At 40.4% G+C, this 144,179-nt stretch overlaps 1 protein-coding gene across 15 annotated transcripts; it reads left to right on the top strand.

Moving 5' to 3' along the window:
* Positions 1 to 40,376: 40,376 nt before the first annotated feature.
* Positions 40,377 to 134,310, top strand: Abcb5 (ATP binding cassette subfamily B member 5). 15 transcript variants are annotated; one of them, XM_006988289.3, is made up of 28 exons: positions 40,377 to 40,530; positions 41,576 to 41,648; positions 46,237 to 46,294; positions 50,033 to 50,183; positions 54,443 to 54,497; positions 59,845 to 60,036; positions 60,109 to 60,280; positions 63,634 to 63,758; positions 63,835 to 64,012; positions 65,523 to 65,636; positions 65,931 to 66,041; positions 69,498 to 69,623; positions 72,053 to 72,256; positions 77,891 to 78,061; positions 82,487 to 82,648; positions 89,106 to 89,246; positions 93,430 to 93,573; positions 94,791 to 94,895; positions 95,037 to 95,114; positions 99,230 to 99,313; positions 108,353 to 108,556; positions 111,486 to 111,586; positions 112,350 to 112,490; positions 122,516 to 122,672; positions 125,637 to 125,834; positions 127,487 to 127,693; positions 132,142 to 132,288; positions 133,155 to 134,310. In XM_006988289.3, exons 1-28 carry the CDS (start codon positions 40,503 to 40,505, stop codon positions 133,350 to 133,352), a joined length of 3,825 nt encoding a protein of 1,274 aa, XP_006988351.1. In that variant the 5' UTR covers positions 40,377 to 40,502; the 3' UTR covers positions 133,353 to 134,310. The 15 variants fall into 15 exon arrangements, 13 of the variants coding, with proteins under 13 accessions (XP_006988351.1, XP_076407700.1, XP_076407699.1 ...); XM_076551579.1 differs by lacking the exon at positions 41,576 to 41,648 and having other exon boundaries at positions 40,447 to 40,530; XM_076551582.1 differs by lacking the exon at positions 41,576 to 41,648 and having other exon boundaries at positions 40,447 to 40,530; positions 54,424 to 54,497.
* Positions 134,311 to 144,179: the final 9,869 nt, after the last annotated feature.

Here is a 144,179-nt window from a genome sequence, read left to right as displayed (position 1 = left end):
TAAAATGTTTGAGGATACAGCTCTGGCCTGAGGGCCTGAGGCCCTAGAGTTAATCTTGAATAATGGAAAACAACAACAAAATACAATAGAATCTACCAGTTAACCACTTAACTAAGTTTGTAATCTGGTGTCCTGGACAAATCAGAGGACTTTCTTAAAACAGTAAAAGAAGATAATGCTTTACTCAAAGAATTTTACATCTTTAAAGATCTTGATGGAGGGGGGCTTTTTTGTTTTTGTTGTTGTTTGGGGGGGGGTGTTGTTTGGTTTATTTGGTTTTTGTTTGTTTTTTAGTTTGTTGAGACAGGGTTCTCTGTGTAGCCCTAGCTCTTTAGACCAAGCTGGCCTTGAACTCAGAGATCTACCTGCCTCTGCCTCCTTAGTGCTGGGATTAAAGGTGTGCACCACCACTGCCCAGCAAGATCTTGATTTTTAAGGAATTTTTTCAGCGACTAGTCTCCATATCTGAAATGTGACAATTGTTTTTGAAGAGTACAACAGAGTTCTCCTAAGATACTTTTTCCCTCCTCCTAACTCAAGCCTCCCTTCCTTTTCCCCTGTGAGGCTCACATCATGGAGCTCCATTTACCCTGCTGTTTATCCCTGTAGTCAACCACCAACCTATTGAGACTCTCTCTCTAGCAAACTTTTGACAATGACTTGTCCTTCCACTCCTGACAGGTCATCACCAGGACAGGTCTTGTGCCCTTGGACAGAAGTCTCAAAGTTCATTCCACTATACCTCATTGAACTTCATAAAACAAGTTTCTTTATGTATTTAATGATAGCAATATCCATTGCTTGTGTGCATAATTCAAAAATGTAGGTTCTCCTAAGACTAGACATAGTTCTGGAGACTAAAGACACCATTCTAAACCAGATATCAACTCTATCCTTGAGAGGCTTATGGTTTCCAAAAGGATATAAATATTTGAATTAGAAAGCATAATATAGAATGGTAAGTGCCAAGTAGGAAGAGACCCCAGTGAACTTCTTAGCATATAAACATCCCTCATCATTACTAATAAAAGATATCCCTGGTACTCAAAATTGGAGCAAAACAGATACTGTGAGCCAGCTAATATAAAGGCATTTACAAAGCCAAAGAGTAAGTTGAAAAATTGTTTGTTTATGGCTTCTAGATGGATATTCTATACACATAGGACATTGTTTCTAGGGATCAAGAAAATAGGGCTGCAAACTTTGTGAGTGTTCAATTACTCAATTACTTTTCATCAAACTATCAACATGATGAATGACAACCAGAATCAGCCATATATATATATATATATATATATATATATATATATATATATATATATACAATATGGTATCCCCTGCCACTAAATATGAGCTCCAAATACTGCTAGCATTGCTGATCTTAGCCTGATGAGACTCTGTAGATACAGTAGATGTCTATTCTCTATGCAGTCATTGACATGTGCTTTGAAATTTACATGTAAACTAATGAGTAGCTTCTCCTCAAAGCAAAGAAAACTTAGCTTGAGTGATCAGTATCTCAATGAAGAAGAGAAGTAGACTCTTACCAGTTTCCATCTTAAATAAGAGAATTTATGTTAAGACCCACAGAGGTCTTCAACAAGATTTTCTCTCATATGCAATGTGAACAATGGAAAGATAGTATATTATTTACCTAAGACTGATTGGATCTTTCTCTCAAATCATTCACTCCAGGACATCAAGAGGGAAAATATGGTCATATAAAATAATAGTTACACAAGCTCTGTATTCTTTTGGGGGGAGTGTTGAACTGTGCAGAAATTAAAATGGTATATCTGTACTTTGCTTTAAAATAGTTTTGTAAAGAAAAGTATGGGCAAAGAATAATAAAGGATAGATGGAAAGAAAAAGAAAAAAGCAGTCAGAATATAGGTGCTATGAAAACCACAAGGGGAAAAGGAAGAAAGTTCATATCAATGTCACCATCACTGAACTTAGAGATTTGGGCAAGTTTACCAGATCTGATGCTCAAATGTGGTAAGTTCAACCCATGAACCACTGAAAAATATGAGACGAGGCTGCTAGGAGAAGACTCCTTCAAGGGTCCCTGGGTCTCACGTAAACCAAAAACAGAATGACATCAACACTGGAAGCATCCCATACAATTCTGAAACTAGCTGGTATTATGTAGACCATAAGGGCAATTGACCTCAACATGCTACTGCCATAACATTCAACTTAGGGAAGTCAAAAATAAAAGTGTTTCTTTCTATTCAATTTCAGGTCATTTATTGAAAAAAATACTATACCATTTTACTTAGCTTATTAATGATGATGACGTAATAATAATAATCAGAATCAAAACAAGGGCTTCCATTGATTCAAGCATGAAACGTTTGATAAACCAGAAACCTGATATAAAAATGACATGAGAAATGTTTGACCTCCAGTCCCAAGTTTATCATCTATGTACAGTGCTTCCTCCCTTCCCATTTTTAACACTTCATTAGTTATACCACAATTCGTATTTAACTAGCAAAGAAATACAATGCCTTTCATAATGTGCTCTCCCTGGCATAGCCATCTTAATTTGACTCCAATAGGCCTAGAATTAAACAAAGGAAAGAAGGGAGATGGTATAGCATGCTGGCAGCATGAGGCACCACAAGTGAGAAAAGCACCTTGCTTGATGGAAGGACACAGGTATGTATCCATATGCTATGGTGGATACTAGAATTTTTTTTCAGTTAAAAGTGTATAATGGATCAATGTATGTTCCAAATCTGAGAAGTCATAAAGGACACTTTATACTCCAAATCTTTTTTGGTTCCTCACAGTCCAATTGCAGACACATACTGCTGAATTTCCCTTTAATACAAGTTTGAGTGTCTTTTAGCTACATTAGATGCTCTTGGGTAGCTTTGCAAATAACAATTGATCTGACAAAGAAATCCAACTTCAATTATTATCTGCAAATATCTTCTCAAAGTTTCTTCCCCTCAGCGTGTCTGAGTATATGGTTTAAAGGTGTTAGAACTAGACAATTAAAATTCCAGGAGAAATACCTATAAGTGGGGAACATAAACCATGTACCATAAAAGATCAGTTTAACTTCTACATCAACCTTGGAAATGATATATTTCCTATTCAATTTAGCAAATAAAAATGCCCATCCATTGTGGTATAGTGGGTGGTGACAACTAATGATCCTCCATTTCATCCCCTCCTCTCCCTCCCCCCTTCCTTTCCCCTCCCAGATCTCCCTTCCTTTCTCTTTATACCTCTATCTTACCTGGTTTCATTCACAGGTCTGCAGTTTTCATTTTCTACTCTCCAAAGGTTTTCTACAATATTACTCAAGATGTCCAGGAGAACTTTCACAATGCATCATTGGATCTCTGAAGATCATGATTATATCTTCAATTCCCTGGATTTTTCTAAAGCTATACAATTTCCAAACTTACTTGGCCAAATTGCACTTTAATTTTCTTGAAAAATATTAATGAAAGATTTATCCTTTTAATACCATTCAGCACCAAGGAGCTGAACAATCTTTTCTTGATCCCTGGTCAAAGGATGTCAGCTTACTGTATCTTCTCTGTCTTCCAGAAATGACAGTTTTGTTCTTCCAGTAGGTCAAGCTGAAAATGTTGAGACCATCGTTGATCCTTCTCTTTCTCTTGTACTCGAGCTCTAGTCCACTGATTTCACTTTCAAATATCACTCAAATGTAACCAGTGTTCACCATGCTCGCTGCTCCCATCTGGGTCTATGTCAGCCTTGCTATCGTGTTAGATTCTTTAATAACAGGTTTCATTCATTCAACTAGAATGCCTGCCTGGCACCTTAACACAGTAAGTCATTCATGCCACAGCCAAAATGGCACTGTCAAAACACTTTTACATAGGAAAAGAGCCAAATAACAATTCAAAATCCTTTACAAATACTAGTTCCTTGATCCTGATCCTAGCCTCATGTAGTAAGTGCCCTATTCATACCATTTCTTTTCTTTTCTGTTTTTGATTTGCTTTTTTGATATTTTTGTCTTTGTTTTCAGGCGACATCTCACTGGATACCCTGGGCTGGCCTTGAACTCATAATCTTCACACCACAGCCTCCTGACTAGCTGTGATTACAGGTGTGTGCTAACATATCTAGTTGTCTAAATTGACAGGAAAGAAGGCAGGCATAATAAAAGATAGCAATAATTAGGACTTCACACAGGCCTCACACTCCAGTGTCAACTTACTTGGATCAGGTCACTCTTTTGCCTGAGAATTCCCATTACTTGTCCATGTCACACTAAGTGAAAGCCACAGGTCCACCACTTGCTGGGCCAACAAATCATAGATTATCCTAGATAGACCACCACTCTTCAATCATAGAATCTACATGAGTTTATATGTCATAACTAGGCATGCCCTGCTGGCACTCTTCCTTCAGATACCTAAGCCCATCACCATGAGGCTTCCCCAGTTTCCACCCAGGCAAAGTTATCTTCTCTACTCTGCTTTTCTTTTCTACAGATACATATTGTCACTTAAATACAATTGATATGTTTGACTACTTTTGCCCATGTTCCACCATTAAAAAGGAAGTTCCATGAGGCCAGAGCTCTGGTGTTTCTACCCCACTGTATCCCTCTGCCCAGAAGGTGGCCGCCATCTGCTGAGTGACTGACTACAGGCTGAATAAATAACAGGCATCATGGAGAGCAGATGAGCACTTCCATAAAAAGAGAAAGATTATGACAGGACTTTTTCTGTCCTGCTTTATTATCCGTTAACTGCTCTAGAGGCAGTGTGAACCTGGGAGGGTGGAGCCTAAAAATAAGATGGATTAAAGTCTCATGACTCATGAATAAAGAGCAAACTTTATTCAGAGCATCAGGCAATTCTGAGGGATAAGATTTACATGAGTAAAGTGTCCAATCATGTGGGACAAGCCACACATGGCAAAACATGTTTCCATAGAGTCATATAAGCAAACAACAATAGCCAGTTGTAATGAACAATCTAAAGCAAAGTCACTCCTATCTGCTACACCTGGGCAGGGTACAAAAGCACATTCCAAAAACAATTCTGTTTTTTTTTTTTTTTTTAAGAAACTGAGGTTGCAAGACTCTTGTCTTGTTTTCCTGGAGTTTTCTCACAAGCACTCAGAACTATGTTCTGGCAGTCCCACTGATGCTTAACTTGTCATGTGATCTCAAGTTTGCATTTTGTTTAAATACAATTCAAAATACAAAATGATTTAAAGTATATAGAAAATTAGATTGTAATATAATACACCATACTGGATGCAGAATAATCTAAAAATATCTGAAGAGAATAATTATTCAGCATTTTCTCATGATTTTGATATAACCCAAAGATAATGCTTTAACTATAATTGATATGACTAGTATCACTGTACTCTATTCATAGCAAAAACTTTTACAGATGAAAGCTGAGTAAAACCTTAAAACCTGCATCTCAATGACAAAATTTAACAGCTACAAAAACAGAACAAGTGTTAACTGTACTTTGTATAAAAGCCAGTATGAATATAAAACTGTCAAAAGTTAAACCTGTACATTTCATTCACTTAAAAATACTTAAATAGGGCTGTAGGGTGGTGGCTCAGGGGTTAAGAGCACTGGCTGCTTCTCTAGAGGTCCTGAGTTCAATTCCCAGCAACCACATGGTGACTCACAATCATCTATAATAGGATCCGAAGCCCTCTTCTGGCATGCAGGTATACATGCAAACACACATACATAAAATATAAATAAGACTTTTAAAAATTTTTACAGGGACTGGAGAGATGAGTCAGCAGTTAAAGAGCACTGACTGCTCTTCCAAAGGACCGGGATTCAAATCCCAGCACCCACATAGCAGCTCACAATTGTCTGTAACTACAAAATCTAACACCCTTGCACATACATGCAGGCAAAAACACCTATGCACATAAAATAATAAAAATAGGTAAATTATTTTAAAAAAAGTACTTATATAGTGGATAAAGAGATTTCCGTGGTGAAAAGTACTTGCTGTGAACCCACATGGCAGCTCACAACTGCCTGTAACTCTAGGGAAACCAGCATCCTCTTCTGGCCTCTGTGGTCACTTATCTCACATAACCTACCTACACACACACACACACACACACATACACACACACACACACACACACACACACACACACACACACACACACACACTTTGAAAAACACTCATATACCTTTTAACACTGTTCTACGAGTTTAGGGGCGGGGAGGAAATCCCATTAATTCTGATGTAAAATGAATTCTTTGAGCTAAACCTTTGAGCTAAACCTTAATAATAATGCTTTTATGGGTGGAAGCATGGAAGCACACACCAGTTAAGTCAGTTCCAAGTGCACTGCTGGCAGAAGAGAGCCAGGTTGTGTATCAGTCCGGTCTCAAAGCCCATTCTTTAATAATCCTTTATTATTCATTGAAAGATTGCAGCTAATCTTCTTTTTTTCAAAATTTTTGATTTGAAATATTTGATATATTAAGTTTTCTAAAAATGACAACTACAAAAGAAAACTCCCTATGGCAAAAGCTGAAAGAGTTCAACTTGGCATAAACAATGACTCAGTCATTTTCAGGAAGGCATCGGGTATTGCTTAGTAGTAAGCACATGCTTAGCAGGCAGAAGGCAGTGGGTTCAATTCCTAGCATCAAAAAGTAATAACAACGACAATAACAATCTCCAAAAATTGTAAGAAAAAAGCACATGATTGTAGTTAAAATAACTTCTGAAAAATAAAATGGAAATATCCGGTGGCACAGGGACATTATACAAATTGGTTCTAGGAGAGGGAACCAGCCCTCCAGAACTTTTCTGAGTGTGTGTGCAGGAGGCTCTGAACTCACTGTTCTCTCTCAAGACTTCTACACTCTGGCCTGAAAGTATGGGGGGTAACAAGCTGCTTCTCTCATATGCATGTGTGGGCATCCAGAAAAGCATCATTCCCCGTGCATTAAGCTGCATGGATGTGTTCTGATTACAAGACCAGCAGAGCATTGGGAAATGTCTGAGCAGGTCCAACCAGGGTTCACAATATTCCTACCATTGTGAATACTGGAACTAACAATAAACATGATTAACAAGACCCACAGTCACTGGAACCCCCAACATGCCAGGCATTATGATTGCTTAGATGTGTTTTCTCATTTAACCCAAAGCAAACGCTCTGTTGCTTTGTTGTTTGCCTTAGAGCAAAGAACGCTGAAGAGCAGCGAACACAGCTCCTCTGCAAAAGTGGAAACAGGAGCAAAAAGACACGCAGGCTGGTCAGTGCCTCTCAGATCTGGCCTGCTTCCGTGCTTACTTTCTCTCTGGGTGACACAGCCTCTGCGGCAATACTCATTCACGGATCTTGAGTGCAAAGTAGAATGTGACCCTCGTGGTTTAGCTATAACTGGAAAAGACAACTTGCACAAAATTTTCTCATAAAGCCTGTTGCCAAGATCCTCGAGAACAGCATGTGCTCTTCCAGATGACCGTGATAAGATGGGTGCTGCTGCTGAGAGCTGCAATTCCTGCTAGCCAGGCAGCTGTAGGAGAGGCCACTTCCGCTGGCCCCCACAGAAGCCTATTCATTGGCTTCTTGGAGAGAGAGAGCTGGCTTAAACTACCAGGAAATCACATGTAAGAGGGTCTCGCTGGTGATATACAGGAAACAGTCAATAGATGGACATTAACCCACTAAGCAGGCGGAGGAGCCGTTCTGCCTGGATATAGCCATGCTGATAACTCACTTGAAGCTGAAAGGATCTTTTCCATTCTGAGGGAGAGTAATTGAAAACAAAAGGAATCTCTGCCTGAATAAATTGTATAAATAAATAAATAAATAAATAAATAAATAAATAAATAAATAAATAAATAAATAAATAGACATTCGCCTGCATCTGCAAATTTAACATCGTGCCAAATACTGTAAGATCTGGTGTCCAAAGAGGTGTACTTTTCAGAATGCTTGTTCTCATGGATGGCAGATACTGGTAATGCCCTCTGGCCATTGCTCTGAACAAACACACACACACACACACACACACACACACACACACACACACACACACACGTCTTCTGTTTTGCCCCCAGGTTCCTTCAAGTTCAATCTGTCCTTAGCTCTCTGTCCCTTTGTCAGATCTTTTCTTTCACAGGGCTGTAGGAAGGTCCTAGGGGGTCTTATATCAGATTCATGATCATTCTGTGATGAGTCTATTTCAACCACACCATAATCAAATAATTCTAAGGGGCTTGTACTTTCTCCTAGCCAAACCATGGAACTCTGAGATACATCAGTTCTTTCCTGTGTGAAAGATGAGGACGAGACGGGAAGTGAGAGAATATTTGTGCTCCTCTATCACAATAGTTTCTGTAGATCTTGGCAAAATCCCCATTTCTTGTTACTTTCAAGACTATATTTCTATACCACAAATAAGCTTTTGAATTTAGGAATGTAATATCTGCCTAAAGCACTTGGCTCTTAAGAGTTATCTGTTTACTATGAGTTTAAACTAATCATAAATCCTACCAACATCTCCTTTCTAAGGTATACCTATCCTCCTGCTGAGAACAATGTGTAAAGAAAATCACATGGTGGTAAACAGATAATGAGTTCTTAGCTGCCAACAGCAGGAACATGAAGTGCAGAATTCTGATGAAGGGATATCAGGGCAGTATTCACTCGATCTGCTTTCTGCAAAGCAGAATGTTTTCTCCTATTTTGAGGTAACTAATAACTACCACAGCAAATTTGATACAGCATTTGCTGTGTACCAGCACCTTGCATGACTTTATTTTTTAATTCCCACACGCCAACCATAAGTTGGCCTTCTTATCTTCTTTCACAGATAAGGAAAGGGAGTCTTAGAGATATTCATTAGCTTAAGAAAATCCACAAAGGTGGTGGTGGTAAGTGGTAGAACCAGGCACTATTTTAGTCTCTGGATCTACAATGATTTATGGTACAAAGATAAATAATGAAAAGCTGAGTGTGCAGACTGAAACAAGCATTAGGCATGTAAATGCACCCTGGAGCCATTCAAATGAGCTTGTAATTAATATTTATACACAAAGGAGAGGCATTTGTTGAAAGATTATGGGAGAATTTCTACTAAGATTCATACCTGAATTGATTCACAAAGGCTAAGCTTGATGTTTAGACAGTAGAATAGGTTAAGAGGAGAGAGATTATTTCAGGTCTATAAAACAATAACAAAAAAGGAGCAAAGGCAAGCTTAAATAGAGTTTTTATCACTTTGTACAATTTTTCAGTTACCTACAAGCAAGTCAGGAACTTGGTGCCTTATAGTAACAGTCACATTGCTCATGAGGCTGCAATAAGGATGGGGAAAGGTAGGGTCAGCTTACCTGTGCTTATCATGGTATCATTTGGGGTAGGCTGAAGACAGAAGCAATGCTTGACTGAACGTGTACTTACATGTGATCCTGCATGGGCAGGCAGGCTGAGACCTTAGGTGGGAAGAGGAGCTGCGAGACCTTCTCCCCTAGCCTGTCCTTGGAGTTTGTCCAAGAGTGAGCATCCTTGAGAGAACAGCCCAGATGAAACCATAATGCATTTTGGATCTAACAAGTAAGCCATGCAGAGTCACTTTTACCATAGTCTACTTGCTGAGATAGCCACAAAGTGCCACCTGAATTCAAAGCAAAGAGGAAACACTTTAGCATGTGGAGGGTGTGGAGGTGTTTGAGGGAGCATATGGGGAAGCACATGGATGAGAATTGTGGCTTTGAATGTATTTCAAATACAGTGCACAGCATAACTCTAAGGATGTAAAATCATATAAATGGAGATAACATCATTTCCTATAACTGAGTCTGTCCTTGTCCTGATCTAATCTCACTACTAGCTTCATGAGGTCACTGAAAGGAGGAGGTTAGCATACAGCCAAGAAAAAAAATTGTCATTCATATGAGTTCCCACACAGTAAGCTGGGTGTGAGGAACCCTTGTTATCACATAAAACATTTGTTGTTTCTTGGTCACATGGCAAACAATACATTTATGAGTTGACTACAGTGCGGACTAAGTTACCAACTTTATCCAAGGCATGAGTTTGATTCTTTCGATTGAAAGACAGTTTCAAGATACTTGTCCCAGGCTACCAAAAAGACCTCTTTCTCAGAAGCCCATGTTGAGTACTTGACCAAAAATCCCTAATGTGTTGTGCAATGATTCTAGGGAAGGCCCTCATTATTAGTGATAATGCACTCAGGATGACTTGACCTTATTCAGTATTATCTTATTTGTTCAATTCAACAATTGGAATATTTGATTATAACAGACTATCAGAAACTAAAGAGTCTATATCCTACAAGGACCAGAATATTAGTTGCTTAGTATTGCTTGCCATGCCAAAGACCTTGTAGATGGCTCTCTCAGGCATCTCAGAGTTATACTGAAGCATTAGGATCTTCTCAGCCAGTGTCTTCTGACTTTGAACTTTAAGCTTATTAACCAGCTCCTCTCTCCTTCATGAGATCACAAGAGAGACAGAATAGGGAAACCATGAGTCTTTTCTATCTCTCATAGTGATGAAAACAAAAGTAATGGTGAGCAAATATATCTACAGAACCTGTTACCATGGAATTTATGAGTGATGGGAGATTAATCAAACAATCATATAATTATGGGGTGGAAAGGGAGTTTCTTCTACAGAATCGTTCCATGATGGAAGAGATCTGGATTCTATGAGAATGTTGTGGTTTAGTCTTGCCTTGAAGACACCTGAAAGATTCGTTTGCTGGATGCCAAAGCTTCAAGGTGGCAGTACTTGGCAAGGATATTGAGTCTTAAAGAGGGAAAGCAGAGGAGAAACACCCAGGTCTATAGCTGGAGAGCTTCTCTCCAACTCCCGCCCAGCCCTGGCAGTCCCGCAACCCACTTAAAAAATAAACACACAGACTCCTATATTATTTAAACTGTTTGGTCTAATGGCTCAGGCTTCTAGCTATCTAGTTCTTACATCTTAAATTAACCCATTTCTATAAATCTATACCTTGCCACATGGCTCATGGCTTACCAGTATCTTACATGTTGGTTACTTGAGTCTCCTGACTCAGCCTTCCTGTTCCCAGAATTCTCTTCTCTGCTTGCCCGCCTATACTTCCTGCCTGGCTACTGGCCAATCAGCATTTTATTTATATTAGCACAGGTCCTTAGATCAACTGGGAGTGCTGCCCTCTCTGAAGTGAGGGTTGTTAAAAAAAAAGCCTGAGCCTGGTGTCACTTTTAGTTTGAGGTATGATCACTTCCTCATGCATGTGTCCTTACCAATGCCACCCTTCACAGTTGAAAGATCCCAATACCAGCACCTAGCCCTTGAACCTCCAAAGCTGTAAGAACTAAATAAACCTTTCTCTGTAAATGGTCTGCTTTGGGTAGTACATTACAGTAACAAAAAGCTAACAGTGCATATTATAAAGAAAGTGACTTATAACGTGCTCTGTATATGTTATATTATAAAGAAGCCAATGTGTACAAAGCTTTCATGAAGTGACAACTGAACTGAAGCTAAAAGATGAGCAGGAGAGGAAGAGATAGAAAAAGGCAGTAAAGTCAAGGGACCAAGCTCACAGAGTACTGTGTGGTGCCAGGTGACCAGGAAGGACCTTGTCCTGAAAAAGCATCAAGAACCATTGATACGTTTGAAGCCTGTGGGCTTTTAGACTCCTTCCATTGCAGAATGTGTAATTGAAAGCAAATGGACATGAGACAGTAGCTGTTTGGTTTGCCTTCCACACCTTCTGCTACACTGCATTTCTTGGAGACTATAGATGATATCTCTTCTCGCCTTAGCAATGCTTGTTCCCTTTAGAGCCCTCCCTAGATCTTTCCATTCTACCACTTACATTTCCTAAAATGCAGCTTCAATCATATCACTCCATTTTAGAGACAGAGTTAGAGTGGAAAATAAGTTCAAGACCTCTGACTTCTTGTGATGCAATACAACCTGTTTGTCCACCCCTACAGTGGACTGCAACTCTTTCTCAGATCAATCTTCCTTGTCCAAACTCTGTCTCCAGTCTAGGACCCACACCCTGCCACCTCCCTAGGATGAGCTTCCCCTACCTCATTCCTTCTTCTCCATTAGAACACCACTCACATCCCACTCTATGGATTCCCATGACCATGCAGTTTACATTCATCTCTCCCTGTTACCTCAGAGCTCTTGTTTCCTCTCCCTTGAATATCTGCAACCAGTTGTACATAAATGTACATGTCTGTGGTGCTCTATGATTGTTTGCATCAGTTCAGCTTGCTTCTTTGGGGCCAAACATAAGTTCCTTGTGGACAGGAACCATGTGTTTTAGATCTTGGATGTCATTCACAACTCTTAGCTAAAGGACAATCATCAGGGACAAGGCCAAGACTACACTGACACTTGGGTTGTCTGGAGATGGCACAGGTCTATTTTGTAAGCAACAGTGCTATCTAGTGGTCAGAAGGTTGAATGGCTTCTTTAGACAATGGCAATAAGGCGCAAATAAGGAAATTATTACAGATATTTAATGGAACCAAATTATCCCCATTAACCATTCATGATTATGAAGGGATTTCAAACACAGATTTATGTGTTCTGACTGTCTGGTGGCTCCCCCCAACCCTGCCTCAAAGACCAATGGCTCACAGACATGCTGAAGTTTCCCTGCATGCTTCTTGCAAACCACAACTTCCCTTTCCCGTAGAAGTTTTTGTGACAATTATGTGACTTTTAACTTTCTGCTTCCTGTACAGATAGAGGTTACTGTGAAAAATTATTTATTTTGGATATAAAATATGTAATTTAGGAAGAAACTTGAGATGGGAACTAGGATGGTCAAATCAGAAACTCATTTCAAATCTCAGTGTGAGAATGGCCATGTGCACAGAGCAAAGCTAGTAGACTGTGGCATCTGAGGGACGTGGATGTCAACTATTCCTGCTGAAGTCATGTGGTAGCCATGTCGCTGGGACAGCCTGACATCTCGAGGACTCAATTTCCTCTTCCCAAACAGGGATGACATACATCTTCCTAAACCATTGCAGGGGTGGGAGTGGCAGGGGTGGTTAATAGAATCCCATGTAATAAAATTCTGGACAGCTGTTGTTTCTGTTGTATACTTCTTCCTTTCAATCTGATATTTTACAAAACTGAATTCCTGGTTTTTGCAGTTGGAATTATCACTAAATGATTCTAATCCTAATTAAATTATCTTATGTCTACTGTGTTAATATTCTGCCCCGCCCCTTGGAAACCAATGTTAGTATTCTGACCCACTGCCCCTTGGGGCTGCCTTGCATCCTGAAGTAAAAGCTTCATTTTAAGGAAAAACCTCTCCCCTTCCTCTCTCCATTCCCACGAATTGTGCACACCTCCACTTTCCCTCCCCTCTCTTCTTTCCCTCTTTCCCATCTTTCTCTTCATCTCTCTATTATAATAAACTCCCTCCCCATGGATGCAGCGCCTGGGTGTGAGTGACTATTTCATGTGCCACTGCCTACATCTGCATGTGCCTGCCATGTTTTCCTGCACTCGTGGGATACCCTGACCCGGCCAGCTGGGATTCCCTGCGTGATATATCATAACATCCTGTTTTTACTTACTGTTGCAAAATAATAAGTTTGCAAAAATTACTTAAAATGTCTGGAAATGAAACAGGAATTCTAATCCCTAGAATTCAAAATGTAAATAAACAAATATAGAAGAACTGTGACAGACAATAATTATCTTTATAGATAGCAGTTAGAAAATACTCCATTTAACTCATATCCTAGTTAGGGTTACTATAGCTGTGATGAAACACCATAACCACAGCAAGTTAGGGGGGTCTATTTGACTTACATTTCCATATTATAGCCTATCATTGAAGGAAGTCAGGGCAGGTGTCTGGATGCAGGAGCTGATACAAAGTCCATGGAAGGGTGCTGCTTACTGGCTTGCTCTTCATGGCTTGCTCAGACTGCTTTCTTTATAGAACCCAGGACAGACAGCACAGGAATGGTACCACCCACAATGGACTCTGCCCTCCCACATTAATCACTAATTAAGAAAATGCACTACAGGCTTGCCTACAGCCTCATCTTATGGAGGCACTTTCTCAATTGAGGCTCCTTCCTCTGTGATGACTCTAGCTTGTGTCAAGTTGTCATAATACTATCCAGCATACTCAAGGAAACTGGATCTGAGAAAGCAAAAACTATCAGAGATATGCAAGCAAGGGCACCCAAAAACACCCTGCTAGCACTGTGCAGAGTTTCCCTGCCCTCTGTGGGTAAAGTGTGAATAACAACCACCCCTTTAAAATGTGTTTTGTTTAGAAAACATCACTGGCCAACAATTTTTTTACATAAAGAATATTGTCCATGAAGGTTTTCTTTCCCACAGATAAATATCAATTTTATAGATATTTCCCACAGATAAATATCAATTTTATAGACACTCCACAAGTAGTCTAGGGTAGGGAAGAGTATCCTAGTTATGTTTAACTGTCAACTTAATGTAAGAGTCATCTACAAAGGTAGTCTAAATTGAGGGACTGCTCAGATCAGACTGGCCTGTGGGCATGTGTAGCTGGAGAATTTCTCTCCCAAGAAAAATTCAGCTCCCTCCAAGTCCCACCAGTCCTGGAACCCACTTATAAAATAAACACACAGACTCTTACATTATTTAAACTGCTTGGCCATTAGCTCAGACCTATCATTGTCTAGCTCTTACTCTTTTTTTTTTTTTTTGGTTTTTCGAGACAAGGTTTCTCTTGTGTAGCTTTGCGCCTTTCCTGGAACTCACTTGATAGCCCAGGCTGGCCTCGAACTCACAGAGATCCACCTGCCTCTGCCTCCCGAGTGCTGGGATTAAAGGCGTGCACCACCACCGCCCGGCCAGCTCTTACTCTTATATTTAGCCCATTTCTATTCATCTTTACCTTGCCACGTGGCTCATGGCTTACCAGTACTTTACATCTTCCTTGTCCTGGCAGCGGCTCCAGATGGTCCCTCCTTTCCTTCCTCCTTCCTCAATTCTCCTCTCTGCTAGTCCCGCCTATACTTCCTGTCTGGCTATTGGCCAATCAGTGTTTATTTATATAGAGCAATATCCACAGTAGGCATGTCTTTAGGGCATTATCTTAACTTTTAATTGATGTAGGAGGGCCCAACCCACTATGGGTGGCACCACTCCCTAGGCATGTAGCTATCTACACTATATAAGAAAGCTTCTCAGCATGAGCCTGAGTGAGCCACCAAGCAGTGTTGCCCATGCTTTCAGATTCTGGTTTTTACCTGAGTTTCTGTTGGACTTTATTCAGTGATGAACTATGATCTGAATGTGTAAGTGTTATGCCCAGATTGAGGGAACCCCCAAAAGACCACCAGGGAGACTGAATCCCATATGTAAAAGCAAAGAGCCTTTATTTCAAGCTCAGAGCTTGGTCTGTCTGTCTGATGCAGTGGTGAGAGCAGAGAGCCCCGAGCCAGGGCAGGGTGGGATTTTATCATAGCAGAGGTTGGGGTGAGGGGATTTCCAGGATTTAGGACCCTGAGTGTCTGACATTTGTCTAGGGATTATCTTGGTAAAAAGGGGAAATAGGTCTGTGCTAGGCTCAGGGACATCTGGCAATCTTACCTAATCTTAACGGTTAGAATGTTTGGGATGCCAGGTACTTCCCCTGGTCCATCCCTGGATGGCGTTAGCTTATGGCTTTTCCTGGATCCGGGTGTTGCCTACCAGTAAGCCTGTCACAGAAGCTGTGTCTGGGCCCCTAAGCCTGTCATGGCAGCTGTGTGATCAAGCTGTTTTGGCCCCCCACATAAGTCAGATAAATCCTTTCCTCCTCTAAGGTGCTTTTAGTCGGCCTGTTTTATCACAGCAGCAAAGAAGAAACAGGCATCCATGCCAGTGATGCATCTTTAAAAATATCAAGGAACACCCGAATTGCTAGCCTGGAGGCCTTTTGAGTTCTCTATGGTAAGTGCTGACTGAAGCTAATGAACACATGCCTTCTCCAAGTGGCAGCCCTGACAGAAGTAGCAAACACTCCCCTCTGTTCCTTAGACTAGTTCAGCAGGGTGCTGGTAGAAATCTAGGTTCCTTACTTTCTCAGCTGGGCTCAAGCAACCTCAAATTCCTGGGTGTTAAAGTAACAGAAGTCTATTTCCCATACATGTGATGAGCACTACAGGTCGACTGCAGATTCTGTCTATCCCAAGTCATTTTTATCCTGGGACCCTGGTGAAGAGGCAACCACTGACAGGGATGTTCCTCTATGACCCAAGCCCCCTCTGCTGTGGATATCACTCTGTATGCTGTGAATGTGATGCTCTGATGGTTTAATAAATAAAGTGATGATTGGCCAGTAGCCAGGCAGGAAGTATAGGTGAAACAAGGAGAGAGGAGAATGCTGGGAACCGGAAGGCTGAGTCGGGGGTTGCCAGCCAGACACAGAGGAAGGAAGATGTAAAGATACCAGTAACGCCACCAGCCATGTGGCAAGGTATAGATTTATAGAAATGGGTTAACTTAAGATGTAAGATCTAGTTCATATGTTTCCATTCGTTTGGCTATTTGTCCCTGTGCTTTATCAAACCTTAGTTTCAACAATTCTCGCTCATATAAACCCTCCTCTTTCTCGCTAATTAGACTCCCGGAGCTCCACCCGGGGCCTAGCTGTGGATCTCTGCATCCAGATCCCTCAGTCGTTGGATGGGGTTTCTAGCACAACAGTTAGGGTGTTTGGCCATCCCATCACCAGAATAGGTCAGTTTGGGCTGTCTCTCGACCATTGCCAGCAGTCTATTGTGGGGGTATCTTTGTGGATTTCTGTGGGCCTCTCTAGCACTTTGTTTCTTCCTATTCTCATGTGGTCTTCATTTACCATGGTCTCCTATTCCTTATTCTCCCTCTCTGTTCTTGATCCAGCTGGGATCTCCCGCTCCCCCAAGCTCTCTTTCCCTCGATCCTCGCCCTTCATTACCCCCACTCATGTCCAGGCTGTTCATGTAGATCTCATCTATTTCTCCATCATTGGGCGATCCCCGTGTCTTTCTTGGGGTCCTGTTTTCCAGGTAGCCTCCTTAGTGATGTGAGTAACAGTCCAGTCATCCTTGTTCCACATCTAGTATCCTCTTATGAGTGAGTACATACCATGTTTGTCTTTCTGAGTCTGGGTTACCTCACTCAGGATGATTTTTTCTAGATCCATCCATTTGCCTGCAAGCCTCATGATGTTATTGTTTTTCTCTGCTGAGTAGTATTCCAAGGGGCCCCCAACTGGATCAGGCCCTCTGAATGGGTGAGAGAGTTGATTGGCTTGATCTGTTTGGGAGGCATCTAGGCAGTGGTACCAGGTCCTGTGCTCATTGCATGAGTTGGCTGTTTGAAACCTGGGGCTTATGCAGGGTTGCTAGGCTCGGCCTGGGAGGAGGGGACTGGACCTGCCTGGACTGAGTCTACCAGGTTGATCTCAGTCCTCAGGGGAGGCTTTGCCCTGGAGGAGGTGGGAATGGGGAGTGGGCTGGGGGGAGGGGGGGAGAACAAGGGAATCCATGGCTGATATGTAGAACTGAAATGTATTGTAAAATAAAATAAAATAAAATAAAATAAAATAAAATAAAAGATATAAGATCTAGCTAGCAAGAAGCCTGAGCCATTAGGGCATTCAGTTTTAATTAATATAAACCTCTGTGTGTTTGTTTGAGTCTGAGTGGCTGTGGGCCCTGGGTAGGATTGAAGGAAACTCCAGCTACACCCCTCCAATAACATTCACCAGTCAAGGTAAATTTCAGAGCTGCAGCAAGTGTCCAGTAGTCAGCACTTCTCTCGGGAAAGGAGCTGTGAAAAGAACGTGGTGGGGAAGTGGAGAAAATGGAATAGGTCATAAGTTAACTTCAGCTGATCACTTAAGGCTCTCAGTCCAAGAATAGAGGCTGCAATCTCTGAGGCTTTTAAGCTCAGGTCTACACTGAAGTCAACTATGATTGCATCACAATCCACCTCTCCCAGAGGTCCAACCCGCAGGCTCAGGATAACCTAGTGTCAGGCTTTGGTTTTTTGTTTTGTTTTGTTTTGTGTCGATTTTGTTTTTAATTGTTCCAGCTGGAGAGTTTTGCTGGAAAAGTTCTGGTCAGTGTCTATCTTCATATCCACAACCCAAGAAGGCCCTTATAAAGATATGTTTCTGGTTCCCTACAGGGAATTCTGGCTCCACAGGGCCCAGCTGGAGTGTAAGATTCTGTATTTTAAAGGTCTCAGGTGCTTCTGATATAAGCTGGATTTAAAGTGGAGTCCCTAAACAATAGCATTCATTTTAGAAGAATTAAAATCTACATTCAAGAAGTTTTTCTGTTTTTATTTTTTCTTTTTCTCAGGGAAGGGATTTCTTTTACTAGATTTTAAATATCTATCCCATTCTACTGAAAATTTAAATAGCTGGTTTATTTTTTAAACATTTATGTATTGTATATGTGTGTGTGGGCATGTGGTCATAAGCATGAGATGGAATGTGTGTGGAGGTCAGAGGACAACTTGCAGGAATTGATTCTCTCCTGCTACCATGAAGTCTCCAGGGGTCATCACCATTTGGCCACAAGTGCCTTACCCACTGAACCATGTTACTCACCATAAATAGCTGTTTTTAAATGGGAAGCAACAGGTATCAACCTGCTCACAGGGAAACAATAACAACATTTGCTCTGCTGGAGGAAGCTGTACGCAGTGGAGGAAAAGACAAAGGGGCCTAAAGTGACAGCACAATGCTGGCTGCAGACAGTCACAGCAGGGACCTTCCTGTGGCCTGGGTTCGGCTTGGCATGACAAGCATCTGTGAGAATTCAAGCATGGTTTATGACATGGGTAAGAAATACCAGATCTACTCAGTGATGAAAGACCTAGGCTCCAGAAAGTCAAGTCACACAGCCTGGAAGTGTAAGGCAAGAGCCATACTTTACTTTGCGCAACTTAAAAGATTAAGAACATTAGCCACTAAACTACCATGTGTTGGTGTCCTCAGTGCCTTCCATGAAACTTTATCATCAAGGTCATAAGAAAAAAAATAGTCAACAGGAACAAAGGCTAGGGAAGCAGTATTTTATTCCTGGCCATAGCTTCCAAATAACAACAAGGCAGTGGTGTCCATTCTGCTGTCACAGCCAGCCTTCCCTCACCAACAGGTCTCCCTCTCTGCTCTGTCACTTTGAAGATAATGTTTGGATTTGGAGTGATCCCTGTGTATTCACAGCTATCTCACTACTATTCTCAACCTGGGGAGATGGGGGACAGAGTAAATGAGACAGAGAGGAAAACAAAGAGACATCTTAATAAATACAGAAGCCAAGCTAAGGATTTGACCAAAACAGGGTTTTCTAATGACCTAGTGTATGGATTATTCCTTGTGGTGGGTTTCTTTATATAGCACATTATAGGGTGAATTCCTTAGGCACAGACTCACCCCCACTACCTACCACCAAATGTGACAATCTAAAGTGTCTCCAGACATTGCTAACTGCCCTCTAGAAACTAAAGCAACTTGGAGCTCCAAACTACTCACCTAAAGTGCTGCATCAAATAGAAAACGTATCTGACACAGATCTACCTCATACCAGTATCCAACACATGACACCTCTGAAGATGCCCTAAAATTGGCCTTTGTAAGGACCACTGGCATCCAGGCAACTATTATTTTGCTGATGAGCAAAGCAAAGCCCAGAGATAGTTATCACAAGTCTATGGCTCCAAATTCTTTCAAAACAATCTTAATCTTAAGATTCCTGTGATAAATTAGATATAGAGTAAGGGACTGTGGGGAGGGAAGGATCTCCCAAGGAAGAGGAAATAGAATAATTAGTTAAGAATGAGGGGGACTAGACCTGGATGTGTGAGGGGGAAGGAAAGGGGGGATAGGGAGGGAATCTGAGAGGAGGACAGCTAACACTAAGGACCATACAGAAATCTAAATGGAATCACCAAACAAAGAGGGAGACAAAGGCCCACCTAGACAGCTCTTGCTACCAAATGAAACCTCCAGTACCAGGAATGGGTTACATCTAATTGTGTTGTTGGCCAAAGGAGCCTCATGGACACTCCCAAACAACCCAGGCCACTGCCAAGGCTATCGGTAGCTCTCCACAAATTAATAGTTGAGGCCCTATTGCTGAAGACAGCACCTACATAACTCAGGAAACAGAAAAGTCAAGGTGGTCCCTTCTGAAAGCCTTCATCCCTACTGACTAGTATTCATGGTAATTCGCACGATACCGGAGGAGAGAGGTAAACACCAGTGCAGCTACAAACCCTGTGACCTACAGTGATGACCTCCTGTGTGATGTACTGGTACAATAGCGGTGCAAAACTTGTGGGAGGAACCAGCCAATGTCTGATTTGGCTTCGGGCCCACTCCATGGCATGGAGCCCATACCCAATACTGCTTGGGTGACCAAGAACCAGAGACTAGATAGCCAGAGATCTAGGGTAAAATCAAATATTACTGGTCTCAAAAAAGTTGTGGGGGGGCAGTAAAATAACTCCTAAGGATGTTCTGTTATACTTATAGATCAGTGCCTTACTGAGCCATCATCAGAGAAGCCTCCTCCTGCAGAAGATGGGAACACATACAAAGACCCACAACTGGACAATGTACAGAGAGTGAGAGACCTTGGAATACTCATTCCTAAGTGGGATGTTACCATCAAATCTCTACCCTCAGGGTTCAGGAAACACTGTGGAAAAGGAGGTGGAAAGATTGTAAGAGCCAATGGGGATGGAGGACACCAAGGAAACAAGGCCTTCTAGACACAACAGAGCTAACACACATAAGAAGTCACAGAGACTGTGGCAGCATGCACAGGGCCTGTACAGGTCTAAACCAGACAGGGTCCCAGTGCTAAGATGGAAAGTAGACCCAAACCCCCATCTCCAATTGACAAAGGCTCACAAAGGAAAAAAATAAGTTTTCTCCAATGGAGCCCCACTGGGAATACAAACCACATTTAAGGGCAGGCCCCATGTCTGGTAGTATATGACCAACAGAAAATGAACTCAGTGGTATTTTTGAAGGGATTTTTGTCTCATAATGCTTTGTCTGGGCATTTTTTACCTTAGAGGCTTTTGCTTATATATTATGGTTTCTGATTTTGTTTTTATGGGATTTCTGTGTAGGGGTGTGTGTTTCCCTGAGTCTGTATGTGTTTCTTGTGCTTTTATCTTTGGCTTTTTTTTCTGTTTATTTTGTCCTATTTTGGGAGTTTTGTTTTGTTTCTTGACTCTGTGTTTTGTAGTAAGAGAAAGAAAGAGTGTAGAGTGGGGTGGGTGAGGAGGATCTCATAGAAATTGGGGGGAGATAAATCATGATCAGAATATATTATATGAAAAAAAATCTACTTTCAACTAAAAAAAAAAGATTCCCATGATAAGTTGTTACAGATACAAATTATGTAACACCAGTTCATCATATCTGCGGTCACATCTTTTGCCATTGTGTCTCTCAAAAACACACTTGCAAAACAAATTTTAAACCATGAGTCTTTTTCACCTATCCCATTCCTCATCCGGCATTGGCTCCTTATACTCTACGGTATCCTTTCCTGTTGTTAAATTAGAATAACAATGCCACAGATCTTAGTAATGAACTTTCTTAAACTAAGATTTTTGTTGTTGTTTGTTTTGTGTGTTTTTTGGTTTGGGGGGTTTTGTTTTGTTTTGTTTTGGTCTCCATAGACCAGGCTGGCCTCGATTTCACCTTGAGTTCAAGATCCACCTGCCTCTACCTTCCAAGTGCTGGGATTAAAGGCATGTGTCACCACTGCCTGGCTAGTTCTTTTTAATCGTTTGATAAACAAACCATTTCATAGCAAATAAAACAAAGCAAGAAAAACCTATTAAAAGAACCTTCCTTTACACAATCCAGGGATCTCTATCAGGCAATGGACACATACATTTTCACAGAGGAGAGGTCAGGGTCATTCCAAGGGAAAGCAACAGAGACATTCTATTTCTCCACTGTTACTGCCAAGCTCCAAGACTATCTCCCATGGGAGAACATCTATCCACACCATCTACTTGAAATCATTTTTGGCTCTTTCCTAATACTGAAATGAGATCTATGTTCTTATCATTTTAATAGCTAATAGAGCCTTACATTGTTATCAAATAAAATGCAGAATTTTCTCAGTACTATATCATCATTAAATAACAAACTAGGCCGCCAGTAAGTATTTACTGACAGCCAAAGCAGGAGAATTTAGGGCTTTCTAACTAACTTTCAGGATCTCAGTGTGTGTGGTCAACTTTCAGAATTCTGCTTTTTGTTTACTTAGGCGAACCTGAAGGAGAGGCCATGGCAGTACAGAGAGGCCACGGCAGACATCAGGAGTGGCTCTTTCTCACCAGTGTCCTACTAGGTGGAGTAGCACATGGACAGGTGTAAGTAGTCTCTGAGTCTGACTTTACCTGAAGTCTTGTTTCATTTTATACTAGTTTTCACTGCATTCTATGGCTAGCAGCTATATATCCTAAGCAATACTCTGGAATATGCAATGCGATTGTTATTTAAAATATTCAAAGGCTGAAGAGTAAGGCAGATAGGTGACCTTGGTTAGGCTAAAGCATTTCCTTCCATGCCACTGCAGCCCTTCATACTAGGCCCTTCAGTATCCTAATGGGGGAAAAAATGTGGTTCTTGAAGCCAGACTTCGGGAAAACACAAAAATCTATCACAGGTGTTTTAGGAAGACTAGATGAAACCATTTTGAAAATGGGATAGCTCCTCTGCCTTCTATGCCTCCTCCCATCTTTCTGTACTCTGACTCCTTCTAACTTACCCTGCTCTGTCTCCTTTAGACAGTACATCTACATTCCAAAGCCTCCTATCCATTAAGAACCTGGAGATGTTTTCGACAGCTCCCCACCCCAAATCTGTAGTGAAGTTCTCAAGGTAGAACATTTCAGGTTGACAAGCCTCCTCTGTTCTCCTCCATCTCTCCTGATTAGTGTTCTGAGAAAGAAAATGAATTCATTTCTCTTTGGCCACATGTAGAACTGTAAACTAGATAGACATAGATGACAAATGTTGCTATAATTTAATTGTTTCTCTAAGTTTAAAATGTCATTATAATACATCGTGTATTAAGAACATAAAGCTATTTGTTAGAATCCCTTTAACTCTTAGACGATAAAACATTAACACACTGTATCATGAGACCTAGTGTTTAAGAAACTCTTACACATACAACACATATGCCCTAGGTGTGAATTCAAACACTGTCCTGTTTTGTAGCAATAGCATAACCCCCACCCCGTAGTCATATTTTTAGTGTCCCATTTTCTGATGCCTTCAGATACCAATAATTTACTGACTTTGAGAGAACTGCCAAAAAAGAAAACCCAAGAAACAAAACCTAAACGAGAGAGAGAGAGAGAGAGAGAGAGAGAGAGAGAGAGAGAGAATTGCCGATTGCCGTAGTTCTTACTAAAGACAGATAGCAACCACACCCCCTGAACACAGGCTCAGAGCCACACTCTTGTCCTGGTTCTTCACCAGGTTCTCACATTACCCCCAGACCTTGTCCCAGAAGGCAAAGTACCTGACAACTAGAGGTGTCTCCTATGCCCCAGAGCACACTGGGATTATTCGGAATAGCCAATCATGAGCAGGCTTGCCCAACTAACCTTTACTAAGGAAACAGCAATAAAGGTGACTGCCTGTTCTTCCTATTTCCTCGACATCCTGACAAAGGCCAATGCTACACCACCAGGCCCTCTGTGCAGACCTGCTAGGCTAAACTTCTTCCTCTGTGAGTCACGTCTGGGTCTATGTGTCTAACTACATCCAGGTCATTTGGAAAAGTCCGACACTGTACTGACCGAGTTATCTGGGCTGCTTCTGAGTTCACCTTAAAGCAACCCATATATAACTATTTAGTTTTAAGAAGATTTTTATTTGTAAATGTATTATTGAAGTATTATTGCTAATTTTACAGGGTCTACAAGATTTTTTTTTTTTTCAGTTTTTTTGAGACAGGGTTTCTCCGTGTAGTTTTGGTGCCTGTCCTGGATCTCACTCTGTAGACCAGCCTCGAACTCAAAGAGATCCACCTGCCTCTGCCTCCCAAGTGCTGGGATTAAAGGTGTGTGCCACCACCACTCCCCAGTGATTAAATATATTTTTTAAGAAAGAATGATAACACAATTCTTTGAAAGTATTTTGAAATGAACTATAAAAATCCCTAAATGTCTAGATACTACAACTTACCTAAAAAAAATAATTTTCCCTCTTTAGATTAGAAATGATCTCAGAAACCTTTATAAACTTAAATGGAAAATCATTTCTTTTAAAACTTAGTTGTTCATTTATATCCAGTGGCTCAAACTTAACATTTACTTGTAGAAGATGCTACTAATACATATGATCCTTTACATAACTGGCTGTTCTTTCCTTGTCCCATGGAATTAATTTTATGCCTTTTCTTTTCCTTTTTTATTACATGTAGCTCAGGCTGGATTCTAAACATTGACTTAGTAAAATAAGCTTCACATGCACATGTGAATGGGTATGTATATGCTCAAGCATAGGTCCATGTACATATATCTACCTATGTCTATCTGAATTAAGATCTCTCTCTTCAGACCCAGATATAATTGGATAAAACTTAGGTCAGTCAATGACAAATGGAAAATTAAGCATTAGAATCTTATCTCCTCATCTTTAAGATAAAGACATTTTTATGGAATTTTGGTAAAAAGCTAATGAGCAACTGTCTATATCTACTTCTTAGCACCTAGCAAAGACTGAGGGCTCTGTGAACAGGGTTGGGTCAGGTCACAGAAACTCTGAACTAGGGCTGTTTGAGGGGGTTTTGTTTTTGTTTGTTGTTGTAGTAGTTTTAATTGTTCTCTGGTTTCCAGAATTCTTTCACACATGACTTCACCATCCCTTCACAGATGCCTTTGAGGTAAATGACACCAGGTATCAGATCACTTGACCTGAAGTTCAACCTCAGCCTGCTGCCTTGGATATCTGCTCATAGAGTCAAGACAATAAAACTGAGCAACCACTGAGCTGGGAGAGTGTGTGAGGACTCTTCTACCTTTGAGATAAGAAGGCATGTTCCTACAAGTACCTGTAAACTAATGGTGAGTCTTGAATGTGTAGAAAGACAGCAGAACATAGTTCAGAATATATTCTGGAGTAGGCAATTTAGCTATTCCCCTTGAACAGCTTCATTATCTAGGCAATCACACATCTTCTAAATCACAATAAGCTCTTGTAAAAACAGGGCTAATAACTCAGTGTTTAATGATATTACTTGCATAATAATAATATATTTATTGAAATTCCATACAATTATTCTCATACTGCATAGAATAAGTGCTTATCATGGAAGCTGTTTCTACCATTGAAAACTTAGAGAATAAAACAATGAATTTTTTCCCTAATATAAGCAGATGCAGGGTTAGTCAGCACTACACTCACTCACTTCACAAGGAAATAGGAGGCATGAAGATGCTAGGCCCAGATCACAAAGAACTCAGTGGAGGTGTTGGATTCCTTCCCTAAGACCAACCCTTCTCTAGAGAAATTTCTGTGGTTCTTTCATTTAACTTAAAAGGGAAAAAAAAGGAAAAAGAAAAATCTTCCACTTGAGGAATTCCCTTGTAGAATTTCATGGTTTTGCCCCATACTCTCTTGGGTCTAGAAAATGACTTTGTGTTCCTATGTTTAATATTCTGAGCCTCTGATAAAGATGGATTTTTGTTGAGTTTAAGGCCCACACAGGTTCCAATTTAGAACCAACCCTAAATCTTTTGTGGCTTTCAGTTAGTCTTGGCAGAACACTTTCATGGTGGGAGGATTCTTAATGGGTTTCTTTAAAGAGATTCTTTAAAGAGTTCATTTAGGCTCAAACCAAAGTAAACTAAGCATTCTATTCCCATGGATTTTAGAGACAAGGGTTAGAATCCAGGAGAAATGTGGTAAGCAGAGCCTGCTGAGAACAGAGCTGATACTAGAGGCCATGAGACTGTAGCAAGTCTATGGAGTTGTTAAAGAGACTTTCTCACAAAAGCTTTTTTAAAGCAACTTTTACTCCTTTCTAGTTCCCACATCTTACAGATGTCAGAATGCACCCATACATGAACCCGCTTGCATCTGTACAATGCCAAAAGGTCACTCTGAGCAAAATCAATCCTAGGAACATGAAATCATAAAATGAACTTCTGCTATGAGAGAACAGCTATACATTTTTCTTAAGATGGCAGTGCAAATTAAAATTCTAACATAGACTAAAGAACCGCACTTTCCAAACATTGTTCACTACTAGGCCCTCAACAACTCCCTGGAATTGTTGTCTTACTAAACAAGCATCTACCTGAGGTTGGGGGAAGACAACAATGTTTTTCTCTGATGCTTTCTCCTCTTCTTCACAGTTTTGATGTTATTTATTGTGTTTGAAAATGTATATATTTGGCAGTTTTTCATCTTCTGAATTATAAGAAGTTGATATTCTGTTCTTAATTTTTTCTTCTAAATAGTTAAAAGAATTCATCCAAATGTGACTTTTTATTGAATGAACTCATGTTTCAAATATAGTTTAAAAGTTAAAAATAAATGTTTACATTGATAAGATTTTGATATTATGAATATTATAAACAATAATTTTATAAAAATTGAGCAAATTTTTATGTTTACCTTATTATTCCCATCAAATAGTAATTATTTTTAATGTTTTCTTAAAATAGCAACTTTTATATTAAGACCAAGTCAGATTTACTTTAGCTATTTTAAATTGTTTAAAAGTTGCTTTGTCTTCAGAATTACTAACTTTTGACATCAAATATTTTAGCTTTTACTATTATAATGATAGACAGACAGACAGATAGATATAGATAGACTAACTGAAATTAAAATGATACTACCTCAGAAAATAGGTTGGTAGTCCTTCAAGAAATTTACCTGGAAGAAATGAGAGCACATACACTCAGATTGCACTTCCATGCCCCCTGCAGCATCACTCAGAAAAGCCAAGATATGGAGTCAACATCAACTAAATGTCTCTCAGTGCCTAAATAGATAAAGATGTGAGTAGATAGATAGATGACAGATAGAGATGTGAACGAATATATATATATATATATATATATATATGCCATAGAATACTATTCAGCCATAAAAAGAATAAAATATTATCAATTACATGGAAATACATTAAGTGAACTTGAAAAACACATTATGTGAAATAAGTCAAAGACAAAAAGGCAGACACTACATGATCTCATTCATATGTAGGATATAATATCACATAGACATTGAAAATAGAACAGCAGCTATGAGAGACCAGAGCAGTGGGGATATTAGGAGATTAACCAGTGGGTATAAGAGATATTTGATTGGAAGAATAAGTTCTGAGGTTCTATGGCATAGCAGAGTGAATATAATTGACAACAATTAATTTTGTTATCTCTAAATAGTTACAAGAGAAGATTTAAGAGTGTACTTACCTTAAAAAAAAAATCAAAATTTTAGGAGACAAATGTGCTAATTCATGTTGATCATAATTGAATATATATGTGAATCAAAATGTCACATTATATCACAAAAGTACCTACAAACATTTATCAGCTAAAGGCATAAAAAATAATATTTAGCTACTGAATAGCTAAACAAAAACATTTAGAGCAACATTTTAAAAGATTTTTATTGGTATATGTTAAGAATATATAATAATTGGTTTTACTATGACATTTTCATACATGTATAAAATGTATTTTGATCATGTTCACTCCATTACTCTCAATTAGTCTACATCCACTCCCACTAAAACCCTTCCTCTTCTCAAATTGCCCCCTCTACTTTCATGTCTTATTTATTTATTTATTTATTTATTTACTTTATTTTTTTTTATTTTTTTATTGTGACCCAGTGACTTTCATTGGGGTTGTTTACAGGAGTATGAGTGAGAGATTATTTTGAGAATGGTCAACTTACCAGTGACTACATCAATGAAGAAAATGTCTCTCCATGAATCAACAACCTATAGATCCTCAGGGATGTGTAGGCTTCATAAAACCCTCCCCCATAGCAACAAATTCCCTCATGATGAAATGTTGACAGGTCCAAACTTATAAAGGTCTACAGTCCACATAGACTACAGCTTAGACAGTCTACAGCCACTAAGAGCTCAAAAGCCCTGCCCAGGAGAAAGAATTCCATAGCACTCCACCCCTTTCTCCAGATCTTGCATTTGTTTCAGCCCATCCTCCTTGATGTTCCCTGGGCCTTACTAATATCACAGTCTCGTTTGCAGCTGAGCATTCAACAATCACTATTGTCAGAAGTTTGACCAGCCGTGAGCCTCTACAGAAACTGTCATTTACTACAAAAAGATACTTCAATAACAAAAACTGTCAGCAGCCCTAACCTATAGGCATAAACATACATATTGAGAAAGCAAATTTGACAAGAACATTGTCCATGTAGCAGTGTAACAGTTGTAGTAGCTTCCCGACCAAGGCCGATATCCTAACCAGCCCCTGGCTTTTGACTAGGTTTACAGAACCAGACACAAATCCTCACAAAGTAACTGGTTACTCCCAAACAGTGACACTGCTATATCACCAGTGAGGACATCTTGCCAAGCAGCTGAGTATTCAAATATTTTAAAAAGAAATAACACTGCTTTTCTATAAATTAAGGAAGTGTCTACACACTTATTCTTCAAAAAAGGGAATGTCAAATTCTTTCATAAGAATTTTATAAGAATTCTTTTTATATTTTTTGACAAAAATAACTAGAGGGAAAAATATAGATAAATCTTCATTCTTTTGGTGCAAAATATCTAGACAAAATAATAATAAATCAAGCTGATCAGATACAAAAAGAATAACATAAAGAATAAAGGGATAAATAAACCTTCAAGAGAAATTGCTCTAGATTTCTCTTTCTGTCAATATGCTGAAAGCAACATCTTTCCTTTGTTGTGCCTCTAGCAACCACCTCTCAGAGAACATGATGAAAGACAGTAGGAAGATAGCCAAATCTTGGAACTCCCAAATAAAGAGCTGAAGAAGGCTAACCTGACTCTAAAGGCATGAGGCAGGAAGCAAGTCATCACACCACCAACCCATTAAAGCTCAGACTGTACTGAAGAAGCAGGGGTACTGATTGATTGGCCACATGGCTCCCCAACCAGAAATAGATCTCCAGGGTGAAATGCAAAGACTGTGGGGCCCTTGACCACCCTGAAAGAAGCAGGAATTACCTTGTCAAGTGCTGGCATGGGAACATGGTCCTACATTTTCTGAGTCCAAAGAAGAAAACCCAGGATTCACAGAAGATCCAGAATCCTCACAACTCAGAGCTCCTAAGATAGGTAGTGAGACAGATAGATCAAAGACAAGAGCAAGAAAAACAGTAGAAGTCTTTCCTAACACCAAAAAAAGGGAACAGCAAAGCCATATGAATGTGGCTGAACTCTTTATCAGGATCATCTAGGCAAGTCGCTGTCCATTCACATAAACAGGAAGAAATGGTTCTAGATTGTATTCAAACTAGTTTGCCACCCATCAGGAAATCTGGCAGCAGACCCATGTCCCCTGCAGTACCTCCTATTCAGATCCCTGAAGTGACTCCTTATCTCCATGGCCATATAAAGAATATGACTGCCATGGGTGTCCTCAAGCCACTGTGAGAAGTAACTATGACCAAACCCCTGCTGTTGAGAACCTGATAGGTCAACATTTAGAAGGTCAGTCTCAACAAGTTCTCAATGCTGCCTCCAGAACACTTACTGTGAAGTATTCAACCCTCAATTACCAGCTTAGTACCCCAATGACAGCAAAACAGGTCTGACTGTGTTTTGTACTTCCTACAGAAGGAAAGTCCCTGAACTCAACATCTAGGCACCAGGCAAGACACATTTCCAGGTTTCCCACATGGTGTTGACAGAACCCTCCAAAGAAATAGAAACTGAGCTCATTCCACATCTCTGAAGAGAACCCTGGAAGGCATGGTTTGAAGGCTCTCTGGACTGACTGTAGAGCCTCCTTGCAGTACCGGTAAGCTTTGACCAAAACAGTCATCCCAAACGATCAGGAAAATTCTAGCCCAGGCTCCGAGCATTGAGCAATAGCTACCATACAACATAGTGCATCTGAACTCTGCCTAGCCATTCACTGAGTCTTGTCATGTGTTATCTATCCAGTCATATTCCAGACCAGCCATTCACAATGGTCTTCACCAGACTAGACAATGACTCCTAAAACTCCTGGTTCCTGCCAACTTGCCTGACCCATCTTCCTGAGAAACAAACACCTTCTTCTGGGAGTCCTTCCTTTCCAAAGAAATCTGAACAACCATACTCCCAGTTCTCTATGAGTGACCTCTATCAGGACCTTCAAGTCTCCTCCTTTTCAGAGAATAAGTGGGAGTGGGGAATCACATGGAAGGGTGACTCAGTCTCCAGGCTCAAGAAACTTTCAAGGGAAGAGCAGGGGGAGGAGGCTGGGCATGTTGATGCAGATCCTCCCAAGCTGAGGAGTATTTGCGATGGTGGACCACTACTGACTGCTGACAACAGACACTGACTATTTGAATACTTGAATCTTAAATTTCACTTGAAAGGGAAACTATTTAACTTCCACATAAGGGAATTTGCATAAGTTAATAAGAATTTGAGCCAACAATTGTGTGTACTCTAATATTGTGTAAACAGGTACTGTAAAGTGTGAGCCTGTGTTTGTTATTCAAATGACTGCACTAATGGAAATGCCTGTTGAACTACAGGATTCATATCCTTAGTGGTGAACTACATAAAGAAAACATGTCTCACAAACAACAATAAAAGACATTGTACCCATAAACTATAGACAATTTATTCCATTTATATTTTACCTATTACATGTGGTGTGTGTGTGTGTGAGAGAGAGAGAGAGAGAGAGAGAGAGAGAGAGAGAGAGAGAGAGAGAGAGAGAGAGAGAGAGAGAGAGTTGGCACACACATGCCATGGCAGGAGCATGGAAGTCAGAGGATGACTTCCAGAAGTTGGTTCTTTCCTTCCACTGTGGAATCTGGGGATCAAATTCACATTGTTAGATTTCAGTGGAAGCACTTTTATTGCAGAGCCATCTTGTTGGCCCTTTACAGTTCTTATGTAGCAGTTAATAAAGCAGATCTCCAATGTTCTCACCACACACACAAACACAAACTGTGAAGTGACAGATGGGTTAGCTAACATGATTGCAGTCACTTTGCAATGTATATGTTCATGTTTATGTATCATGTCAAGTACATGTAATTGTATTTGTCAATTATATTTCAATAAACCCAGAAATTCTAAATAAATTCATTAAAGTTTCTGAAATTAGGAATTCAAAGACAAAAACTGAACATTCAGACTGAGATGGAAATATGAAAATTTGATTCCCCACAAATAGAGTAGACTAATGGTCATTATACGCTAGGGAGCCCCAGCTGAGGTAGGGAAGTGTTGGGAAATACTATTTTAAGGTATGTTACATTTGTTTATGTTGCATTTGTTTAACTCTGTGAAGCTATGTTACTATGCCTATATAAAACACATGATGGTCTAATAAAGAGCTGATGGCCAATAGAAAGGCAGAAAAAAGAATAGTTGGGGCTGGCAGGCAGAGAGAATTAATAGAAGGAGAAATCTGGGAGAGGCAGGATCTAGGAGCCAGAGGAGGAGGACATTGGGAACCAGCCACTCAGCTACACAACCAGCAACAGAGTAAGAAAGAAAGGTCTACAAAAACAGAGAAAGGTAAAAACCCATAGGCAAAAGACAGGCGGTCTAATTTAAAGTTAAGAAAAGCTGACAAGAAACAAGCCAAGCTAAGGCCAGGCATTCATAATTAAGAACAAGCCTCCGTGTGTGATTTACTTGGGAGCTGGGTGGCGGGCACCAAAGAGACAAAGAGTAAGAAAACAATCAACAGGAAGAAAGAGACTGAGTGAAAGATACCAAATACAGAAAAGAGTAAGTTCTAGTGGTTCAGTCTCAAAGAAAGGTAGATCTAGCTTATAACAATTTATTTTGTATCTCAAAACAACTATAAGTCAGAGGGTTCCCAACACAAAGAAATGTTAATGACCCTAATTTTATCATGAATTGTAGCAGGACTCTTAGAAGGTCTTATTAATAAAATCAAACCTGAGGCCAGTTATTGGGGTGAAATGCTGGAAGATCAGAGAGACAGAACGGCCACTATATTAAACACAATACCACCACATTTCCTCTCTTTTTGTCTAAAATTAAAAGAAGCTTATAACTAATACAAGGAAAATTATATCCAATTAGTATATACAATATACACAGTCAAGATTATATTAACAATGTCTAGTCCATTAACATTTGACAGATTGAGACAAAAAACTCCATTATATATATTAACAATGTCCAGTCTAGTAACATTTGATAAACTCAGATAAAAAATTTTCATTACTTATCCTATTTAAAACAAGTAGTTCCTTTTTAAAAGTAGATTCAAAAATTGACCTTTTTATCTTAACATTCATATTTTCATAAAAGTTTCAATAATCTACCTTTTGTCATTTTTATATCTTCCCCTTTTTCTTTTCAGTGTAGATTCAGTGATCTACCCATTTATCCTATTATTTCTTTATCTTTTTTCTCAGTAGATTCGATGATCTATCTCATATCTATATTCTCTTTTTATTTTTGTTTTCTAGGGGTGAAGATATCTTTAGGGACTCTTGAAAAGAAAATTTTTGGGTTAATTGTCAAGTCCTGTATCATTTGTTCAGTCTCTGCACATTGAGAAAGTACAAGGCTTGTTTCAAATCCTTGTTCAAGTAGTCTGTCAGGCTGGATCATCTCAGCTAACCATCTCAAAATTGTCCTGAGCAGTTTGTAGTCCAACGTCGATCTTTCAGTGGTGTTAATCAGCTTAATGGCTTTACCATAGTCCTTGTGGAATCATCATTGTGGAGTCCTGTCATCTTTTTGAAGATTTCAAAGTCACTGTTAGGCATGGTCGTGGTTCCCTGCAGACGTGTGTGTGTGTGTGTGTGTGTGTGTGTGTGTGTGTGTGTGTGTGTGTCCTCTGTGGTTTGGAGCAATCACAGCCTGATAAATGTCTGTCTCTCAGAACCACGAATGTTCTTCCCTAGAAGAGAAAATCTTCACAGCAATTTCTCCCCACCATTTGTCTTGCCAAACTTTTCCAAACTGACCTTTGCAATGCTTTCTGGTAACATAATGGTCCTGATAATTCTTCTCTGAACAAGCAGCAGTAAACCCTTCGTCCCAGGTAGCAGCATCACCAACATGATGAGAAACAGCCAGCAACTCGGAACAGCAGTCACTGCCTCCATGGTCCCACCACCGTTTGTCACTGGGTCCCGGCCGCAGCTTCTCCTTAGCAAGCCTCCTAGGCCAGCCTCAAATTCGGGATCCTCCTGCCTCTGCCTCCTTCAGCAAATCCTACCGGCATGCGCTACCACAACCGGCCAAGTGTAGCTTAGGCCTGAACTGGGGCACACAAGGCCACAGACAAGCAGCTTTTTCATGAATTTGTACCACGAACATTGGGCGCCAGACATAGCAGGAATCTTAGAAGGTCTTATTAATAAAATCAAACCTGAGGCCAGTTATTGGGATGGAATGCTGGAAAATCAGAGAGACAGAACAAGCCACAGCTAACCTCACCTGGCCAACTTCTCAGCTGGTCCTGGTTAAGCATTTGGCCTGGTTAAGCATTCAGGCTCTCGAGAAGCAGTTCAGCTGAGACCCATTTGGATGAGGACACAGAAGCTTCCAGTCTGAGGAAACAAGACCAGTTCCTCATGCTGTGTTGACCCCCCAACCATAAAATTATTTTCATTGCTCCTTCATGACTGTAATTTTGATACTGTTATGAATCATAATGTAAATATATGATATGCAGGATGTATTTTCATCATTACAAATTAAACATAATTTAAGCACAATGATTAATCACAAAACAATATGTAATTATATATTATGAAATACTTATTTCTAATTACAAATAAATGAAATTTTGTCTTGAAGCATGATGTAGCATGGTAACAGTCATAATATAACAACAGCAAACCACATTGCTACATTTTGTGACAGTATGTGTAAAAAGCCAATGTCAGTAAAGGTTGAATTTGCTGCTTTCTCACCAGACCAGAAATTCTTGAGACAGTCTTTGCAAGAGTACAATGAAGATCCTCTTCCACAACAAGTCTACTTCTGTATTTAGACTTGACAACCAGCAAGCTGGAAAACCCTGTTTCACAAAGATATGTTGTTGTAAAAGGAAGAAGGCGCAACACAGTCTCAGACAGAACAGGATATGACTGCAAACACTTGATCCAGATTTTGTAACTGGCATTGTAAAGAAATCAGTTCTTGCTGCATTGCTGTTAGTAAGTTCAATGAACTCCTCTTGTGCTGTCTCAGGAACATCTTCAACTTTGACTGTGAATGGGCTTCTGAGAAGTGCAAATGGAGTGTCCGGTAGATCTGGAAAATACAATGAAATTTCTGCAAGCATGTGCAAGTGTTCTTCCACAGAAATTATCATCCTGATCCTTTTGTCGGATTCAATGTCATGTTCCTCAAAAAAAGCAGATAAGGTAGGCAACATGTGACTTCTATTATCATCCAATTTGTTTTTGTTTTTTCCAAAGCTGAAGTTTCATTTGGAATGATTGGATCTTTCAGACAAATAAAGGCCTGTTGCATTTTGTTCTCACAGTGATAAATTTAACTCATTCAAGATAACAAAGATATCAACCAAGTGAGCTGTTTTCTGAAATTGACTTTCATCAATGAAAAGAGCTGCAAACTGTGGTCTTGCTTTCTGATTTAAAAAAAAAAAAACATTTTGAGTTCATCACAAAGCTCAAAAACACATTCTAAAACTTTTCCTCTTGACAACCATCTCTCTTCAGTGTGAAAAAGCAGAGCTTTGTTTGTGTATTCACCTTGTAGCACAGTTGAGAAAACAGTGACTGTTTAAAGCGTTTGCCTTTACAAAATTGACAAAATTCATGCTTTCCATGACTTCTTGTAACTCTTGTGGCATTGTCTTCATTGCTAATGTTTGCCGATGAATCATACAGTGAGTTCAGATGACTTTTGGTGACTCATTCAGTACCAAAAGTTGAAATCCAGATCGACATCCTAGCATTGCCAGAGTACCATCTGTGTAAACACCACAAACTTTTCCCAAGAGATCTTATGCTCTTTTAGAAATGAACCAACTGTGTCAAACATATCACATGCAATGGTTGTTGTTTCAAGAAGTTTACAAAACAGTTGTTGCCATTAATGTTGCCATTATTAATGTACCTCACATAAACCAGTAATCATGGACAGTTTACAGTGTCTGTAGATTCATCAAGATGGATACTAAATATAGAATAGAGCAGATTTAATTTCCTGGATTCCTTGATCAAGAATATCAGCAGTCATATCATATATTCTTCTGCAGACAGTGTCAGTAGATAAGGAAATTACACTCTAGTGTGTGACAAACCTGTCTCTGATCATAACTTGAACAATGTCTTTGTCCACTGACAACAGCAAATCCTCCGCAATGGTGTGAGGTTTCATAGCCCTGGTGATTCTGAGTGCCTCCAAATGTGAGGCTTCAATGGATGCTAGGTCTTGTTTGTGGTACTTGCTACCAGCGTGAAGTCTGGCTTTCTTGAGTCCATCAGCTTTGCTTCTAAAATAGCTGGTATCTTTGCCAGCAAAGCTTGAATGCTGTTATCAAAATTATGTTTTAGTTTGTTAAGCTTCATAGATTCAGCTGATAGAACTTCACAACAAATTCTCAATTCCTGCTAGAATTATTGAGGTAAAACCATACTGTAAAAAAAAATCCTCACTATACTTTCTTTCCTTAACATTCTTCTCTACATGACCCATTGTCATGGAATGGTTTTCCAATGAAAATAATATATAACAATAGTTTTTATAATACAAAAGATGATAAATGGCATAGTTCAGTCAATACAGTCATTAAGTTCTCTATGATTTACCAATCTCTGTGTCATTTTGTTTTTTTGTTTTTTACATACCTGTTACTATCACAAGGGGGCAGTATTCACATCAACCACAGCTGAATATAAAAAGATTGATCAGCATACAGATTAAGTTCCCATGGTACAGATATATACATTTGCAGTAGTTGTGGTTTTATGGTACGTGATTTTACATTTACCCAGTAATTATAATTCATGAAGTGTCATTTTTCCTTCCAATATTGCTACTCTCAACACAGTAGCTGCTCTCTACACATGTGTGACTAGTCTACATAAGTACATTATGGTGCCAACTCTGTCACAAACACCTGTATTTGTTTGGGGTGTATGTGATAGGGCCAGCACAATGACGTTATCACATGGGGTACTCATATGTAAGCATATCTGCATATGGCTAGAACTGCCTAGAGATGGATAGAGGAGCAGTGTCTCAGTTCCTAAGACCAATGGAAATGTGTGTTTTCCCATGTTCTTAGGAGACACCTGTAAAAGAGTCATAAGCCACAGATCGAGAATTGCTGCTCTAAATACATGCATAATGGATTAAATAGGAACTCGACACTTGCTCCTGAACAGCATTCATTTCACATGGTTAATAGGCACACACACACACAGTGGCTATATACTGGAGGAGGCAAAAATTGATGTCAGAATACGGTCAGATGAATGACCCATGATGAACAATGTCTTGGGGAACTGTGAAAGAGGTTCCAGGGGGAAAAAGCAGAGAGCCTTTTATCTCAGGTGCATTTACTCCCTGAATTGTTCTTGGATGTGATTTCATGCCTCCTGTGACAAACATTAATATTCAATTTATAAGACATGTTTATTCTTGTTGGATGTTACAACACAGCTCTAGAACTCAATCTTCAGTGTACCCTGAATCTGGGTATGGCCTCTGCCTTGCTTTCATGCCTTCCCACATATAATCTATAGTACATGCCAGGTATTGTGTTTAAATAGGTCTGTTCTGAGAAAGTTCTAGGAAAGAGCTGTTAATATTTAGTATGTGCTTACTGACACTTATTTACATGTTTTTATCATATTTTTACTAAACTCAAACAACCTTCCTTAGATCATTGCTCTCTTTTACTCATGTATAAAAGTACACTAAAACTGAAGTAAGGTTATCTACAGCATTAGACTGTAGTCCACCCCAGAAAGAGATCCTCAGATCCTAGGTCCAGCAGACAAGATCTACACAAGCTGGCCGAAAGTCTACAAATTGCCTCCATGATTACAGAACATCCTATTGCACAGATAGATGACTCTAGGAGGGATAAACTTAGCCATAATATATCTCTTCTCTATGATTTTATCAGAATATAAAAGTAAATCCAATTATTTCTTCCACACACAAAACTATTAAGAGTATATCTGTAGATTGGCACTTTTTGATTACCACATCTCAGTTTGTAAGCCAAATAGATTCACACTGATGCTCATGCTAAGTCAGCTTGTACAGTTTAGCTGAAAGTTGCCTTCCATGACCAAAAACCATCCTTCTCTCCAGACTCTCATTGTCACCTTTTATGCCAGTTCCTACAGTTTAATTATTGAATTCTTATTTTTTACTCTTTCCTCTTCCCGTGAATTTATATCCTGCCAATCTTCCTTTAGTCTGTCTTGCTCCAAAATATCTATCTTGCCACCACAAACTCAATCATACTGAGTCTGCCTGGCTCTGTCTTGCCCAAGTCCTGGTCTACTATAACATGGGGTTAATTCTATGATATACAGAAAACCAGTTTCTTCCTGCTCTCAGAGAATTATAATAGTTGCCATAAAGATTTGGTTCAATGCCTAGAACAACTTTATCTACCTAATGACTGAACTCATTTCTCTGCTGAGGGACAGTTCACCGTGCATTCCTGAAACTGCCACTGTTCTTCCTCTGGGCATCTTTTCTTGGCAACAGTCATAGCCATCCTCACAGAATTTACCTCAGGTCATCCTAATCTGCAAGTGAAAGAAAGCATTTGAGGCCATGGTGTTCTTCCTCAGAATTCTCAGATGCTAGATTAGTTACTCTTTATACTATTCACACACAACTTCCTCTCTTACCAGATCATTAATCATGATTCTCTACACAAAGAGAAAAAGTGCATGTGTGTGTGTGTGTGTGTGTGTGTGTGTGTGTGTGTGTAGAAGGAAGTCAGGTAGTTAGTTGTCTTGGGTAGGAGTTGAAACGGGGTCACACTCTGCAGTCCAAGCTGGCCTAGAACTCTGTAGATCGGGCTAGGCTTGAACTCGTCCTAAAAATTGAAGCTGTTACACTTCCTAATTTGTCCTTTAACAGCAAAACCAGCAATACCACAAGAAAACAAAATGGGTCAATGTTCCCTATGAATACTTCCTACAGCTTGGATCTGAAGTTCCCCCAGAGGCCATGTGTCAAAGACCTGGTGACCACCAAGGTGGGGGTCAAGGACCATCTTGCATATTATTGGAAGTAAATAAGGTCAAATAGTTCATAACCTTGAAGGGGTCACTGGGACTCCAACCTCCTCCTCCTCCTCCTTCATTCTCCTCATCCTCCTCATCCTCATCCTCCTCATCCTCATCCTCCTCATCCTCCTTCATCCTCCCTCCCCTTTCCCTATTCCTTCTCTCAACCCCTTTGTTGCCTCCTCTTCTCTCTCTCTCTTTCCTCAAAACCATGAGAAGTAACTTTGCTACATCATACATCCCCAACATTCTGCCTTTCCACAGGACTGAAATCAACACAGCCAACTGATCATGGACTGAAGCTTCTGACATTTTAAGAAAGTATATATCTTTTGTCCTTATAACTTATTTATGCTACATCTATTAGAAGCTAATGCGGTACTTATGCAAAAAAATTCTCCAAAATAGTAGCAAAATGTAATCAACATATGAAAATGGTTAAATTCTATGAGTGAAATTTAATGCCTAGGTTATAAGCATACTTCAACATAGAAACCAAACAATGTGACAAACAGCATTAACGATCAAGAAACACACAATTATATTAATTGATACAGAAATAGTACTTAATAAAGTTCAATACCATTTTGTAATTTTAAAAACAGTCAACCAAGTTGGAGTAAAAGCATTTCTCCAAAAAAAAAAAAATATATATGCAACGGCCAGTAAGTGTTTGACAGTCCCTCAGAATCACTATTTAGAAGGGAAATGAAAAACACAATGAGACCACACTTCATACCTTTTAGGAATACATTTACCAGTACCAAAGCATGACAGGTGTCAATGAGGATATAAAGAAATGGGAACATCTGTGTGTTGCTTCTGCGCATGTAAAGCGACACTATCTCCACCAGAATAAGAATGGCAAATCTTCAAAAACATAAATATGTTCCAACTATTCTGTTTACAGATTCATGAAGCAAAGTGAAAGATCATTCAAATAGAAACTTAAATGAAAATGTCTACAGCAGTATTATTCATAAGAGCCCAGAGGTGGAATAAGCACACAGAGTAATAATTCAGTCACAAAGGGAATTCAATTCTGATAAAGAGCTGAACCATGAAACACGCTAAGTGAAAAAAGCCAAACATAAAAAGAATCAGATCCCCTTCTTTGAGATGATTTAAAGAGGCAAAGTCATGGAAGCCGAAGGTATAGTAGAGCTTATCAAAAACTGGACAGAGGAAGAGTTATTACTTAGTGGATACACAATTCATTTGGGGAGGATAAGCCTCATTTTCAGATAGCTAGTTATGCTGGTTATACAACATTCCATAGGAACCTGATGTCACTGACCTTGAACTCTGCACTTAAAATGCTTAAAATGTGAAGATTATATTATGTATATTTTGACACAACCAAAAGATTTAAATTTCTGCATTTCTATTAATGTCTCCCATAACACCTAGCAGCTGATTCAGGGACACACTGAGTTATAAGACTATTGTATTGTTGGGGAAGATGATATTGTAAGCTTCTCTGAAAAAGAAACATCTTTTGGATACTTGTAACTAATAACTGGTTCATCATAGAAACTCATATTTTGCAAGTAATTTATAAAGGAATAAGTAAGACATACAATATAGCAAGGTAATAGATTTGTAAGGTAGGTCAAATGTTGTCCACCATAATACAAATATGAACCAACAGCAAACACAGGACATCCTAGGGAGCAGTGATAAAGCAGTATAATCGGTGCCTCACAGGGACTGTTACTAATGCCTATTCTGTCAATGTGCTGCTGATGTACTAGAGAAATTTATTTATTCAGCTATTTTAAAAAGTATTCCGGAACCAAACAACAGAAACTAGGTGTGCAGTCATTGAAGATTGTTTCCAAAGAGTAAACATTTCACTCAGTGGATTCTCTTTGCTCATGTTGTTTCCAAGAGCAAAGTCGTGTGAAGAACACCATGTTCTTTGCATGGAAATTCATCACTGATTATATCAGACATTACAGCTGTCTGACCAGAATACAAGGTTGGCTAAGCACAATCACTAAAGAGAAGTTATTTGTTGAAGAGAAAGCCACACATGAGTTTTGTGTAAATGGACAACGGATCATGCTCTTACCAAGGTAAGATTTAATATGACTTCTTGTTATGAATGTGTGGGTTTTATTATAATAATAATTAGTTTTATAACACATAAATGATATTTACCAACTACTTTATGATTTTTGTTTCATCACTTTTCTTATGTATATATTAAATTAGAGATACTATAAAGTCACTATGGCAAGTGTCAGTATCTATTTTACTCACTATTGTGAATGACTGCATTTGTCTCACACCTCTTTCTTGGTGCTGCATCCCTTTCTAACTCATTAGGACACAATAATTCATTAAGATTCCCACTATCTGAAAGCATATTAGCACTGCCATATGCTTTGGTACCATTTAATTAATTAATGGTAATTCCACTTTACAAGTTACACCTATATCTTTAGTATCATCTCAGTACAGGATGATATCTATATGTCCTAACAAATGAGTCTGATCATGAGCATATTTCATCAGTAGTGAAATAGTAATTTATGGACACAGTGGTGATCTTAAGGCAAGTATCACCCAGTGGAAGAATATGTTGTGCTTAATGCAGGTCTAATGATGAATAGGTTTTCAAAATATTCTAATTTTTATTACTATAAATCTACCTATGGTGGAATATCTAACTTGGTAGTTGGTGAAACAGAAAACTACTTCCTTAGACTGCTGGATACCAAAAAAAATTCCACATTTTATAGAGAACCTAAACATCAGGTAGCTTCAAGGATTCCCCACCTAAAATCAAATCAGTGGCAGAATAGAAATGAAATCCAATATTTGCACAACAGTACATTTTCCATTTTTACTTTCCTTGTTTCATTCCAATTCTAAAATTTCCATTAACTCCAACTCTCAGCTAAGAATGAAGTGAAGGATTCACAAATTCCGTGACAAAATATAAACAAGATCAACTGCCTAAGCAGAAGCTTCATACAGAAGGGAAGGCCGGGCAGTGTGAATTTTGGCAGCTTGCTTTGGCAGACTGTTAAAGATGCAGAATGCCATTGTATGCCAATCAAGTGAAAATTTTCATCTACTCATGCTATTATTAAAATTATTATTATTTTATTTCAGAAGATCAAATTATAAATAATATGGCACATTCTGAAAGAGCTGAAGGGATGCAAGAAAGTAATCAGAGATATGGGTAAGCTTCCATTAAAGTCTACAATTTTTCCTTAAATTTCAAACATACATTATCCCTTTCACAGCTGTCACAAAAAAAAAACTATTCTTTTTCAAAATTCACACTGTTTGCATTTTGCTGTACTTTAATACAAGTGTTATCACCACTAATTTATTACAACTGCTTCCACATTGGTTTCAGGATAGGGAATTGCGACAGGAATTGTTAGGTTAGGACTTCAGATAGCACCTCTTTTGAATTCCTTGTGGCAGAAGACACAGTAAAGATGGCTGCATAATTTCCTTTCAGCATTGATGGACCCTTGATTCCATGTGGTACATTCATTTTCACTAAATAGATGTCTTTGTGCCTATGTAGAGTATACTGTTTTCTATACCCAGAATGCATTTCAGTAGAAATACAAAATAGAAAGAACTTTAAGTTCTATTTTCACTTTTACCATAACTACAGGTTATATCTGGATACATGTTTTGTATAACTGAAGAGCAATTCCCTAGCTCACATGGTTTGTTAACACAAAATATCCAGAAAAGAATCTCCCACCATTTTAGCAATTTCAACACTCAGTCACCACCTACCCTACTCAGCCTACTCTATCACAATGAGTGTAACTTTCATTTCACATAACAATGAGACCATGCAATATTTGTCTTCTGTGCTTTTTTACTTGGTATAGTGCCCTCTAGATTCATACATGTTTTCATATGTGTATAAACCCTTTAAATACTGAGAGGAATGGGACATGTCTGTACTCCTAATACTAGGAAGGCTGAGGTAGGAGGGTCTGAAGGCCAACCTGGGCTACAGAGTAAACCTCTATCTCAAAAGAGAGGGACAGAGACAGAGAGAAAGAGACTCAGACAGAGACAGACAGACAGAGGGAGAGACAGAGACAGAGATGAGTTAGTGTGTACTGCTCTTTCAGGGGACCCAAGTCGGATTTCCAGCATCCACACAGCATAGTTCACAACTGCCTGTAACCCCAGTTCCAGGGGATCCAACACCCACTTCACACCTCCATGAGAAACTGCACACACATGTATATTCAAACACACACTTAAAAACTAAAAATTTAACTTTAAAAAAAAATAAGGAATAAGGAATGGTGGTTTAGCAGTTAAGAGCACTTACTACTCTTGTTAAGGACCCAGGTTTGGTTTCCAGTACCCACCTGATGATTTATAACCATTCATAAATCCAGTACAAGGGAATCTTATTTTTTTTCTGACCTCTATGGACTCATGCACTACAAATGATACACATACAGGCAAGACATGCATACACATTAAATGAATATTTAAAATATAAATAAATAGACATAAAATAAGAAGGCTGGCTATTATTGTACTGTGTATCTACGCCACATATTTGTTATCTATCCACTGGTGGGCATTTTGGTTTTTACTAGTATCAATACTCATGCACTAAACATGGATGTGCAGACAACTCTTTGACATACTGATTGTAATTCCTTTCAAGACATACTTGTAGTTATTCTATTTTAATGGGGTGTTTTATATTTATTATTTTCAATTATGTGTATGAGTATATGTCTGCGTGTGTGCGGGTGTCCTGTGGAGGTGACAGAGGTCAGATCCCTTGGAGCTGGAGTCACACGTGGCTGTAAGCCACCCAATGTGGGTGCTGGAAACGACTCTGATCCTCTGGAAGAATGGTTCATGCTTCCAACCACTGATCAATCTCTCCAGCCCAGCTATTATTTGTAGTTTTGTTATTGTTTTGTTTTGATTTTTGAGACAGGGTCTCTCTATGTAGCCGTGGGCTGTCCTGAAACTCACTATGTAGACCAGGTTGACCTGGAATTCAGAGAGATCTGCCTGCCTCTGCTTCCTGAATGCTGGCATTAAAGACATAAGCCACCATGCCGGGCCTTATTTGCATTTTTTAAAGACACCCCACACTATTTTTCACAATGGTTGAATTAATGGCTATTATTTAAAACATAAAAAATAAGTATTGGGAGCACTTTGAAAGCCAAAAGAGTTGCATCCCACACACATATGCCTTTAATTTTTTGTTCTGTGTTAATTTCCCATCTTGTTGAGCTGCTTTCTTGTAAACTGAATGTTCCTTAATTTCTACAACATAGATGATGACAAGAGGGGGTGATGAGGAGACAAATTTGTTTTAGATTTCATTTGAGCACTTCAGCATCACCTGTGGACCAAATAAATCTTACCTTCTGCTCACATTTCATCAGCATCATGACTTTGTAGATGAAAACTCAAGCTTGGGATTCATAGCCAAGTTCAATCCCTAGCTATGTAAACTAGGATTGTGTATTTTGTGGTTCAGTTCACTCATCTTTAAAATGGTCACAGCACCACTGACCTTGTGGGATTCTTCATATACAGCCATAGACCACAGAAGCGAGTAGGCCAGTGGGAACACAATGGCAAACGTTCACCACCTCGGAAAAACTAGAGAAGTGGCAATTTTGCTGGTTACCGGGCGTAACTGCAACTTCACAGCTGACTTCACTTAGAGGAGACAAGACTGAAGAGGATCCAAGAAAACAGCCCGTGGCAAGGATTAAAGGTTGGGTTGGGTGATTTTGAAAAGCGGGATTCCTGGAATAAGGGGGTTGGCTCTGGCCTCAAAATCTGAGCAAGATTCTGACGAGGTAGGCATGGCTCAGTTGACGATAGGAACAGAAATGTGGGTGCTTTGGGCCAAATAAAGTTAATTACTGAATCACTGACTTACTTCAGCTTGCAGCCAAGCAGAGAGCACACGGGGCCTGTGAGCTGTGCCCCCGAAGGTGCCCAACCTCTGCACCTGCACCTTGGCAGCCGCTGAGCGGGGAGCCAGCCTGAGGCAGAGGAAACTGTCGTAAACTGACGTAAACCTGGGAAGGTCAGGGGGAAGGAAATGCTCTTCCTCGGATGAAATTTAATCAAGTGACAGAAGCTGAAGTCAGCCGTGGGGAAAGGGCTTTACCGTTTCAAAGCACTGGGGTTTTGTTTGGTTGTTTCGTCTGTGCCTCCTCCTGGACACTGGCCTGTACATAAATTAACCATTAACCTGCGGCAGGAGAAGGACACAGAAATTCATCACAGTGACAAAAAACTGCACAGCTTGTCATCCATGAAGGCTGACAGAACAGTACGTTTCAAAGCTGGAGAGAAGACATGGAAGGGCACCTTTGAGACCACTTACTCTGTTCCCTTCTTTAAATGTGTTACGTGTTTCAGAATTGTGCATGTTTGATAGGAAGTCAATGTCCAAAAGTCACGTGTTGCAGTCGGGTGTCCTCCAAATGTGAGCTAAGATACTTTCAAAGGGAGGACGAAATTCAGAGTATCCCACGCAATGCACCCAACAGAACTCAGTTCTTGTGAAGATCACAACGACTCTGCGACATTGTATTAGAGAAGGCTGGATTTTAATTTTTTTTAAATTCGCCACTTCACGCTTAGGATGCTACTGTCTTAAAGGAAACAAGGACAAGTGGTGTGAAGCAGCAGCCTCCTCGTGTGCTGTTTTTAGGAACATTCTGGAAACTACACAGCCTTCCTCAAAAATTTAAAAACAGGGCTAGAGCAGTGTCTCAGTGGGTAAAACTGCGTGCTGGGCAAAACTGGTGCCCTCAGTTCAATCCCTGGATCCTACAGTAGAAGGAGAGAACTCCCAAAAGTTATCCTCTGTCCTCCATCCATGTGCTGTGGTGCGCGCGCACGCACACAAACACACACACACACACACACACACACACACACACACACACACACACACAGTAAATAAATAAATAAATAAATAAATAAATAAATAAATAAAATCATTTAATTAAAAACATGATTGGTATATGATTTAGCAACTCTGTTTCTGGGCACACACCCAAAAGTTTGAAAGCAGGGTGTATGTTCATAGTCATGGAAGCATTGTTAGCAAAGTCCAAAGTGTGGAAAAAAATCCTAGTGTGTGCTGACTGATTCAAAAAGGTAATGGGACAGGGACAGCGAGAATAGCAATCTGCCTTACTATGGGGTATGGAAAATTCTGATAAGCTGCAACATGGAGGAAACTCAAAGCTATCCTGCTAGTGAGTAATTCCAAAATGAGCCTTGGAGACTTTATGCCAATCACAAAAGGGAAAGCATTGTATGATTTCACTTGGATGAGACATCTAGGGTTGTCAGGTTCGTGGAGACAAGAAGCAGAATTGTGGCTGAGGGAACAGGACAAGGAAGGTGTTCAAGGTACGAGGAATCAGTATTGCAGAATAACAGAATTCTGTGGATGGTGTGAAGGGTGCCTTCGGTGCCCTCATTGTCACTTAAAATGGTTACAATGTTGGCATACACTGTGCATATTTTAACACAATGTAAACATTTTCACTCCAGATGTATTCATTTCTATACAGAGAACCACTGCCCATATCCAGTGACTTTTCTTTAAAAAATTTGCACTCCCTGTCATTAAATCTGCTTTTGAAATTTAACAATATGTATAAATTTGCTGCCAAAGGTAATATTTCGCACTTTGTTAATATTGGCAAAATGTTAACTGGAGAATTTTGCAAATTATGTTCATACTATACCTTCTCCATCTCATATTTATTTTTCAGACCTCCGCAAGAACAACTGCCGAAAGCAGGAAATCGAGCTGTTGGACCTATTGAGATAGTAAGCAAAACCAGGACACAAGTGTATGCGTTAGAAATGGTGGGAATTAGCCAGGCAGTGGTTATGCATGCCTTTAATCACAGCACTCTGGGAGGCAGAGGCAGGCGGATCTCTGTCAGTTCGAGATCTACAGAGCAAGTACCAGGACAGGCTCCAAAGCTACACAGAGAAACCCTGTCTCGAAAAACCAAAAAAAAAGAAAGAAAGAAATTGTAGGAATTGACAATAGTACATGGGATGTTCACATTTGGTAATTTACAGCCTCTGTGTGGAAAAAAAAAATGGGGAAATAGAAAGGGGTTCCTTATAGTTCTGCAACCTATAGTTCTAGAGTCTGCAACCTACCAAGCCATTGGATTTTGCTCAGTTGACAATATCAGGCATGAGCTACATCTTGTAGAGCAGGCCTTAAATCCAATCAGAAAGTGGCTGGTTACGTCAATGTTTGTGCCATTAATGCACCGTAAGACATATCTTGCCAAGCCAGTTGTTATTGAAGCTCACAGGGTTTACAGTGGGGTGAGACTGTTGATTATTTTTCTCCCCCAGTAGCTGGAATTGCACATGCTAGCACTCTGAAAGCTAGTCAGACATGATGAAGCTTTCAATAGAGTAAAAAGCATTAAGTGGGGTAGGTGGATGAGAGGACAGGGTAGAAGAAAAAATATTGAGAAGGGATAACGTAACACTAAAGGCTTTTGAAAACACCATATGGAAACTTACTATTGTAGAAGCGTGTGTGTGTGTGTCTGTACATATGTGTGTGTGTCTGTACATATGTGTGTGTGTCTGTACATATGTGTGTGTGTGTATATATAATGTGTGTTTATAAAAAAAAGTGTTTAAATTGAGTTACCCTACAATATGGGGACAATGCCTCCCCAGGGTGGCATAGGCTATCAAATAAAAAGCCCAGTGCCTGGAATTTGGTGCTTCTTTTCATATTATTGGTCATTGGAGTCCCACAAACCTTCCCCAAGCATTACAGGACATTGGCATTGCTCTCAGTTTCCCTCCAGAACTTGATACTAAATCCTACTACTGAATTCCACATACTTGAGTTATAGGACGCACAAAAGTAAAGCTGGTACAAAGAGCTTTTAAATAATTGTTATGTAAATCCTGTCTGTCAGGAAACATACCAACACATATATTTGGAGTTATATCCAAAGAACACTGTAGTGGTGGTTTGAATAGGTATGGCCCCCACAGACTTGTGTTTGAATGCTTGGCCCATTCAGAGGTGTGGCCCTGTTGGAGTAGGTGTCGCCTTGTTAGTGGAAGTGTGTCACTGTGGATGTGGGCTTTGAGGTCTCATATATGCTCAAGCTACAACCAGTGCAACAGTCTCCTGCTGCTTGTGGATCAATATGTTGAACTCTCAGCTCCTTCTCCAGCACCATGTCTGCCTGTACACCACCCATGCTTCCTGCCATGATGATAATGAACTAAACCTCTGAAACGTTAAGCCAATCCCCATTAAATGGTTTCCTTTATAAGAGTTGCCAGGGTCATCATGTTTCTTCACAGTGTTGTGCCCAGGTCACAAGACCCCCAAGCAAGACCACCACAGAGCCAATATCCAATGCAAGCACACAAAGGTTTTTTAATAACAAAACAAGCAAGGCTGGGGCTTGATCCTCATGTCCAACATCTGACACAGCGGATGGAGGAAGACTGCCCGAGCACTCACTTTAAGGGGTTTATGTAGGAAAGGTTTACATGCAGCTTGGGATTGGATGAGGGGACTAGGGTTGAGAGAGTTCTTTGAAGTTATTGGCTGAACTATAAGCATGAGGTTACTGATGGCTAACAGGATTCAGGGTATCTTAGAGACATAATTTTTTACTCCATATATCCTGCTTTTGTTGAACCCAGGATATATACATTCAGATTTATTGTTCCAGTCCTTCTGAGTTCAACTTCTGGTTAGTTGAGCCCATTACTCCCCATATCTTGTTTTGCCAAGTCCAGGATACATAGATTTATTGTCCCAGCCTTATAAGTTCAACTTCTGGTCACTTCTAAAACTGCTGGTCAGCAAATACCTTTGGAGGAGGGGAGGAGGCAGCATCTCTCAAGATGGCTACTGATTTTTCCCTTTCAACAGCAATAGAACCTGTCATGCATATCTTCCTAGAGATCCACCCCTCAACACTAATGTCTTCACTTAGTTGTCAGTAACATAGCCACTGTTATAGCTTGGTTTCTGTCGATGTGATAAATGTCATGACCAAAAACAACTTGGAGAGGAAAGAGTTTATTTCGATCCATATGTATAGTCATCATCAAGGGAAGCCAGGGCAGGAGCTCAAGGCAGAAGCTTGAAATAGAAACCAGGGAGGTTCATTCTCAGACTCATGTTCATATAACTTATTTAATAACCCAGGCCCACCTGCCTAGGGATGGTAGTACCCACGGTTGACTGGGCCCTCCTGCATTAATTAGCAACCAAGCAAATACCCTCACAGGCATGCCTGCAGGACATGCCGATGGAGGCAGTTCTTTAGTTGAGATTTTCTCTTCCCAGGTGTTTCAAATTGACAACCAAAATTATCTTCACAGCAAAACACACATGAAACAACTTCTGACTACTTCAAAAGTTAAAAACCTAGGAATATCAAAATGTGCATAACTTTATCAACAAGACAACATCCCCCTCCCAAACACATGCACATGTGGACAACATTAATAGATTTAGTAGTGTATGGTGTGGGTGTGGGTGGGGTGTTTATGCATGTGAGCATGCATGTGTGACTATGTATGTATGTGTGTAACAATAATAATTATAGAAGAGATTATGAATTCAAGAGGGACTTGGGGTGACATGAGACACCTTGGAGAGGGGAGAGAAAGGGAAAAGAGTTACATAAATGAAATATATCCATATATGAAATTCTCAAAATTTTTAATCTAAAAAATGAAATAGCACACTACGCTGGTGAAAGCCATGGGAGCAGACACCTATTTATCATATGTAGTGCTGAAAAATGCTATGGTAGTTACTTCATAATTACTGCTGAGCTATCGCAATGAGTGAACAAAAAATAGTTTGCATACACACAACATGTACTAATCCTGCCTAGTGCTATTCAAATCTAATGCAGTTCGGCATACTTTACATTCGAATCTTCCTCCCTGGGCATAAGCAGTTTGGTTTTAGATTGGTGTTGTGGGGACTTGTTACAAGATAGAGCTTTCAATGTTTGGCTTTCAGGCCTCTGTCTTACTACAAACATCCCTGTAAATCATTATTGTCCCTCATTTACAAGAGAGGCATTGTTTGGGGGCAAATTTAATGTAAGGAACTTTAAAAATATAATTCATCACATTTTTACCAGCAGGATATTTACAGTTAGTGATGGCAGTGCAACAATGTTGATGAATGAAAATTTGTTGATTGTCTTTTCATCAAGCTCTTTATATTAATTCATTCCAAATAGAAGCTTCAGAATCATGCCTACATGGATCTGACGAATGTTTTCGTATAGTTTGTGTTGTTTGGGCTGATTTGTTTTTCAGCCCCTCCTCAAACCTTGCTGTGAATCTTTAAGAGCTAAGACTGGGTGCTTGTTTGTTTCCTTTTTACTGAATAGATAAAGGCATGCCCATGGTTTTATGATTGTTTTAATCTCATAATCAGTTCGTTAGATAACATTTGCTTTGTGGAAAGAGCTACAGGTTGGCAGTTTTGCTTGAGTTTTACAACAGCAACATTTCCATGCTTTGTTTTCTCAGTTCCGCTTTGCTGACAATGTGGACATTGCCCTCATGACCCTGGGAATACTAGCATCCATAGTAAATGGAGCCACTGTTCCCTTAATGTCTCTGGTTTTAGGAGAAATTAGTGACCATTTTATTAATGGATGCCTGCTCCAAACTAACAGAAGTAAGTTGAAGATCTTTCTGTATTATGGGGGACTCAAACACATTAAATACAATAATCAGACATTGATCTTATAGATCATTATAAAACATTATTTGTGTAATATGTACTTAAGTCTATGTTACTTGATACTAAATAACCAAAATCTGTATTAGAGCTCTTCAGAAAAATCAGCAATAAGACGTGTGTCTGAGAAGACACATAAGGGTTGTGGAAAGAGAGAGAAAAAGGAAAAGGAAGAGAGAGGGGAGAGAGGACAAGAGTAAGTGGGGCAGAAAAGGACAAAGGGGTAAAAAAGAGAGAGGGGAGGGGAGGGGGAAAGAAGTGGTTTACAGGAACTATGGACACACGCACCTACAGACGTGTGTGTGTGTGTGTGTGTGTGTGTGCAAAAATGATGGGGCCCCTGCAGATGTTCTGGCAGTAAAATGAACCTTCGAAGAGTGAGAATGAAAACTCAGTTCAGATTGATTTTGTTAACCTGAATCAGACTTTGAGAAGTTAATTCCAGGCTGTTCATTATCAGTATATTTAAAACACAGTACAATTTGGGGAAAAGTTCCAGGTAACAAAAGGTCCCATTCCAGGTTTCCAGGAAACAATCATTCCAATTCCAGATGCACAATAAAACTTAAGGTGTAACTAACTAGACACTCCTTTACAAAGTATATGTGACCATGAGGGTAGGCTTTATAGCTAATAATGAACCTAAAAAGGGACTGTCTGTGATAGACATTCTGGAGGATTTGAGTGAAGTCTGCCTCTATAGCAAAAAGTGGGTGAGGTCTGCTGTCACAGATAACAAAAATGTCATTAACCATATCCACTCCCAGTTCTCTGGGCAGAAAAATAGGTATTTTATCTCCTCCATTGAGGAGAGGCCCCTGTGTGTTTAATATTCCTGGTTTCCCTAGTGACCTGTGGACACAAAGACCTTTGTGCCCCCACACGAAAACATTTGATTTTAGTGATACAAGCTAAATTACTTCTGTTGTGAATATTGATCCATCAATTCACTGAGTAGATATTTACTGATTGTGATAAACCCAGCAGCGTAAGGCAGTCTTCTTATGAGGATTAATTTTGTTTGATATATTCTATAATTCTTACCTTCTGTGGTGGTTTGAATGAGAATAGCCCCCAATAGGCTTATGTATTTGAATCTTTGATTCTCTGTTAGTGGAACTGTTTGAGAAGGATTGGGAGGTGTGGTATTGTTGGAGGAGGCGTGTCATTGGAGGTGGGCTTTGAGATTTCAAGAGTTCATGCCATTCCAATTCTCTCTCTCTCTCTCTCTCTCTCTCTCTCTCTCTCTCTCTCTCTCTCTCTCCACTCCTTCCTTTCTTCCCTCTCTCTCTCTCCTACCCCTACCCTCCAACTGTCTCTCTTTCTGCCTCATGCTTGTGGATCAGATGTGAGGTCTCAGCCACTGCTCCAGCACTGTGCTGCCGGCCTGCTGCCATACTCCCCAACATGATGATCATTGACTCAAATCCCCTGGAACCGTGAGCCTCAAACTAAATGCCTTCTTTTATAAGTTGCCTTAGTAATGGCGTCTTGTCACAGCAGTAAGACACTTGTTTTAGGTAGAAAAAGGTAGTGCACACGTAATAAATATTGCTGTGGTGCATTTTTTATCAGTGTGGCGAAATACTTGACAGAGAACAAGTGAGACAGGTAAGGGGCCAAGGTGCTTGCTGCGGAATCTGACGACCTACATTTCATCTCCAAGACCCACACAGTTGTGAGACAAATTGCTAAATGGTCTTATTAATAATAATAAAAAAAAAACCTGGGGCCAGATATTGAGGTGAAAACTGAGAGATCAGAGAAGCAGAAAGAAGCCAGCCACGTTCTTACTGCTAGGAAATCCTCAGCCAAAGAGAGAGCTGTTTCCTGTATACTCACACCTACATCCTTTCTGTGCCCTGCCATTTCACTTCCTCTCTTTGCCCAGCTACATCACTTCCTGTCTATCTGTCCAGACCTCCAGACCTCTATGGTTAACCAGTGCTGGAAATAAAGGCGTGTACCACCATGCCTGGCTCTGTTCCCAGTGTGGTCTTGAACTCACAGAGATCCAGATTAATCTCTGCCTCCTGGTTGCTAGGATTAAAGGCATGTGTTACCATTGCTGACTTCTATGTTTAGTGGCTGGCTTTTTCCTTTGATCTCCAAGTAAGCTTTATTTATTAGAGCACAAATAAAATATCACCACACATAGAAGGGAAGAATTAACTCCTGCAATTTGTATCCTGACCAACACACACTAAACAAACAAACGAATGAACAAACAGCATAAACAAGTTAAAAGGGAGAAAGCTTTATTTTGACTATTGATTTGGAAGGTTTGGCCATGGTGGGGTGATTTCCTGCTGTGGGCCTGTGATAAAGCAGAAGATCATAGGGAATGGGTGTGGTGGTGTGCACAGCAAAGCAAAAGTGCTTACCTCATGGTTAAGAAGCAAAGACAGCCCAGAGCAAGCCTGAGCTGGTGGCCACCTCTCCCTTCTGCTTTTCTTCCACCCTGTCCCCTGTTGGACGGCACTGCCTGCCTGCACTCAGGGCTAGGCTTCCCTGCAGTTGTCCCATGTGACAACTGTCCCAGGAAATGCCCTCGCACACCACACAGGGTGCTTTACTAGTTTTCCCAGCATTTCTCAACCTAATCAAGCTGACAATAATGATTAACCATCACTGTGGTAAACATAAGAGCCGTTTGTATTTAGGTAAGGTTTTTTTTTTTTTTTGATATTATTGTTAGATTAACACATTACTAAAGAGGCATTTGGGGGCTGGAAAGGTAGTTCAGTGGTTAAGAGCACTTGCTGCTTTTGCAGAGAATGTGGATTCAGTTCCCAGCACCCACAGTTCCAGGGGATCTGATGCCCTCTTCTCATTTCCGTGGGTATCTGACGTACATACAGGCAGGCAATACACTTTTACACATAAAATAAAAATAATCTTTGAAGAGAAGTAGTAACATAAGGTGCATTCTTTCAACATTTTAATGGTAGCTTTGCTAATTATTAATGTTAATTTTCTGGAGGATAGTAAAGGAGGATTATTTATTTGCCACAAATAAAATAAAAGTAGTAACTAGCATTGATTAGCCATTCCCTTTTGTGCAAACACTGAACTTGTGCTTAAACTACTTCTACTAATATAATCTCAGAAATTGAGATTACACTATTTCTATGTCAATGTGATACCGTTTTAGAAGCAGTGTTGATTATCCTCAGTAGCTGAGTTAAATCTCATTTAACATTTCTATTAGGATTTATTATCTTCACTCTTTCTACATCAATTATGATTTTTTTAAATGGGATAGTTAAATTTATGTATCATGAGTCCAAAAATGGAATGGGGGTAATAATTATTCATACATAAATAAATTCACAGACATTAGTATATGGGATATAACAAATGAAGAGCAGTGAAGTCTGAAGTTCTTTCCAAGTGTTTATTACAGAGGTTTATGAAAGAAATTGGATATTGCTAATGACAGATGATATTTTTCCAGAAAATACACAAAAAAAATTGCATCAAAGACTTCTAACTAAAACATTGTTTTAAACTTTTTTGGGGGTTTTGGGGCTTTTCTATGTGTGTGTGTCAGTATTTTTTTTTTTTGGAAGACAGAGTTTCTATATGTAGCCCTGGCTGTTCTAGAACTCATTCTATAGACCAGACTGACTTCAAACTCACAGAGATCCACCTGCCTCTGCCTCTTGAGTGCCAGGATTAAAGGTATGTGCCACCACTGCCAGACTGTTTGAAAGTTTTATTATGTGGTTCTCTTAGTTATAACCCAATATATTTCAATGATATTTGTGTCCATTTTTTGCTGTGACAGCTTTTAGAACTTCCCCACATGTACTTGCATTTCTTGAACTTTCTAAATCTCTCTCTGGGACATGTTGAATTTAATTCTAAAAAGCAGAAAGTGAGACGGTGCTGCTATAACTCTCCTGACTGTCAGCTAATTATTAAAGGTGTCCTAGAGAACTCTTTTTGTGAGCTACAAGGTCATGTTACCTTTTATTCTTACTTTGGGAAAATATGTCTTGAGAAAAGAGAAAGTTTTCCTTTAAAACCATAGGCATCAAAGGATCATGAACCCAGAGACAATGATTCCATTTTCTATAAAAGCAAACAAGCAAGCAAAAATCATGTATTTGGTTTGGAGGGATACTTATGAAACACTATGGCTAATTATTAATTAATTTTCTTTATCATTAAGAAAGACAACTTTTTTACAGCAAACTATCAGAACTGTTCTCAGTCTCGAGAGAAGTTGAATGAAGATATCATTATGTAAGTCCAAATGAAGAATTAAGTTCCTATTCTTGCATGCTGCTTTATCCAATACCTACAAGAAAAAAAAACTGGAAACCTTAATCATTCATACTATATATAAGTGATTAAAGTAAAAGTGCTTTTCTTTCATTCCATGTATGGTATAATAAGTACATAATTTCTCCATCTATTTAAAGAGTGAGTCTGGGGAGAAGGCTCCTTCAGTAAGGGGCTTGCTGTGCAAGTGTGAGGATCTGAGTTCAAATACCCAGCACCCTCACTAAAGCCAGGCACTAGGGAGAGGGAGACAGACAGATTCCTGGAGCTCATTTGCAAAACACTCTAGTCAAATCAGTTCAAAAGACCCTGTCTCAAAAGACAAGATGGAGCACAATGGAAGACAGCATGCTGGCCTCTGTAGGTGTGTGAGCATACACATAAGTACTTTACCCATACAAAAGAATGAAAAAATAAAAAGTAAGTAGTCGTATTCTCTGAGTTTTATTTGGAAAAATTGTTAGCAACAGAAAAACTGTGAGGATCTGTGTTTCTATGCCAGTTTTGTCCCTAGAACTGCAGTACATCTCTTAGAGGGCAAAGGATTTGTTTTTCCTCTTGTAAAAATTATTTTCTTTTCAACTATTATAGAAAAATGCGATTTAAGTAGATTTTCAAATTTGAAAAGATGAGCTAACAATAGAATTTACTGGAAGAGGTTAGCATCTGTAAGGCCTTGGGTTTGACACTCAGCATCACAAAAGAAAAAAAAATGGGAAGGCATTAAAAAGAAGTACAGGAGGAAGATGAATTAAATGAATACAGTGAAGCAAGTAATTCTTAAAATAAAATTAAAAAGTAGCAAAGTTTAATTGAGACTAAGTTGTATCCAGATTAACAATCACAAAATCTGAATAATAAAAATCATAAAAGCATTCTGTTTTATAAATTATGAGGTAAATAGTAGGCTTGACTTTATTAACCACCACATGCTGAGTTAAAATGTTTCTTCTTTACTGGGTTTCTTGACTAGATTTCTATACTTTTTCACTGAAAATTTCAAAGTCTTCAGACAGACCAGAGTAACACCTAGTATTTTCTCTGGGCCTTGACTGTTCATTTACTTGCTTTTTAAAATGGTCTGTACGGGTGAGGCTTAGAACTCTCCACATAGCTGAGGGTAGCTTTGAATTCATGATCATCCTTCTTTAATCTCCATCCAAGGGTAAAGTTCCAAGAATGTGCCACCACGCACTATTGATATGTTAGGCACAGCCACATGTGTCTACATAGACACAAACTAACTGAAGGTAAATAAATTCTAAATTCACTTCCTCAGTCTCCATCATTTTTATGGACTTGGTGGGTACATCTGTCTGTGGGTACACTTTTTGACTGTGTTCTGTAAGGTACACATGTTTTAAACTGCAACATTGTCTTATGACTGAGCTGAAAGGGCCCTTTATAAATTCTGAGTACACATTCTTTCTCAGATTTGATAGGCAATTGTTTTCTCCCATCATGTTTTCGTTTTCTTAAAGGCTTCTTTTGGAGCACACAGGTTTTACATTTTGATGAATTTCAATTTATCGAATTTTTTATTGTGCTTTTGAATTTAAGAATTCTTTGAGAAACCCAGAGTTACTGTTTTTCTTCTAGAAGTTTCCATGGTTTAGTTCTTACCTGTAGACCTGTGGTCCATTTTGAGTTAATTTGTGACTAAGGAAGGGTCTCATCTCATCTTTCTCACATGTCCCACCACATTTTTAAAGACAAGGCTATACTTTCTCAACCATACAACTTGGTACAAGCCAACTATCTAGAACTGTAAGGATTAATTTCTAGCCTCTGAAATCTTATAATTATCAATACATTTGTCTTTACACTAGCACCATACTGTTTTCTTCTTTACTATGGTATCTATTTAGTTAATAAATAAGTAAAATCAGAAAATAAGTTTCAGCACAATTTCCTTTTTTAAATTATCCTGGCTATTATGAGTCCTATACACTCCTACATACATTTTAGGATGTCTTTGTCAATTTTTTAAAAGGAAGCTATTAGTATTTTTGTTTGTTTTTTGACACAGGGTCTGTTTGACTATGTATCCCTGGGCAGCATAGAAGTCTCTATGTACAATAGGCTACCCTAAAGTCTACCTGCCTATGCCTCCTGATAGGATTAAAGGCATGTACCACCATTCTGCTGGATGCCACTTCAGCTTGATGCTTAGGATTGGTCATAAACAACAAAGACATAAACAGAAGCACAAAAATGAGACCACCAGAACGACAGGGTTTTGTTCAGAGAGCTGAACTAAGGTGACAGAGTAGCCTTTTTAAACCTCAGCTGGGAATGTTGTATCAGACAAACAACTATTTCACTTTGGAGATGGAAACAAGGTTTAGTAGTAGACAAATCTGTGTTAAGTCCTCAGTGAGCACCAGTCTTGCTTTGTTCTCTGGTTTTACTGAGTGTTTAACTCCCTTGACTTCCAACCACTGTACTTTCTTCAGGCCAAATACCACCTGTCTACAGAATTCCTGAGCACAGCCCTTGTCCCTCTTTTCTTGACCTACATTTTTATATTTTGTCTCCCAGAATGTTTTTTGCTGTTTGTTGGAATTCTGCCTGGAAGCTCTGGCTTTCTAATTCCATCTCCATCCTAGTACCTTCTCCAGTCCTTCAGTCTCCAAACTCCCATTTCAGGACCTTTAATATGTCCAAACCAGATCTCTTGATAGTGTCTGAAAATCTGTCCTATCCCCAGTACCCCATGTCTGCACATGGCACTCTACTGACCACACTAATCAACAAAAGCCAGAAAGTCGTCCTTGGCCTCTCCCCTGATTTCATTCCTTGTATCCTGTTCTATTGCCCACTTTGTTTGAAAGGGTATATTAAACAAAGAATTGTTTTATTGTTATAAACACAAAATACAAAACACTGAGAAATCAAAACACCTATGCCATAGTAAAGAGGTCACCAGGGTCTGTCTGCTGCTTCAAAGAGTGGAGACTCCCATGTAAAAGGGGCATTGCCATAGATGCAGGAAGCCCCACGGGGAGAACTTTTCAGATTCTCCCTCCCTCTTAGGAATTATGAGGGGTACTGAGTTCAGGGATGGGTGTGTAGGCTGGCAATCAAGAAGCAGGACATATTTCTCAAGGTATATGGAATTTAAAGTGATTAGAAACAGTGGAGAGGGAGTTTGTTTTTCCTCACAGTCTTCTGGTTGTCTTTATGGCAAAGAAGGCTGTCTGTCTGTCTGTCTGTCTGTCTGAAAGTCCATTAGTCTGATCATTTTTATTTCCAAAATATATCTAGACTCTGCACTTTCTAAAAGTTCTTTTTGCATTTATTGATTGCTTGATTGTGTGTGTGACTGCCTCTGTGTGTGTGTGTGTGTGTGTGTGTGTGTGTGTGTGTGTGTGTGTGTGTGTGTCACTATGAACATGTATAAGTCAAAGGACATCTTGTGAGAATTAGTTCTCTCCTTCTATAATGTAAGTTCTAAGGATCAAACTCGGGCCATCAGGCTTAGTAGCAAGAATCTTAGCATTTCTCTACATGTTTGTACCTTAGGTGCTACGGTTCTCATCTAAGCCCTTATCCTTTCCCATGACTCATTGCAGTAACTTCTGCTCCCATTGTTATCATGTTTACCCATTCTCAACAAAGATGCCAGCGTGGCCTTTTACAAAGCTCAGCGTGTAGGACCACCCTGTGCCTGGCTATTCTGGTGACCTTTTGCTTCCCTTGCAACAAAACGGAAAGAGTGCATGATCTCTAAAGGTCTGTGTTGGGCCATTTTTCTCCTGCATTTTCAACTAGCTAAACAAGTTCTTGGACCATGCCACACATTTTTTTCTGCTTTGTCCATCCCAGGAGAGACCTGTTCTTTCTCCATATATATAATTTATTTGGCAGGAAGTAAAATGGGATTACTCACTCTCCATGTCATGTTTGTGGAGGTGAGAGGTCAGTTCCTGGGAATCTGTTTTCTCCTTCTACTACATTTTGGTCCTAGGGATCAAACTCAGGTTGTCAGCTGGGAAACAAGTGCCTTTACCTACTGAATCATCTTGCCAGCTCCTCTCCCTGATTTTTAAAGATTAACTCTCTATTACATTTTAGATGCAGCTCTAATATTAATTCCTCAAAGAAACTTTTCTTAAAGCATTCTATTATTTGTACTATCTCTTCCAACCCATGTACACTCAACAATGCATGTACAGGAATTATTCCGTGACCTGTCTCTTGTTTACTCCCTTCAAATACACCTTAAATTCTTGCTCTTTATATCCTGTCTATCTTTCTACCAGAATATCAATATCTATAATGCACATGACTGTAGCTCTAGAGCCTCACATAATGCATTCCTGATAGGTAGTTATTAAATAGCCCTGTTTCTTACCTATCCTCCTAGAAAGGTGTTGGGTTAGTTAGGATTTTTATTACTGTGAAGAGACACCATGACCACACTAACTCTTATAAAGGAAAAACATTTAGTTGGGGCTAGCTTACATTTTCAGAGATTTAGTCCATTATCATTATGGTGTGACATGATGGCATGTAGGCAGACATGATGCTGGAGAAGTAGCTGAGAGTCCTAAATCTTGATCTGCAGGCAACAGGAAGTGGCCTGAGACACTGGGCATGGCTTAAGCATGTATGAGACCTCAAAGCCTGCCTCCACAGTGACACACTTCCTCCAAGGCCATACTTACTCCAACAAAGCCACACTTCTTTATAGTGCCCCTCCCTATGAGCTCATGGGGGGGGAGGGGGCAATTATGTTCAAACCACCACAGGTGTTAAAACTCCTTTCAACTCTTCTATATTATTATGATCACTGAAATGGCCACCCACAAAGTTTAACCTCTGTACATATTACCTTAACATAAGTTCCTTATATTGAATTTTAGAATAAGTGATAGATATGAGATATGTACACACACACACACCTACATATACCCTCTGTCAGCTGTTTGTGAGTGGTAACATTTTCTTTTCCCTCCTATTCTACTTAGACCTATTTTAAAATTACCTCAATATAACTTCTCCACCTGAAAGTATTATAAATACTGAAAAAAAAACAGAACAAACATGTTTTAAAGTACTAATTTCTACTAATAATGTCAAAAATATGCTCTAGATGTTGTAAAGAGAAACTTAGAAGACTATTCAAAATTTGTTCTTTCTATTACTATTGGTGTTTTTAGGTATTTTTTAGTTTCCAGAATAAATTTTAGCAAATATTAGATTTCTTTTCTATTTTCAGTAGTTTTTGATGGTTTTTGTTTTGTTTGTCTCATCACTGGAGAATGCTGTGCTTCAGCCTAATGTTCCAATCATCTTCCCTCAGGTTGACTCTGTATTATGTTGGGATAGGAGCAGCTGCCCTCATTTTTGGCTACATACAGATTTCCTTCTGGGTCATAACTGCAGCCCGGCAAACCATGAGAATTCGAAAACAGTTTTTTCATTCAATTTTGGCACAAGACATTAGCTGGTTTGATGGCAGTGACGTCTGTGAACTTAACACGCGCATGGCTGGGTAAGGGAAGAAATAGGTCGTGTGTGGACTTGTTGTGTATGTAACTGAACCATAGGGACTTCTTTGTTGCAGTGACATCAACAAAATCTGCGATGGTATTGGAGATAAGATCGCTCTGCTGTTTCAGAACATGTCTGGGTTTTCTATTGGCCTGGTGATGAGCTTGATGAAGAGCTGGAAACTCTCCCTGGTGGTTCTATCCACATCTCCTGCCATAATGGTTTCGTCAGCAGTGTGTTCTAGGGTAAGCAAGCCAGGCTGGGTCCTGGCAGCAGCAGAATAAGCACAACGTCTAACCAAGCTTGCAAAAGAGAAAGGGATGTTTCTGTTTATTCTGTGTGTCCCAAAGCATAAGAGAGATTATCAACCTCTGGTCTTTTAAACAGTAATCACCATTATATCTTCAAATTATGTGGCTAAGATGTGATGTGATCAATATCTTACTAACAGGAAAAATAGCCTTGTGCTGCTTCAAAGGGTAGCACAGATAGAGGATGATGAGTACACACTGGACATTTAATTGTTGCCAACAGAATGTTGTATATTCTAAATCCCCCCAGTAAATGCATAGTAGTTCATGGTATTGGGTAGAACTGAACGTAAAAAATCCTCAAGTAATATACACTTAAAATGCTGTTTGATATCAGTCTCTTCAAGTTTACATTTTACACACCTTTAAATGATTTAGAATATATGTTAACATTCAAGTAAACATACTTCAGCTTTTTACACAAATTTCTATTTTCATTCTCCATTGCATTCTGAGCAATGTTCTAGTGCACATACCAGAAGATAGTAATCTTGTTCACAAGCCAGTGTGTGTATGTGTGTGTGTGTGTGTGTGTGTGTGTGTGTGTGTGTGTGTGTGTCCTCTAGCATCCCGTGCATCCCTAACTTTTCTCAAAATCATGTCTCCACAGTTTCCAGTGGCCATGCCCAGGACTTACATCAGAGGCACTGTTACTTTTAATTTTGTAATATTCATTTTTCAAAAATCAAATCCATAAAATCTCCTTGCTCACTTGCTATCAGTATACAAGTCCAATCAATAAAAATATTCTGTGGTTGACTGATTTCTTAAAATGAATCTTGGGTATTTATAGAACAGATCTTTTTAAAGATTTCTATTAGCACATATTAATTTTACATAACAAGGGTTTCATGAATACATGTGTAAAATGTAGTTTATCACATGCATCCCCATTGCCCTTTCTTGTCACCCCTCACTCTCACTCCCCTTCCTCTAATCACCCTTCTCCTGTCACATCCTTTATACATGTGACTCAGTGTGTTTCAGTGGGGTTATTGAATCACAGGAATATGAGTAAGGGGTCATTTAGAGGAACATGGACACTGTACCACTGGCTATCCCACTGAAGAACATTAGACCATAGGTCTGTGATATTCTGGTTTCTGGAGTTGACCTTATAATCCTCATCTTTATTTCAAGCTTGATGAAATAAGGATCACTTAATAGGGAAAAATACCCAGAATGTGTTACCAGGAGCAGATCCTTATCCATTCATGAGAAAGGTGGACACAAGTTGTAAAGGAACAGCAGAGGCATCTAAGTTTCACTACTGTATTAACTAAAGAGAAAGCAAATGAGAGACCATAGGGTGAATAATCCCCTTCAGTTCAGTTTAACTTGGCAAGTATTTACTGAATATTCAATATGTACAAGTCTTAGCACTAATGATCTACTGTGAAGATAATTGTCTTTGTTAAGTAAACTCAGAAATGATTAGCTGTTCTGACTAGTTTTATATCAATTTGGTCTTCAGAGAGGAGGGAGCTTCAACTGAGAAAAATGTTCTATAAGGTCCAGCTGTAAGGCATTTTCTTAATTAGTGATCTATGGGGGAGGGCCTAGCCCATTGTGGGTGGTGCCACCCCTGGGCCGGCGGTTCTAGGTTCTATAAGAAAGCAGGCTGAGCAAGCCATGTGGAGCAAGCCAGTAATTAGCACCTCTCCATGGCCTCTGCATCAGCTCCTGCCTCCAGGTTCCTGCCCTACTTGAGTTCCTGTCCTCATTGCTTCGGATGATGAACTGTTATATAGAACTGTGAACACAATAAACCTTTCCTCTCCAAGTTGCTTTTAGTCATGGTGTTTTATCATAGCAATAGTAACTCCAACTAAGACATCAGTATTCAATTTATGACTTCCCATGACTTTACCAGCTACTCAAGCTTCCTGTACACCAAATTGACTCCAATTGCATGGAATGTACTTTGGTATTTTGGAAACAGGTAGCTTGCTACATGAGTAGACAATATCAAACTCCCAGCTTGAAGTGGTATTGCTGTTGTTCTTCTCACTGAACTGTTTTACTAATTAAGACTACAAAGAATTGGCAAATGGTTCATAACAGAGGAAGGGATACTCGCTATTTCAGATTTTTTGAGAAATCAGATAATTGCACCTACTGCCATCAATAATAATGATCTCCTTTTTCACTTTGTCTCACCTCCTAGGGTCGAGAGATAAAGCATTTACTGAGCATACTCCATCATGTATGAACAGTAATAGTTTTAAGACCATTCCCCATACATATGAGAGACCAAGATCCTCTTCTTGCCATAGTCCTGTAACCTATACACCCTGGAATCCTTTCTTTGTGCAAAAGAAAAAAAAATCAATTCAAATAAGGTTCACTGATTTTCAGTGCCCATAAAATAAATGTTTCTAATGTCCTTTTCCAAGTAAAATATTCCCCATTGTACCAATAAAACTACCCACAGCTAAAAGACGCTTTAAAAACACAGAGAGAAAACAGTAGAGCATCACTGGTAGAAGAAAAAGTCAGATGAGGATTTAGATGCTGGGTAATGAAAAGCTACTCAGGATTCAAGCTGTGTGTGGGTTAAGTATCTGTCAATTGTCACTGCCTCAGTTCTCCATTGGATAACGCCCTGGCTTCCTTTCCTGCTGCTGTGAAAAACCACTCTGACAAAGGCAACTTAGGAGAGTAGGTTTGTTCTAGCTCATAGTTCCATCCTATCATCCATCATGGCAGGGATGTCAAAGCAGCAATCACGAACAGAGAGAAATGTGTGCATGCTTGTGCTCCACCTTCTCCTTTCCCACACAACCCATGACCACCTGCCAAGGGAATGGGGCCACCTGTAATGGGCAGGTGTCCCTACCTCTATTAATATGATCAAGATACTGCTCAATAAACATGCTCATAGGCCAGGCTGATCTAATTTTAGATATGTCAAGCTGACAATTAAAACTAACTATCAGAGTCAGTTTTGTGTTGCTGTGGTATAAATAACAAGAGAGAGAGAAGTTTATTTTTGGCTCAGAGTTTGTTTTAGTCCACCATGACAGGAAGGTAGAGGGTAGAGCCGGTGGTGGTTGAAGGGTATGGCTGGGCCTCCGATTTCCAAGGACCAGGAAGTAGAGAAAGAGACGAAAGCCAGAAGTGGGCTATACCCACATGTAGTAGCCTATGCCATCAGCTAGACCCCACTTCTAAAAGTCCCATAGACTCCCCAAAAATAACACCACCAGCTGAGCCTCTGGGGAACACTTCGCATTCAAACCATAGCAGATTCATTCTTTGTTTAACAGTGGTTGTGTTTACTACAGATGGTCATCTCATTGACCAGTAAGGAGCTGGAGGCCTATTCCAAAGCTGGGGCTGTAGCTGAAGAAGTCTTGTCATCAATCAGAACAGTCACAGCCTTTGGAGCCCAAGAGAAAGAAATTCAGAGGTCTGTCCCTTTAATTGTGAGAAAAGGTGCGTGGTTTTGGTTTCTCCCAAGGCTATTGGTGTTTTGTCTTTGTAAGGTATACACAGAATCTAAAAGACGCAAAGGACGCTGGCATAAAGAAGGCTACAGCTGCAAAGCTGTCTCTTGGAGCGGTCTACTTCTTCATGAATGGAGCCTACGGGCTGGCGTTTTGGTATGGAACCTCCTTGATTTTTGGTGGAGAGCCTGGTTACACCATCGGGACTATTCTTGCTGTAAGTCTTGTTTGAAAACAAAGATAGCAGGCTTAGATCATCTTTCCTTACCTAGAGTTTAATAAGAAAATTTCACTTTGAGGATGACTCTTCAAATATGTCTTAAATAAACATTTTTACCTTCTCCTGATAAATATATTACATTAAATGTATATGTATGTAATATATATATATATGTATACTTAAGATTTATTCATCCAACATGTTTTGTGTCCTCATTGTGCCAAGCATTGTGCTTTCAGAAGAATCATAGTCATGATTGAATTCCCCACCAATAAATACAGTGGGGAATTCAATAATAATAATAATAATTAGTCCAGTGCTGAAAATGGCTAGTCTGTAGTAAGTCATTTCTTCTCGGGTTTCCTGGGATTAGATCACAGTCCACAGAGGCATTGCTAACTGAAAGTCCTGCAGTAGTTTAGATCCTAATATGGTTTGCTCCTCTATCCTTCCCAGAATTTAGCCATGTTTAAAACAAACTACATGAAGCTGGAGAGGTGGCTCAATGGTTAAGTGCATGTACTGCTTTTGAAGAAGACCCAGGTTCAGCACCATGTTGGATGGGGATGGGTCATAACTGCCTCTATCTTCAGTTCCAACTCCAGGGGACCCTATGCCCTCTGGCCTCTTCTGGCACCTGCACTAGTGTACACACACACACACACACACACACACACACACGCACGCACGCACGCACGCACGCACGCACACATACATTAAAAAAAAAAAAAAAAAAAAAGGCTTCCTGCAGCCCTTTCCAACCTTGCAACCCAGGTCCTCTAAACTGCTAGCGCTACGTATGAAACTGCAACTCATTCAGTTACCCTCCAGTTTCTACGGCAAACACATCAGTTCAGGCTGAGCAAAATGACCTGCTCCGATGCTTTTATTTTTGTCTGGTCTTCTCATCTTATGTAGATGTCTCTTCTTTCAATTAAATTAATCTTTTATACTTAAGGCTTTCATAGTTAATGTTTTAAGCTCTTCATTCATCTCATATGAAGAATTTGCAGCTAGTTTTGCTCCTCTAGTTCCCACATCTGCATGACGGAGAAAAGTGCACCACCTTGTAGAATTCTTTCCTTGTTTGACTTTTTCTACAGAGTCATTTGCCTAAATATGGACAGCTGTCCAGTGACAGAAAAAAATTTAAAGCAGGGACAGAAACAATACAATGTCTCTGAGCTATAACTTCAATCACTCTCTTGCTAAAGCTTCCAGCAATGGCCATAGTGGAGGGGAGGGGTGCATAGCGAGAGCACTGAGCTTGCCTGCAGCTTCCTGTGGGCCAGCATGGTTCAGGCAGCTCAAATGCCACCGCAGCTGTAGAGACAAACTCCTGCAACAGTGGAGAGCCATCCTAAGAAAAAGCCAAGAATGCTGGGGATGGCCTGTGTTCTCACCTGAGCCATCTCATACTTCTCTGTGAACCTAGGCCACACATGTCCTCCATCCTGTTGTCTTTATTACTGCAGAAATGTGACTCTTGTTTACTCTGTCTCTGTAGGTTTTCTTCAGTGTGATCCATAGTAGTTATTGCATTGGATCTGCAGCCCCTCACTTGGAAACCTTCACCATAGCCCGGGGAGCTGCCTTTAATATTTTCCAGGTTATTGATAAGGTAGGAGCTCTCATTGCTTTGAAATATAGCTGTCCTTACTGCAAGAAGGAGCCCAAAAGATAGGCATGTTCATTTCACTAAAACCATAGTGGTCACTTGGTTATGGGATGAAAGACTACTGCATTTAACTCTTTTGTGAGGAAAACGTCTTTTATTGAAAACTCCATGTCCAACTCATGCACTTCCAAAACAAGAACTTAAGAAACTTAAAGCCCATCTCTAAACCATTTGGGGATAGAGGCAGTATCAGCTTAGCCCTTTAAAGATGTATAACAATCTCTTTGTTCTTCCAAGAAACCCAATATAGATAACTTTTCAACAACTGGATATAAACCTGAATGTATAAAAGGAAACATAGAATTTAAAAATGTTTCTTTCAGCTATCCATCAAGACCATCTGTCAAGGTAGGTTCAATTCAATTGCACTGTAGTCTTTTCTGACATTATCTTCTGGCCAGAATATTCTATTGTGGGATTTTTTTAAGGTCCTTTTGCTTGTGTATGTGTGGTATATGTGTATGTGTGAGAATTTTCACCTGTGAGGTGTGCTTATACATGTGTGCATATGTCTGTGGAGGCCACAGAGCAACATTTGGTGTCCTCTTTGATCATTCTCCACCTTACAGATTGAAGAAGGATCTTTCACTTGAACCTAAAGCTCACCAATTCATCCAGTCTAGCTAGCCAGTTTGCTATGGGGATCCCCTGTTGCTGCCTCCCAAACCCCCCACCCCTCCCAGCATTAATATCAGTGCCAGGGAACTGAACTGCTGTCCTCACACTTACATGCCATGTGCTCTCCCAGGGGGCCATCTCCCCAGTCTCTCTCTGGGATAATTTTGACCCAGATTTTGGCTACTTGCTTAGAGACTCAATTAGACTGATAGCTAGGCTGACTGATAAGCAGTGGGCTAATATCTCTTAGGACAGTGATTTATATTTTCCAGCCGCTCTCCTGTAGTTGAGTGGCAGGCATTTTTAACTCCGTGTTTCCTCCACTCTGCATTTCTGAGGGCACCAAAATGTCTTGGATTAATGAATGCTGCCACCTCGTGGTGGCATCTGGGTATTATCCAGCTACACTTAATCATTTGAATCTGGGAATTTCCAACCACCAGGTATTACACACCTGCTAGGCCTTCCCCTCTTCCATCTTTGAGGCTTCTCCTGCATCAGCTGTGTCTCCGATACTCTTCCTCTCACTTTACAGGCACGGACACACACACACACACACACACACACACACACACACACACACACACACAGTCTGTCCCACTCTTTTCACTCACCCTTTAACAATTAAAAGGAGACTGAAGTCTAGCTAATGCCCAGCCAACTGACCTCTTGGAGGGCACTCAATAAACTAATCTTTAAAAAAACAAATAGCTCTTGGAAAAACATATCTGTCTTTTCTGTTAACTTTTTCCTTATGTTTAATTAATATGTTTACTCCCTTTGCTACCCACTCCCCAAATAGTATTGTTAAGGATTGCAAAAGGCAGCTACTAACAAAATTCATAATTAGGAGAAAAGCGGGGGCACAATTTTAAGTGAGACAGATGAGATTACTGAGATTACTATTGCATCCGCCTCTAACGTGCCTTATAGAATCCGGGTTAAAATGACGAGTCCACTCCCACTTCCTTGTTTTCTCTCTGACTACCCTTTTTACTGGAATTCTCTCATCAAAGTCTCTTGTTTTGTGACCTGTTTGTCACTTACCACTGTTGCCCCAGTTTTTGCCTTTCCTCTTAACACGGCAGTTTAGGCTGCATTTTGAATATACGTTTAGGTTGGCTTCTGCCCCTGAGCACAAACTGTGCCATGCTAATGCTCCGAGCCATGTTCCCTGGGTTCTGAACAATTCTTTTACTTGTTTCTTTATTTTGAAGCTGGTTTTCACTATGTAGCCCAGGTTGGTCTCAAACTTGTATAGGTGTGGGCCACCGTATTTGGGCAAACAATTGTTTTAATTTGGTGTGTGCATGGGAGCGGGCGAGCGGACCTGCCACTTTGCGTGGGTGGAGGTCAGAGACAGCTCAGCTTTCGGGACTTGGTTCTCCTCTTCCACCTCGCTGAGACAGCTTCCTCTCTTGTTTCTGCTGATTTGATGCAAACCCGAGGCTAGCTGGCCTGTGATCTTCCTAGGTGAACTCTACTGCACTGATTTTTTTTTTTTTTTTTTTTTTTTTTAACATGGGTTCCAGGAATTGAGCTCAGGTCATCTGGCTTGTGTGGCTAACATTTTTATCTGCTGAGCCGTCTCCCCAGCACTTAAATTAGCTTTTGAACATAACCCTTTCCGTTAGGCTGAACAGTTAATTTTTAAGGCCTACCGACTTTAAGTGAAGGACACATTCTTCCGTGGAATGAAGAGTAACCAACTTGAGGATGAAAGTGTCATGGAAGAAGCACCCCTTATCATTAGTCCAGGATGCTCATCCCCCCCCTTTTTTTTAGTGCTTTTCTGATTGGCCCACTGGAGGTTTCACACTGTGCTTATTTAAATATTTGTTTCTTTAAAAATGATAAGATCAAAACGAGAGGCTCATTTTGGAGCTGAAAACAGTTACAAGCAAAGATCTCTGAGGGTATCCGTAGGTGGCTCTTGTCGTTGGTGAGACTGCTGTCATATGGCAGATCTCTGGGAACTAAAGCTGGGTAGTGACTCTCAGACATGGAGAAAATTTTGTAAATATTCCCACTGTGCTGTCATGTGTGCTTAGATCCAGGCAGGTGTCTAAAACTACTAAGATCTACCTGTGTCCCTGTGAGCTTGCCAACGGCTTTTTTTAGTATACTTTGTAGAAATGTTAGACCTATTCTAAGGGAGAGCTTTCTTGAATAACTCAAAGTTACCTGTTGAGATTTCATTCATTGAAAATTAAAAGATAAAAATTTAACTTGGTTGTCATAAGAGTCATGTAAGAAGGGGATGGAGAGATGGCCCAGCGATTAAGAGCACTGGCTGTTCTTCCAGAGGACCCAGGTTCAATGCCCAGCACCCACATGGCAGCTCACAACTGTCTGTAACTGGACATCCTCACATAGACATACATGTAGACAAAACACCCATGCACATAAAATAAAAATAAATAAATTTTTTAAAAAGATTCATGTAAGATATTTCAGTAAAAAAATGTAAAGTTTGCTTGCTTGGTAGAGGCTTAGTAGATAAAGTGCTCACTATTCAAATATGAGGAAAAGGGTCCAGATCCCCAGCACTCAATTAAAACCTGGTGGGTATGGCAGCCCATCCAGGTTCAAAGAGAGACCTTGCCTCAATATATAAGGCAGATAACAACTGAGGAAGACTCCTGATGTTACCCTCAGGCCTCCAGGTGCATGTACACACACATGCATGTGCACCTGCACACATGCAAATGTGCATATCCACATGAGCATGCACCAGACATACATGTTTAGGAAAAATTGTTTATTTGAAAAGAAGAAGGAAATCAAAAAGAGCGAGGGAAGAGGGAAGGAAAAGGCACTGGAAGGATGAATGTGATCAATTATATATATTATATGTAAGAAAATGACTTCATGAAAACCCTTTATTTTTTTACAATTAAAATATGCTAATAAAAAAAAAAAACAAAAAAATGTGAACAGTTTGCTGTGATGACCTAACTCTTAAATTAGATCTCCTCTTTGTATAGAGAAAAATTTAAATATTGTACTCCAAAACTGTACATTATTAGAGATATAAATGAAATACTATACAAATAAATATAAGATCTGGTTGTTTTCATATGCCACATAAGAATTTTTCTGTTTGTAATTACAAACTAACTTTCTGACTGTATGTACATTGTTGCCCAGCATTCCTAATGGTGTCATTTCCTGTGTATACAACAGATTCTGAAAGGTCTCAATCTCAAGATTAAGTCTGGAGAGACGGTGGCTTTGGTTGGTCCCAGTGGTAGTGGCAAGACCACAACAGTCCAGCTTCTGCAGAGGCTATATGACCCGGAAGAAGGCTGTGTAAGTACAGGCTCTTAGGAAAACCACGTGGGAGAGACTGGGGAGATGCCTCCGTGTTTCAGGGCTTGCTATGTGAGAAAGAGGTGCTGTATTTACAGCGCCCACTTAAAGCCAGGCCAGGCATGGCTTGCACATCTGTAATCCCAGTGCCGGGGAAGTGAAGATGGGGGTCTCTGAGGCTTGACAGACAGATGCACATCTGCAGTCCCAGTGCTGAGGAGGTGGAGACAGGAGGATCCCTGAGGCTTGCTGACCTAATTGGATAAATTGATGAGCTCCAGGTTCCCCGAGAGGCCTTATCTGAAAAACTAAGAAGGAAAGTGATCCAGGAAGACACCCAAACACTGGTCTCTGTGTATACATGTGCATATGCACAGACACTGGTCTCTACACACAGTGCACACACACACACACACACACACACACACACACACACACGAGCGTATACACATGTACACAAAAAGAAAGAAAAGCCGTGTACACAGAATGGAAACACTACCTGTGACAGAGCAGGCAGCTGTGCCAAATGTATTTATGTGATACTGAGAAGAGCCGTGCTGAGTGCCTTCCTGTGTGTCTGTTCATTCAACTTATGTGTTGTCTGATGTGTCTGGGCTCCGGGAATCCCTCAGAGAACGAGGGAGACAAAAGCCTCTGCCTTTGGGAGTTCACATTCTCTTATGTAGACAGATAATAAACAGGGTAAATAGACTACAGACCAGGTTCAAGGTAAAAGAGTGTAGTTTGTAGTGCCCAGTTGTCTTAGTTAGGGTTCCTATTCCTGTGAAGAGATGCCGTGACCATGACAACTCTTATAAAAGAACATTTAATTGGGTCTGGTTTACAGCTTAGAGGTTTAGTCCATTATCATCATAGCATGAAGCATGGCAGGCAGACATGGTGCTAGAGAAGGAGCTGAGAGTTCTACATCTGGTTCTGCAGGCAGCAGGAAGGGAATGAGCCACACTAGGCTTGGCTTGAACTTCTAAGACCTTAAAGCCCACCCCAGTTACATAATTCCTTCAATAATGCCATACCTACTCCAACAAGACCACATCTCCCAATAGTGCCAGTCCCCATGAGTCGATGGGGCCATTTTCATTCCAAATACCACATCAGTCTTCTGAAGAATTTCAAAATTTAGCTGGGCATGGTGATGCATACCTAAATTGTCAGCACTCAGGGGGTTGAGGCAGAGATCTCATGAGTTTAGAGCCAGCCTAGGCTACATGGTGAAACTATGTTAAAAGAAAGAAAGAAGGGAGGGAGGGAGGGAGGGAGGGAGGGAGGGAGGGAGGGAGGGAGGGAGGGAGGGAGGGAGGGAGGGAGGAAAAAGCAGGGGCTAAAGTTGTGCCTGGGTGGTGAGTGCACGCCTGGAATACAAGGCCTTGGGTTTGAGCCCCAGTACCACAAACAACAATATCAAAAAAATAAAAATAGAATTTCAAAATGTGTTAGAAGAATAATATCTGTAGAAAGCATGCTCCTTCTTTTAGAATGTATTTGTTGCATTCCATGAGAGTGCCTGAGGGTGACAGAAGCTGCAGATCATGTGCAGATCAGAAGATAACTGTCAAGTTGCATCTCCTCTTCCGCCTTCATGTGGGTTCCAAGGTTCGAATTCCAGTGGGCAGGTGTGGACAGCAAGTGCCTTTACATGTGGGCTATTCCTTCTCATTTTCCAAAATCTATAATGTTGAAATTAGCTCTCACCTGAGGCTGATATTCCTGAGAATACGATTCTTAGTGCTTCTACTTAACTATTGTCTTTAAAAGAAAATCTTGTAGGAGCTGGTCTCTTTTAAATTGCATGTCTCAGCCCATGTTTAAAATATTATAGACATTGAGTCCATGCTAATATTGACTAAATAAATCACTGGATAAATGCAAAGCAGTGTCTATTCTCACATAAATGCCAGGGCTGTGAGGAGTGGAGTCTCTGATGGCTACATCCAATCCTGTCCCTGGAATATGCTACAGTCACAGTGCTACCAACGAAGACAGTTTATTTACTATTAATTAAAACAATGAGTAGAAGGAACTTTTGTCTTTTGTGATTGAACAGGCAATGAGAAATAAAGAAGGCTAGAACTTTACAGGCGCCATCAGTCTTAAAACAACAAAGTTGATGGTGTCTGTCTCCACAATAACATTTGTAGCACCTACAGTGTTTGTGAGCATGTATCTTATTGACAATACTTAATTTGTGGTTTCATAGGATTTTAAGTTGATTGTTTCTTGAAGATTTGTTGATTCCAACCTACCAGAAAAAAAATCTACTGGTGTTACTCGTACCATAAATATTTTACCGAAATACAGCCAGTCTTTGCCGAGATACTGCTTCTCGGCTTATTCTTCGGATCAATAAGATAGTCAAAAGCCAAGACCTCCTACAGCATCACACCCTGCTTTGTTCTTTGGTTTGTCAGATCACAATCGATGAGAACGACATCCGAGCCCAAAATGTGAGGCATTACCGAGAGCACATCGGAGTGGTCAGCCAAGAGCCTGTTTTGTTTGGGACCACCATCGGCAATAACATTAAGTTGGGGCGCGAAGGAGTTAGTGAAGAGGAGATGGAGCAGGCAGCGAGGGAAGCGAATGCCTACGACTTCATAGTGGCTTTTCCTAAGGTGAGCATGGTGCTGCCCGGGTTCTGAGCACGTCCGCGTTCTGCACAGCCCAGGGGAGGCTAACACACACTGCACAGTGGGAGTTAATGTGGGAAGTATTTCAGATGCAACATCTGTGGCGAAGAAAATATGCTAAAGTCCAAAAACAGAAAGACGCCAGTGAAAGGTCAATTACAAAAACTCCTTGTTGTGTTTAATTCTTATTGTGTTTCACTGTATATTGAAGAGAAAAAATGATGCCTGTGTTAAAGCAAGACAAAGAAATTTGAGATTTCCTGAGCACAAGCTGAGAAATGCTTTCTGCAAAAAAAAAAAAAAAAAAAAAAATGTTGGTTTGTATCGCCACCTTGTGGCTAATAGTGGGAATGGAGCGCTCGCGTACACCTTCAGGACTGGTGAGCGAGGATAATGGGACAGACAGGGCTACTCCTATACATAGCAGAAGAAATGAACACTGAGTAAGAAATGGGAAACTGTAAAAAGATGTCATAAATTTGAAATTCTTGGCAACAAGACATGTACCAGTGAGCACTATGTGATAGTTATAAAACCATTTATCTGCATTTCCTGAAGTTTAAGTTCAGTAGAACCACCTAAAAACTGTGGTGTGCACCCAGTAAGATATATTTAAAAAGAAAAAAACTGACACTTGAAACTAAATTACATCTAAAATCCGTCATTCCAAAGCGTCACAATAACAAAAACATTCGTTTTTTAAGGACATACTTACAAACCACACTGTGTGCATTGTAGCAAAATAACTTTTTAAAACAATGTTTATTATGCCATGATTTAACATAGTGATTAGCATGGCATGTAAGCCAGCGATATCACTAAAGGCTTGAAGGTTCTTTTCCTGTAGTTGAGAAATGGTACATTTTCTTTTGCTGGCCTTTTACTCCTTACAATGAATTTCCTCACAACACACAGTGCTCTCTTGCCTCCCACTTAGAATTTGGGAGCATTTCCACATACTCTTTAACCAAACTCTGCAAGTTAGCAAAAGAACATTTATAGACAAAGGTGCCACTTGCAGTAAACCTAATAGTAAATCACAATGCTGTAATCCAAATGCCGAAGTGAGTAGGAGAGAGAGAGAGAGAGAGAGAGAGAGAGAGAGAGAATGCCTGGTGGTGGAGGCACACACCTTTAATCCCAGCACTTGGAAGGCAAAGGTAGGTGAATCTCTGTGAGTTCGAGGCCAGCCTGGTCTACAGAGTGAGTTCCAGGACAGCCAGAGATGTTATACAGAGAAACCCTGCCTCAAAATAATCGAGAGAGAGAGACAGAGACAGAGACAGAGAGAGACAGACAGACAGAGACAGACAGACAGAGAGACACAGAGAGAGAAATATAGGAGGGAGCTCAAAAGAGGGAGCTGGAGAAGGAGAAAGGAGGGGGAGAATAAGAGGGGAAGAAATGAAGGAATGGCCAATGAAAGGCCATTCTTGACCGATGATCCTACAGTCACTGTAAAGTTGTCCACAAGGGGATACTATGAACCCCACTGTGCCTGTGGATTTAACAACTTGGAAGAGGGTCAACTCCTTCAAAGACACAAACTGCCAAAAGAGTTCAAGAAAAAGCAACAACTAATGAGCTCAAACTTCCTTTAAAAATCAACTGAATCTTTAAAAGGTAGCAAAAGTTATAAAAAAAATTGTTAAGCATTCACAATGTCATCAAAATAAAGTTTTCTTTAAAATACATTTAAGGGATGGAGAGATAGCTCAGTGGTTAAGAGCACTGGCTGTTTTTCCAGAGGTCCTGAGTTCAATTCCCAGCAACCATGTGGTGACTCACAACTATCTATAGTGAATCTGATGCCTTCTTCTAGCATAAAGTTGTATATGCAGATAGAGCACTCATAGTCATAAATAAATAAATCTTTTTAAAAATACATTTAATAAAAGATTGACCAAAATAATGAAAGAAGACCTAAGTAAATTGTACCTTATTTACTATGAGTCAATGTTTTTAAGGTTATATATTCTTCTCAAGTTGACCTATAAATCTGATTCTTCACCAGAGATTTCCATGAGTCTTTTGTATATGTGTAGAAAATGATAATGGACTCTAAAATATTTTTTTATTTATAAAATCAAAATGAGAATAGACAAAGCAGCTTTAAAAACAGATCAACAAAGCTGGCACACACTCACAACATCTAGTTCAAGACACCAACAATACAGCAGTAGAGGAATGAAAGCGGATATGTAGAGCATCAGGGCAAAGACTCCAGAAATGGGCCACGTGTCAATTTTTAACAAGTGTAATAGAATTAAGCAGATGAAAAAAAAATTTGCAAATGGTCCTGGAACAAGACATCCAATGAACTGTGGTTTTTGCATTATACCACAGACAAAAATTATTTTGTCTTAGAGCAAAATATTAGCTTGGATTTCAAAAATAAAAATTTAGAAAAACACTTGGTAGGCTGAGGCAGGAGGATCACCATTTGGAGGCTAGCCCACACTACCTAACAAGTACAAGACCAACTGAGCTATATAGTAAGACAGTCTCAAAAGAATAATTAATTCGGTAATCCCTTAGGAGAAAGAAGAAAATCATAATATTAAGATAAGCAAAGAGTTCTTAGGAAGCTATGTACTAATTTTTAAAGTGGTAAAATGGGGGACAGAGATAGTTCAACAGTGAATGACACTTGCTGCTCTTCCAGAAGACCCACGTTTGGCTCCCAGCACACATATTAGACAGTTCACAACCACCAGTAATTCTAGTACCAGGGAACCAGACACCCTCTTCTGGCCTCTCTAGGTACACACACACACACACACACACACACACACACACACACACACTGAACACACACAGATAAAGATTAAAAAAAATAAATCTTAAAAAAGAAATAGTAAACTGGCCAAGTGTGTGTGATCTAGAGGCAGTGGCAGGAGAAGGTCAAGATTGAGAAGCCTGAGCTGGATGATAAGACAATGTCTCAAAAGAGGAGTGAGGATATGATCAAGATACATTGTATGTATGTATGAAATTTTCCTTAAAATACTATAAAAAGAACTGAAACTAAAGGCTGAGCATGTAACTCAGTGTGGAGTATTTGCCTACCATATACAAGGCCCTGAGCTCATCCCCAGAAGAGGAAAGAAAAAAAAAAACAAAAAAAGAAAGATGTAAAAATTAAATTAAAACCCTCTTTTAAAAACCACCATTTAGAAAATGAAAAGGCTAGACACAAGGTACAAGAACATGTTCTGAATACCTCTACCTGACCAGGTGCAGGACACAGGGGCTTGAAGTTGGGAACTGAACCCAGAGGGAGTCCAGGAGGAATTGTGAGTTGGATGGAGTGAGGTCCCAGAGGGTAGACATAATCTAAATACATTGTATATATGTATGAAATTACCAAAGGAAAAAATGTAAAAAAACAAAAACAGAAACAAAACCCACACCACCACCACACTAGTTTTCCTAGCATGCAAGAAGCCCTGGGTTCAATTCCAAACACCATATAAATCCAGACATTAATGGCCCATGCTTGTAATCCCAGCACTTGGGATGTGAAGGTAGGAAGAGAGACACAAAAACAGTACCAGGTCATCCAGGGCTGCACAGCAAATGTGAGGTCATCCTGGGCTGCACTAGATACTGTCAAAAACACGTAAAGAAATCTGCACTGTCAAAATCAAATGTGAATATTTTGAAGCAAGGTCAGGTTTGGACTGAAAGGGATCTTGAGATTTTTGTAGGTCATAGTGCCATAACTGGTGGCGGTGACATACTGCAGTAACTTGATTGCTAAAACAACAGGACTGCATCTATCAAAACTGTGCATAAATTCGTCTACCATAAGACTTTTTTTTTTTTTTTAGAAATCTTTCATCCTTTTTAAGATTGTTTTTATGTATATAAGTGTTTGCCTGAGTATTTCTGTGTATTACCTGTGTGCTGTGCCCATGGAGGGCAGGAGAGGGCATCAGATCCTTGAGAACTAGAGTTACAGGTGATTGTAAAAAACCATGTGGATGCTGGGAACCAAACGTGTGTCCTCTACAAAAGCAGCTAGTACTCTTAACCACTGAGCCATATTCCAGCCCCAAGGCTGACATTTTTTTTTTTAGAAAAAAAGTTTCTAGAAATTAAATGTTTAGAAAGAATATTTCAACTTCTATCCTTGTTGAAATATGTGCCATAACCCAACAGAATATGACTATTATGGGTCACAAACACTAGAAGTCATCCCACTATAATAAAATAATATTCAATTTGTTAAAAATGAATTTATCAAGAAATAAATAAATAGAAAGGGCCTTAAATTTTTCCCAAGACTGAAAAATGTTTTTAGGAAAAAATACAGCTTTTAAAAAAGAAGTTGTGGTAAATTTTGGTTCTGTTTGTTTGGTTCAGTGCTGTGGATATTACTCTATGTAAATAAAACACTGATGGCCAGTGACCAGGCAGGAAGTATAGGCGGGACAAAGAGAGAGGAGAATTGGGGAAACAGGAAGAAGGGGGGAGAGACACTGCAGCCACCGCCAGGAGAAGAGCATGTAAAGAAGCCGGTAAGCCACCAGCCACGTGGCAAGGTATAGATTTATGGAAATGGTTAATTTAAGATATAAGAACAGTTAACAAGAAGCCTGCCACGGCCATACAGTTTATAAGTGATACAAGCATCTGAGTGATTATTTTATAAGTGGATTGTGGGACTGCGGGGCTTGGGGAACCTGGAGAGAAGCTCTCCAGCAACAGTTCAGTTTGTATGTTTGCTTTGTTTTGTTTTGTTTTTTGAGACAGGGTCTCTCTACAGAGCCCTTCCTGTCCTGGAACTCACTCTGTAGACCAGACTGGCCTTGAACTCACAGAGACCCACCTGTCTCTGCCTCCTGAGTGTGGAATTTAAACCATAGTCCACCATGCCTGGCCTTTGGTTGTTTTTAAGGCAGGTTCTCCTGTAGCCTAGATTGGCTTTGAATTTGATATGCAGTTGAGAACGGCCTTGAACTCCTGATTACCCTACCTGAGACTCCTCAGCACTAGGCTTACATGTGGGCATCACCACACCCTGATAAGTGGCATTCATTTTTTTAATTACTACTTTTCAGAGCCTCCAAGAGGAAAAGTATAGACAGCCTATCAAATTTCCCACAAACACTTATATTACAGTAAATGCTTCATCGGTTTTTTTAAAGTATTCTGAGGTCATCTAAAAGAGATTTGAAAATTCCCTCCAATTAAGAATTTTTCTAGGAATCCTTGTTCTGTTTATCTGGTTTGGCCCTAATTTACCTTTCTGTATTGTGTTTGCCAGGACCTTTTCCCAGAGGTGTTTGTTTTTACAATGATCAAATCGAAGATTCTGAATGGCCAGGCTCAAGTGGTCGTTAAGCTGCCATCAGAACACAAATGTGCTGGGTGGTGGTGGCACAAGCCTTTAATCCCAGCACTCGGGAGGCAGAGGCAGGCGGAATTCTGTGAGTTTGAGGCCAGCCTGGGCTACCAAGTGAGTTCCAGGAAAGACACAAAGCTACACAGAGAAACCCTGTCTCAAAAAACCAAAACAAATCAAAACAAAAGAACACAAACGTGCTTGTCATTCCTCTTCTGATCATTTAATCACACCTCCATATTTGTGCTTTTTCCTCTCTGTGTCATTAGAAATTTAATACACTAGTGGGGGAAAAAGGAGCTCAAATGAGCGGAGGCCAGAAACAGAGAATCGCCATTGCTCGAGCGCTAGTTCGAAACCCCAAAATTCTGATCTTAGACGAGGCCACATCTGCCCTGGACACAGAGAGTGAGTTAGTTGTTCAAACTGCGCTGGAGAAGGTAAGTGCACAGAATCTTTTCTGAGTCCCACACTCCTGGTTCCCTGTTGTTTAAAAGTGCAAGAAAGTACAGATTTGGGGTTCTTTGGATACCAGCTAGTAGTTCCCAGAGTTCCTCTGGTATGGATGCAGGGTATGACTTGGGAAAGTAAATGATATGGTTGACATTAAGTACACACACACACACACACACACACACACACACACACACACTATGCAAGCCATTAATCCTGTACACCATTCCATTCCAAAGGTCTCATCTTCTCATAGCAGTAACACCCCCCATCACAGAAACTGTAGTGGGAGTCTTTGCTCCTTCCATTCACATTGATGGGACTCTTCCCTTCTCTAGTCATTTTTCTTCCTTAATGCCTCCCAAGGGTATTCACATTAACACAATGTCACTTAAAGTAGCAAAGCACTGACTTCTAGTTATCTTCCTCAATAGTACTGGGAACTGTGAGAAACTTTAGAATGACTTTGACACCATTCAGTGACCTAGCCTCACTTCGAATGGGACATTTCATTCCTCATTACTAACCCAAATTATTACATTATGCTTTCCTAGCTGGATTGGCTGATATAAAATGTGCATGTACTTATACACACATGTATATACAGATACAATCATATGTGTGTATACATATATATGTATGTTTATGGACTACCTATATATGTGTGTACATTCTTAGCAGATGTGTGAATATGGGGTCAGTGAGAATGGCTTGATTAGGAAAAGGCCGAACTGCCAAACCTGATGATCTGAGTTTGATCCTGGGGAAGTTGTCCTCTGACCTCCATATACACACCATGGTGTGAGCACACACACGTGTCTGAATATATATGCACATATATGACATTCACAGATATTTTAGCATATTTTAGAGTTAAAACTAATAAAAAAAAATCTGCTTAATGCAAAAGGCTGGCTTTGAATACAGGTCTCCTGCCCAGTTTTATTTTCCTATGTAATTGTAAAAATCAAATCCCAGAAGGACACCCTGTTGTCATCTGAGACATGGGTGTTAACTGTGACTGCTCTTTAATGCTCCAGATCCAAGAGCATAAACTCTACTGTTCTGAAGTTATAACTGCATAACCTCCATCTTCCTACTGTCCAAAAGTTCTAGTCTCCCCCTTTTTTCTCACTTAAGAATGTCCTAGTGATATCAAGAGATATTGGCTTCAGTGGGCAGCCTCTGGGATTTCAGGTTCCTGTGTCCTGGGATGTAGATGTAACCAATCATCTTTTTAAAATAAGAAACACAGAGCCAATGTAAAAGAGAAAGCCGAGAGGTCAGAGCTCAGAGATAAAATCTTACCTCCTGCAGTGCTCCTAGCTTCCCCGAGAGAGAGCTACTTCCTGTTTGTCTGTGTTTAAATAGTCTTTCTGTTTTGCCTTCTCATTGGTTCTAAACCCAACCACATGACTGCCTCATCACTGCCTGTAAGTACCGCCCTCCAGGTCTTAAAGGCGTATGTCTCCAATACTGGCTGTATCCCTGAACACACAGAAATCTACCTAGCTCTTCTAACCACCATGCTCTTGCTATGGCTCTAATAGCTCTGACCCCAGGGCAACTTTATTTATTAACATAAAATTAAAATCACATTTCAGTACAAATAAAATATCACCATACTGGGACAACGGGTTGGACAGGGACAAGAGGATAGTAGTAGAAACAGAAGTAGTTTATCAAGAAAAAATACATTTCCCGGGGAGGAAGCCGGCCAGAGCTGAGAGAAGAGTTAATGCAAGGGCCATATGCTCGGAAGACCTAGCATGGGCTTTCTTGCTTATTTGCATATCCCAGCTTTTTCACAGATGCTGTCTTACATTTTAGGCTTGGTGATGGTAGAGGCTCCCAGTCTTCATCTCTGCCCACTGGTTTCTCTCACATAAACAACAGTCATGTTGAAGCCTTTTCAGGCTTGCCCTTCACCTTACGAGTAGCCCTGGGTAGTAATACATTAAATGTATCACAATAGTCATTTCTTCAAGAAATAATAAGATGCTTTGAGACAAAAGACCTTTACTCACACCAAGTAACTATTTTCAGCTCTTCACAATAGCTTCTGCTCATACATATGCCTGCAGAGATTACCATGGGAACACAACCTTTCAGACAGAGAACATGCTCCCCTAATTATTCCAACACTTTAAGCAAAAGTATAATATGTTCACATTTTATGAAATTGTGAAAATTAAGAAAATTACAACTCATGGGCTCAATAGTTAAATGCATGCACTATTAATATTTTGATATATCCTATTTAGTCCTTTTTTTCCTACAGACAGATTTTAAACATACTCATAACAAGATGCATCAGCTTTCCCCTGCATTTTCCATGTAGCATTATATCATAATTTCATTAGTTTTGATTATGAATCACTAATGTTTTGAGGAGTTTCCTTTTCTGATAGACTGGAACTGCAAGACTTTGAAAGAAACCTCATTCACCTCAGTAAGCATATCCATTGCAATAGAGAGACCTTCACAGAGAGAGGAGGCAATTTCATCAGAGCCTAGCACCACCCTCCCGGTGCAGGCAAAGAATGGGGACAAGTTTCTTGGTGTCCAGAGTTCCAGTTTCCTTTTCTGAAGTGAATAATACTAGAATTGGGAATAAGAAAATTAAATACCTGTGATATAGTAGTAGCATGAACAGTGATGCTGACAGTCGTATGCCTGCTACTGCGCTGGGCTTCGATGGAAAATGCATAGCTCAAGGTTGGCAAGTGCAACCATATGGAGGAGAGCAAAGCTGAAAGGCTCAAACTACTAGATCACAAAACTATTTCAATTTTATGCCAGTTAGCACAGAGTATCAGTGGTGTAGTGACAGGTGCCCTGGACGACAGAATAATGCACAATACAAAAACATACCTGGAATAATCTCACCTTACTTACAGCAGGGCCACTAGAACACTCATTTAATTAAAGGCTAACAATGACATCATGCACAAAAATCAATTCCAGGTGAATTAAAGGTTTAAACATGAAAGGCACAATAGTAAAAACTGGAGGATAAAACAGAAAAACATCTGTATGTGACAGAGGGTAATATTTCTGAAATAGGACTCAAAAGACACAATTAGAAAAGAGATGAGTCACTAAATTGGACATCATTAAAATAGGAAGTTCCTAGTCATTGGAAGACAGCTTTTAGAGAGTGAGAAGACAACCACATACATGAAAGAAATAGTTATAATAATACACAGCTTCTCACAAAGTCCCCAAAACTAGACTATGTGAATAGCTCCTGATAATTAGAAAGAAAAAGATGGCTCCCAAAGAAAAATGGGCAAAAGATTTGGGCCAATCACAAAACAGAGCATTCATATTTCACTAACCAATTGAAAAGTTGTTCAACTTCATTAGCCATTAGGAAAACATAAATAAAGGTTTCGATGTAATAGTACTCATCCATCAGACAAAAGGAATTCAACCCACTGTTAGTGTAAATAGAATGCTGCCTGGACTCTCCTGCTTTAGGGGCTCTATAGACTGGACGCCCTATGCCTCAGCAGTCCCTTTTGAGGTGTACAAATGATAGATCTTTATAAATTTGTTCACTAAATAAACACATGCAAGAATCTATACATTATAAAAAAAAAAAAAACTAAAGACAACTCAAACCCAGTTAGCAGAAGAATGGATAAATTATACCTGAACAGTAAAATACTGTGTAGATATGGGAAACAAAATGGTTCGTCTCGAAAACATAATATTGAACACCAAGACTCAGACACATAAGAGTATAGACTACAGATTCCATTACATAAATAGAGAGGGAGGGAGGGAGGGAGGGAGGGAGGGAGGGAGGGAGGGAGGGAGGGAGGGAGGGAGGGAGGGAGGGAGGGAGGGGGAGGGGGAGGGGGAGGGAGAGGGAGAGGTACTGGGAATTAGACAGTGGTCTCCTTTGGTGCATAAGCAGTGGCAGTGACCAAAGGCAAGTGATGGCGTCCAGGTGCTGGTAGCGGCCTGCCCGTGTGATCTGATGGATTCAGTTTGAAATGCATCTACCAATGCCCCATGTGCACCTTTCTACGTACTTATGATTGTTTTAAAACAAAGTTTACCTTGAGTCTGCCATAACTTGTTAAAGAACATGCTCAATTGAGAGATGACAGTGAGTTTAAATCTTAGATCCCTTTTGCTCTATGGTTAGACAAACTAAAAATTGTTAGGTTTCTTTCTAGTACTATGCTACAGTTTTTATTTAAAAAAAAACACATTGGGAATAAATTACTTTTTTATATTCTAATTTCTACTGCCATTTCTAGTCTGCTAAATATTCTGATTTTCTATATCCCAGGATAAGATTCCTGGTAAAATAATACTGTAAAAATAAGTTGTCCTGACTATTGCAGAGGTTAATTCTAACACTCTTCTGTTTACTTCCCATGTCTTCTGTCTGGCAGGCGAGCAAAGGTCGGACGACAATTGTGGTTGCACATCGGCTTTCCACTATTCGTGGAGCAGATATGATTGTGACTATGAAGGATGGCATGGTGGCAGAGAAGGGGACCCACGCTGAACTGATGGCCAAGCAGGGGCTGTACTACTCACTCGCCATGGCACAGGTAGGATTTACAGGATGTTACATCTGCATGTTTCTTTGTGACGTAGGGAGCAGGATGGATGGGGACAGGGTTACATTCCCAAAGAAAGTGACTAGAAGGCTACAAAGTCGGGGATAAAACTGAGAAGAAAGCCAGAGGGATGAGATAGCAGTGTGGAGACAAAGACAAAATTGAAAGGGAAAGATCAGCCTTCCGTGCAGAAAGATGTGTGCCAGGAGAATGACTAGGGACAGTGAGAGGCAGATATTAGAAGTTCTTTGACTCCAGGCAGAAGGGCCAGGGCTTTAAAATGCCGAATACACCTGACCGCGTGTGCGGCGTGCAGTGGAAGTCAATAGGTGTCTGCAGAATGAGCACACATACTCACAAACTCTGCTCCATACATTCACATCCTCATAGGTGGGATACAGAGCTCATATTGGGCAGTCGGATAAAGTGGCCAGCTCTCATTCTTCAGGATCCACATTTCTGCATGTGGTGGAATCCATGCTGCTGTATTTTACACAACTCCTTCCTCAAGGCACATACGTAGAAGTGATGGGGATTAAGCCCCAGCCATCCCCTTCATTCTTCTCCTGCGTCTCTTATTCTAGAAGACAGATTTCTCCCTAAAGGCTCTTCTATGGGTAAATAACTTCAATCTTTTCCTGTTTATTTCACTTCCTCAACTGTGTGGCCCTACCTTTGATGTCTGGATTATTATTTTACAAATTAGGAAATCGAGAAAGCTATGAGTCTCTATCCATTCTTCAAGTTTATAACAAAACTACAACTTTGTCCACTACAGTAAGTAAGGTGTTATTTAGCATAATCTAAAAAGTAATGAAAACAAAACATAAGTCAGAAATATAATCTTAAACAGAGCATAGTGGCTCAGGCCTTTTCCCAGCACTCAGGAGGCAGAAGCACAAGGATCCTTGTGAGTTCAAGGCCAACCTGGTTGGGTTTTTTTTTTGCTGTTTTGTTGTTAAAGTGGGGAGGGTGCTGGGACAATGTCTCAGTTAATAACATGCCTGTTGTGCAAGTATGAAGATTTAAATTCAGATCCCAACACCATGTAAAAACCAGATACAGTGGTTCCATTTGAAATTCCAGCTCTGAGATGGGCAGAGACACGCAGATTTCTGGAGCTCATTGGCCAGACAATCTAGCCAAATTCATGAACCCATGTTCAATGAAAGACCCTACCTCAAAAAGTAAGATAGAGGAGAATAGAGGAAGCTACTCAGTTTTAACCTGTGGCCTATACACACATGCATGCACCTACATGTGCACACCCACATGTACTTATGCACACACACGTGTACTTACATATAACACATGTATACACACTAAAAAAAGAAACAAAAAAGAAGTACAGTCTACTTGATGAACTACTTGATTTTTATTTTATTTCATATTCATCCATATTCTGTATTTCCTTTAAAAAGAAAAGTGAAGACAGCCAATGGTGGTGCACACCTTTATTCCCAGCACTCAGGAGGCAGAGGCAGGCGGATCTCTGTGAGTTCCAGGCCAGCCTGGTCTACAGAGTGAGTTCCAGGACAGCCAGGGCTACACAAAGAAACCCTGTCTCAAAAAACCAAAAATCAATAAGTAAAAGTGAGACATTGCTTGGCACTGAATTTGCATCATTTTTCATCCCTTAGAGCAGTGGTTCTCAACCTTCCTAATGCTGCAACCCTTTAATACAGTTAAATGTTGTGGTGACGCCCAATCATATAATTATTTCATTGCTGCTTCAAACTGTAATTTTGCTACTGTTATGAATCTAATGTAAATATCTGATATGTAGGCTATCTGATATGTGACCCCCAAAAGGATCACAACCCACAGGTTGAGAACCGCTGTCTTAGGGGCATCAGCTTATAAAGTTACTAAGTTCAATATTTCCAAACCAATATAACTAGTAAGAAAAGGACATAATTGAGGGTCAAATGCATCACTTTTTGCGATCTTTAAGAACCATTACACTTAGGCTTTCTTTGGAGTAACACATCTTTAGTTTTTGCTATAATTAAACTGAAAGTACATTGCTAGGCCTTGAGTTAAAGGGCTTCACAATGTGGGGAAATTACAGTTATGTAAAATATGTTAACACTTCCTTGAAGTAGATCAGTATTCTCAGGTAACCAAAATTGTGTCAATTCAGACGGAATACATTGTGATCTTAATGCTCAATGAACCCACACAAATAAGTGATTTTTTTTTCAAATTCTGGGTGTATCTATTTGCCACTGCTGCTCATAGTGTCAAAATTAGTCATTCTGAGAGTTCATAACCATCACGATGACAAAGCCAACACTGCTAAGAACATCCAAGAACGGGGGATGGATCACTTCGGGGAGGTGGCATCGCCTTGCGAGTATGAGGATCAGATTCCAGATCCACTCCAGTGTGACAGACCCCTGTAATTTCAGATCCCCTCCAGTGTTGGGGGAACTGCAATTCCAGAACCTCGGGGCAGCTGTAATTCCCGATTTCCACCAGTGTGGCAGACCTCTGTAATTCCAGATTACTACCAGTAGGTGGGGCTGTAAGTCCAGATTCCCACCGGTGTGGGCTGGGGTGGGGGAGGGGAGCTATAATTTCAGAAGAGACAGAATCCCAGTACACAACTGCCCAACTAGTCTAACCCTGTCAGCACTCTCTGGGGTCAACTGAGAGACTCTGCCTCAATGAATAAGGTAAATAATGATCAAGGAAGACTCTCATTGTTGACCTTGGGCCTCCACATTCACAAGCACAAATATACACCACACATTCACACCACACACACACACACACACACACACACACACACACACACACAGAGACAGAGACAGAGAGAGAGACAGAGAGAGAGACAGAGAGAGAGAGAGTCGGAGAGCACATATACACCACACACACACACACACACACAGAGAGAGAGAGAGAGAGAGAGAGAGAGAGAGAGAGAGAGAGAGAGAGAGACAGAGACAGAGACAGAGAGACAGAGAGAGAGACAGAGAGAGAGACAGAGAGAGAGAGAGTCGGAGAGCACATATACACCACACACACACACACACACACACACACACCACAGAGAGAAACAGAGACAGAGACAGACAGACGGAGTCAGAGAGTACATATACATGGGAAAGGGAAAGAAAACCTGAGAAGTAGCTCAGCTCAGCTCAGTAGCTGAGGAATGAGCTGCCGCCACTGCCAGCCGACTCTGTGAGGCTACACTTTTAGGGCCTGGGATAAATTTATTAAATTCTCTATGCTTCTATTTTCTAATCCCTAACATGAGGGAAATACAGTAATTAATTAATACTGAGTTATTTGAGTATTTGGAGTTATTTGTGCATTTGTGGATATGAAATAAGGTCCAGAGGAGCTGCAGAGATGGCCTAGTGCGTAAGAGCATCAGCTGTTCATAAGGACCCAGGTTCTGTTCCAAGCACTCACATGATGCATCATAACTATCCATAATTCCATTTCCACGGGATCTGATGCCCTCTCCTGACCTCCATGGCACCAGGCACATGCATTCAGGCAAAAAAATAAATAAATAAAAAAAAAACCAAACAAACAAAGAAACAAATCCAGTACAGATGCATTTTTGTTCTTTGTTGGTTTTTGTTTTGTCTTTTGAGACAGAGTTTCTCCGTGTAGCCTTAGCTTTCCTAGAACTCACTCTATAGACTAGGCTAGCCTCTAACTCACAGAGTACTGGGATTGAAGGCATGTGCCACCACTGCCTGGCTCAGATGCATTTTTTAGGATGTCTTTTATTGGTAGTTTGACAATTTTGCACATGTATAAAATGTTTCTCCATCGCTCTCCAGCCCAACTTCGGAACATACTCCTCAGCATCCCCGCCCACCTCCATGTACTGTTCTTTCTTTTTCTTTTCTTTCTTTCTGTTTTTGCAACCCACTGAGTCCAGCCAGTGCTGCCTGCAGGATCGACTGAACTTGCTGGCTTGATGTTGTTCAGATAACCATGGCTGGTGGGAGTTAGTGAATGCAATGGCCACATCACGTCCAGAGGACAGCATTTCAAGCTCTCTTCCCCATCCTCTGCCTTTTCTTCTACATGCTCCTTGAGCCTTGAGGTGTCCAGTTTAGAGCTAAGCACCCAACAGTCCCTTGTTCTCAGCTATTTTAGCCAGCTATCAGTCTCATATTAACTGATGTCCACTGTGGAAGGTGGCTTCTTTGGCCAAGACTGAGAGCAGCACTAACCTATGAATACAAGCATAAATATTTAAAAGACAATTTGGCATGTTCATTTAACAACACATGTTCCCTCCTAAGACTTATGACCATCCAATCTGTGGACTTCTGAGCATGTTTACGGTATTAGACAACAATTCCCTCCTGTGTCCAGGCCTCAGATTCAATAAGAAAGCAGTTGGTTCCTCAATAACCTTCATGCCTTGCCTGGTAGGTCAGTACTGCAGTACTCAGGGTCCAGTGCTGGGTAAGACTGTTGCTGCCTTTACCCCACCTCCCTGTCCCACCACCACCACCCAGCTTCCTGTATAAAGCCTTCCAGTACTAGGGAAGCTGGCCAGCAGGAAAGAACTTCTCAGGCCGGTCTCAGCTTGGTTTCTCTGTGTCTTACAATCAAAATATGTTTTATCTTCAACAATATGGTCTTACCCTCTAGTTCTGGCGAGTAACCAAGAGCAATGTCAACAGGTTGTATTGCTTTGGAGGCCTCTGAGGACTCCTTGAGTTGTAAGGGGGTGTTTGAGGCCTGGCACTAAGATTTTCATTTACCCATGCAGGGTACTTATGTTCAAACTCCTTTTTTAAAAAAAAAAAATTATATTTTTTAGTTACCTTACAAAGTAATAGGTTTCCATAAGAAGTTTTCATACCTCCTTAGTTTTGATTGGCCCTTAATCTTTCTTTCTCCCGTCTCTACTTAAAACCTTTAACACCCACCCCCATCCTCATCATTCTTTTGTCTAGCAAGCTCCTTAAAAAAATAAGTTGTCTTCAACCAATAATAGAATTCCTCCTTAGAAAACTTTACTATGAAAGCAGGTCAAATTCTATTTTAAAATTTCCACAGATTAAATAATTTCTGAAGAAAAACATAGCCAAATAAAAGATTTCTTCCGCAGTAGAAAAATAACAGAAAAGGTGATGATAGCATAAAAAAGTGTGTGATTACAGATGTTAAGGCAAGACAGTCTGGTTAAAGTTCACTGTGGCTTTGTGTGATTCGTTAACTGTTCTTCAGATTGCTGAGGAATCTGAGCATCCCTGGAATGTGGTCCTGCGCACTGTTCCTTGCCCACCTGACCCTGCCTCCATCTCCCTATCTTTCTCCCATCCTGTCTGAGCTCTCATTCTCCCTTGCCAGCTCCCTGTACTAGAGGGGACGACGGTGAACATTGCTCTGTGTTTCACTGGAGTTGCCCTCATTTTTCTAAATTGCAAGAAAAAGAAAAACCAGGTCCAGTGCAATCTAGCTTAGAATTTAACCCTAATCTATATTTTAACACTTTATTAGTTTGATTTTTCTGTATTTTTTTTTCTCAAGGAGCCGCAATGCACACATATTCATTTTGCTTTGAAATCCCAGTCTGGGTTGGGCTGTGGCTGCTGGCCAGGAAAGTATTATTGTCTCCTACGATCTCAGGTCCTGGCCGCACACACAAGCTTTCAAGTGACACAGCAGAATACCTTTGTATTTTTTTCCTGTGTGTGTGTGTGTGTGTGTGTGTGTGTGTGTGTGTGTGTGTGTACCTGTGTGGATATGTTTGCTTGTTTGTTTTTTAAGAAAGAGTCTCTAGGGGGCTGGAGAGATGGCTCAGTAGTTAAGAGCACTCACTGCTCTTCCAGAAATTCTTAGCAACCACGTGGTGGCTCACAACTACCTGTAATGAGATCTGGCTTGCTCTTCTGGCCTGCAGGGACACATTCAGGCAGAACACTGTATAATAAACAAACAAACAAACAAACAAATGGAAGGAGGGAGGGAAGGAGGGAGGGAGGGAGGGAGGGAGGGAGGGAGGGAGGGAGGGAGGGAGGGAGGGAGGGAAGGAGGGAAGGAGGAAGGGAGGGAGGGAGGGAGGGAAGGAGGGAGGGAGGGAGGGAGGGAGGGAGGGAGGGAAGGAGGGAGGGAGGGAGGGAGGGAGGGAGGGAGGGAGGAACTGGCCTAGAACTCACCAAGCAGGCTGGACATCTGGCCAGCCAGGCCCCAGGATCCACTCATCTCTATCTGTCCCCCCATCCTCACCCTCCAGTTGCTCCCGAACCCCAGCTCCCCCCTGCAGCACCCTTTCCTCTCCTCCCAGCACTAGGATACTAAGTACATTCCATCATGCCCGGTTTTATTTTTTTAACTTTGAGTTCTAGAGACCAAAGTCGGGTCCTTATGTTTGCTGAGCACGTCACCAGCTGAGCTATCTCCCTAGCCCTGCCTTTGTATTTTTAAGGCATCGTTATGACAGCCTATACATTCTTCATTTAAGGATATTAAAAAAGCTGATGAACAAATGGAGTCAAAGACGTGTTCCTCTGAAGGAAATACCAGCTCTGTTTCTCTGTGTGATGTGAGTAGCATCAAGTCCCCCTGCGCTGACCAGCCTGAGGAAGCCATCCACCATCAAAAGGTAATGGGGTCACCTGTCAACATGCTTGCATACATGTTCTCCAGTGCCCAAATAATCCTTATAAAATGTATAATTGACTTAAAATAAACTAGTACTGTACCATTAAGTCCACAAAACATTTGCTCTCTTTTCCCTGTGGCACAAAGGAGGTCATCTAATGAATCACATTTATGTCAAAGGTCTTTGCTGGGGAGGGGGAAAATCTTATGAAAATATGCCGTTCCTTCCTAGAAGGCAAACCATGGATTAAGACAGCATCTTGAAGTGTGGGATACACCACCAGGACCACCCCAGATTAAATTGGGTCAAAATGTTCTGAACTGAGTCCAGAGGTCATCCAGTGGGACTTCCAGGTCCTTGTGTCTCAGAACAAAGAACTGGACCAGCAACAAGTGAATAGTCATAGAAATCTAAACCTACTATTAAGAAGGAAAAGGCACACCTAAGAATGGAAGTGAGCTTGAGAATTGCAACCAGCCCAGTATCATGACCTTTGATTGGTCATTTACATACTACCCACTTTCTCTGCATGTAGTCCTGGTGGAGAGGGGTTTCTAACTAATCTCAATGTCTCTCTCACCGGCCACTCCCGCTGCAACAGCCTGGAGGCAGATAAGCCCCACATACAGTTCCGACCTCTGACGCAGCTCCCTGGATAGAGATACTTGTCCCCAGGCGTACTTTTCCCTGCTCCCAAGACAAAGGTCACCCTGCTTTATCCCTCCCTGCCCCCAACACCACTCAGTACTCTCTTCAGTCACTACCCTACCCTGTGTCATTTCTCTGTCACAGTTTAACTCCTTCCTCTTAACCCAGCTTGGGCTCCAGACCCACAGCTGAATGTTCTCAGTACGGTCCCTGGTTAGGTTTCTATTGCCATGATAAGCACCATGCTCAAAAGGAACTTGGGGAGAGAAGGTTTATTTCAGTTTACAGTTGTAGTCCATCATGAAGGGAGGTCAGGGCAGGAACTCAAGGCAGGAACTGAAGCAGAGGCCATGGAGGCTGCTTACTGACTTGCTCTCCATGGCTTGCTCAGGTTGTTTTCTTATACAACCCCTGCCCAGGGGTGGCCTTGTCCACAGTGAGCTGGGACCACCCACATGAAAACGCACCCACAGATTTGCCTACAGGCCAATCTATTGGAGGCATTTTCTCAACTGAGATTCTCTCAAATGGCTCTGGCTTGTGTCAAGTTGGAAAAAAAACAAACAAACAAAAAACGAACCAGCCAGCACACCTTGTCATAAGCATCTCCCTCCACCCGGTTCCCTGAGCCCCAGAGCTCTCCCTCTCCCCAGCCCTCTCCACTGGCCCTGTGTGCTGTTTTGTATTTGTTACCTCTAACCAGAAGTCCCTCATCTGGCCAGTTCCTGTGTGGTGGCTTCAGTGTCCTTAGCCTCCAGCTGCCAATCCCCCAACAGCTGTCCTGGGCCCACTGTTACCTCCCAAACTAGAAAGCCATTCTTCTTCCTAGTGCTAACAGACAATTCAGATTAAAGCTCCCTTGGCTCTTCCTGCTGTCTCCCAGCCCACCTTCTCCCTCTCATCTGTCAGCTATCTGCCTGATGGTGTACCCCAGCCCTCCTGATGCCCTGTGTGACACGGCCAATCAGCTGTTTCACACTTTAGATACAATGCATTCCCTTTTACTATGTGATCTTCTTGATATTCACACTTATTCTTTCCCCTTCTTTTCTATCACTTTTATTTTTCTAAAGGTTCATTTGTATAAACACATAAAAATAATTTTCCGTCCAACAAGACAGCTCAGCAGGTAAAGGGGCTTGCTTTTACCAGACATGTGCACACACACATACACACACATATATGCACACATGCACACACATATAGGCATGTGGGCAAAATAAATTAATAAAATTAATTTTTAAATTTTTAAAGAAAATAATTTTCAATTTTGAATGCTATTCTTTTTGTTTTGTTTATTGTTGCTGCTGTTTGTTTATTTGTGGCTTTTTTTTAGTTTTATGTTAGTTTATTTTGTTTTGTTTTTTATTATATAGTCCACAAGCTCACAGAAGATCTTTGGATAGAAATCTATTAATCTGAATGGGGGGGGATCAGAATTTTCCCCACTAGCCCTTGGAAAAGGTTTAACATTACTTTGTGAATATAAGAAATAAACTACTGTCAGATTGTCAAAAACTGTGGATGTCATCAATGGATGCCATGGGAATTTTCATTTATTTCAAGTACCCAGCAGAGTAAAATTTACAGCATCTAGCATTTAATAAAAAATCAGTAGTGAAATAAAACAAAACAAAAACCAGCTGACAGGATGGCTTAGTGAGTAAAGTCTTCTGATACCCTGAGTTCAGTCCCCAGTACCACATGGTAGAAGAATAGAATGGACTCCTGAAAGTTGACCTCTGACCTCCACATATACCTGTGGCATGCATGTGCACATGTACACACATACACACACACACACACACACACACACACACACACTCTTTATTAATGTAAAAACATTGAGTTTATGTGAGACTATCCAATAGAAAGTCTTCATGATTTTAAGATTTCCTAGATATATTATCAAAAACATACTGATAAGAAAAATAATAATAAATTAGATATTATTAGAGTGAAGAACATTTCCATTTATAAAACAGATTCAAGTAACAGGATAAGCCATAAACTGAAAGTATTTATAAGCCACTTATCTGCTGTAGGACTTGAGCTCAGGCTAAATTAAAAACTCCCAAAGCATTAAAATAAAAAACAGCAGCACCCCGATCGCAAAGCGAGAAGCACAAGGTGAGTGGCATAGGTGGGTTCAGGGCAAGGGGCTGGACCAGCATCCGGGGAGAGCAGCTTGCAAAGGGGAGGAACCTTCCAGGGAAGCAGTTGTGTTAACTACGGTAACTGTTAACAGTCTCATCAATACCTAGCTACTTCCAAACTCCTAAAATACACACGTGTGTGCAGTTGGCTATGTGCAAATTAAAACTCGATAAAATTCAAAAATAGATGAGATGAAATTTTTAATTCTTTAGGAGATTTTTAACTTTATCAGACTGGTTTGTGTCTCTACAGAAAATGCCTATCTCATATTTTTACATCAGATTATCTTAAGACATTCTATAATCCATAATATACTAGGTATGACATTTCTCATGATTTTACAGAGATTTTTTTCATTTTGATTTTGTCTTATTTCATTTTATTTTTTCTGTCTTGTTAACATTGTTTAACCAATACTCCTTTTTTTTTAAACCTGCATTTTTTTTAATCCTAGAGGCAAAACAAAAAGTAAAATAAAATAAAATTCCACCTTTTAAAACTGTCACTCACAACTGCAAATGGGGGCACTGAGCTGAAAGCTGGCACCCCAAAATTTTTAAAAATGACAATAGTAAAATATTCCTGAATGCATGACAACTAAATATTAATTCAATATCAAACATGTAATGAGTATAACAGCTTTCCTGGCTACCTCACATGTACTGAACGTGATGCCGTCGCTTCAGTCTTAGCTCTGAGCACACAGCCTGTGCACTTTACAGTATGTGTGCCCTCACACCATGCCACCCAACTGAACTGGAACACTTTCAAGGCTAAAATCCTAGTAAAACATTGACCTCTTGCACTTTCTCTGATGACTTTTTATCCTCAATTAAAGCATGAGACTGAATCCAGTCTAACAAGATTAAGAAAAACTGATTCTGTTATTTCTTGCGATTCTTAGCTACCTGACATGTGACCTAGTAAGTGCTTTCTTTTTAACTTTTTAATTTTATTTTTTATGTGTATGGTTGTTATTCCTGCATGTATGCTTATGCACCACATGTGTGCAGTGCCTGTGGAGGCCAGAAGAGGGCATCAGATCCCCTGGGACTGGAGTTAGAGGTGGTTATGAGCTTCCACATGGGTTCTCAACCACTGAGCCGTCTCTCCATCCCCAATTTGTACTTTCTTAGTGATAGCAACTGAGTGGAATTCCAAAGCTGACATTGTACAGATCATCACTTGGATGTAAGTATTTTTGAGGCGCATCATTAGTACTAACAGTGGTAAATTTTTCTAAGAAAATACAATTGTACACTGCCATCTGTTGTATTTGCTAGGTTTCAGAGTGCTTCTGTTTGTCCTGCCTCACTTCCCTGGGTTCCATAATGTCCTCAGACTGATGTTGTTCTTAACCAACTTGTTTTATTTATAGACAAGTCTTCCTGAAGTTTCTCTATTAAAAATATTTAAATTAAACAAGTCTGAATGGCCTTTTGTGGTTCTGGGAACACTGGCTTCTGTCCTAAATGGATCTATTCACCCAACATTTTCTATCATCTTTGCAAAATTAGTCACTGTAAGTAAAACTCACTTGTTTATGCTTTTTACAATTTAAGCATAGTGAGAGAACACAGAGCTGTAGCATATTGATCCACAAAGGGGAATCCAGAACTTTCTGTGGGTCGTCCCTCGGACAGGGTCTGTAGTAGGAAAGGCAGCTCCCGTGCCTGGGAAATGAACCATTGCTGTCTCATAATGTTCAGCTGGGTCCTGCTGGCTGGGTGAGCTGTAGAGAAATTGCTTTGTTTTCTAATTCTGACTCCAGTGTTGTATCAGCATTCCTAAGCACTGGCGCAATAAAAGAGACAGATACAGCTTCTCTCTTCCCAACCTGTCCAAACAATGACAAATTTTTATTACCAGCCAGCTCAGGGATAGGGAATATGAGTTTGGGATTTTGCCAAAGCCCCAGAAGAGTAGACTGCTTCAGGAAATCACTAGACCCACACTGTCTTCAGCAGCCCCATACACAGGTACATTCTATGCCAATGTGTGTGTGTAGTACTTAAATTCGTGAACAACTTCTAGGGGCACATACAGATATCTCACTTTAGATGAAAATTAAGAAATGTGAGTTATTAAAAGTTATTAGAAACAATAATTCAAACTGCTGATCTCATTGAAAAAATACTATATGGTCAGAAAGCTATCTCTGCAGGTAAAGTGCTTACCACACAAATCTGACAACCTGAATTTGATTCTAGAACCCTCATTAAAAGCCAAATGTAGTGCACATCTGTAATACAGCACTTTATGGCAAGATCTGGGCAGAGACAGGAGCTGGTGGATGGCTAGCCTAGAGTGTGCAGTATAGTAACAGAGGATGTGCCCTGCCTCTGCAAGGTGGAGGGCAAGAACATGCTACCAAAGTTAACCTCTGACCTATACACAAAAGCCCAAATTCACACAAATATATGCAAATCAGGGAGGGGGAGAGGGAAAAGTCAAATAATAATAAAAAAGAAAAAATGCTATGATAATAGAAGACTTGTTTGTCTAATACATTTACAGAGCAAATGTAGGGAAGTGAAAAGTAAATTGATTTTATCCTATATATTTAAAGTAAACAGAGAATAATAACAGTAATTTTTTGGCCCAGAAATGCATAGTTTTTTCCTTATGTTACAATCCCTGTAGGAAATCCTGATATATGTGGACATTTTAAATGAGGTCATTTTGTTTTCTGTTTGCACTTTCCTCCAAGCTTCTAATAGAAACTCTGTTCCTTCTCAGATGTTTGAAGATAAAAATAAAACTACATTAAAACATGATGCAGAACTCTACTCCATGATGTTAGTCATCTTGGGCATTGTTGCTCTTGTTACTTACCTGATGCAGGTAAACTTTTAATTGACTAACCAGCCCTGGGCAGGATTCCATGTTTACATTATCTTCTCTGTTTCAGTTGAAATATAATAACTGAATGATACAAAGAAAGTTAATAATAAATGTAGAATTTTTTGTTTGTTTGTTTCCTAGGGGTTGTTTTATGGCAGAGCAGAGGAAAATTTAGCCATGAGATTAAGACACTTGGCATTCAAAGCCATGCTGTACCAGGTCAGTGCGTTTAGTGGATTTTTCTTCTTTCAATTGAGATTTGTTATCAAACATTCTAACCTTTAGTTTTTTTTCCCATTTCTTGAAATAGTCTCTGTATCAGATCATTGAAAAGCATAATTTTTTTGTTGTGGTTCTAGGCAGCAAAATCTGCCTTCAGAATTCTTATAAGCATATTCTCCTAGTAGAATCACATCCGGGGCTGAAGAAATGGCTCACCAGTTAAGAATGCACACTGCTCTTACAGTAGAGCAGAGTTCAGTTCCAAAAATCCCTGTCAGGTAGCTTACAGCTACCTATAATTCTGACTCCAGGGAATGTGATCATCTCTGGTTTCTAGGGGAACTACACTCACATGCACATATCCATATACAGACACACACATACATACACAAAATTAAAGTTAAAAAAATCCCCAAAGCAAAGCACATCCAAATTATGAGGTTTGAAAATAAAACAAAGACTTCAGGTCTACTAGTATTCATTTCATTTAGCTTCTCTTTAATGCACCACATTGTGTCAGGGGATGAGAAAGAAAGACCACACATTAAAACTGAAAAGGAACTTGGGGACCTCAGAACAGCCTTGCAGGAGTCACTAATTCCTAAGATCTCATCCACGGGCCAGTGAAGGCTTTCCGATGGAATTCCATGGTCCTTTGGACTGCAGCACTCAGTCTCCAGCAGTGAGTGCCATCACACTCTCTATGCAGAAAGGTCCTGGCTCAGAGCTTTCTCTACCTTTGAAACAGCCTCTAATCTAAAACAATTTTTAAAAAGTAGATCTAACCCCTGCATGTAACTCTTAGTAAATTTTATATGTCTTTATGTATTAGCACCTTATGTCCCCACCTCGAATCTTAATTAAGGTGAGACTGTAATTAACTAAAACTACATTTCACACCTACTGACTTACTGTTTTTATCTTCATGAATTCATTTTCCCCAGTTCAAGTGTATTTATGTTCATAGAATTGTTTTTTTTTTCACTGTTTCCTGAATATCTTGATATTTCACACAAACAAATGTAGATTTTTATATTTTCTCTGTGTTATTTTGGACTTTCCCTCTGTTCACAGAATATTTTAATGATTTTATTTTTAATTATTAGTATGCATATATATCTGCATGGGTATGTGCACATGAATGTAGGTGATGACGGAGGCCAGAGGCTGCAGTGCTCCTAGGACTAGAGTCAGAGGCTGTTGAACTGCCTGACTTATATGCTGGAAACTTAACTTAGATCCTCTGAAAGAGCAGCAACTGTCCTTAACCACTGAGCAATCTCTTCAGATCCTGTTCACAAAGTGTTTTAAGAGAAGAACCTCAAGATCCTGAGCTGCTTTAACCTGAAGGACAGTTGTCAAATACGCTGGTGGTCCAGTGGTTAATGCAACACAGATCCTTCTCTCGATTTATGTGAAGACCATCGGCACAATACCACTCACTCTTAAACAGGGACTTGCTATTCTATAAGCCATCAATTCTGTCCTTCTAAAACATGTAAAGTTGAACAAAGAAGCCAGGTACTACTTGACCAACTTTATTCAATTCCCCTATAATTTCAACTCGGCCCCTTTCATCATACTTTTTGTTTTTTCACAATTGTCCTTAAGCATTCTTCTTGCTTCTTATATTTGCCTTTCTTGATGGAGGGGCTGGTGTAGGCACAGCATTTTCAGCCTTTTCTTGGTAAGTGCCTTCACAGCATTGAAGTCTGTGGCAAGAGAGACTGCTAATATGGGATTTTACCTAACTTTTATTGCCTGGTTTTCTGTCCTAAGATAAAACTTTGAAGCCTTCGAAAGCATGCTGAGGCTTGCAGTTCCTTTTTACGACCATTTTGGAATCTCACTGAAGTAGACATGTTTATAGAATCGGGTGTGGTTTTCTGTAGGTATACAATCTATCTTTTATGTGATTACTCAAGAGCCTTTCAGTTGAAAAATTATTCTGATTGTTGCTAACTTCCATGATAGAAATATTGTTCATTGTCTTTTTTAATGGCCAATATTGATCTACAGAGCTGTAGGGTTTGAGTTTTTTGGTTTTTTGTTGTTGTTGCTTTGTTTTCTGTTCTTTGTTTTTGTCCTATTCCCTGTAAATTGGATTGTTTGGGGATTCTAGGTAAAAAAATGAATCTATCTGATAATAGCATTGATAGCAGCCACTTAGGAGTCTCAAAAAGGCCTGAAGCTTTTTCCAAAAGGTTGTAAGGTACCAAATACCAAAGCTCAAGAAATAAGAAATAAAACTCAACCAGAATGCTTCAGCCAGATGAGAGGCAGAACAAAATAATTTCCTAAGAACTGTTGCCTCTTTGCTGAAGCTCAAATCCTGGCCCTGGCACTAGCCAGCTGTCTGCCCTTGGCCTAACCCCTCCATCCCTCAGCATATCCATTTCCCCAGTCCACAAAATGTGGATTACTATAGTACCTCATGGTGCAGCTGAAATAACTACAGAAAAAAATACATGCCACACACTCCTTGGAGTGTGATTGTATTTTTATTTCTAGTAAAATTATTAGTAGGGAAAATGTATATCAGAATTCCCAATAGCCTTTGTTTATACTTATATTACCCCTGGGAGAACAGAAAGCAAGCCAGTTTTCACTTAATGACAGCTAAATTCCAGAAAACCTGCTAAATATTTTGGCATAGATCACATACACAGGAAGACAATTACTGACTTGTAGAAAAGCAGTTTGGGCATACTGCTGATTAGACAGGTAGCTAAGACTATTCATTGTGTGGTATAAAAAGTTACTACAGAATCTGGAACATAATATTCAATATTAATTTTCTGTGTTCTTCATATCATGCCTAAAATTTCTTCATGTATTCCATGTCATGTTAAAGTCTAGAAACAACTAGAAAGTAGATGAAATCTCTGAATTTGAGTGCAAGTGATACAGACTAACAGTGCTTGACTTCCAGCTCTGATGCTGTACCCGTACTGCAGCCATCACTCATGAGTGTTCACCTACTGCTGGGGTGCTTCACTCACAGACGGTGATCATAGCCACAGGTCACCTAAGACATCTAAGACTTTGGGGAAGCTTCCCATGGGAGTGGGCACAGAACTGTGCGCAGTTACACCCACCCTACTCTTGACGCATTCCTCCACACATCATTCTTCTAACACACTGCATGATTCATACTGCATGTACAACCTGCTTCTGTTTTATTTTGGTTTCCTTGACAGCACTGTGTAACCTGGGCCTCAGAGCCCTGGCTGGGTTGTGTCAAGCCAACAATTTTTGCTTTTTTTTTTTTTTTAATAGAAGCATATTTGTCAGTTTCTCCACTGGTTTTTAATTCGTAAGTGTTGTCTGAGTGAGTAGGAGGAAACACTTAATAAAAGGAAATCATTTCCTCGGGCTGAGAAGTGCTCAGAAGGGCTATCTCTATTAGCTGCTGAAATGAAATCAATTCTTACCTTGTGCTTTTATTGCTCATGTTTTTTACCTGTCTTCTTTAGACTCCATGCTTCTAGGCAGCAGTTTTTCAGCCTTCCAACTCGTATCTCACAATACCTAAGACTTACCAAACGTAGGGAGTCATAAAAAGTGTTGAGTAAAATCTTGCCTCCTTCCTAAAGGAGAAGGATATTTTTTTTATCACTGATCTATTTAGGTAAAAATATTTGAAAATGTTTCTAAGTTGTACTGGATATACTCTACTATGCAAATAGAATGTTCGAGATATGCAGCTCACTGCTAATGGGTATGTAACATGTATTGAGCCCTAGACTCAACCCCCAATACCAAAAACCTAAATAAATGAATAAATAAATAAATAGTCTGTTCCTCGCAAAGTACTTGTGAAATAAAACTGCAGCTCTCTCTATTGTGGCAAATAGTCTTTTTTCACAATAATCATTCTGCAACTGTAATTCTACATTCTACATATTGTAATATGGTAAGGAGCCCACAATTTGGTCTTACATTCTTCAGTCTATACAAAACATAAAGCTTTATGAAATAAGATGCAGAAGTCAGCTATCCATACTGCTTACTGGCAAGTGATAAGGCAGCTAAGTTCTTTCAAATTTAATAGGAAGATCACAGATCTGAGAAGAATGTTTTTCTAACTATGTGTCAATTCTCCTCTCTAGGATATTGCCTGGTATGATGATAAAGAAAATAGCCCAGGAGCCTTGACCACCACATTAGCCATGGATGTAGCACAGATTCAGGGGGTATGTGTATTGTGATTTTTAATTTCCTTTTATTATATTTGTGTATTCTGTGGGTGAGTGAGCATGAATCACAGCCCACACATGGAGGGCAGAGAACAGCTTTCTGAAGTTAGTTCTGTCCACCTACCATGTGGGGCCTAGGGATCAAACTCAGGTCATCCAGCTTAGCAGAAGGTGTCTTTTCCCACTGAGCCTTCTTGCCAGTCCTGTGGTCTTATTTATTAAACAGCATGCTGTGTGGTGTGCATGTGTACCTATACATGCGTGTCTGTGCCTATCTGGGTGTTATGCTGAGGTGACCTAGCAATAAGGAGACCAAGGAGTATCATGTCCAACAGGGAATTCTTAAGGAAAGACTGAAGGATATCTTTGAGATCAGGTTATTTTCAGCCTAAAATAAAGATGTTTTAGCCCATGTATTAGGATAAATCTAAAACTAAAGAAGATTCTAAGAATTAGAGACAAGAGTTCAGAAGGAAATAATAGAACAAGAAAAGTAGAAAGATGAAAGAAAATACACCCAGCACAGATTGTTCCATTGCACTGTTTTGAGACAAGGCATCATTAAGCAGCTCAGGCTGGCCTCGAACCCATGAAGCTCCATCCTGCTCAGCCTCCAAAAGCTAGAATTAAAGGCATGCACTTTACCCAGCTCCAGAAATGTCAATGAAACAAAGTTTAATTTTCATTTCCCCAGAAACTAAGACCTTACTTAAAGGGATATCTAGTGATTCAGATTCAGGGATGTGCTCTGTGGGGGTTGTTAAGCAGATCGTGTTAGACAGTGTGTATAACATCAGCCTGTCACATCACAGGTAAATAAAACATTGTTCATCATATTCAGGTCACTGACTCAACATGATGCTCAAGTAAATGTGGGAGTGGGGTTGTTGCAAGAGGAAAAGAACAACTTGCTAGTCAAATGTGGTAGTTCATGTCTATAACTTCAGTGCTTGGGAAGCTGGGACAGGAGGATGGCTCCAAGCTCCAGGCTAGCTTGTTTCTCATAGTGAATTCAAGGCCAACCTGGGCTACATGGTGAAATTAGATAGACAGATGGTAGATAGATAGACAGATAGGCGGATAGATGGATATATATATATATATATATATATATATATATATATATAGAGAGAGAGAGAGAGAGAGAGAGAGAGATACAGATAGATAGGACAAATGCCATTTTTTTCAAATTATTTTAATAAAATTAACCCTTATAAAACAAAATTTTAATCTAATTGAGAAAATGAGTACAAAGCAAATTGTCTTGGTCTTAATTTAAGTGAGATTGTTTTTGTTAGTATGGGTGTGTGGGTGTGTACATGCACATGCGTGCCCATACACTTATGGTCAGAGGAGGATGTCAGGTATCCTGCTCTATCACTCTCTTCCTCATTCCCTTGAGACGAGGACTCTGACTGAAGCTGGAGCTCAGCTGGTGCCAGAACACCCCAGCTATCTTCTGTCTCCAGCTCCAACGGTGCTGTGACCACAGGCGCATATGGCCATGCCCAAGTTATACGGTTGCTAGGGACCAGAACTTAGACCTTCAAATCCATAGAACCATCATCTCAGTCCAAGATAAATTTTTTAAGCTCTGTTAGAATATGAACTCTAACAAAGTTAAGGAGACTCTCTAAGATTTCATTAGATAAGATTTCTTTTTTTTTTTTTTTTTTTTTTTTTTGGTTTTTCGAGGCAGGGTTTCTCTGCGTAGCTTTGCGCCTTTCCTGGAGCTCACTTGGTAGCCCAGGCTGGCCTCGAACTCACAGAGATCCGCCTGGCTCTGCCTCCCGAGTGCTGGGATTAAAGGCGTGCGCCACCACCGCCCGGCCTTTTTTTTTTTTTTTTTTTAAAGATTTATTTATTTATTATGCATACAATGTTCTGCCTGCATGTGTCCCTGCAGGCCAGAAGAGGGCACCAGATCTCATTACAGATGGTTGTGAGCCACCATGTGGTTGCTGAGAATTGAACTCAGGACCTCTGGAAGAGCAGTCAGTGCTCTTAACCTCTGAGCCATCTCTCCAGCCCTTAGATAAGATTTCAATTCTAAAATAGGGCTAAAGATCTTTATCTTACTAACACACATGGGGTAAAAATGTGTAAAACACATTAAGCACAGTATTCATCTAACAGACAAGAGGTTGGTGTGAACAACCACCATATGTGAAGTGCCAGTTACAACCCTAGGCAGAAAAATGTCAGTCCTGGTAAGTCCAAGCAAAACCCCAGCCCACAAAAGTGCTATTTTTTCCTTTACTGTGCTAATGTGCTAATTTTTTCTTACTGACTATCTTTCAAATATTTTGAAAGAAACCTTTCTTGGGGAAAAAAAAGAATATTGCTCATGGGCCTAGAGAGCTCAGCAGGTAAAGGCAGTTACTACACAAGTGTGGTGACCTGAATTCTAGCCCCAGAACCAACATGAAGGTGGAAGCAGACATCCAACTCCACAGTCATCTTTTAACATTTACACAAGTGTGTGTATGCACACGCACGCACACACACACACACACACACACACACACACACATACACACACATGAAATAAAATTTAAAAACAGAACATTGCCCAGCTTGGCCCTTTATAAGCATCTAATTAGTGCTGGTGATCATTCATTTGAAACTTCCTGATTACAACTGAAAATACTGCTCTTACAACAACTTCTGAACAAGCCAAAACATTCTACTTCAATCAAAAGTAATTGTGATGGGGATGGAAAGATGGCTCAGTGGTTAAGAGCACTCATTGCTCTTGTAGAGGATCTGTGTTTGGTTTCCAGCATGCACACGGCAGCTCACAACCATCTGTAACTCCAATCCCAGAGGACCCAATGCCCTCTTCAGGCTTCCGAGGGTACCAAGTGTGCACGTGGTACACAGACATTACATGTAGGCAAAACACCCAGACACATAAAAAAAAATAAATAAATCTTTTTCAAATAGCAATAGCTATAGAATAAATGGTCAGGTCCTAGACACTGTGAACTCGATGAATTTCAAAGGTAAAATGACATCTAAGTATGAGACTTAGTCTGCCTCTCTACTAATTTGAGTTCACATAAATGTTTGCTTGGCTACATAATGGTGAGTTCACACCCAATGTGATGGATACTTTTCATATCAGACAAAGAATGACTTGCCTGTCTCATTTGCGCACTAATTCCTTTCTCAAGAAGAGATACTAGAGATGAGTCTAGAAATAATTTGGTCTCATATTTCTATCATATGAATGTAGATATTTCAGTTTCTGTATTATGCAATTTCAGTTATAGTTTGCCAAGAATATTAGGATGAATGTTTATAAGACAGATCCTTAATAATAGTATGTCTTAGTTAGAAACTTTTAACTAGTGACTCAAAATATATAATCTTATATACATTGTATTATATGTGTATATGCAGTCAGCTTTTTTGAATTTGTCTAACAAATTCTTTTTTGCTGACAGATATTCTCCCTGTCACTTTTAGATGCTTTGAGAACAATGATCAAGACGCATTGGTGAAATGTAGTCGTATGACAACATCTTTTCTAAAAGAGTTGAGTAGCATAGCCTCTTTAACTAGTATTGTTTTAGCCCAAGGTAATGGCTTATTGCCCACATGTCTGTCAACAGACTCCTATATAATAAGCAGTTTTAATAAAAGTGCAAATCCATTTTAGATTCTTTTGGAAACTGGATTCCACAAAAATTACAAGGTATTGTTATTTCTATGCATTCTAGTAACTCATCAACCAGAGGTCTTACCTCATTTTTTCACACACAAAAAAATGTTATTGGCACTATGGTGCACACTTATGCCACCATCAGACCCAATACTAAAGCCAAGAGCTCTGCTCATCAGAGCTATAATTATGTTGCCTCAAGAAATCATAAACATTTACTTCATTTATTAATTCCAGGGACAATGAGCTGATCCGTTTGTGCTAGCATATTAACTTGGACAATGCTGACCTCATTTCTTGATTTCACTCTGACATGGGATGTACATAAAACAACTTGATAGTCCTTTTGAGTCAAGCAACATTAGTAGTTATTGAAATGACTTTATTTAGCACACTATGAGCTGACATATAATTACAATCCTGTCCTGAGGTTTTAAGCTGAGTTTATTAAGAATGGTTATCAAGTGTGTAGCAAAATCTGACATCCAAAACTATGATAAATTCAATGACAAAGTTAATGATTTTTCACAAAAAGCACACTGATGAATTATAACACAGAGTAAATATAGTGGGCATTCTTAATTTTGGCAAGCTTTTGTCTGTTTGTCCAACTAATCTTATTTCTTCTTCTAAATATTTTAACTACCACCACTCAGGTTATGCTACCACCACTCAGGTTATGTTGACATAGTTCTCTCTCAGGTTTTTGAAAGTATTCTCATGTATAGTTGTGCCACATATAAATTATTAACATTACCTAACTTTTCAGTCACTTTAAGCTCCATGTGTCAAAAATAGAAACAAGATGGATATTAGTATTAACATATGTAAACCCAATGTGAGCCAGGAAACCACTGCAGAAAAGAATCTTTATATATAAATCTTTATATATGTAATCTTTACATTTATATATATATTTATATTAATATGGAAATACTCACTATCAGAAAGAGAGAGAGAAGAGGGAGAGAGAGAAGAGAAAGCATCTTGCTATGTAGACTAAACTGGCCTTATATTATGTAGCCCAAAATGTCCTTGAACTCAAGATCCTCCTGCCTCAGCTTCCCAAGGTAGCAAGTGTGTGCCATCTGATTGGCTATCAAAGTAATCTAGTTATCAAACATTTACTATTGATGTTGCTCCTTTGATATCTTCAACTCTGAGCAATAGTTATTAACCAACAATAGTGTTACAACAAAGTTTGCATTCTGGACACATCTCTTCCACTGCTGCAATCAAATGTAATTAATTTAACTATTGTCTATGCACAATTTCTTTGTCTGTCTGGTAAATAAGCCACTTAGAAAATTAGTTTGTCTCATTTTCATATTTTATGAAGAAATTCTGATATTCCATTTCAAATTTCCTATTTTTTTTCTGAATGTTGTTTTCCTGCAGAGTAGGAGTGTTATAATGAGTGTTCACTCTGGTAATACTTAAATTTTTTTTATATTTTTTTTAGTATATAGTGTCACAACACTCAAGCCAAAAGCTGTGTGATTGAATTAGAACACACAGTGATTCCTGATATGTGTGGCTGTAAAGCATGGCATTGAAGGGCCAGGGTCTGGTAGACACCACTTTATTCTCTTTCTATGAACTTGCTGTTTTCAGAGTCTATGTGTGAGTGAGACAGCACAGCATCTAACCCTTCGTTACTTCTGGAGCAATTTCAGTTGGTTAACTTCTGTCCTTATTATGAGTCTCACTTTGCTACATTTTAGTACACCTAGTTATTTTTTATTAGGTACTACACATTAGGAATTTGGCAATTTAGATGCCAGGTATTTTATCTTTCTATATATGAGTTTTATTCTTCAGTAAGTTAAAATCACCTCAGAAAGGTTTGTTCTATTCAAGTGTTTATGTTATGATTTGTTCAACATGACTGAAATCTACTTCCAACGCAAGACCATTCTGTGCACTCTACCCAAAGCCCTGTGAATCACAAATCTTTCTAATCAGGCACTCTCTATGTATTCCCAGTCCTCATGTGCATGCATTTTTCCGCTGCACTCAAAAAGCACCTTCTGTCGGTGTCCTGGTGTCTCGATTTAGCCCTCTTTCCTTTCCAGAGTCTGCTGTGCTCTGTTTCAGTTCACATCCCTCCACTGCCCTGAAAACTTAAAGGAGTAGCTGAGGCAATGACTATGTTTGTCTACCATCTCTGCCACTGGCTACCTTACGTCAAATGCCTTGACAACCAACCTGCCATGTACTTTCTTTTTGTTTCTGATAGAAGAATCTGTTACTCCATCGTGGCCAGAAGCAGAACTCCCTTCATGTAAAATGGCCCCTGTGGCTGTTTTTTTTTTTTTTTTAAAAACTTATTTATTTTTATCTTATGTGCATTGGTATTTTGCCTGTATGTGTGTCTATGTTAGGGAATCAGATTCCCTGGAACTGGAGTTACAAACAATTATGAGCTGTTATGTGGGTGCTGGGAATTGAACCAGGTCCTCTGGAAGAGCAGCATGTGCTTTTTAACTGCTGAGTCATCTCTCCACCACACCACCACCATCACTTTTTGATAGTTTACTGAAAGCTGTATAATTTGTGAGAGATGCAATTTTACAAAACCCATTAAGTTTATGAGAGAATCTGTCTTCTAGCAGTTCAGATTTCTGGTCTGAAATTGAGATCCTTGACCAATTTGTAGTTGTTTTGTTCAGGGTAAGAACTAAAGATATACTTTCATTCTTTTACATGTGGGCATTCATTTTCCAGGCACCATTTGCTGAAGAGTGTGTCTGTCTTAGGGTTACTATTGCTATGATGAAATATCATGACTAAAAGCAACTTATGGAAGACAGGTTTGGTTTGGCTTACACTTCAACATCCACATCATAGTCCATCACTGATGAAGTCAGGACAGGAACTCAAACAAGACACGAACCTGGAGGCAAGAGCTGATGCAGAGGCCATGGAGGAGTGCTGCTTACTGACTTGCCCCCCATGGCTTGCTCAGCCTGCCTTCTTACAGAACCTAAGACTACCAGCTCAAGGATGTCATCACCCACAATGGGCTCTCCTCCATCAATCACTAATTAAGAAAATGTCCTACAGGCCTGCCTACAGCCCAATCTGATGGAGTCATTTTTCTGAACTGAGGCTCCCTCCTCTCAGATGCCTCTAGTTCCTGTCAAGTTGACATGAAAACCAGCCAGAACAGTATCTTCCTTTCAATATGCATTTTTTGGCATCTTCATCAAAAATCAGGTGGCTGGCAGGGTGTAGTGGCACACACCTTTTAACCTCATCCCTTGAGAGACAGAAGCAAGAGGATTCCTATGAGTTCAAGGCTGCTGATGTACACTGAGAGTTCCAGACAAGCCAGGACCACACAGTGAGAATCTGTTTTCATTATTTTTCTTCATAGCACTAAAGAAAGTTAAAATTTTAGTGCATTGCCTAAGTATCAAGCTCCCCACCAAAGGAAGATTCCTAAGACATGTAGCCCTTTGTGAGGGGAAGGGAGTTGAGATAGAGTCTTACTACATAATATTGACTGGCCTTGAACTCAGTATGTAGCTTGAATTCACTGAATTCACCAGTTCAATCTGAGCTCAAACTTATAGAGACCTACCTGCCTCTGCCTCCTGAGTGCTAGGACTAAAGGCTTCTGCTATCACACCCACCTTAAGCATGTAGTGCTTATATAACAGCTATAAAGACAATTCTACTTATTTAAAGATTATTTGGGGAATATTTTCTTACCTTGTACTATGATGTTTCTACCTTTTTTTCTGTCTTGATATTGCTGCTTACACCTTTACTTAATGAGACCCATTTGTTAATTATAAAAAAGAAAATGATAAGTATCATATTCAAAGCACACACATCAGTGAAAGAGAGCCTCTAATCTTTCCATTCAACACAGCTGGGTTATAATAGCTGAATGTTGGTCTTCTGTCTCTGTGGGAGAAGAAGCAGAGTAGATGTTAGAGCCTAGATATGATGAACCAGGCATGCAGGCATTGTGTCAAAAAAGTAGGGGGGAAGCCAGAGCAAGGTGAGGATGGTGCCATGCATGAAAAAGTAGTCATTGGGATAGTACATGGAGAGATAAGCCTATTAAGGAAAATTATAAGTCAAACACGATACATGCTTACTTATAATTTCATGCCAGTAATCTCAGCACTTGGGGGACAAAGACAGGAGAGTTTCCACAAGGTCTAAGCCAGCCAGAATCACAATGTGAAACCTCATGTAAAAACACAGATAGGAGCTGGAGAGATGGCTCAGAGTTTAAGAGCACTGGCTGCTCTTCCAGGGGTCCTGATTTCAATCCTCAACAACCACATGGTGGCTCACAACCATCTGTAATGAGATCTGGTGTCCTCTTCTGGCGTGCATATTCATGTAGGCAGAATACTGTATACATAATAAACAAATCTTTAAAAAAAAATACTAACTCACTCTTATGTTTCATTTTCTTGTTGTTGTTCGCAATACCCATTACCCTGCTGCTTTTTCAAGCACCAGCTTTCTCTTCACAAGTTTATAAGTTAGGGGACTGGAAAGATGACTCGGCACCTGTCATTCAAGCCCAACCAGAACTTGAATGTGATTCTCAGAGTCCACATAAAGGTGGAAGGAAAGAAACAACTCACAAAGCTGTCCTCTGACCTCTCCATGTAGGCAGCACATATACACACAATAATAATAATAATAATAATAATAATAATAATAATAATAATAGACTAGTTATTTAAAAGAAAACCAAGTATATTAGGATTGAGATAGAGTATGCACACACACACACACACACACACACACACACACACAAGCATATAGGAACATATTTAAGGAGACAAAAGAAACTGTTACTCTAACTTTCAATACGCTTCATTTGAATCAGAATGTGAAATCCCACACAGCTAAAAAGAGCTCTCAGAGTGACCTTTAAAAAGGTCACATTTGTGGAGGTATGGTGATGCACAGCTTTAGTCTCAGCACTCAGCAGGCAGAAGCAAATGGATCTCTGGGAGTTTGAGGCCAGCCTGGTCAGTGAGCTCCAGGACCACCAGGACTGTGTAGAGAGACCTTATCTAAAAAAAAAAAAAAAAAAAATTAAATAAATAAAAAATAAACAAAACAAACAAAGCAGGTCATATTTAATTTCAAATAAGCCAAAGCTTCTATAGTCTTCCTACAGTGTTAGAATAGACACTATTCCATGTGGCTGTCTCAATACTGAACATAAATGGAAAAATGAAAGGATTCCTTGGCCAGGTTTTCACGAAATATGTGCCCTCATTAATCTTTAAGAACAAGTCCAAGTGGAAGTTTAAAAGCACCTTATTTTACAGGAACGTGTAAGAATTCTTTTAAGTTTCACTCCCTACCCCAAATATGTCTGATTCTAGGCAGCAACTTCAAGACTTGGTATCATAATGCAAGATGTGACCAACACGGTGCTGTCTGTTCTCATCTCCTTTGTATACGGATGGGAGATGACACTCCTGATTCTCAGCTTTGCGCCTGTGCTTGCAGTGACAGGAATGATTGAAACTGCAGCAGTGACTGGATTTGCCAACAAGGATAAGCAAGAACTTAAGCGTGCTGGAAAGGTAAAGTTCAGGCTCTTATTTCTGTCATTAGTCACGTCTTTATGACTTCACCTCTCAGGAATCTGTAGAGTGCTGTGTACATGCTGAAATGCATGTGGACCAGCTCTGGACAAGGAGTAGGTGTGTTACAGTAACGTGGTCTGTGACTCAGAACAAAGCTGAGCCAGCTCCTGCATATGTGACATAGTATGTTACGTATACATTTGCCACATTCTGTTTGCTCCTCTGTAAAGCGAGAATGATAGTAAGAGTGTCCGTTACAGATCTGTGTATTACACAAAACGGCATCGTTATTCAAAACAATTAGAGCGGCAGCCAGAAGATAGCAAGTGCACATAACAGTGCCATCCATTATTACCATTACTGTCAAGGGGAACTTTCTAATGCCATGATTCCCTGTCCTCTATTTTTATTCTATTTTTTGGAAATTAGAAATATTATTCTATTTATATTATCTCAAATGATAATTCTGAGTATTTTATTTTTCAAAATGTATAGGAAATCATATAGCTACTGAATACAAGACAATGAAATCAATAATACCTAAATACTACCTATCTTTTTTTTATAATCCACAGTCAAAAAAGTGATCACTAAGTTTGAGGTTTAGGAAAATACTGCCATCGAGTATCCATCTGCGTTGAAAGAGGGTCACTTGGTGGAAGGACTGACCTCATGCAGGCATCCTCCTTGTATAGTGATATAAAGTCGAGTATTCGTCCATCTTCTACTCACCTGTTCCTCTGGTGGCTAGCCATGCATTACCATCTCAGGCTTCCTACTCTTGCATTGTGTTTTAATGCTCTGGTAGCGGGGTGGGGAGGTATTCTGTGGTTAGTTTTGTTTGGGTAGCTTTGCATACTACATTCCTTTTTTATCATGGCAGCCTTTCAGAAGCTGCAATATGTTCCAAGGGTTTTTCTCTCTTCATATTGCTTCAAAGCTCTTTGCCAATTGCTGTCTATCCTCTGAATATGAAAATAACTTTGCCATCTATAGTCCACATTGTAGTAGCTGGATTAGAGCTAGCATAGTATAAAACATCACAAATAAATCTTAAGTGCAGACAGTTACTTAGTGATCTGGTTTGCCTGACCCTTGGACATTTCCACATTTCTTACACTATTGATAAGGACCCTTGGAATGTCTGCTTGTACTGGATAAACTGAACTACTTAGCAAATATTTGTCTTGATGACAGTGAAGAGTTGGTTAGGCCTCCCTGTATGCTTTTTAAATGGTGATAATTTGAACATTTTCTTGATTATTGACATTAATTAGATTTTTTATCCCATTTTTTGTGTCATGTGCTTTTGTTATAAATGTGCCATTTGATGTTTTAGTTTTGTGTCATGAGATTAAGCTGTGATTGTACAATTAGTAACTGCCATTAAACTAGGTAATCTGAATCTGTCCCTATTGCTTTCAGTAAGTCAACTTACCAGAGACCAACTTAGAATATAGACCAGGCCAGCGAGATGGTTCAGCAGGTAAAAGCACTTGCTGCCAAGCCTGATGATCTAAGTTTAATCCTGGAATCCTACATAATGAAAGGAAAAAACAGACTATCACCTAAAGTTGTCATCTTCCCTCTGCATGGATGACCTCCCCGTCCCCTCCCATACACAAACGCATACACACTATCAATTAATCAATGTACATTTAAAATTTTAATAATAAAATATACTAGTCTTCCTTTTAGCTGCTTATGTAAACTGGAAGAAATCATCAATTTTTTTTCTGATGAAAATGGCTTTATTAGTTTTTCTTAAGACTATAGTATTTCCTGAGGCTTCAGAGGTGGCTCGGTGATTAAGAGCTCTTGCTACTCTTCCAAAGGACCTGAGTTCAGTTCCCAACACCCATACGGTGACTCACAACCAAGCTTAACTCCATTTCTAGGAGATCCAATGTCTTCTTCTGACCTCTGAAGCACTAGGCATGCATATGGTACACAGACATGCATGCAGGCAAGACACTTATACATTTTTAAAAAGACTAGAGTATCTTCTAAATTTCTATAGTGAAGTTCCTCTCTACATTGTGAAAAATCACGCGTTTCTTATTGCTCATTTCTTTTTTGCTCTAGAACAAGTCTTAATCATTTTCCTTGTAAACAACATGTGTGAAAAGTGAAGGGTTCTTTGAGATTAATAAAATTATGAATTTAATGAGAATTTGAAACAACTGAACATGAAAATCAAGAGCAGAATCCTAGTATTTTAATATTATTTAGTCAACTGTTGCAACCCAAAATGTCCTTTAATAAATATGAGGTGTCCACCTGGGTCCCCTGTATGGCAGTCTACAGAGGCAGTCTGAAACAAAATGAGGATAACACAGATGCAAATGTTATTCTAAGCCAGAAGCCTTCCCCATTCTGAAACCCATGTAATTGCATTCTTGTTGAACACTATGTAAGCATAAAGAAACATTAGTTATATTTGAATTACATGTCTTTTTAAGTTCCTAGACTTCAAAATAGGAAATGGTTTTATCTTATAAAGAATTTTACAGCCACTTTGTATGATGCCTTGTTGGGATATTCCTGAGTCCTATTTGGCTATGATTTGCAATTCTGTGACAGAATAATTATTTATTTGATTTGTCTGCTATCTTTTATAAGAAATGTTTCATAATTTATAAGAAGCCCATTTGCATGTGAACATGCTCACCAACGTTTGATTTCTCTGCTGGGGAAACAATTAAAATTAAATTCAGTAAAGATTTAAGGGCCTTAAACTGTATATATTAAATCATTTCAAAAGAAATTTCCATCAAGTAATTTTTATCTTATTGGGGTGGGGGTAAGAGTAATTGCCAGGAAAAACTTATTGATTTGAAATACTGTATCCCCAGATGGGAATTCACTACCAGGGAGTTTAACATCACTAATATTATTTCTATATTTTATTGTCCCACCTTATAAGATAACAACAGAAGCTGTGGAGAACATACGTACCATAGTATCATTAACAAGAGAGAAAGCCTTTGAGCAAATGTATGAGGAGATGCTTCAAACCCAACACAGGTGACTGTAACTGGGCCCACTCTGCTGGCTGTCATCCTGGAAATGCAGTTCCCCTGGGGCTTGCTTGCTAAGCCATTTCCATGTCACTTTTCCCTAAGAACAGTGCATCCTAACTTCTCATGTGACTTTACCAAGAGAAAATAAAGAGCACCAAGGGCTAGCACAACAAAGAAGTGTAGGTCCCACACATGACTGTTGGCACAGTGTCAACTTATTTCTGAATGTGGAGGAAATGATACGTGGAAGAAAGAAATTAGGATGGCTCACCCATCTCTAGTAAGAGAGCTGACACGTGAAACAAACGTAGACATGATGCTTATTTAACAGGCCCTCCTTATCACACTGCCTCTGGGTCTCTCTGTGTGTTACTCTATCAGAGAGATAATTTTCTACTCATTTGCACTGATGTTTGTGGTCTACACCACCCATTGATTGTCACCATGTATTCTACTAATGTAAGACCATGATGGAAATTAGAGAATACTTCTAAGTACCACTGAGGCACCTCTCCTTAACTCTTACATCAGTTATTCTTTCGTGCAACCTGTCCATTCATTTGAAAGTAACAGTAACTCTGTTACAGTAAACCATCCACAGCGATAGAGAAAATTGCCTATCTTCTCTGTGATAACTTTATAATCCTTAGAAAAATGTATATCCACAGAATTATGGTGTTTCAAGGTCCCCTGCATTCATCACTCTGAGTTTTTTATATTGACCTTCTACCACCCATGTTCGTAACTTTTGTATTTGTGTATTTCAGAAATGCCGTGAAGAGAGCACACATCGCTGGAAGCTGTTACGCAGTCAGCCATGCTTTTATGTATTTCGCCCATGCAGCAGGGTTTCGATTTGGAGCCTATTTGATTCAAGCTGGACGGATGACACCAGAAGGCATGTTCATGTAGGTTGTGCAAATTCTTAAACCCTGTAAGTGTGTTATGTACACATGTCTAGTGTGTGGAGGATTCTCATCTAGTGCCTCTGTAGAAGAGGCTTTCTAAAAACATTTAAGTGTATGTATAATTTGTGTGTTGTTTTGTTTTTAATTGACAAGTAACCTTTGTGTCTATAGGACAAACTGTGATGTTTTGACAAGTGTTTCCATGGTGTAATGACTAAATCAAGGTTGGTTTTTTTGTTGTTGTTAGTGTTCCGTAGCTAGAGGAAGCACAGCATCTGGACTACACAGTGTGCACACACTGGCAAATGCAAAGGATCTGTGATCAGTTGCTCTCGGCTTTAGTTCACTTCAACATGGGTTCAGGAGAAAAGCTGGTTTCTCAGTGTCCTCTTCCTGGGGAACTCAGAGACCTCATGGAGTTCCCTGTGTGGAGATGGCTTTCATCAGTATGAGCACAAGTCAGCGCTTGCATACACACACATCTCATCAGGAATTGACCATTGCGATGTAGCAGCTTCCTCCCAAAGTGGCCTGCTGTAGCTTGTACTCTCAGACCCTCTTTATACCAAGAGGACTTTCTTCGATCGATAGGATCATCTAACTACTGCAATTGGAAAAACTTTGAGTGTTTTTTTTTTCAGCTGCCTGTGCCTAAAATGCCTAAAAAGACGTGTTGCTATTTATATCACAATTCTCATTGTTAGACATTTACAGCTATAGAAAATCCATACTTATTTAACAACCCCCCCTGTGCCCTACACATTAAGTCAGGGCTCAGTCCCTAATGATAATGGCTTTGTTCTAAGCCAGGGGCTATTCAGAAGCACTAGGGCTACTCTGTGGGTCTTGGCTCCCAAAGCTTTTGATATTCCCTGGAATTCCTTCATTACTGGGACATATTTGTAGTTTGAGGATATGTTCAACTAAAATAAATGTTCAAAACTCATTTGAAGCCATGTAATTTCAGATAATTTTTATTTTCTACTCACACAAAAGTATGTTTGTTCATAAATTTCCTAGGACATTTCTTTGCTAAGCACTGGTAAGAAACAATCTACAAGTCACAAATCAGCATTCCTAAATCTTACCAGCTAACAGTAAATGCAGGTTCACAAGGAACAGCGCTTCACAGTTGTCCTAAACGCAGGGTTTCTGTCTAACAAATATCTGTATTTAAAACTGCACCAGAGTGGAGTGGAGGGTTTGGGGGAGAGTGGCACACTATCACTGTGGCACATGCCTTTAATCCCAGCACTCAGGAGGCAGACGCAGGCAGATCTCTGTGAATTTGGGGCCAGTCTTGTCTACAAAGTGAATTCTTATCTTGAAAAAAATGCAACAGGAAAGTACAGGGTCTCTGTTCTCTGTTTTCCTCCCTCTAACATGATATTCAGTGCTGTCTATATGAATCTATAAAAACACAATTAAGGTGTGTTGCCTTGGGCTTCATTCTGATTACAAAGACTAGTTTGTCAGATTAACAAGAAACAAAACCCCAAATCACGTGGATTAATTTATGCAATTCACAGGCCTCTTAAACCAGCCCTTTGCTTTGGTTCTGATGTCGTGTGAACTCCCAGGATTAGAAGTTCATTGTCTTCCAAAAGTTTGATTGTCAAGCAAATACTGGAAACTTAGAACATCCTATCCTCTTGGCACTCTGAACATCCAGCCCCTGTAAATGCCCAGGGCACTGTGCTGTCAGCTATCTGGTCTTAATTTTTAGGAGAGAGCAAGCCTATTAAAAACAGTCAGTAAAGTAGGATGTCCAGTGAGTTTCAGCTCTCACAGCAGGCATTTCATCTTCTCCACCTGTTTCTGGTCACTACTCTTTCTTTGCTTCTTGTTTTGTTTTGCGTTTTAGTTTCTTTCATTTTTTTTTTTAATTAAAATACAATTACATCACTCCCACCATACTTTTCCCTCTCCAAACTCTCCCATATACTTCTTTCTCCCTTTCAAATTCTTGGCCTCTTTTGTAGCCTTGGGTGGCTGGAACTTGCCATCTGGACCAGATTGGCTTTGAACTGAGAGATATCTGCCTGCCTCTGCCTCTGCCTCTGCCTCTGGAGTGTTGGGATCAAAGGTGTGTACTTGCATGCCTGGCTTTCTTTGCTTTTTTGATCACCTAAGAAGTGTAATAAGTCCCCTTCTACCTATGTCAGCATCTCTGACCTCTGCAAACTATCCCTAGGTCAAGCCTTGTTTCTCTCCATACCACTAAAAAGACTAATTATCAAAGTCATTGCTGACCTCCATGTCAGACACCAGCCCTCATTCTCCCACCCCCTCTATTCCGACCTTCAGTAGCATTGTCAGCTTCTTCCAGAAATTTTCTTCTCCGGTTCCTCTAGGCTTTTCATGCTCGTTGTCCCCACTTTCTCAGTTTCCTTTGTGGCTCCTGGGTTGCTATGTATGGAAGGACTGTAGGGCTCTTAGACCTTCCATGTGTGTACCGTCGTGAGAAGCTCAGCTTCCCTAGTTTTAGTTCACAAAACGTTAATGAAGCAGGAAGTGTATGAAGTTCAGCCGGTAGAGTGCTTGCTTAGCCTGCACAAAGTCCTGGCCAGCACCACAGAAAGCCAGGCACTTACCTGTGGTACAGGCACACAGAAACAGAAGGATAAGAAGTTCAAGACCATTCTTGACTATGAGTTTGAGGCCATCTTGAGACACCACCACCACCATCACCACCACCACCACCACCACCTCCACCCCCCACCCCACCCCCTGACACACACACTAGTGATTCCAGAATAGTATCATGATGGTGTTTCCCAGGGCCAGGAGGGAAGAAATAGCTGTCTAGCTACAGGCAGAGTAGTATAACACATAGTATAGGCTTGTTGGCTGAGAACTGATGAGAACTGTCTTAATTAAAGCTCCATTTTTTTTTATAGAGGCCAGTGCACCCTCTACTACCATGAGTGTGTCTCAAGTGTCTCTTTGGATGTGACTTCACAATCTAGAGTGACAGAGGATTTCTTTCTAATCACCCAGCACCTTCCTCTAGAAATCTCCTCCTCCTAGAATCCTCTTGGGATTTTAAACTAATCCTCTTGAGGGTTAAAGTATTTGTGCTGGTCTTTTAGGTGGCTTCCCAACTCAACAATCTCAGAGCTGGTTTAAAAAGGTGGTGCTTAGAGCTCACCTTATAGTCTTATTTACAGATTATTTGATATGAGACCAGAAATATGGATTTTAATTAAACATCCAGATTATTTCAAGACCCATGATTACACACTTTAAAGAACTATCAACATCAGTCTATATTCTAATTTTCTCTTCATCACAGAATAAATTTCTTATTAATTTATCTATTCTATTACCAGAAACTTTCTTAGAATTATGGAAAAGTTGGGGATGTCATATTTTAACTTATTGTTAAAATAACTGATGTGGGGCAGGTAAGGTGGCTTAGCCAGTAAGGCACTTGCTGTCCAGGCCAGATGACCTTACTTCAGTCCTGGGAGCCCATATAAAGGAAGCAAACAATTCTACAGTGTTATATCACATTTCAAACCCTGTCACACACAATCATAATAAGTAAAATAAATTATAGTAATGGTGTATTTTCCCCAGTAAAACATGAGTGTATTTTCAAGGTTTACAACTACAGGTGTGGGTAAACTGTCTCTTCCTGAAGGGACGGTGTGCTTAGAAATGGGGGTGAGCAGGGGGTGCCATGTCAGTGTGCTTAGAAATGGGGGTGAGCAGGGGGTGCCATGTCAGTGTGCTTAGAAATGGAGGTGAGCAGGGGATGCCATGTCAGTGTGCTTAGAAATAGAGGTGAGCAGGGGGTGCCATGTCAGTGTACTTAGAAATGGAGGTGAGCAGGGGGTGCCATGTCAGTGTGCTTAGAAATGGAGGTGAGCTGGGGGTGCCATGTCAGTGTGCTTAGAAATGGAGGTGAGCAGGGGGTGCCATGTCAGTGTGCTTAGAAATGGGGGTGAGTGTGGGGCGTTTACCCACCACCCCCACAGCTTCCCAGAGTTTTCTTGAGTGCGAGCAGCAGGAAATATTAGAAGGATTTATAGCAGAGAATCTTGCGGAGATAAACAGAAAATAAAGGATAGCCTCGAGAGGGCCTGGAACCTATTCCAACGGGCCCGGACTGTCTCTGGTCCTCTATTCGGACCTGCTGGGTAAAGCCACGAGGAACCCCAGAACGGGCTCCCACAGGTGAGCAGGGGGTGCCATGTCAGTGTGCTTAGAGATGGAGGTGAGCAGGGGGTGCCATGTCAGTGTGCTTAGAAATGGAGGTGAGCTGGGGGTGCCATGTCAGTGTGCCTAGAAATGGAGGTGAGCAGGAGGTGCCACAGCAGTTTCCTCATGCACTCAGTTTGCCATGCTGTTGCAGAGGCAAAAAGCCCTCTTTATAAAGGGGAGCATGCATGCCTTGTGGAAAAAGATGACTAGTGTCATTTCCACGACTGTAGAACTTTCCCTGAAATGAGCATTTAGACAAGATTATAGCATTTTTATTCTGTTAACTTTTGGCTAGAGATTGGGGGATTGCCCTCACAGTCAGAAAGGCAGTAAAATAGCGCCTTTTCTGTTAGCCTGACAATGCTTAGCTGACTATTTCACTATGAATGCACAGAGTTTGGGAAATACAAAATAGGCTTAGTTTCCCCTGTTGCAATCTGCATTAATAAAGTAGATATCCTATCAAAAACCTGTAATCCTAGCATTGGAAGGCCAAGGCAGGAGGATTGCAAGTTGGAGGCCAACCTAGACACATAGTGAGTTCTAGGCCAACATGAACTACATAACAAGACTCTATCCAAAAGCAAAGATGAAAGCTTTGGCACTGATGCCACTAGGCACAATCCTAGCTGAGGTCCCTTCACAATATAAACCAGAAACTGCTGATGACCTGCAGAGGCTCCTGGACCTTCCCACTACAACCATTTCAGGCTCTCTTCTGTTTGCTGGTCACCTCCATCTTTGTGGTACACATAGACAATGCTAAGCAGTGCATCTAGGCAAGAGGGAAAGAAAATCAGGATACTGTATTACAGTAATAATAAAGGCTTGAAAACTTCCTAAGGAAGACAGTCAACTCTGTGTGTGTGTGTGTGTGTGTGTGTGTGTGTGTGTGTGTGTGTGTGTGTGTGTTTCACATTCTTCAAAATCTAAATACAGTTCTCAAAAGAAAGTTATTACACTGGACTTTTGGTATTAAATGTAGTGATCGAAACTATAGCAATATAGCTTCATTTTCAATGATACTAATGGCTAACTGATACTTGAAATACCAAGGGCTAGCAAAAAGCTCATTAGGCCTTTATGTCCATCTTTGCTTAGAAGAACTGTTTCTTGTAATTGAGACAGCTACCTTAGTTAGTAAACAGGAAAGATTTCTTTGCTTGAGCCCTGCATGACAGTGGCCCATTCCTGCTGGCTCCTCCCCAGGAGTTATCTGGAAGAAAGGCACATAAGCTATTTAGATTAACAGAGAAGGAATCTGCAGAGAAAAGTAAAGTAGAATAGATGTCTAAGGCCTGTGCAGATCCCAGGACAGGGAAAAGGCTAATGAACCATAGCATGAGGCAGACACTATGCTTACCACCAGAAAGCACAGCATGTGAAGGAAACACAGTCAGCAGGAGGCTTGCTCACATTGAAATCTGTGTGATCCTGGGCCAACTGCATCATTTTCACAGGCTGGAGTTTCCTAATTTGTGAACTGGGAAGTTCCTGGACTAATTATCTCCTAGGTGGTCAGATTGTATCATGTATTTCACAAGCTCCAGAACACCAAGTAAATCTCAGTGGTTTGCAGTGTTCCTCCATCCATCATGAAAAGGATGTGGAGAGGGAGGAGAGGACCTCTGGGTTGCATCTGGATGAAGAGGGAAAGAGGATGAGCCAGGGGAAATCACTCAATGAGCACTTCCAAGATGACAGCTACTCCACTGTCCACCCAAAGAAGACCTTACATTCTAGGGTATTTATGATGAGAATGACTGTGTACTGTATTTCTACAAAAGTATGAAAGCTAATTTTCCAGAAGTGTCCTAGTAACTCTTCATTCTATGAAAGGAACAACACACAAATTCATTTGTTAACACTTCTTATGTTCCAGGTGCCATATATATTTATGCATTTAATTCTGATAACCACCAGGCAACATATTATTGGCTTCTGTTTACAATTAGGACTCCAATTCAAAAGGAAATTCAGTCACACATGCAAGCAAGGCAAGTAAGCATGAATTTAGATGTGATCCTGGGAACCCAGCCTGAGGTACACTAAACTTCCTCCCAGGGTAGGTCAATCACTCAAGGTCTACAGACTGGAGCTGGGTTTGGGGGGGGGGGGCAGAACACAATGATTAAGCCCTGTATTACTTACTGGCTACTGGTATTTGGATCTTTTGTGTTAAAACTTGGAACCACTCATGTCTCTGTGTTCGTGGATTGTTTCTATTCAAACAAACTTTTTTTAAATTCCGGTTTTATCTTAATAGTAGGTGTTGGCATTTCACAGTGTTCATATGTGCTTGGAAGGACCAGTGTAGTGATAAGGCGGCAGGGCTGTCCATGTTAGAGAACCTGTACAAACTAAGGTGGAAGGGGAAAGACCCTCAGAGTGCCAGGCTACTCCTTACTCACTCCCTGCTCACCCTTCTCCCTCACCCTGGCCAAACCAGAGGGTTTCATGATGGATTGAGTGTCCAATGCTGCGCTAAGATTTCTTCCCAAGGACAAGACAAGCATAGGAAAGCTATGAAGTCAAAGGATATGTGAAAATGCCATGGTGAACCCCATCACTGTGTATGCCAATCAAAAACTAATTTTAAAAGAGAAAGCTGGCTGGGAAGGAAGCTCCATGAATAGAGTGCTTGCCTAGCTACATACATTCAGTTCAAGTCCAGCCTGGGCTACATACATTGTTTGATTCCTGCTTTACATATTTGTGTGTCAAGAGATATTTCTTTCTTTCTTTTTTTTTAACAGAGCTGAGGACCGAACCCACTGAGCTAAATCCCCAACCCCCCCCCCTTTTTTTTGGTTTTTCAAGACAGGGTTTCTCTGTGTAGCTTTGCGCCTTTCCTGGAACTCACTTGGTAGCCCAGGCTGGCCTCGAACTCACAGAGATCCGCCTGGCTCTGGCTCCCGAGTGCTGGGATTAAAGGCGTGCGCCACCACCGCCCGGCCGAGAGATATTTCAATGGAAAAATCATTTATGGCCTATAGTATGTTTCTTGTTTAATGGAATTAATGTACTTTAGTAACTTTAAATATCTGGTAGTATATCTGAGTATTCTCATGGCTCACCCTGGGTGAGCTGCCCTAACCCCAGTTTGGCTTAGAGGTTGATGGTGCATTTCTCTGGGTAGACCCTCCATTCAGATGCCCCCAGGAGTTTGGGCAGGATTTGAAGGACCTGGTTTGACTGTATTATTGAGATTTTGGCCCTGATTGCTGTACATTAATTGCCTGTTGAGTTACAGAGACGAGCAGTTTAGCTCAGTGCTAGGTGAATCAGGCTAGGCGACTTCAACAACAAACTAGATGTCTAGGCATGCGGACATTGGCCTAACTTTATACAGAACACTAGTGGGGGAAATCAAGAAGATCAATGTCCCAACTCAGCCCCTAGGTAACTCATCACCACAGAACCCACTCTCTGTCTAAGTATCTCAGTATAATGCCTTCCAGTCCCAGTTCCCCTCATACTGTGAAGACAAAGTATGGATTGGGCTTCCTCTCTCGAGACTTCTTCCTCTATTCTCTATTCTTCAGGTCATTGCCCTCCCACAGGAACAAGGCTTTGAGGAAAGCCTTTCTGAGTAACACTTGCATTTTAAAGAGGGACCTGGCAAGGACACAATCCTCAGGGTATCTGTGCCTAATGCTTAAAATGACTCTAAAAGTGAATATTTTGGGGTGGATGGATATTCGGGCACATATTAAACCACATTGTTGTGGTTTTGATAAGAACGGCCCCCATAGGCTCATGTATTTAAATGCTTAGTCACCAGGGAGTGGAACTGTTTAAAAGGTTAGAAGGATAAAGAGATTTGGCTTTGTTGGAGGAAGTGTGTCATTGGGGTGGGCTTGAGAATCAGGATGCAGAACTCTCAGCCACTTACCCAGTACCATGTCTGCCAATGTGCCACCATGCTCCTCACCTTGATTAATAACGGACTAAGCCTCTGAAACTGTAACCAAGCCCCCAATAAAATGCTTTCTTTTATAAGAGTTGCCTTGTAGCTGGACGTGGTGGCACATGCTTTTAATCCCAGGCAGAGGCAGGCAGATCTCTGTGAGTTGGAGACCAGCCTGGTCTACAAAGTGAGTTCCAGGACAACCAGGACTATGACACAGAAATACCCTGACTGGGAAGAGAGAGTGGTGGGGAGTTGTCCTGGTCATGATGTCTCTTCACGGCAGTAGAACAGTGACTAGGACACACACTAGGTTGTTTCTTTGTTGCTAACGTCTAAGAAGCTCCACCCCTCTACATTTAGGACCCAGGTCACCACACTCTGAGTGCAGCTGTCTTCCCACAGCACTTGCTCAATCCTGATCTTTGGTCAGACTAAGACTTCAGTTTGATCCAGCCTGACTTGCCCTTGCATTTAAAACGAACACAGCTGGGCACAGAGACACACACCTGTAATCCCAGTTCTCAGGTGACTGCGGCAGGGGGATCCAGAGTTCAAGACCATCCTGGCCTGTACAGTATTTTCAGGAATAGCCTAAGTGACTTAGAGGGACATTGTATCAAATAACAACAAACAAGCATATTCAGCATGTTACCTGAATACAACATTCTTATTACTTCTTATGTACTTCTTATTACAGCTTTATATCTAGTTTCTGAATGGCATTTTGAGCCATAAACAATTTCTTTAAAGAGTAATAAAAATTTGTTAGTATCACAGAACTATTGACAACAGTAGTTTCAGCAACAGATACCCTGTAAACTGGTTGTTTTTATATTTTCTGCTATGTGTCTTTGTAAAACCGGCAGGACTTGGGGTCTAAGGTCAGGGTCACTGAGGAGATTACAGCCCCTACCTTTAGGAGGTCACAAGGTGGGAAAGGATGAAATTCATGAGGAATCCAGACATACGTGGTTTTTCAGTTTGGTTTTTGAGACATGGTCTCTCTAAATAGCTCTTGCTGGCCAAGAGCTTGCTATGTAGACCATGCTGGCCTAGAACTCACAAAGATCTGCCTGCCTCTGCCTCCTGAGTGCTGGGATTAAAGGACCTTACCCTGCTAGATCCCCCCAGACATGTCTGTGATGGATCAAAGCAAACAAGCAGCTAGGTTCCACGATGTCCTTTTGCCTAGTGTTTAAATGTTGCTGGTGAAGTGTGTCCATTTGTAGCTGAAATGTTCCTTATTTTTACATCTAAAAGGAAACAGAAAAATAGGAATAAAATATTTAACCACGTATTAGGTCACAACTCTGTGAATGCCCTGTGTGCTTTCAAACACCATTGGCCTTCTAGCAAGGTTATAATGAACATGTGTCGAAACTGAGATCAGAATCTACAGCAAACTATAAGATCACAGCTCCTCCTCTAGGCTTGGCTGAAGTGTCCTTTAGTCCCTGCAGGAAGGGTAAGAAAGTGCAAGTCCATACTTTGCTCTCTAAACAGTTTATCACTTAAGGCAGAGAGTTAATCTAACCTGGCTCAGTCACCTGCTGTAACTACATTGCATACAAACAAAGAAGAGACCCCATCAGATCTCACCACCAGGGACACATTCTCCCTATTGTCAGCACATTCTCTGCCAAATCTCTGAACAAGTGCACCTTGTATCAAAGTGGCTAACTGCTTGGAATCTTTGATAACTAATCAAAAGAGGAATTTTTGAGATAACTCGAATTCAAAGGTTCTTTTGCCATACAGAGCACCTGGCAGAAAGCCGGAAAGAGAGGCCATTGTTGAGCCTTCAGCATCTGTAACGCTATCTGTCATCTGTCCCCTCTGCCTTTTCTCATCAAGTTCTGCTGTTACGATAGACCTGAGACGCTGGTGTCTTATCTTCCAACAGAGTCTTTACCGCCATTGCGTATGGTGCTATGGCCATTGGAGAAACACTTGTTTGGGCTCCTGAATATTCCAAAGCCAAAGCTGGAGCTGCACATCTGTTTGCTTTGCTGAAAAAGAAACCAACTATAGACAGCTGCAGTCAAAGCGGGGAAATACCAGTAAGCACAACCAGAGTTTACGTGTTCACTTTCTCAGTACGAGTATTGCTGACAGAGAATATTCTAACATCAGGCACCAGAAGTTTGTGTACAGGAAAGAATTACATGACAAAAGAGGAAGAATGCCTCATTCTAGTCAGATTCTCACCTCTACTCCTGAAATATATTTTATGTTTAAAAAAAATCTTCTTTTAGCTTACATGCCCTACGCCATACAAATGTTCAATGAAAGATTGGTTACTATGTCAAAATATATTTAGACAGCAATGATTTTGGTTTTGCATGAAATGTTGGCTAAATTTCAATTCTTTTTCTCTAATCACATCTGCTAGATGAATAATGCCTTTTATGGCAAACACAGTTTTTCATGGGAAATATATTTGCATAAGAGGAAAAAGGGCAACTGAATATATATTAAATTGTACACACAAGTTTAACTGCAAACATTAAGAGACCATGAGTATTGAAAAAGAAACATCAGAGAGTTAAATAATTTGAAGATATACTTCTTGATAGCAGTCCTGTACATTAAGTACATGTTCAATGTAAAAACCTTTCTAGGCATCGTCTTATGTTTAAAAATTAGAATCATTAGGTATATTCTTAAAGTTTTCATTTAAAACACTAATTGTCTCTAGAATTTTAATAGTGTATTTACTTATACGAGAGTTTAAGGTCACATAGTATCAGTGGAGATGTATAATTAGTAAGGGGCTTGAGTGCATGGCTGGTAACAAAAATTAAAATACCTTCAAATTCTCAAAATGGAATGCTCAAAGATACATCACAGAAAAAATCAAACATATTATCTTTTGGAAAAGTAAAAAGCATAAAAATATTTAAAATCTTGGGGTTTATATGAGTGTAATGCTGCTTTTATTTCTTTCTAAAAGTTCAAAAAGAAACTGAGTATCTCACAGCTGTGTGCTCTTCAGAACTGTGTACATATAAAATCTGAGGAGGGAGAGGAGAAGAAAGGAGAGATGGGATGAACTACATTCATGACACAGAACACAAATACTTCATGTAAAGACTACAAAATTATTCAGTATTTTATCTAATATAAAATATTTCAGATTATCACTTCTGCTTTTAAAAATTGAAATCTGGGCAAATAAATTCCATGTACTGACATATACTAAAACGAGCTGACAGGCACGAAGCAGTCTGTTACATTTTTCTTCACATTTATATAGGATTGAAGTTTTCCATATTGCAGTTAAAATAATAAGAATAAACTTTAAAATGTGTTTAGATTTGGGGTTTTTCTAAAACATCTCTCTGCGTCTTCCCAAAGGCACCAGAACATGTGCAGAATTAATTGTTCTCTCCATTTTCTGTGGTGCTTTAACACTGGGGCAAATGGTATCTATTTATAGGGGCAAAACAGAAAATGAACAAACCAAAAAAAAAAAAAAAAGACTTCTACTCCCCTCTTTGATCTGGTGTACATCATAGTAGATATTTTATTCTGCTGCTAGAAACTTTAACCACATCTTATGGTTTCATGCTGTTGACAACAGAGTAATATCATCAAACATGTTTTTTATTTGCTTGTTTGTTTTGTTTAAGACAAGGTTTCTCTGTGTAGCCCTGGCTGTCCTGGAATTTGCTCTGTAGACAGTGGTGGCCTCAAACTCACAGAGCTCTGCCTGCCCCTGCCTCCTGAGTGCTGGGATTAAAGGTGTGCACCACCATCACCCAACATCAAACATGTTTTGTGTGTATTTGTTTGCTTGTGTTTGAGACAGGATCTCACATCTGTCATGCAGATTGGCCTCACACTCATTATGTAGCCAAAGGTGATCTTTGAACTTTTGATCCTTCCACACTCACCTTCCAAATGCTAGGGTCACAGATGTGTGCCACTGTACCCAGCATGCACAGTACTGGAAGTCTAACCCAGGGCTTCTTGAATGCTAAGCAAGTGATCCTCCACAGAGTTCCACCCTACCTCCCCCGACCCCTGTCAAATAGCCTTTGTGCTTTTTCTCTTAGGTTCAGAATACTGCACATGTCTATTAAACCTGCCTAAGGTTAAGGGATTTGTCTGAAAGTCCAACCTTAGTCTGCATCTACCTTCATCACAAAAGCCAAAAATACTTTAATGTAGTTGGAGGGTGTTATTCAATGGTAGAACATGTGCTCAGCATGTATGAAGCTCTGGCCTTGACCTCCAAACACACACACACACACACACACACACACACACACACACACACACACACACACGGGGGGTGGGGTAGGGAGAGGGAAAAAGAAGAGAGAAAGGAGGGAGTGAAGGAAAAAGAAAGGTTTAACATAAAGTTAAAAACAACTTCAAAACTTGAGCCAAAAATAAATAAAAATAAAACAATCACCATTTAGTTACAGTTCTCGAAAGCTTTTAAAGAATATCATTAGCCTAGAAAAGTATTAGTTTACATAAAAATCACCAATGACTGAAGAGATTGAAAAACACAGAGAAAACTAAGCTTTCATCTAAGTATTACTGCCGAATAATGATCAACTAAAAATGAAGATAGATCAGAGTTCAAAGCACAGTGTATATTAACTATAAAACATAGTCCAGTTTTCAAAATAAAGCTTATGCACAGGTTATGAGACCCAAGCATTTCTGAGTTAAGCAGTAAAGGATTTTTAAAGCTTACACTAAATTAAAAAACTAAAGTTTATTTAGAGAAGGTGGTCAGCTAGTCATCAGAGCAGGCTGTGGTCCCAAGCTGAGGGAATCTCGTGCTTTGTGGGAACATAGTCCATCACTGAAGACAGCAAAAACCACACACATAAAAACACAAATGCTGATGAGGTCCAGCTGTCAGTCAGCAGCTCTCTAGAGACAATGGGCTTGGAACTGAAATGATGTAGAAACATGCACAATTTATAGAGAGCGCTCACCCAGGGCATGGCCATGGGTACAACCTTCCTAAGTCCCCTGTAAACACTGCCCCCCTCCTTTCACAGGACACCTGTGAAGGGAATTTAGAATTTCGAGAAGTCTCTTTCTTCTATCCATGTCGCCCGGAAGTTCCTGTTCTTCGTGACCTGTCCCTGAGCATCGAGAAAGGGAAGACTGTAGCCTTTGTTGGGAGCAGCGGCTGTGGGAAAAGCACGTGTATTCAACTGCTACAAAGATTTTACGACCCCATGAAAGGACAAGTGGTAAGATGGACTTAGAACACCCAGGCTGGGGGTTAGTGACAAACCCTTACATGTTCAGGTAAGCCTAGGTTACCCAGTAGAGCAAACACAAAACCTAAAAAACAAAAAAGTTCTGTCCTACTCTTGCCTAAGAAAACTGCAGGCCCATAGCAAAACCAGTGGGAAGGACTTCGAAATTAAGTACAATGACCCAAGGGATCTTGAGCTTTCCTGACAGCTGTAATTTTTACCTTAGAAGCTGTGGAATTCTTTTGGAATACGGGCGTGAGGGCAAGTCCGTTTTTCTTCACACGGTATCACTGCTCCCTACCCCTTCTGGCTTAAGACAGATAATGGTCTCAGATAATGGTCTCCACCCCTTGGCTGATCTCACTGGCCTTCCACACCCTCAGCTGTCCAGACCTTTTGCAAGGCTAAGGCTTTTTTCAAATCAATCTCCATTGAAAAGAAACAATCTCTTCCTCCTTTGAACCCAAAGATTACATTCCTTACCTTACTCATATCTATTATATCTTATATGCCTCACGTTCTGTGTTCCTATTGCCCTCCCCCACCACTGTATCTCTCCTCTCCCTCCTCCCCTTCTCACACACACAAAGCTTGCATCTTGCCCATTCCTTCATAGAACTATAGTTCCCTAAAAGTTAGAGGCTGTCATGTTAACCCTATTCTGCTACAGTTTGCAGTCTTTTTCCATTACAGATTCTCAGCAAACACTTGGAAACTAGAGCTGCTCATAAAGCTCCCTTGAACTGGGTGATACCTATCTATTTTCAGGTAGCATATACACTCTCCCTACTTAAAACTACTGGGGGATGGCTCCCTACTAAGCAAAAGCAAAGTTTAACAATATCAAAGCCCTTCACTGTCTGGTTCCTACCTCCTTCCCCAAACTTCCTCTCCTTACCCCTCTCACCGTGTGCTGAACATCCATCTCCCCAACTTCTGTGTGCCTTTTTTCTTGCTGTTCCCCACTTACTCATTACATCTCAAGTGCTGTCTGTGTCTCATCATTTATGGCTTAGTCTCAAAGTCCCTTCCCACAGCCATCCGAGACATCCTCTGCCTCAGCCCCTCTCTGTTCTGTTACCCTGTCTTCATGTCACCCTTCCTTTCTGAGCTGTTGGTGAACTTAATGCCTGTCAGTTGGAATATGAACTACTATGGTGAGGGGGGAGTTTTGCATTGTATTACTTTCCCAGCGCCTAGAGTCGTGGGCACACAGAAAAGCATGTTCATCAAACGGCTGTGTGAATAAATACATATGTCTCAGAGCAAAGTGCCCATCTCTACAGGTAGACTTATTCATCAATATGTGCCAGCTCTTTTTTTGGGCATCAGTAATGGAGTGTTGTTACACTCGAGGGGAGGTTGATCATTTTCTATGTGACTTCAAGGCAGAGTACTAGGTATACTCCAATCCCTGCTGTTATTTCTAGAAGTGTATGTTTGGAATCAACCTTTCAGTGAGCTGGGAGCTGGGAGCTCCTGTCCAGCAGGTGATTTATGAACCTTCCTTGGGCAACATATACTTCAAAAAATAGCTTGAATTCCTAGGTTTCTTGTTATGATTTGTTTATGTGTGAATACCATGAAGTGTAATGTGACAGTTGTTGGATCTTAAAAAACCAGTCTCCACTCTGCTCTTGCAGCTGCTTGACGGTGTTGATGTAAAGGGGCTGAACGTGCAGTGGCTCCGTTCCCAGACCGCCATCGTCTCCCAGGAGCCTGTGCTCTTCAACTGCAGCATCGCTGAGAACATCGCCTATGGTGATAACAGCCGCACGGTGCCCTTGGAGGAGATCAAAGAAGTTGCAGATGCAGCCAATATCCACTCTTTCATTGAAGGGCTCCCCAGGGTAAGAAAGCAGCTGAAACCTTGAGCTGCAGAGCTGCCAAATACGGAATGTGATACAGTCTCATCAAGGTTAGATGTAAAAAGCAAACCTGGTTTTCATGTATTTTTTGCAAGGCTGATTGCCATTCATATATAAGGCACTGGGCTTTCACATGCTATGTCTTTATGTGCTTGCGCTCTGCCTTGGGTGAGGGTATGAATTGAAAAGACATGGTATCACTTTGAACTAAGTATTTGGGGTGAAATAAAAGTGAACCTTGTGATTTACTGAATTTTCTTCAGATAGATTGTGTGTGTGTGTGTGTGTGTGTGTGTGTGTGTGTGTGTGTGTGTGTGTTCAGACAGGGTTTCTCTGTGTAGCACTGGTTGTCCTGGAACTTGCTCTGTAGACCCGGCTGGTCTTGAACTCACAGAGATCTGCCTGCCTCTGCCTCCCAAGTACTGGGATTAAAGGCCTGTGTCACTACCTCCAAAATCGGGTTTGTTTGTTTGTTTGTTTTTAAAGGCAGGATCTCACTATGTGGTTCTAGCTGACCTGGAACTAACCATGTAGACCAGACTGGCCTCTAACTTACAAAGATCCATCTGCCTCTGCCTCAAAGGTGCAGGGATTAAAGATACGTGCCACCACACCTGGCCAAGAATAGATTTTCTAAAGCAAACAAATGGATCTCAACATCTGTCCAAATATAAGACTACAGTATCAATGTAAAACTCTGAAAGACAAGGCCAGTTTTTTTTTTCCAGAATCCTCAATATGACAAACATACAGAAGACTTCAGACATCTAGATTTTACCAATCTTATTTCTCCAGGAAATAGCAAATTTCCTGATTGCCACCCTGCCAGTCTCTGAGGACTTATTTTACCTTTATTTCAAATTTATGGATTCACCTATCTGTCATGTCCTGATAGCTCAAAATCTGCACTTCCTTTCCTCATCCACACACAGTTATGAATTTATTTCATTGACTTAACACACAGCTACTCAGCCTTGCTCTTTGAGTATTACTTGTGGAAGATGACTCAGACAAACCAAATGCTGTCCTACGCATACAGAAATCACTGAAACGCACACAGAGCCTTCTTTGTTGTGAGCCCGTGAATATGATGTGCATGAAGGCAAGGCAGCAGAGACGACTGATGTGCTCACAGAATAAGTGGTGCCCCGTGTGATAAAGAATGCATCACACCTGTAATCCCAGGACTCAAGAGGGTGAAAGGAAGGACTGCATGTCTGAGACCACTCTGGCCTTACTAAGAGTGTCTCAAAAGTCTTAAGTAAGAATGGACGCAGAGTGATAGGTGGTTGGACTAGAGAGAGGAATATATACACGAGTAGTATTTGATGAGTGTGTGAAGGAATGATGAAGCACTGAAATAGTCAGGCTTAGATTCGGTTCCTGTAGCTTTCATCAAATACCCTGAAGAAAGCTACTTAAGGTAGAAAGGATTTATTTGGCTCTCAGTTCCAGGCTACAGCCCATCATCTCGGGGAAGTCAAGGTAGCAGGAATCTGAAGCAGCCGACACTTTACATCTACGGTCAAGAGCAGAAAACAAAGAATGCATACATGCCTGTGCTCAGCTCCTTTCTCTACTCACACAAGCCAGGACCCCTTCCTAGGGAATGCTGCCACCCACAGAGGGTTTGTCTTCCCACCTCAGTTAAAATAGTCAAGATAATTCCCCATACACAGGCCCACAAGCCACCCTAATCTAAACAGTCCCTTATTGGGACTCCTTTCCCACATGATGTCTAGATTAGTGGATAATTAAGACTTTCCATCGCAGCAAGCAAAGAAATTTTAACCATAATAGTTGCTAAATACTTACTGAAGGTTTGCAGATGGGAATGATGTTCAAATCGGATATTTACTCATCCAGCAGCAATGGAGTGATGACATGGAGTGATGAAGAGACAGTTAGGAGATCCATTAGGAGAGTTTAGGGACTGAGTTCTTAAAAGCCTAAATTCATAAATATAATGTGATAAGAAAATTGATTTTAAAGAAAGATGAAAATGAAAGTAAGCTGGTTATGGTGGGGCATGCCTATAATCTCAGCACTCAGAAGGACCCTGTCTCAAAAACAACAAAACAAGCAAAAAACAAAACAAAGCAGAATTGGCTCAAGACTGTACAAGCAAGAAGAGACTAAGCCTCCTACTGAGGCAAAACTCAAGCAGTAGTCAGAGTTCCAAGTGGAAAAAGATAAGAAAGCTGCACAGAGGATATTCCTTTGAACTGGACTTTGAAGGCTGCATAGGAGTTCTCCAGACAGGGAAGGGTAAAACTGTTTTGGGCAGATAAAATAAAGACACAAAGCAATATAGATACCTAAAAGAAGCTTTAGACACAAGGGAGATCTTAAGATCCTGACACATAATGTCAAACAATAAAGAATTGAAGTGAGGCCAGTACAGAGCAGTACTAAATGTGAAAATCCCCAGGCTGAAGTGTTTGAACTGTCTTAATAGATAGGTGTGCCTCTAGATGTTTTTAGACAGAGAAATGACATGATCAGAAAACAGTTTAGTTTTTTAGGAAGAGCTAGCTTGTCAGGTAGAGGCACTTGCCATCAACACTAAGGACCCAAGTTCTGTCCCCAGAACACCCATGGTGAAAAAAGGAGAGCTGCCTCTTCTACGCTTGTCCTCTGACCTCAGTGTGCACACAGTGGTCCACGGGTGCCAACACACACACTCGCACACGCACACAGTAAGGGAATTTTTAAAGAATTCTTGTGTATATATATATTAGATAAGGTCTTGAAATGTTGACTGTATGTTAAGCTTGCCTCTCGATTCTTCCTCCTCTTCTCTCTAAATGCTGAGATTACAGCCTCTGGCATTGTCCCTAAGGATGGCATTTTTTTTTTTTTTTTTTTTTTTTTTTTTTTTTTTTTTTTGGTTTTTCGAGACAGGGTTTCTCTGTGTAGCTTTGCGCCTTTCCTGGAGCTCACTTGGTAGCCCAGGCTGGCCTCAAACTCACAGAGATCCGCCTGGCTCTGGCTCCCGAGTGCTGGGATTAAAGGTGTGTGCCACCAATGCCCGGCAAGGATGGCATTTTTAAAGAACAAAAACAACTGTTCAAAGTAACCTTTTGGAGGCCTGCAAGTCTCAAGCCAGCTTGGGATGACAGTTAGAATCTATATTAAAAAATGAAAGTGGACTAGAGAGATGGCTCAGCAGTTAAGAGCACAGCTGTTCTTCCAGAGGGTCTAGGTTCAGTTCCTAGTACCCACAGCTGTCTGTAGCTCTAGTTCCAGGGAATATGACAAACTTTTCTGACCCCCAAGGACACAGCACACATGTGGTTCACAGACACACATGCAAGCACAACACCACACACATTTAATTAGTTAATTAACAGTAAAAGAGATGGGGGAGCAGCGAGAAAGCCCGACTTCTGTTTGCTTTTCCAGGAGTCCAAGGAAAGGAGCATTATGGGTGTGGTCATGTGTACATGTAATCTCAGCATTGGGAGGTAGAGGGAGGGAGATTAGGAGGTCAAGAGCATCCTCGACTACACAGCAAGTTTAAGACTGTTTTCCTTGAGGCCCTGGCTCAAACAAAACAAAACCCCAGAAGAACCAGAAAGACCCCTAGTGAGGACAGAAGTTAGTGCTATGGCAATGGCAGGGACATCATGGAGACACTGAGAGGAGCAGAATGTCATCATAAGAGCTTTGGTATGGGTGGGACATAAATGCCAGCCTCTCTGACTTGCAGAAAGCACATAGCCAGTGAGGGCTGCCGTCTGGGGACATGCTCACAAAGGATTAGCATGAAGGAGGAAACCTCATGCTTTGCCTGGTAGTTTCAAATATTTTGAATTGTTTTGAACTGAAAATGGCAGGTAATATAAATTCTTTGGTGTTGACTAAGAACTTTTCTTCATTATTTTTCCCCCTTGTGTTTTAATTCTGAGGTTTCCTTTGTCAAAGCTTGGACTGTAGCTCAGTTGGTAACCTGCTTGCCCAGGGCACACAATGTCCTGGGTTCAATCTCTAGCACCACAAAAATGGGGCATGCTGGCACATGCTTATAATCCCAGTATTCAAGAGGTGAAAAAAGGAGGGTCAGAAGTCCAAGGTCATCACTGACTAATTAAGAGTTCAAGGCCAGCCTGACTATGTGAGACTCCATCTCAATAAGGAAAATGAAAGAAAAGAAAGGAAGGGAGGGAGAGGCTAGAAAGGAAGTCAGAAAAAATTCCTTCAGAGAAGCATAACAGCAAAGGTCTGTGCCTTGGGGTCAGGTTAAGAGTGCAAAATGACGTGGAGTATTGACTCCTTGGCTCACATTTATTTGCAAAATGGACCTAGAATAGATTTCAGCACTTGTTGGGACCCACCTTTTCAAGAGTAGCGAAATCTGAATTGTTCAGACGTCTGTTTCCCACGGTTGCTCAAGTGCTTTCTTTGTATATGGCCTGTTCCTGAAACAGAAATACAACACTCAAGTTGGACTAAGAGGAGTGCAGCTTTCTGGTGGTCAGAAACAAAGACTGGCTATTGCGAGGGCTCTTCTCCGGAAGCCAAAAATTTTACTGTTGGATGAGGCCACTTCAGCCCTTGACAATGAGAGCGAGAAGGTAACACCTTCTTTTCTGTGTGTCAAATAGGAGTGGGTAGTATCACGAAGACAAGGTCAGATTGGGGAAATGAAGTCCCAGAGGTGGTGGAGAGAGGGTTGAAGCCAGGCAACCTTTGAGTTCCTCTCATACAAAATGACGCCAATTCTGAACGTATCTGTCCAGTAAAGAAAAGCCCAGGGAGATGGCCTTTTCTAGATTGTTCTTCTACGTTGGTGCTAAACCAACTAGCAAAGCAGTCTATGTCTGAAGTAAGAAGCTGCTGTAGGGAGAACATTCTGCTTATTCTGTTTTCCCAGACTTTTCTGTGGTTAGAAGAAAATGCGGTGGTGGGGGACACAGGTATAGAAATACTGGCTTTGATCTTGGGACCATCTCCTTACCTATATAACCCACTGTCATAAATGCTCTTCCAATCCAGGCCTACTCTGAGTACTTTTTCTCCACTTAATTGGGTGGCTTACAGTTCAGAGGTTCAATCCGTTGTCATCATGGTGGGACATGGCAGCTTGCAGGCAGACATGGTGCTGAAGAAGGAGCCGAGAGTTCTACATCTTGACACAAAGGCAACAGGAAGTGGTCTGCCTTACTGGGCATGGCTTGAGTATATATGAGACCTGAAAGGCCACCTCCATAGTGATATACTTCCTCCAAAAAGAGCACACCTACTCCAACAAGGCCACACTTCCTAATAGTGCCACTCCCTTTGGGGTCTGTTTTCCTTCAAACCACCACAGTTGGGCAGTTCCTCTGAAAATAAGCAAGTACAGCAAAGAACATCATTAGATTTCCTTAATGACTGAATTTAGGCATGCTTATGAACATCTTTCCTAAGCTGACAGTCACTTGGTCCTTTTCTTTTCCAGGTGGTTCAGCATGCCCTTGAAAAAGCCCGGAGAGGGAGGACCTGCCTGGTGGTGGCTCACAGACTCTCCACAGTACAGAATGCTGATCTGATCATAGTTCTACAAAATGGAAAAATCAAGGAGCAGGGAACTCATCAAGAGCTCCTGAGAAACAGAGACACATACTTTAAATTAGTAGCTGCACAGTGGGTGCAATGATGCTGCCAGTCTTGCATGCACTTTGACCTTTCTTGGCCTGCTCTGGTCTCTCACTGCAAATGTCAATACCTACAAACCTAACACTCGAGTATAGGAATATTTCATTCAAGTGTCTTCCCTTGAGATATTTTTTTTCCCTTGAGATTTTTAAAAGCAAATCAGGGAGGCTGGAAAGATGGTTCAGTGGTTTATAACACTGGCTGCTCTTCTGGAGAACCTGGGGTTGATTCCCAGCATCCACATGATGGCTCACAACCACCTGTAACTTCAGCCCCAGGGGGTCCACTCAACTCTTCTGGCCTCTGTGGGTACCAGGCATGCATGTGTAGCACATCCACGTGTGCAGGCAAAACACTGATATACAATCAAAAATATTAGAAAAAAAGCAAAGTAAAAGTTTACAAAATTTATCTGAAAAAAGTGCCAGTATCTCTTATTTTATAAAAACATTCTAACACATTTTCTTGTAAACAGCTTTATGCAAAATACAGGCATTTCTGTGTCAAAGTTCTGTAATGAGATTGGGGGAGAATATCTTCTAGTTGAAAGTTTTAGCTGAAAGAGTAAGATGCAGCTAGTTAGGCCCGTAGGGCTGCAGAGAGTCTTTAATTGGGAAGACTGAGCTTTGCAGCATGTCAGAACATTGTGCCTCCCTTCTCTCTAGACTGTATGAATTTCTGTAAGTGGCCTCTCCATAAATATCCAGTTCCTAAAATTCTGTTCTAGCCCCTCATTAGGCAGGGGTGGGGGAGTTCGAGAGCAGTACAGGGTAAAGTGTCCAAGGAGGGTAGACAGCTCCTGCTTTCCCAGTCAGCACAGAGCATCACCCCGTCCTTCCTAAAGATTCCATTCCAAGCTTTGGGTGTTGGTATGAAGCATAGGCTAACTGAAGTGTGAACACTTACTTAAAATAAAAGATACTTCTACTGTGGGTGAAAAATTAAAACGCTTTTCTGTATTGCTATCAGTTTATTTAAATTCATATTATTTAATAATATGTAGTATATGATTTACAAATTCTATCTAAATAGCAATATCAGTTAACTAAGTCATGTTTTCCACTTACTTAAATACATAAAGACACCTTTAGTCCCTCTCTTTTTTAAGGGTTTTTTTGCTAGGATATATTAGTTATATGTGGTAATGGATTTCATTATGACATTTTCATACATGGATTACTTTGATCATATTCACTACCTATGGCCCTCCTTTGTCCACCCCATCTGCTGATCCAGTTCCTCTTCCTAAGCAGCCTCTTTCCACTTTCGTGTGTTACCCAATGAGTATAATAAGGGTTGTTTTCAGGAACATGGGTGAGGGGTTACTTACAAAAGCACGGGCAACTTACCCACTGACAAAAATGTCACACACACACACACACACACACACACACACACACACACACACTCAGCAACCACTAAACCCTCAGAGGGCAGGAGTAGACTTGTGAGCTCTTCTCCCTCCCATGACAGGATGTTGACAGCACAATTTTGTGCAGATCTCTTGCAGGTATTCAAAGCTTCTGACAGTTCAAATGTACCAGGACCACAAGAAGGGGGGGGAAAGTCTAAAACTGGGCTAAGGAACTGTGGTGGTTTTAGTGTAATTGGGCCCCAAATCTCACAGGGGGTGGCACTATTAGGAGGTGTGGCTTTGTTGGAGGAAGTCTGTCACTGTGGGAGCAGGCTTTGAGGTTTCCTATGCTCAGGATACCACCCAGTGTCTCAGCCGACTTTCTGTTGCTGCAGGTTGTGGGACTCTCAGCTACTACTCCAGCACCACTGCGACAGAAGTTGGTCCCAGGGAGTGGGATATTGCTGTGAAAGGCCTAACCATGTTTTTGTATTGGTGCTTTGGGTTATGAAAGCAGGGGAATGCTTCAAGCACTGCTTAATAGGCCATACTAGTAGGAGCATGGAAGACAGTGGAACTGAATGTGACTTGATGAACTATGAGGATCAAGAGGTCTCAAAGGAAAATGTTAATCCCAGGAGTCAAGAATAAGACTACTACCACAATTTGAAACCAAATTTGAAGCAAGCTTCCATTAAATACTGGCCAGGTTGATGGTCTCTGGCCAGGTCCATCTCCAGGTTTCTGAAGATGGCCCCGAGTAATGGTTTGCATTGGGCCCATCAGGTCCAGTCAGGGGCTAGCATACATCCTGACATATTTCCTGCCTATCCCTAATCAGGAGCAAGCACACATCCTGACATGTTTCCTACCACATGTGGTCATGTGAACTTCCCTCCCACATGTGGTCAAGCACATCCAGTGCAGATGGGTCAAACAAACTTGTTTAGGGGAGTGAAACATGTGTCTTGTTATCACCCATAAACAATAGCCTCCAGAATTTCAAAAACTGTTTTTGGTCAAGGGCTTGCAGAGGCAACCTTTTGTTTCATGGATCTCTTAGGGATAGTAATTAAAACTTAAAATGTAACTTTGGCTCTCACAGAGAATATTAGTGTGTGGCATAGCGCCTGGTCTTGTGATATTTTGGTGAAGAAAGTGGCTGCTTTTTGCCTTTATCTGAAGAGTCTGCTTGAGGCTAAAGTGAAACAGCCTAGTATAGACTCTGTTGTTTGGTTGTTAGTGTTAACTCTGATGAGGATGTATAAAAAAAAAGAAGCAAGCTGAGCAAGGTAAATTAATTTTTGAGGAGAAAAGGAGCACTAGGAAGTGGAATGGAGCTAAGTCCTGTGTTCAAGGAGAAAATTAGAGAATTAAGAAATGGAATAAAGGAAATAGGGACCTTAGGGCAAGATCCCACCCAGCTAAGTTTCCAGCTTGTGAAAAGGAACTAAAGAAAAGCTTAGAACCCAGTGTGGTGGGGCATGCCTTTAATCCCCAGCACTTAGAAGACAGAGGCTGGTGGATCTGAGTTTGAGGATAGCCTGATCTAGAGAAACAGTTTCAGGACAGCCAAGCTTAGACAGTAAAGGACAGAAAGCTGATGAAAGTGTAATTGAACAAGGGGGCCATGTTCCAGCCCCAGTAAATAGCAGAAATAGGCAGCTTCAGCCACATGGTTTTAGAGTTAATGATAGAAGAGACAGAGTATGCAACTTGTCTCTGAGCCTAAAGAAAGCTGCTGAGGCCAGGCATGTGTCAGGGGTGTCCCTGAATGGAGGCCTAGTAGGGAAGCCATTGCATGAAGCTGTGAAGTTGAAGCCTGGATTGTCTTGGAGACCCTAGATGTTTGAGATGCCAGAGTCATGGAATACCTGCTGAGGAAAACTGCTAACATGGAGTGAAACCAGTCCAAGAGAAAAAAAGTGTTTTGCAGTTAACAAAGCTGAAAGGAGTTGGAGATCTGAAGAGTGTTTTGCAGACATGGAAATACAGGGTTTGGAGTTTGCCCAGCTGGTTTTCTGTCCTGCTTTGGTCCAGTATTTCCTCACTGTGCTCCCCTTCCTGCATTTTGGAATGGCAATGTACATTCTGTACCATTATATGTTGAACATATGTGATCTGCCTTTTTATTTTGATTTGATATGGAATTACAGTTTAGAGATTGCATGAATCTCAGAAGAGACTTTGGACGTTTAAACATTGTTGAGACTGTGATAGACCATGGGGACTTTTGAAGTTAGACCAAATGCATTTTGCATTATAATACTGTTACAAGCTTATGGGGGCCAGGAAGTGGAATATGGTGGTTTGTATGTAATTGGCCCCCATAATCTCATAGGGAGAGGCATTATTAGGAAGTGTGGCTTTGTTGGAGTAGGTATGGCCATGTTGTAGGAAGTATGCCACTGTGGGGGTGGGCTTTGAAGTTTCCTATGCTCAAATACCACCCAATGTCTCAGTTGACTTCCTGTTGCCTGCAAGATGTAGGACTCTGCTGTGGGATGTTAATGTATGTCCTGTGGGAGCCCTTCTTGGGTTCCTTGTGGCGTTACCCAGCAGGTTTGCATAGAGGATGATTAGGACCATGGGCCTGAGTGCAGGTGTATGAGATGGTCTGCACTTGGCTGTACTGGGGGATGGTCTGTATGTCAAGTTGCTCTGATTGGTCAATAAATAAAACCTGATTGGTCGTGGCTAGGCAGGAAGTATAGGCGGGACTAATAGGAGAAATAAAAGAACAGGAAGGCAGAAGGAGACGCTGCCAGCCACTGCCAAGACAAGCAGCATGTGAAGATGCTGGTAAGCCACGAGCCACGTGGCAAGGTATAGATTTGTAGAAATGCGTTACTTTAAGATATAAGAACAGTTAACAAGAAGCCTGCCACGGCCATACAGTTTGTAAGCAATATAAGTCTCTGTGTTTGCTTGGTTGGGTCTGAGCAGCTGTGGGACTGGCGGGTGACAGAGATTTGTCCTGACTGTGGGCAAGGCCGGAAAACTCTAGCTACAGGACTCTCAGCTACTACTCTAGTACTACATCTGCCTGCATGCCACCATGCTCCCCATCATGATGATAATGGACTGAACCTCTGAAACTGTAAGTGAACCTACTCAATTAAATGTTTTCTTGATAAGAGTTGCCAGGATCATGGTGTCTCTTCACAGCAATAGAAACCCAAAGACTGGAATTGAACAAGGTTCTCAAAAGAAGAAATGTAAATGGCTAATAAATATTTGTAAGTTATCAAAATTATTAGCTATCAAGGAAACACAAATTAAAACTATTCTGAGAGCCAGGTGGTAGTGGCGGTGGTGGTACACATCTTTACTCCCAGAACTAGGGAGGCAGATGCAAGCCAATCTCTGTGAGTACAAGGCCAGACTGGTCTACAAAGTAAATTCCAGGACAGCTAGGGCTGTGACACACAGAAACCCTGTCTAGGAAAAACAAAACAAAACAAAACAAACAAACAAGAAACAAAAGAACTACTTCAAGAGGCAGAATGGCTATCATCAAGAAAACAAATGTTGACAAATGCTGGAGGTAGTATAAGCTGGGGCAGCCACTATGGATATGAAGCTTCTCTCTCTCTCTCTCTCTCTCTCTCTCTCTCTCTCTCTCTCTCTCTCTCTCTCTCTCTCTCCCTCTCTCCTTTCCTGGACTCATTCTCCTCTTCTTTCCATCCCCTGCTGTGGGATGTTCTGTATGTGCTGTGGGAGCCCGTTCTTGGGTTCCTCGTGGCTTTACCCAGCAGGTCTGCATAGAGGATGATTAGGACCATGGGCCTGAGTGCAGGTGTCTGAGATGGTCTGCACTTGGCTGTGCTGTGGGATGGTCTGTATGTCAAATTGTTCTGATTGGTCAATAAATAAAACCTCATTGGCCATGGCTAGGCAGGAAGTATAGGCGGGACTAATAGGAGAAATAAAAGAACAGGAAGGCAGAAGGAGCCTGCCAGCCACCGCCAGGACAAGGAGCATGTGAAAATGCCGGTAAGCCACAAACCACGTGGCAGGGTATAGATTTGTAGAAATGGATTAATTTAAGATATAAAAACAGTTAGCAAGAAGCCTGCCACGGCCATACAGTTTGTAACCAACAAAAGTCTCTGTGTTTACTTGGTTGGGTCTGAGCGGCTATGGGACTGGCGGGTGACAAAGATTTGTCCTGTGGGCCAGGCAGGAAAACTCTAGCTACACTCCCCCTCCTTCTTTAAGGCAAGGTGTCACTATGTAGCCCAGGCTGGCCTCAAACTTATGCTCCTCTTGCTTCAATACCCCAGTGTTGGAATAACAATTGTGCACCACTGCCCCTTGTGTTCTCAGTTGCATTTTCTTCTATTTACAATGATATCCACAGCCAATCTCTCTAAATGCTCTCGGTCAATAGCCTGAAATCTTACAGAAAATAATTTGAGCAATTTACTACGTACTATTCCACCTTTAAAAAGAAAACACAAAGTGAAAATGGGATGGGGGTTGAGAACCAGGATCACTGTTTAGAGACATTGGCGCTGACCGCTTTGGGGCTATTCAGCCCTATCTGGGCAGACAGCTTTTGGTAGCTTCTCTTTCCAGAACAGGTTAGACAGGCTGGAAAGAGAAATGTGATATGAATACATTGGATCCCAGGGCAGCAGCAGCCCAGGTCCTAGATCTGTAATTCCCACTAGATGGGTAAATACTTGCAATTACTCACCCCTGAGTCTGTTGACATCTACCCCATACCTATAAATAATAGAAAATCACTTTACTTTCTTATTGTGGTCCTGCTCATTTTCATCCCTGTTTTCCTTTCAATGATCATGAAGGATGCACAGGCAGCATTCCCCCAAGTAAAACCACTGCCCTCCGTGGACCCGGCAACTATGCCCCAAACCAGAGTTCCAAACAGTTTGCAAAGATCTATGAGGTTACTAGCTGATGAGGGCATTTGCCTGTAATACCAGCGCAGGGTAAGTAGAGACAGAAGGATCCTTGGGACTTGCTGATCATCTCTGGTCTAGCTGAATCAGTGAGCTCCAGCTTCAGTGAGGGAGCCTGTCTCAAAAAATAATGTGGAAGCTGGGCAGGGTGGCACATGCCTTTGATCCTAGTTTTTGGAAGGAGTCTGGTAGAAGATTCACCTCAACTCCTGGCACCCTGGAATCTTTATACCCAAAGAGTCTGGAATGTTTGGAAGGAGTCCGGTAGATGATCCACCTCAACTCTTCTCCCCTCTTTCCCTAAACCCGCCCCTTTAAAGTCCACCAAACACAACTCCTCCCCAAATCTGCCCCTCAAAGCCCACCAAACACGGCTTCTCCCCCAGAAAGGCTCAAGACCACTCTTACAGGGTATATAAGTGGCATCCCCCCAAAACAGACACGTGGTTCTTCCAGCCTACCAGCCCTGTCTCTGAGGGTCTGGGAATCACCTGGGAATGCTTTACCCATTAAACCTGGGCTTTTCCTGATTTGGTTTGATTCTATTTGCTACATCGGTGGAGAGGCCTTCAGGAGGCCTAAAACTTATCACCTAGCACTTGGGAGGCAGAGGCAGGTGGATCTCTGTGCCCAACTTATATGTCTGTTAGATTTCTGAGTGCAGCTGGGTGGTGGTGGTGCACACCTTTAATCCCAGCACTCGGGAGGCAGAGTCAGGCATATCTCTGTGAGTTCAAGGCCAGCCTAGTCTACAGAGTGAGATCTAGGACAGGCACCAAACAACACAGAGAAACCCTGTCTCAAAAAAACAAAACAAACAAACAAAAAATATTTCTGAGTGCAGAGTAAAAAGACAGAGACAGGAAAGAGATCACAGTCTGATTTCAACAGATTAGACTGTGTTTATTAGAACACATAGTAAGAGCAACCTCTCCCTTGGGAAACGAAGGAGCCTGCCAGGGGAAGAAAACTGATTGCAACCCTATATAGAGGAAGGGTGAGGAGCTTGGAATAAGGAAATTGTGGCAGCTATAGGGGACTATGTATCTCACCTGCAGTCTCTCCAAGGCCAGACAGACTATCTTTGGAGATAGGCTGTCTCAACAGACATTCCTTTCTAAGCTGACCAATAACAGTTGAATAAGATCAGCTGTAATCTCAAGAATCATGTTGAGATTTGGTTTTTACAACCAAGGCATCTCTAAATGTGGATACAGGGATCCGAACTCAGGTTCTTAGGCTTGAACCATAAGGACTTTTATATACGGAGATATCTCCTTGCTATACACTTCTTAGAATGGTTCTTAAAATATACCACTTTCTTTAAACTGACACAATCAAAACACCTTGTCCTCAAGTTAATTTATTAAGCTATGAATTTACAATAGTTTTCAAAGATGCTATGCAAACTGTCCAGGGAGAAAAGCAATCAAGAGTCCTACCTAAATACAAAACCTATGGACAATAACAATGACCAGCCCAACAAGATATATACCATGGTGCAATACTGTCACTTGTATCTTGGGGATAACTAACAGCTATTTAATTGGATTTAAGGCTACTTCAGTAGTATGGAATTCATGACTGGTACTGTAAACCTAACCAACTACCAGTGTATGGTGAGGTTATGGTCTCTAAAGGAGAATCTACTTCCTAAACCAGTATAATTAACATTTACGTTCTAAATACTTATATCCATGGGTAATGCAGCTCTCACCCTTCATCAAAAAAAGCTCCTTGGTGTAGCAGATGGGGATGATTACAAAAATCTACCACTGGTCAAGAGAGAACAGACCTTGAGGTTCCAACCACAGCTGATGCATCTACAATGCAAACCCTACACTTAAGGCTCAAGGAACATTAAGGAAGATGGAACAGAGATACTGTAAGAGACAGAAGACCAGACAACAGCTGTGAGATAGTATCTTCTATATATGATAGGGAAGCTGCTCCCATAAAAATCTCAAAACTATGTCACCTAAACAAGACCCATATAATGACAACACCAGTATTGCTGGAGAATTTCTCTCCAGCTCCCACCAAGTCTCGCCAGTCCCGGAACCCACTTATGAAATAAACACACAGACTCTTACATTATTTAAACTGCTTGGCCATTGGCTCAGGCCTATCATTGTCTAGCTCTTACTCTTATATTTAGCCCATTTCTATTAATCTTTACTTTGCCACATGGCTCATGGCTTACCGGTACTTTACATCTTCCTTGTCCTGGAGGCGGCTCCAGGCAGTCTCCCTCTTCCTTCCTCCTTTCTCAATTCTCCTCTCTGTTAGTCCCTCCTATACTTGCTGTCGGGCTATTGGCCAATCAGGGTTTATTTACATATAGCGATATCCACAGCACTTCCCTTTTCTTCTTTTTTAAAAAGGAAGATTTTAACTTTAACATAGTAAAATTACATATAACAAAACAATAATCAAGCAAGAATTACAGTTACAATATTAAAGAAGATATCCTATCTATCTTATATTTGTGAGTTTAAGGTTTTATATCTAACTTATCTTTTATTATAACTAAGGAGAATTGTAAGTATCTAGTCTTATAACCACATCAAAGACCTCAGAAGGATATAATACTACCTGAGAAATGGGAGAAGGATACAAGCAACTTTCGGGAGTCTTGCAGGGTAGACAGAGACAGCTGACAGCCTAGACAGTCATCCAAAGTTTTCTTGTAAAGTTGGGGCATTTGTCTTCAGCCCACAGTCCTCGAGTCTCTCATTCACTTTTTTTTTGTGTTCTGTAGAATGTCTGGCAGTTTTCTCTATGAAGCAGGAACCTGAAGGACCATTTTGTCAAGCAAAGTTCAGTGGTCACCTTCCTATGGGTCCTGTATGTCCAGTTGATCAAGCAGTCCAGGCAAGAACATTTCTTGCCCAATTGGCTATTTTTGCTAAGGTGGAGATAAACTCCATATGAAGTGTCTTCGATGCCCATACTCCTCTCTGAAGTAAATCAGTGCTGTCAGAAGCAGACATGTCTCACTGTCCAGAAAGTCTAAATTTTTAAAACATTTTAAATGCCGTATTCTGTAGGTCTTTGAAGTGTTTGAAGACTACCTATCTATCTGAAATATATCTATGTATACCTAGAAGACTTAACTAACATGGCTACAAATATGATTATCATAGATGACTAATTATTAATCTATTTTTTAATTATCCATTACAATTTTAAATGAGTTACATAAACATAGTACCTCAAACAAGAATAGAAATATATATACAGTATAAGAAAATTAAGTTTAAATTTGTATCAATAAACTAAAATCTATATCAATGTAAAACATTTTAAACAATTTGTTACTCTTTAAAAGTAGGTTCATTAATCTACCCTTTCATCCTATCATATCTAAACTATCCCCCTTTTTTCTTTAGAAAGAGCTTGTATTTATAATCAACCTGTTTTAAATAAAAATAATGGTTTTTCTCTGTCCCACACCAGAGGGCTCTTCTGATTTGGGACAAAAGAATCTTTTAACCATTTTTTTTTTTTAAGCAATATGTCTGGGTTTAGAGGGGAGTGAGGCAATTCCACCTCCAAAGCCAGCTTGGTATATTTGGGAATTTGGGCATAGCATCTCTTACTACTTCCTGCTGGAGGGGGGCGCTGTATCTTATGGGGACACAAAGAAAATTTTAGGGTTATGGAGTAGTATGTGAGGGTGTATCATCTGAGCCAGTTGTCTGAAACTGTTCTGGATGTTGGATCATCTGGGCATAACTCAACAGCTTTTACAATCAAATGTTTTTCTATAGTTACGAATATCAAAGACAACATAATCCAGATTCTCTGTGTGATAGCCATCTTTATGTGGCTCATTACCTTTACTGTTTTTTTTAAAGACTTTATTTTAAAAAACTTTGTTTATATAACAGTATATATTCCTTTTTTATCTTTCAAGCCTACGTACATTTTTATATACATTATAAACTATTACATCTGAATCAGTCTTATTGTGGACCTATTGCTTTAAACTGCAGCCTTTTAAGACTGAAACGGAGCTATGGATGCTGGCTCCACCCACTTTAGCTTCCCAACATGGCGGTGTTTTTCGCAGGTCTATGCTTCTATCAAAGCAGCATGTAGCCCAGAAACCTCTCTCTCTCTCTCTCTCTCTCTCTCTGTTTTTTTTTAATACTAGTAAAGACTAAATCTACCACACAGTGTAATGTGCTGCTGGCAGACACCGCCATACTGCAGGTCAAATGCGCACGCCAAGAACCCGCCAATAGTTCAAACCCACATTTTGCGGTGTCTAGCTGCCCGTATGAAACATGAAGCAGGAACCTGGTTTTGGCTCTGTTCAGAATTGTTTATTAAATATTGTTAGGTTTAAGGTGGAAACTCGAGCCATTGGGCGCCATTTGAAACATTAGGTGACTGTCCAGGCTGTCAGCTGTCTGTGTCTACTCTTGCAAGATTCCCGAAAGTTGCTTGCATCCATCTACCATTTCTCAGGTACCATTATATTCCTTCTCAGGTCTTTGATGGGACTGAAGACTAGCAGTTATAGTTACAACTTAGTATA

Source organism: Peromyscus maniculatus, chromosome 14, assembly GCF_049852395.1.
Source record: "Peromyscus maniculatus bairdii isolate BWxNUB_F1_BW_parent chromosome 14, HU_Pman_BW_mat_3.1, whole genome shotgun sequence".
Lineage (NCBI taxonomy): Eukaryota > Metazoa > Chordata > Mammalia > Rodentia > Cricetidae > Peromyscus > Peromyscus maniculatus.
This window is presented reverse-complemented; position numbering and strand designations above follow the sequence as displayed.

Coding starts and splice junctions, on each gene's coding strand:
- Abcb5 (XM_006988289.3), top strand. CDS start 40,503: ATGGACAACGGATCATGCTCTTACCAAG. Junction 66,042..69,497: donor CATCAAGACCATCTGTCAAG/GTAGGTTCAATT, acceptor TGTATACAACAG/ATTCTGAAAGGTCTCAATCT. Junction 127,694..132,141: donor TCATTGAAGGGCTCCCCAGG/GTAAGAAAGCAG, acceptor TTCCTGAAACAG/AAATACAACACTCAAGTTGG.